This window comes from Lissotriton helveticus, chromosome 3_1 (assembly GCF_964261635.1).
Source record: "Lissotriton helveticus chromosome 3_1, aLisHel1.1, whole genome shotgun sequence".
Classification (NCBI taxonomy): Eukaryota; Metazoa; Chordata; class Amphibia; order Caudata; family Salamandridae; genus Lissotriton; species Lissotriton helveticus.
In genome coordinates, this window is record NC_136061.1 from 1,916,765,461 (window position 1) to 1,916,909,639 (window position 144,179).

Below are 144,179 nucleotides of genomic sequence, written 5' to 3' on the forward strand. Positions count from 1 at the left end.
GTAGGGACCTAAATCTGTGAGTTCAAGATAAAAAGTAAAAATTCCCTGGCTAATAGAAAAAATATATTTTATTAACTTCTCTTGCTGGGAACGTTAAAAAGGGGTTTGTGTGGTAGGGCTATTAGCTCACTGCCGACATGTTTCGTCCCTGGCGCGTGCCTAAAAAAGACGTTTGGTCAAAGTAGCCATAGTCTTGCTGTTGGTATCCCCAGGGAGGAAATAACCCCTGTGGATGTTGGAAAGGTGGTGGGCCATATTGCTGTTGAGGATACCTCATATGTGGTGGATAGTTGTTCCATCCTCTTGTGCCTCGATAGTTGGGACGTCGGTAGTTTTGTCTCGTGCCTTGATATCTAGGGCTTTTGCCCCTGCTCGAGTCCGAACTGTTGGATCCCGCATCGGATGATTCGTCATCTGTGACATTGTCGCGTGACGGTCTATAGTCGTCTTTTATGTAGGAATAAATTCTTTCCTTTGTCCACCGGCTTGTGTCTTTCTTTAGTTTTTCATATTTGCTTTGTTTAAGTGATGTCTCAAAATCATTTAGTGTTTTGTTAAGTTCCTCAAGATGTTTTTTGAGATTGGCAGGAGATTCATAGTAGATACCAACAGCAAGACTATGGCTACTTTGACCAAACGTCTTTTTTAGGCTCGCGCCAGGGACGAAACAAAGGGAGAAACAGAAGAGGAACAAATGTACATTGGAACACCGGGGAAGAAGAAACGCCGAGGGTGTCCACAAGGAGCATGACAGGGGCATCAAAAAAACAGAAATAAGCCTTGTGGTCAACCTTACAGATATCGAAATGTCTGAATCCCAGGGAAGAGTACTGGAGAAGGGCTTAGGGTACGTCCCTACTGCCAACATGGACAAGTTTAATCTCTGCAAAGAAGTGCAGGAATTCACGAGGCGCCTTAAACTCCAAGTCTTCTTTAAAGACAAAGAGGATGTAACAGAAAAAGGGGACACCGGTTTAAAACCAAAATCTAGATTCACTCCCATGGATAACACACTACCAATTGAACTTCTTACATTCGAGAAAGCTGTTATGAGAGATCTCGAAGATCTCAATCCATCAAACACACGAGTATTCCAGAATGTTTCCAATGAAGAGCGGAAAGCCTTACAAGAACTGAGCAACAACAAAGAAATAATAATAAAACCAGCAGACAAGGGAGGTGCTACGGTAATACAAAGCAAGATACAGTACCACAATGAATGCATGCGACTCTTACAAGACCAACGAAACTATGAAGTTCTCCGAGCGGACCCCACTGAGAGCATAACAATCTAAATCAATACAATGGTGGAGGAGGCATTGGCCCACAATTGGATCACTAAAAAAGAAGGAGATTTCTTATGTAAAAAAAACCTAAGACCCCGTATCTGTACACTCTACCAAAGATCCATAAGAACCTGGACAATCCCACGGGCCGTCCCATCGTCTCAGGGATTGGTTCAGTTTTAGAACCGGTCTCAAAATTTGCTGACGCTTTTCTCCGACCAATGGTCCAACGGACATCAACCTACCTCAGGGACACAAAAGATGTGCTGAACCTACTAGAGGACTTAAGGTTTGATCCCAACACCCAGCTCCTAATCAGCTGTGATGTGGAGAGCCTATACACTAGTCTGCCACACAATGAAACCCTTTCAATCATCGAAGATGTCCTTTTTGAAGACGACTGGGAATATCAAACCCCACGAAATGTGATTATGGAGTGTTGCTCTTTGGCATTAAAAGAGAATTTCTTTGAATACAATGGCACTATATACCTCCAGAAGCACAAGACCAGCATGGGGAGCACCTTTGCTCCCAGCATAGCTGGTCTCTATGTGAATCATCTGGAGGTAACAAGGATACTGAACCCCCGAAATCCGTTCAGAGACAACATCAAGACCTGGAAAAGGTACATCAATGATATCCTTATCATCTGGGATGGAGATGAAAGGACCTCCCAACAGTTTCTTACCTGGTTGAACCTCCAGGATGATTTTCTCAAATTTACTAGCACCATCTCAAACAGTAATCTTGTATTCTTAGACTTGAACATCTTCCCCAAGAATGGTAGGCTGATGACCACCACCCACTTCAAGAGTACCTCTAAGAACTGCCTGTTAATGTACCAGAGCTTCCATCCCAAACACCTACGGGACAATTTACCGCATGGTCAGTTTCTGCGTCTACGCAGAAATTGTACAGAAATTGAGAATTTCAAACTTCAGTCCAGAGACCTACAGAAAAAGTTGGAAACCCGTCAATATCCGGATAAGATCATTAACCAGGCATATAAAAGGGCAAGAAACAACTGCAGAGAGAGCCTACTTGAGGAAAAGGTACAAAAGGAAGAAGATCAAAGACCCATTTGTATAACGACGTACAACACAAGCTCGAACCAGGTGACAAGAATTGTCAACAAGAACTGGAAAATTCTCAACAGTGGAGGTTTACAGATACGAAAACCTATCTTCTCCCACAGAAAGGCACGAAGCATAAGAGACATATTGGTACACACGAGACCAAGAACAGAAAAAATCAACTCTCAAAAAAATCCCAACTTTGTACAAGGACACCATCCGTGTGGGAATTGCAAAGTTTGTTGTTTGACCAGAAAAAGCAATAAACTGATTTTCCGCAATGGGACAACCTGGGAGCAGAGATGCTTCAGCAACTGCAACAGTCTCAATGTGGTGTATCTCATCACCTGCCATGTCACCTGGAATACGTCGGAATGACGAGTAGGGCTATAAAAATCAGAATAGGGGAACATAAAAGCATGATAAAATGCAAAAAATCAAGTACCAAACTGACCAGCCATTTTTTAGAAAGAGGCCACAAACCTGAGGACATTTCATGGACAATAATCGAATTGGTTGACAATGAGGAACGCCTCCTAGAAAAGGAACATAGGTGGGTTTGACGCATTAACTCTAATAAAAATGGCCTGAACGATGAAATTCCCTGGGGCCAACTATAACACCCCTTCCACCTGTCCAATTAGCCCATGAAAAGTTCTTGTCATCTGCATGAGTATCCTACTCGTGTCTTTTTTGATTTGCACCCTCACTAGTGCAAAGTAAAACACTCAAATATGTAACCAACTTGCAACCCAGTTCTTATTTATTCACCTGCCATTAAGAGAATTTTGTGACTACCCCAAATATGCCCTTCAATCAATGCCTCAATCATTTGACCATTCACAGAGATTCAGTGACTGCCACATATCCTCACCAGAGGATAATGCCTCTCTGAGAGAACCATGTTTTAAAGAATATATTGCACAATGGGCACCTACTGATTAGACATTATTAATTTAAAATATAACTTCGTGATTTTATTGAATATATTACATAATGGGCAACCTTAGATAAGACATTTTCGATCTAGGGTCTAACTCATAAGACAACATCGAAACAGAAGAAATACTTCCAAAATCATCCTCCCTCCCAATCTCTGTTCCGCGGTTGGCGGCCATCTTGGGTCAGCACACTAGTTGTCAGCGCTACCCTCAATCGGAGATGACAACACCACTCGCATTTGGATTATAACAACGGCAGACACGGGTCGCTCCCATTCCTCGGAGCGGCACAAGGGTAGGAATGAGGCATTGCACAAAATCTGGTAACGTAAGTACCAAGACTCAGACCACGAGTCTCTAAACTCGGTCACTTACATCACCAAGGCAAAAAAACTTGTCTGGGCAATGTGTCACTGACGAAAGGGTGCTGTTTTCTTTCACAGTTTACCACGTGGAATACCCTTCGCCTGCCAGCTCATGGGGCACATAACATTTGTCAAACCAGTATGTATGCATGCCTCTTATCTGTTTTATTGACAATGATAATCAAATCCGCCTTTTTTAATAACAATACCAACGGTCCTTCAGATCGAGAAATATAGAACATGAATCCCCAAGTCCTTTATCGTAATGGTGCAACTTGAGTGTATTGAGTCGCGCGTGTGTGTGTTTCGTGAAATTGAATCTGTCCACATATTTGTGTGGCCAATGAAATTCGTCTGACTACATTTTTCTAACGGGTAAAAAAGGAGCATACAACTGTTCCCTCTCTCTACAAAAAGCGTGACCCTTACGCTCTAGACAAACGGGGTCACCCAACAGTAATGTGAACCTCAACAGAATACAGTGTTTTGAGAACAATGCGAAAACCATTTTGTCAATATGTCTTGCATTTTTTCTCTCCCTTCTTCCTTTACAGAGACCACAATAGGTCAACATTTTTCACGCTTCACTAAGGGCCAACTCATGCCCAGAAGCTCAAACAGGTGGCCAATTTTTGCTACCGGTTTGTAGGATGTTAGACATACTACTTTAGAACTGAGTACTATTTTGTAGGAACCACTAGAGGTCCTGATGAATAAGCAGTAGGGGACTGCTTATGAAACATGTCGACCAGGTAGTGAGCTAATAACCCTACCACACAAACCCCTTTTTAACGTTCCCAGCCAGAGAAGTTAATAAAATATATTTTTTCTACTAGCCAGGGAATTTTTACTTTTTATCTTGCACTCACAGATTTAGGTCCCTACACTTCACTGATAACACCCACACTGCACTAACACATAGCCTTTGTCATAACAAAATCAGTGCTCCCACGTAGTCCGTAGGTCGTAGCACGCCCCGCCCCGTAGAGGGACGGGAAGACCCCTATGATGAAGCATGACACTAAGGGATTCTTAGTGTGTGAGGGGTATTTTAAAAGCACATAGTGCCCTCGTCTTGTCACTCCAAGAGAGAGCCTAGTTCGAAATTCACACATTAGATACTCACAAAAAGTTAAAAATAAAAATAAGTCACTACTACACATTGATAGAATGAAACTTTATTACTCCTGCTAACAAAGAGATTCTAAGCTTTTCTGGGGAATCATCAACCAGTTAACAAACGGCAGAACCAGACACCACAACTCAGAAATCATGGAGAACACTTGGAGAGCATATATCAAATGTCTATACATTGAAACTCTAATTCCAGGCACCGCAAACCACGGATCTTCAATAGGACTTGACATCCCCAATTCTGAATTACCTAAATTCTCCCCTCGGATCTCACAAGAGCAAGTGATAAAATCATAAAAATGTAAGATCCGATGGTGCACCAGGGCCAAATGCCCTGTTTCTGTACAATCCTTCATTTTGGTCTGGTCTTTTCACTCCGCTCTTTTCCCATGCTATAAACTACAGCACGATCTCCGATTCCTGGTGGGGTAGTATTCTTGACCCAATTCATAAGTCAGGTGCTCGTTCTGATCGATCAAACTATAGGTTGATAGCATTAATCAACGTAAAGGCAAAAATGTACGCATCAAACTTGTTGACAGACTTAAAAAACTGGGTCAGCCAAACAAATCTCATCCCTTACACGCAAACAGGATTCCAGGCAGAGATGGGTACCCTCACAAACATCTCCGCGGTCACCCTTCTTGCCAACCAAGCCCGTGCAAAGTCAAGGCCCCTATATGCATGCTTTATCGACCTCAAAACGGCCAAGCTTTGGACAAAAATGCTAAATTGGGGGGCACCACCAAAACTCCTGGAGGCCTTAATTATGTACTTACGAACTTGGGCTCAAATCAGGAAAAGAGACGGTGTAGTATTACCAACAAGATACCAACTTTCAACGAGCTAAAACAAGGGTGTATGTTAGCCCCCTGCCTATTTAACTTCTACATCACCGGCCTCGACAAGCATCTTTGGTAAAGTCAATCAGACCCCCCAAAATTGGGCAAAATACCCACACATTGTCTCCATTATGCGGACAACATCGTCTTATTAGCTCAAACACCATTAGGCCTGCAGTGACTAATTAACAGTTTAGGAGCCTATATCGTGTCGACCTCACTAACTATCAACCATCAAAAAACCAAGGTGTTGTGTTTCTCCAAACATTCCAAAATAAAAAAAATCTGCAAATTAATTTGGAAACTGGATGAACAACTCTTGACCCGGGTGGATTCTTATAAATATCTAAGATTTCAAATAGATCGTAACCTCAATTATAAGCTACACCCGGATCAAGGCCGTACAAAAAATAAACAACTGCAGTTCGCATTTAAAATACAAAAAAATAAGCTCATAGGCTGCTCTATTGGGCACCTGTTAAAAGGCATGGCTAAACTTCTACCCTCCATATCCTTTGGCTCAGAAATCTTGAATCTCAAAGACTCTGCAGTTCTAAACACAGTACAATCCACTTTTTAGGTTTCGGCTACCGTCGCACTGCGTAAGCAGTGGGCGGAGCCGAAATCTTTTGTCTGTAGTATGGGGGCTGAACACGCCCCTCTTCTCCATTGGCTGGCCTCGTAAATCCTGGCCAGCCATTGGAGGAGAGGAGCGTCACTCAGTTCAGGGCCCGCCTTGACGCGATTCGGGGGCGTTTCCGTGTCTTTTTTTAAGTCACACCCTCTCCTCTTCCCATTGGCTGGAATTTTACCTTCCAGCCAATGGGAAGGGGAGAGCACGCAAACACGCCCCCGAATCCCAAAATGACCTTGTTTTATTGGCTACTTGGATCCCGGGCGGAATCCGACCTCCGCAGCAAACTGAAGCGTCAAGGAGCAGAACGGTAAAGTGGCTGCCGCTGTGCCCCTGTTTATGTTACACATTCTGGTACAAGTGTATGTGTCCTCAAATGCATTTTGCGATGTTGCTCGGCTTGTTTTAAGATTGTTTTGCAGTTTTATTTAGAGCGAACTGGTCCCGAAGGTATTGGAGCGTGAGCACTAGATACATTGAGCAAGGGTTTTAGGCACGGGGAGATTAAGTAGTTTGCACAGAATCACACGATGTTTAGCCGACGCAGAGACTCGAGCCGGGGATGCCACATCACGTACCCAGCCTCACTACTCCAGGTGAGCACCTCCCAGTGTTTACCGGAAAAGCTTCGCCTTCTGAAGCAGCTGAGCGGCTGCAAGAGTGTGTGGCGCACACTGGGGTCGTCTCTACGGAGCCTTTGAGCCCGAACGTTCTCCACGACTCCGTCCGCAGGTCTCTGTGATTAAAAATGAAAACATTTGGGTGTTGCATGTATGTTCGCACAAAAGGGCAGAGAGGATTACACACACGATTAAGGATGGGGCTCCTTTTCAGTATTTTTTAGGTACTGGAAGGGATGATCAGCAAGAGATACGCAAGTAAATGAACAATATGTATAATCGGGGCCAGATAAGGGTCTTAAACGTAATTCGGAAATTTAAACTACAAATCCCAGCATTCTTTCGTCACGTGATGTTGCACGTACGGTTAACTGGCCGTAATGGAGGTTTTGGCGTTTGAAGTGAATAACAGGCAAAGCGGAGCGTAGCCAGCAGTCAGCAGCGGGAACAACAAACGTTGAGAACAATCGTGTAACACTTCAAAGTAAGTGCGAAAATACACGATCTAACAAGAGACTAGGAGGCAGGAATGGTCGATAGAGAGAGTTTACAAATGTATTTTGTTTATTATTTATAGTGGCAACGTATGTGGAATCTTAGCGGTATATCGGGAACAGTTGGAGATTAAGAACACACTCTTATGTACACGGGTCCAGTACCTTGGAAGTAATTTGAGAGATAATCGTGGTTTGAAATGTTGTTACTGAATAGTTTTTCAGGTATAACAAGCGGTCTATAGTTTATTTTCGCAACGGACTACATAGAAAAGAAGTGTGGACCTTGAAGTAGTTGTACAGCCTTATGTAGTGTCACCTTTCATATACACTACGGGTGAGTGCGTAGTTCAAAACAACACATGAAGAGTAATTATATACTCCGCACTATGACTAATGGTTACTATACATCTAGTTGCAGATGTTAAAGATTTAGCGTCCCGATCATCCCGTTTGCATAGATTGTCACGAAGGTGATTCCGGTTGATTAAAGCGGCGGTGAGTTTCCTAGTATTGTAGTTGTGTAGTGGCAGAGGAAGGATGTTTTGGAGTTGATTACGAACAGCGCTGATATATTAATGGTTACATTGAATATTCACAAAATTGTGAACGTTGAGTTCAACAGGCACAGTGCACACTAGAGCAGGGCCATCCTGTTCATGGTTTGAATAAAAATGAATGGGCGCCATATATTGAATGTAACCAAAACATCAAAGGCGGGAATAAAACAGGACGCAATGCTAGCGCAAACCCTCGACCCCCGGAGAAGTAAACAGCGTGAACGTCCTTGCAGCTGGTGAACGCACGCACATAAACATATAGAAGGGCACACTGCACAGCTAAGCGATATTTAGTTTATATACTGCCGAGGCCGCTCTTGCTGAACGATGAGCGCTTTAGTTCCGGCGGTGTTTAAGAGGAGGAAAGTTCGATTTGTGTCTGTGTGGGGGGTGTTCTCAATAGGGGGCACGGGTAGCCCTAGTCCTTCTGGGTAAGAACCCCTTGCTCACAAACAAGAGTGAGACAACCCATAGTCCTAAGGGGGGCTCAGTACTCTGTGGGAAAGGGGGTGGGGGGGATGGGACACGAAATGCCACTGCCTCCTCCCCACCCCTCACACTTTGTGTCATCATCTCCCAATACTTTTCCTTTTTAACTTTAACATAATCACAGGCTCTCTGCACGAACTGTTATTGCATCATGACATTTGACAAATGGCTATAAATGTGATAAATGTCAACATTTATAGTTTCGTCTAATGTTCTTTCACCATGACTTAGTCTGCACTGCAGATGACTACACCGCTTTAGCTCTGAGATGGTAACTTTCCTTTAATTGCAATAACTCCACACGTAGAATCTAATTTGATTATCAGAGCTGGCTAACACTGTCATTAAAGTTTAATGCTTTTTGATTGATTGTGCCCATGTTAAAATCTAGAAAATATAATTGCAGTGTCAGCTTCTCCTTGTAAAGCGGATTTTCAAAGGTTCATTCAACTTTTGTTTTGTAATTAGATTTGACAAAGAATTATCATTTGCCTTCAGGAGTCAATTTTGCTTATTAATTGGTGCATTCTGTCTTTAAGAGACAAAAAGGTGCAGATATAACTCCATTATCGTATCTGCCCACATCTTAACATCATACGCGCACATACACTATGATTGGTAAGTGATGTACACTACGTCAGCGACGGTTGTATTTATAAAACTGACGTAACGTGCGCACTCCTTATAAGGAAAGGCGTCACTTGGTGTTTACTCTTTACTAACCACAGATCTGCAGATTCCACTCTGAAGCCTGCAGCCGACGGTGTCTGCCTACAGTGGATCTCTATAAATTGGTATTGACACGGAACAAGCCGTGGGTGGAAATATTTATTTAGCTCTTAAGTGGAACAATTGTCAGGCCGGCTAATCTGCAGGGATTCTCCCTGAGGCTTCGGGCCGAGACGGTCAATACGGTCTCTGGTTTCTAGATGTCTCTGCTGTTGCAGGCCCGGGACGTGGCTAGGCACGGAGAGCAGATGGGGACAAGACCCCCACCCCCATTTTAGCGGATCCCTAGCTCGACAACTCAGGGTGCATATGGTATAACGCCCTATGGGCCATTATTACAGAACAAGCATTTACAATCCAACGGTTTCGCCTTTGGAAAAGTTAGAGCTATTAGCAATGTAAATGACAATGCCATTCATTTATCTGTTTTCAAAACCAACACATAAATACAAATTTTGTCATTTACAATGCCAATAGCTCAAACTTTTCCAAAGCCGAAACCGTTGCATTGTAAATGCTTGTTTAAGAGACTGTTTTCAATCCCAAAACACATTTCACAAGCTCATATCCGATTAGAATATGGCTTAAAAAAATCAGATTCCTGTCAGACAAGATGCACTAGTGAAGTACTAATGGGGGGAGAGGGATGCTGACAATAACACTCTAGCCCATCATTGTTGGGTAGAAATTGAAAAACAAGCCAGCCTTAACAACTCAATTAATAAAGTTCTAAAGGAATCCCTCTCCGCGTTACAGCTGGAGGAAGCCTGGCTCACCCTCACAACGTACTCCACCTTCAAATCCTTAGTGAACAAAGCAATCAAACTGATTTCTTTACTAACAGATAAACCAGTCTTTTCAAAGAAACAACATGCATGGGCAGTGATTCAAGGATAACAGATGCTGAAACCTCAACCATACTTGTTGGATCACTTTTTTCTTTCCAGAAAAAGCATTACTTGACGCTGCTGTGGCTAGAGTCATTCCCAATGAAAGACCTGACTCCGAAATGGAAATATTCCTGGCAATCCAAGGAATGCCGCATGAGCAGACAAGGGTATAAGTCATTATTGCACCTAATTTGTGTCTGCCCCTTTCTATCAGAAATCCGAAAAATGGTCCTTCGGGAAGTCTTAAGGAAGGAACAAATAAGAACTTGCAGAGTCAAAGTCATTCAATGTCTTGGAGTTTCATTGATCCAACTTTCTTGTAGAGCCATACATTTCCAGAAAATTGCAGCAAAAGTACTGGACAATAAAAGTGAACTAACTTAAGTTGCCCTAGTATATACAGTCTATACATGGTCCTATTTATATTGCCTTGACAGTATACCTTAACTTTTTTAACTCAATCAGTGTCAATTGCTCGCAGAACGATCTTCTTGTCTTTTCACTTTTTAACACAAGTTTTAAAAATGTACATTTCATGTATTCTTTTATAATGGTGATTTTCTACTCTTAAGATTTTTTAGGAAATCCAATAAAAGTGTACTTGACTTGACTTTACTTGACAGCACTGGCTAGCAGTGGTAAAGTATGCAGGGTCCATAGTCAAGCAAAAATGAAATCAGCAAAAATGGAGGAGAAAGCCAAAAGGTTTGGAGGAACACCACCCTAAGGGTGACGAGTCAAAAATGTGCCCCCAGCTGAAAGTGAGGAGAACTACCCAACCTCTTTGGATTTCTCATCATTAAGATGGAAGAGCCTGGATAAACCATCACCATTAGTGTGGTCTGTCCAAGTATGGTGTTCTACCATAAAGTCCATTCCCAGTAGTGAGATAGACCTCTTAAGCAGTTTGGAAATTTCACCTCTCATTTGCATGAGCCATCTGAGTGGTCTGAGGTCTGTCTGTACCCGGAAGTGAGTCCCAATCAGGCATGGTCTCAGCTTCTTCAGTGACTAGACCATAGCAAAGGCATCCCTTTCAATCACATTCTACCTCTGTTCCCTTGGATGTAATCTCCTTCTAATAAAAGCTATGGTTAGTCTAGATCATCCACATTTAACAGTGCTAAGGCAGCCCCTATGCCATGCTCTGAAGAATCTGTCTGCATAATGAAGTCCTTCGAAACGTCAGGAGCCTTTAGTACGGGTGCTGCCCACATGGCTCCTTGAGAGTATCAAAGGCTTTCTGGTAGGCCACCTATAGATCCTGCCACGCCCTGGAAGGCTTTCATCTGAGTCTGTATTTTAGGGGGTTGCCAGGCCAGAATAGTTTCAATATTGGCCTGGAGGGGCTCCTCCTTTCCCCTGTACACCTTGTGGCCCAGATACACTATGGAACCCTGCCCTATCTGGCACTTACTAATCTTGATCATCAGGCCCACCAGCTGCAAGGTGTTAGACAACTCCTGGAGGTGGTAGAGATGTTCCCCCAAGCTGGAGCTGTAGACAGCTATTTCATCTAGGTAGGCAGCACAGCATGCCTCCTTCTCAGCAAGGACCCTGATGGCCAACCTCTAGAAGGTGAAAGGGTATTCTTTAAGCCAAAGGGCATCATCCTAATTTGGAAGTGGCCCTCTAAAGTTGAGAGGGTGGACCTCTCTGTTGCCCCCTCAGTCAGAGCGACCTGCCAGTACATTGTTGTAAGATCCAAGGTGCTCAGGAACTTAGCAGTGCCCAGCCTGTCAATGAGCTCATCAGCTCCAGGAATGGGGTGTGTGTCAGTCTGCATGATGGAATGGAGCCCCCTGCAGACCATACAGAATTGAAGTACTGTAGTGGTGCCCTCGGGGGCAGCCTTGGGCACCAGCACCAATGGGCTGGATCAGGGGCTGATGAAGGGCTCAATCACACTTAACACAAGCATCTTGGAGACCTAAGCCATGGTACTGGCCCTCACCTTTGCTTGTAATTCATATTTTTAACAGGCAGACTGTCTCCAGTGTCAATGTAATTGCAGCACAGGGGTGTGATGTCAGGGGTGAGGAAAAACAGAGAGGTGAACTGCCCTAGCAGCTGGTGACAGTTATTGTTCTATGGTCAGTGTATGGGAGAGGATGACACCCTCTACCACCCATCGTGCTCTTGGGTAGACATGAAGGAGTGGAAGAGGAGACCAAGTCTCTTCCTGACCTCATCTGTCACCAGAAGCATGCTCACTTTGGACCTCCCAATGAGTGACTTGAGGTGGTTCATGTGGAGCACCGTTAAGGGGTTTCTAGGGGTCTTGAGATGAACGAGGTAGGTGGACTCCCCCTTCCGCTCCTTCACCCCATATGGGACTGTCCGGCGATCCTGGAGAGCTCTGGGCTCCACAGGCTCCGTAACCCATAAATTCTGGCCAGGTTAAAACTCTACTATAGTGGCTCCCAGGCCATACCAGACTGGCCTCACAATTGCTTTTCTCCTTCTACCAGTAGAAGTGCAGCTGGCTGCCAGAGGCCCGAATGTAATTAACCACATCCCAAGAGCTTGGCCACTCCCCTCTATGACAATGCTAAGAGGTCCCCTAAGAGAGGATTCATAGAGGAGTTTAAAGGGGCTAAATCAAATTACCTTCTGTGGCACCTCCCTGTAAGCAAAGGTAAGGCATGGCAGGAGGATGCGCGTCTTATGCCTCATGGCTTCAAGTAGTTCTTTAGGGTCTTGTTGAATCCCTTTACACAACTGTTGGTTGTAGGCAGGCCTGGGCGTAGTTCACTGAGTTTTGCTACGAGGAACTCTGTGAAGTGATAAAAAAAACCTCTGCGGAGTTTTGCAAGTGGCAGAGTGCAGTGCGAACTGCCGTTCGTGCTGGTTTTCCTGCCATTCGGGTAGAAATTCTACCCGAGTGGCAGTTTGTGCACTTACAATTCTCGGGCACGAGCAGGGAAAGAAAACTCCGCTGTACTACATGAAGTGGAGTTTTCTGCAGTCGGCAAGCTCCGCGGATCACAGAAAACTCCGCAAACTCCCCGAACGGAGCGGAGGTCACATCCCAGGCCTAGTTTTAGGGTGTGAGGGTATGGGAAACGTATTATTTACCCCACACTCCTCCCACATGAACTTCATGTATGCTGGCATGAAGTTAGTGCCTCTGTTAGACACTACCTCTTTGAGGAACACCGCAAGGATAAAAATCCTAATCAGGGCCTGGGCCACCACAGATGCAGTCACTGACCTGAGAGGGATGGACTCTGTGTAGCAAGTGGCATGCTCCACCAATACCAGGATGAACCTGCTGCCTAAAGCTGTCATGGAGTCTAATTCTTCAACAACGTTGAGCCTACCCTCTCAAAGGGAGTGCCAACAATGGGTAATGGGGTCGGGGGTGCCTTGGAATTTTTCCTGACTTCCCCCTGGCCTGACAGGTAAGACAGGACCTACAGAAGGCATCCAAGGCTGTCTTCATCTGGGGCCATTTGAGGTGGTTAACAAGTCTGGGGAGGGGAGGGTATTGTCTTGCAGATATCCTGTCTGGGGAATGTCATGAGCCAACCCCTGGAGGAAGGCCATGTAACACTTGGGGGCCACCAGCACATCCAAAGAACCATGAACCAGATCAAGAACCTTTGGTTTGCGATATAGGAGTTAATTCTCAAAATACCTAAGGTAATTACCTGGGCTTCAGCTTGCTGCTTCAAGCCCTCTAGGGTGGCACACTCTTTCTGCACTTTGCAGTATTCTTTCCTGGTGGGCCCACCCTCCACTTGCCAACCAGAAAGTTCAGGCAGGTCACCCAAGGCGACAATGTCTTCCCTGGGCGGCTCAGCAGCATCCTCCTCAGGTGTCTCACCATCATGGGTTAGGGTAGTTTCAGGGGTTGGTTTCCCACACTCTTTCCCCTACTCATCTTGGCAGCTGCCTGAGCTATTACTCTAGGCTCCAGGCACCCTTGACGTGTATTTTTAATCAATAGGTTGATTAGTGCCCAGTGAGTAACCACTCGTTGCATATATTTGAATCCCATACTGTGCCTTCTCAACTAATGCTGATTGTACTATTTATCTAAAGCACAGGCACAGGTACCGCGGGCCTTCCTTGGGGGACTGCGGACCTTGCAGACATTGTACCGGTGTTATTTAAAAAAAAGTAATTAAAGAGTGTCAGCAAACACCGCCGCAGCAGCGCAGACTCCGAGACACTCTGCTCAATGGGGGCCGGGCGATTCACAACAAAGCCTCATAAACAAGTAAACAGTCTTTTAAAGACCTGTAAAGTACTGGGGTGCAGCTGCATGTGTATGTGTGTGTGTTTGTGTGTGTGTGCGCCAGGGAAGATGAGGTGAGGTGACAGAGGGTGACAGACGGAGGGAGACAGACAGAGGGAGGAAGTCAGAGCGAGGAAGTCAGAGGGAGGAAGACAGGGGGAGGAAGACAGAGGGAGACAGAGACAGAGATAGACAGAGACAGACCGAGAGAGAGAGAGGGAGACAGAGAGAGAAGGACAGAGAGGGAGCCAGAGGGAGGGAGTCAGACAGAGGGAGAGAGAGAGAGGAAGGGAGACGGAGGGACGGAGATAGAGGGGGACAGAGAGGGAAACAGAGGGAGACAGAGAGAGGGAGACAGACAAAGGGAGACAGATGGAGACAGACAGAGGGAGACAGGGGGAGGGAGGGAGACAGAGGGAGCGAGACAGACAGAGGGAGGAGGGCAACAGAGGGAGGAGAGCGACAGAGGTAGGAGGGAGCCAGATAGAGGGAGTCAGACGGAGAGGGAGGGAGACAGAGAGGGAAACAGAGGGAGACAGAGAGAGGGAGACAGACAAAGGGAGACAGATGGAGACAGACAGAGGGAGACAGAGGGAGGGAGACAGAGGGAGAGAGAGCAAGGGAGACAAAGAGGGAGGGAGACCGAGCAAGAGGGAGGGAGACAGAGACAGTAGAGCCAGGGACAGAGAGAGATAGATAGATGCAGAGACAGAAAGGGGGCAGACAGATAGAGGTAGAGACAAAGAGACGGAGAGGGAGACAGAGGGAGGGAGACAGGGACAGACAGACAGAGGCAGAGACAGGGACAGACAGATAGAGGCAGAGACTGAGACCGACAGAGGCAGAGAGGGAGTGGGAGACGGAGGAAGACAGAGGGAGTGGGAGGGAGGGAGACAGAGGGTGACAGAGAGAGGGAGACAGAGAGAGAGGGAGGGAGTCAGGGGGAGACAGAGGAAGGGAGACAGAGGGAGATAGTGGGAGGGAGCTAGAGGGAGACAGACAGAGGGAGAGGGAGACAGACAGAGGGAGAGAGAGAGGGAGACGGGAGGGAGGGAGAGGGTCAGAGGGAGACTGAGGGACGGAGAGGGAGGAAGACAGACAGAGGGAGACAGAGAGAGGGAGACACACAGAGGGAGACAGATAGAGGAAGACAGAGAGAGAGGGAGACCGAGAGAGAGAGTGGCAGTGAGAGGTTGAGAGTGAGAGAGTGAGAGAATGGGAGAGTGAGAGAGGAAGAGGGAGTGGGAGAGAGGGAGAGAGAGAGAGAGATACCACACTGTAAATTTGGCCCCCGAGAGAAAGTTTGTGAGTACCCATGATCTAAAGGATCAAAATGTCATCAACTAGTTCAACGGACTGGTTAGACCTGGCATTTGTTATGCAATTTTCCCTGTCTTTTTGCTTCTAACCTCCTGTTTTTGACTGTGGTCTACATTTTTGTTTTTGCTGGTTTTAGGTTTCTGGGCACTTTACCACTGCTAAACTGCTAACCAGTGCTAATGTGCAAATGCTCCCTGTGTAAATTGAATTGATCATTGGTTTATCCATGATTGGCATATTTGATTTACTAGTAATTCCCCAGTAAAGTGCACCAGGTGTGCCCAGGACTTGTAACTCAATGCTACTAGTGGGCCTGCAGAGGGCTTGCAGCACTGAATATGCCACTGATATGAGTAGCCCTGCAAACATGCCATTTCAACCTGGTATAAGTGCACCCACTTACCAGGCCCAAACCTTCCCTTTTACTACATGTAAGTCACCCCTAAGATGGGCCCAAGGCAGCCCTGGTCAGGGTGTAGTGTATTCAAAAGGTAGGAAATGTGCTGTTGTGTTTTAGATGTCCTAGTAGTGAAATAAAGCTAATTTAATTTGTTCAGTATTGCAAGGACTTTCTCTCCCAAACAGTAACATAGGGATTGCCTGAAACACCTTTGAAGTGTAATTTCCCATTAGGGGTAGATAGAGATTTGGAATCTCTGAACTCACAATTTTAAAAATACATCTTTGGTGAAGTTGGTTTTAAATTGCGTGTTTTAAAAGGCCATTTTTAGAATGTGGCCATTTTCTTGCTTAACCATTCTGTATCTCTGCCTGTCTGTAGAATCCATGTCTGGGTTAGGATGACAGTTGGGCTCTTCTGCATTCACTCTAGACTGTCACACAAAGGGAGCTGAGGTGTGCCTTGCATATCCCGGTGGGCCATCACCAGGCCGATGAGCCTTCCTGAGCTAAAGTGGAAGGTGGAAGGAGTTGTCAATGACCCCTGAATAGGGCTGTGCCTGTCCTCGCACAAAGCTGTCTCCTGTAAGGTGTCTGGAGCCAAGTCAGGGAAAGGCAGGGTCTTGTGCACTGCAAAGATTTTCCTTCAAAGTTTGCCTACTTCAAAGGAACTAAAGGGTATAAGTATTGGACTTCTGACAACCTCAAATCAGAACACTTCTGGACTAAAGGACATTTTGTCAGGGAGAAGAGCTTGATACTGTAGCAGGGACCGACACTCTGCCTGCGGGTTTGTTTTGCTTGCCTGCCACTTGCTGCTTCTGTCCTGGGAGTAAAAGAACTGGACTTTGCTTTCTGTATTCTGCTTCCAAGTTTCTCCTTGGGCTTGTGCGTGCTTGCCTCCTGTTAAGATGTCTCAGAGCCATCAAAGACTTCTTCTACCAGTGCCTGGGCTCTTCTGCTGAGATTACTTATTTGTCAAGTGTTGACAATTCCAGTTCTGGGCCCTTCATAGTGTAATCTGGTGAGAAAATCTATGCATCGACTCTCAGCACCTGTTTTCTCAATGCAGCACCGCCATGCGGCTGAAGATTCGACACATCGTCTGTTTTGCGGCAGAAAGATCACTGCATTGTGAGCCCCAAACAATGTGTCACCGACGTCTGTTGCTCCCTGCTATTACTCCAATGTAGTCCCTGTACCGCGGCTGAAAAAAATCGCCACCGCTGAAATAGAACCAGCCCATCTGTATTTTCAAAGCATCATCCCTCTACGCTGCCTCTTTTTCGACATTGCCCAGCAGAAAGGAACCAAGGCTGCATGTCCAGAGATCGACGCAACTGTTCTCCTTCCAGTAAGGAACCGACACATCACCTCCCCTGATAGTATGGGACTGAAGCCTCATTCCCAATGTGTTGCTGTAAGGAACCTATGCATCACCTCTCCTGGCAGTAAGGAACCAACACATCACCTCCCCAGGGAGGAAGGAACCAATCCATCGTTTTGCTTTTCTTGTGCCTGACCTCCCCTGCACCTATTTTTGTCTTTGATTTTGAAGCATCAAAGGTACTTTGTGCTAAAACAACCACATCATAGATTTCTTTGGACTGAATTTATTAACCTTTGAAAAGTGGTATCTTTATTTGTATATGTTGGACTTTCGTCATTTTGGTCTTTTTTTACTCAGATAAATAGTGGCTATTTTTAGGTTACGCCTGCACAACGCTTGCGCAGTGCTTGAGAAATCTATTGTTTTTCATAAAACCTAAAGGGTACTTACATCACGCCTCCTCTCTTTCCTGGCTTATCATTGGTTCCTGTGCATGCCACTTACCTTTCCTCCATTTCTATTGACTTTAGCATAATTTCCTGCATTTACCAATGCCTGTTCCATATCTGCTTCTCTTATCAGTTTCCCACCACCGAAATACTGTTAACATCCATTTTGATGGAACTATATTTTTTATAAAGCTTTGCCTGTTATTCTTCCAGCATATTAATATAACAATGTATCATCCAGAGAGAATAAGTGATTTGCATAGAATCAAAGGATGTTGCACGGTGCCACTGTGACTCGAACTGGGATCCCCAGCTCTCAAGTTAGCAGCTCTGGTCGCTGCGCCACATCCTTTCCACTACTGTGTTACCTGTCAGGGAGCCATATCCTTTTTCCAGATGATGATTGATGAAAACAGCTCTTTATTCATTACATAGGTGAAATCGATGTATTACCATTGCTTGTTCTAAACTGATGTGGACTCATTTCATAGTATTTTCACTGTGTTACTGTGTGTGTATGCATAAATGTTCTACACTTTGCCTCTGAGATAAGCCTGACTGCTCACGCCAAGCTACTAAGAGGTTGATCAGGGTGAGGTTCCGTAAAAATCGTTACGACGTTTCGGGCACCGCCGAATATGGACGAATGTGGTATCAATGAACCGTAAATGACGAGTTGTGTAAGTGTACGCGTTTTCGCCATACTACTCAGAAGAGTTCCTCACAATTACAGGTTTCTTTAAATGGACGCTCGGGTTCCATTTTAGATACGGCATCCATTTTGTTGCTTGCCCTCACGTAGTCAGCGAACAGGCAACTGTCCGCATCGTGACCCTTTTGTTCCCAAGCTTCACGGAAGAAGCATATGCCTTTTCATGCGTCTTTTATGGGTAGGGGGAGGACACTGCTAAAGCAGTTGTCTCCGCTCGGAGGTGATCCTGCCGTGCCGGTCTATTGTTTCAGCCTCGCACGTGCTGGGATCAAGTCATTTTAGGCTACGATTACGCATCCAATATTATCCTCACACTCCCTCTTCCCTGTTGTCTGACTTCCTTGCAGCTGTTCTTGTCTCTTTCTCTTGTTTATTTACAACTCAAGTGGAATGTACCTAATGGTGGGAAGATGTGCTTTTACAGTTGTAACTGGTGATGTTAATGTAATTATGTTCCGGTGCTCTGAATACATGAAAGCGATCCTTTGAATTTTACTGTGGGAAATGAGTTGTAACCGTTTGCTTACATATTGTGCAATGACAAAATCCTGTATAAAAGAGAGCGACTCACATATGCAAAGGGAGCAGACTCCCAGAACCTACACTCTGTTGTACTTCTTGTGACTTTTGCCTCCCTGCAGTAATAAACCCTGATCTTTGACGCACAAGGAAGTGTCCCGTGTCTCTGTCTTTAGTGCGCCAGAACAGGTATCTCACGAAGGTTCTAGGTGTTGTCCCCTGGCACCGCTGGGCATTAAATAGCCCAGTCCTTCAGTTGGCGCCCAACGCGGGGCGACATCGGCGGTACCGGTCCAAAGCCTGACGATTGTGAGGAACTTCGTGTGAAATCTCCGAGGAAAAGGTGCACCCCGCTTCATCGATCCTGTTGTCGAAATAAGTGGTCCAAAGATTTTTCCCGCGAAGATTCCCGCCTCCTGACGGCTGCGACGGACCGATGCCCCGACTGTCGACCTGTTTTCGACGCCTGGCGTAGACCTTTCGTACAGCGAGACGATAGACGGGCCTTCCTGGTGACGCCATTGAAGCCCTCAGTTAAGTATTTGTGGGTCGCTCCCAGTCCTTAGTTGTTGTTACAGCTTGTTGAAGCTTTGTTGTTTGCATATTTCCAGTGCATTTGTGGTTCTTAGTTGTTGGTTCTTAGTTGTTATTTGACAATTGCAATTGCCAAAAACCGAGGGTTTTGTTTTCCACGAAGAATTAGTGCTTCGGTAACCCTTGAAGTTTGATACTAGGTTAGTGTACATGATGCCTAGCCATAGTTGTTTTCTCGGTTTCTTTAAATGTTTCAACAAGGATTCCCGGTTGGAGGACTCGTGTCCGATACCTCCAGTTGGAACTCCGATATATGAGCTCTATAGTCGACATGGTGTGGGCCCTATTATATATAATAAATATTGGGTCCGTTACACGAAAAAAGATGGTGTCCTTAGTTGGCCACCGCACGGAAGTTTTGAACTTGCGATTTTAGATAATCTTGAAGCTAAATTGTTTAAAAAGAAAGCTAGGCCAGCTATGTTTGATTCCTTTCGGTTGTGGCGTAAAGAGGCCAAGCAGAAAGAAATCAAACAGTCTAAAAAGAATCGAAGAGACGGTATGGTCCCGATAATGCAAGTTGTACAACAATGTCAGCGAGATAAAGAAGAAAAAGAAATAGAAGTTTCTACTAGATTACATCATATGAGGATAGACAAATGTTATCCGGTTTTACCAACTAGTCAGGATAAGAAAGAAGAGGATCCAAAGGAGGATCCCTTGTTAGCATATTTGATGAAATCGCCGCCCCCTTATGCACAGGGTGCTACGGCCCCTGTAGTTCCTCCTGTAGTTCCGCCTGTTGTTCCTCCTGTTGTCCCTCCCGTTGTTCCGGCGGCTGCGGGTCAGCCCGTTGTTGGTCCTACGTTTGTCCCACCACCTGTCTCTATTCCTACTGCTCCTTTGCCTGTACCTTCTCAGCCTCTTGTCCCTGCCACCCCGACTATCTTGCCTGCTTCTGCTGTGTCTGCCTTCACTTCAAACGTTGTGGCTCCTGTTCTCCTTTCTCCTTCTGTTCGTAATCGTATCCCTAACACTGTTGCTACCCTTTATTCACCGCTTTCTGGTCAGTTATTTCCATCCGGTACTTCTGAAACTCCCCAAAGACGGAGTCAGATCCCTAGTGGAAGGGAGAAAGAGACGTTAGTGACAATGGCACATAGGTGGATAAGACATCCTGCCAACTACCCTCCACGCATGGTTTTCGAGACGTTTTCTCAGTTTAATGAGCCTACACAGAGATTCGTGTTAGAAGAAATGTGTAACTTTTTGAGGGAACAATGGTATAATGACAATTTAGATAACGTACCGCCCGATATGATTGAACTTCAGAGTCAGTTTTCGAACGGTATGATTGTAGGTGGCGATGTACGACGTGCCTTAGAGCGATTGTTATCCTTTAGATCCACAGTGCCTTCTCGTGTGTCATTTAATGATGACGACTTAGAAACTTGGAAAGCGGCTCCTGGTCAGTATCCTATGAGAGAAGTTCCGCCAGTATACATGCCAGGTGATCCTAATGCTAATCCTGTGGTTCCTCCATATTTCCAGAGAGTTTGGATACACCTCCCATGGAAGCGATCAGAAGTATTGCAGGTCAAACAGTCCTTGCCTGATCCACGCAAGAATCCGGCGGGTTACTATAAGGAGTTGTCTCAATTGGTAGATGCTACTATTATGAACCTTGCCGACATCGACATGCTGTTCGGTAATGTTGTACCACAGCCGGTTTGGGCGAAAATTCGTCAGGAAAATCATGCGAATGAGTTAGGCGGTGATTGGGCTGCAATAATAGCGGCTGACGGCCGACAAGTTGGTGGGGCTAAGCCTGAGCAGGTAATTTCGGATCTGCCCCAGAGAATAATTACGTTCATGAAAACGCTTATGCCGGCGATGAGGGTAAACTGGGATAAATTAGCAGCTTGTAAGCAGAAGAAGGACGAGAGTGTCTCTGATTTCTTTACTAGATTCGAAGAGGCATTTGTCGATCATAGTGGTCAGGATATGGGCACTGAGGGAGGCCAACGGTTGTTTGTTGACAAATTCGTGTTGAATTTGTTGCCTGAACTATGCAGCAAATTGAAAAATTCAGAAAGTGCATGGGCTGTTTCAACCACTGCACAGATATTAGCAACGGCTCAATATTATGAGAATAGGGAAAAAGAAGAAAGTGATCGTGTAGATAAGAAAACGAAGGAGCTCAAAATGAAGGTTTTGTTGCAGCAAGCGTATCCTCCGCGTTCAAATCACACTGATTTGCAACAGCAATATAGACCACAATCGCAATCCTCCAGAATGCAGTCACGTCCTGACTCCTCTGACTTCAGATCTATGCTTGGGTATAACCAGTGTGCATATTGTAGAAGAGAGGGACATATAAAATATGATTGTCCCGCTTTGCGTGACCGCCTTAATGGTGTGTCGGCATGAGGGGGTTGTGGTGGTCCTCAACAAGCATCTCGAGGTAGAGGTCGCGGTGCCTTTCAAAATCAGACTGAGCGCCCTAATACGTCCTCGGACGCGAATAATTGTTTTGACCAGCGAAATGTAAGGTCCGATAAATCAGCGCAGTATTACGCGGACGACTATTACGTTGAACATGAGACTGTTGTAAACGATCGTTACTAGGACAGCCACCGACAGAGAGAGGGAGTAGTATCAGTTCCGGTTGATCAGAGTGGGCCTTACGTCGCAGTTGCTACATCTGGCGTAGTTGAGCCTTTTCTGCTAGACACTGGTGCGACGAAAAGTTCCATCATGCATTCGAAACTCCCTGGCGCACCTTTGTCCGGCTTAACAAATGTTTCCGTTGGATTCTCTGGCGCCCCTGTTAGCAATCCTGTTTCTAGCCCTTTGCCCCTTGCAATTGGCCCTCGTGAGCTAGAGGCTCCATTGATTCTATCTACTGGTTGTGGTGAGAATCTTTTGGGTCTGGATTTGCTGAAACGGTTATACGCGACTTTGTATTGCTCTCCTGAAGGAGTGGAGCTTACATTAGGTCGGAGAGTAATCTCTCCTATGTACTTGTCGATCGATAAACTCCCACCGGAATTGAGCTCCCTTCCTGCGTCTCTATGGGCCACAGGTCCCAATGACGTAGGTCTCTTGGACATCCCACCTTATATGATCAAGCTGAAACCAAATGTGCGATTGCCACGTATACCACAGTATCGTATCTCCATTGAGGGAGAACGAGCGCTATTAACGATTGTACACGATCTGATCGAAAAGGATGTCGTTGTAGAAACTCGGGGAAATGTGTGTAATAGTCCTGTGTTACCCATTTTAAAACGAACTGATCCATCTAAACCTCCTGTGTACCGTTTCATAATCGATTTGAGAGAAGTAAATAAAATCGTGATTCCACAATACCCCGTGGTCCCTGATATCACGACTTTGTTAACCCTGATTCCAGTGTCTGCCTCCTGGTTCACGGTGATCGACCTAAAGAATGCTTTCTTTAGTATCCCGATTGCTGAGGAAAGCAGAGATCTATTCGGATTCTCATTAGGTGGTCGCAGTTTTAGACTGAAACGCGCACCACAGGGCTATTGTGAGAGTCCGTCGATCTACAGTCAAGCCCTTAAAAGTCAACTTGATTCATTTATATTACCGGCAGGCGCAGCCTTGATTCAGTACGTTGACGACCTGTTGGTCGCCGCTGATACCGAAGATATTTGTAGAACTGCTACAGTATCATTGTTGCGGCATTTATGTGACTTACATCACAAGGTGTCACCTTCCAAGCTGCAATATTGTTGCCAAGAAGTAACCTACGTAGGTCACTTATTGTCAAAAGAAGGAAGAAGGTTGACCCCAGAGAGAATTGCAGCGATTACCCGAATGACTGTGCCAAAAACTCAGAGAGATGTACGTGCCTTTCTAGGTATCACGTCATACTGCAGACAATGGATCCCAAATTTTTCACTATTGGCGAAACCATTGTTAGCTCTCACGTGCAAGGATGTTCCGACTCCTTTGCCATGGACTGGAGAGGTCAGAAAGGTTTTTCTGAATTACGTGGTGCGTTGTGTTCGGCTCCTGTGTTAGGTACTCCTGATTACAGTAAGCCGTTTACACTGTACGTTCACGAGAGGGATGGTTGTGCGTTGAGTGTTCTGGCGCAACAATTTGGTGACAAACAGCGCCCATGCGCATATTTTTCTTCGACCTTAGACCCAGTAGCTAGAGCTTTGCCGAGTTGTTTAAGAGCAACAGCGGCAGCTGCGGCATCCATTCGACAGTCCGCAGGTCTGGTCATGAATAATATGCTGACGGTGATGGTTCTGCATGCAGTTGACACTCTCTTGAACAGAACGAAAACTCAACATTTGACGAGTGCAAGGTTGTCTGGGTATGAGCTGACGTTACTGGCTAGTCACATACGGATAAAACGGTGTAATGTGTTGAACCCAGCAACATTATTGCCGATCCATACGGAGTTGAGTGATATAGCACCACATGACTGTTATCTGAGAACCGAAGAGGAAACGAAAGGTCGTATTGACCTAAAAGATACTCCATTGGTAGATCCCGATGGTACTTTGTATGTTGATGGTTCCTGTTTTAAGTTACCGAATGGTGATGTGACGACTGCGTATGCTGTAGTGACGTTGAGAACGGTTGTGGAATCTACGAGATTAAATCAGAACTCGGCTCAGGCAGCTGAGTTGGTCGCCTTGACGAGAGCGTGTGTGTTGTCCAGAGGAAAGCGGGTGAATGTGTTCACAGACAGCCAGTATGCTTTTGGTGTGGCACATAGTTTTGGGCGATTGTGGAAAGAAAGAGGATTCTTAACGTCGCATGGCACAAAGATTCAGCATGGACAGCTAGTGAATGACCTTTTAGATGCACTCACATTGCCTAAACAGGTGGCCATAATTAAATGTAGTGCGCATCGAAAAGTGACAGATGATGTTGGTCGTGGTAATGCGTTTGCAGATGAGACTGCTAAGGAGACAGCGAAAGATCTGACAAATCGAATGTATGTTACAAGTTCAGTGAGATGGCCTGCGGAAACTAGTATGTGTGAGGACACAGTGGAGAGTGTGAAGGAAATACAGAATGAGGCCACTGAAATGGAAAAGACTAAGTGGAAAGAAAGCACGGGAACATTAGATGAGGATGGATGTTGGGTTGATTTGTCAGAGAAACAGAGATGGATGTTACCGGATGCATATGTGCTTGCTGTTGTTACAATGGCCCATGGCACAGCACATATTAACTCGAAGGGCATATGCAAGTTGTTGTCTCCTGTATGGAAGAATGAGGGGATTACTAAATGTGCAGAAAGAGTGGTTAAGAATTGCATGATATGTTTGATGCATAATCCCGGTAAGGGCACCCACACTCCACCTGGTCATTTTGCCCCTCCTACATGTCCTTTCGAAGTTATCCAATTAGACTTCATCCACATGGAGAGATGCAATAATTTAAAGTATGTGCTGGTTGTGGTTTGTGCGTTCTCCAGATGGATTGAGGCTTACCCTCTTAAGGATAATACTGCCCTATCCACAGCTAAAATTCTGCTCAAAGAGTATTTCCCCAGGTACGGCATGCCTCGGATTGTATGGTCGGACAACGAAAGTGAGTTTGTGGGAAGCGTGATGAAGAGTGTGTGTCGTGGTTTAGGAATATCCCAGAAATTTCATAGTGCTAATCATCCTCAGTCAGCGGGTTTGGTGGAAGGATACAATGGCACCCTGAAACTAAAACTTGCTAAAATTCAGGCAACAACTGGTTTATCATGGCCTGACGCTTTGCCTCTAGCTCTCTTATGGACCAGGGCTACTGTACACTCACGAGTAGGGCTTAGCCCATATGAGATTGTGTTCGGCCGTCCTGCGAACATTTGGGGGGTTCCGAGGCCTAAAGAATTGAACAGACTTGAATATCCAATGTTAATTGATTATCTATATGATCTGACTGCTAAATTGAGTTTGATTCATCAACAGGTCTTTGAGGCTCTGCCGTCACAAACAGAGGGTCCTGGTCATCGGCTCCAACCAGGGGACTGGGTCCTCACTAGAAATTTCGGATGAAAACGCCATCTTGACGCGAGATTTGTGGGACCCTTCCAGGTGCTACTAGCAACGAGGACGGCGGTTCGACTGGAGGGACGGAAACACTGGGTGCATGCCACCCACACCAAGAAGGTTCCGCTTCCTCTGCCGGCAGACACATGGATACGTAAAGGTTTTGCCTCGTCTGAAACTGACATTCCCCAGCGCTTTGTCCCATTTAGCGAAGCTAAGACCATAGGGAACACTTCAGTTTTATCTGACACCCCTGTTGATTCCTTTCAAACAATTTCCTTTCCTTCAACATCGGGGAATACAAGTACTGAACAATTGCCTGGACAATCGAACACTCTTTCGCCATCCAATCCACTGTTTGAAGATCAGACTCGACCCGGAAGAAACCGATACTTTCTTCGTACACGCAATAAGAATGAATAAATTGTTATCATTTTGATTTCAAAATACCCCCTCACATTCTGCCTTGACCATTGTGGACATTTTATTATGTATGTATTTCTTTTCCAGAACAGCTAGGAGACATATATGAAATTGATTATTTAACTGATTAAAAACCTGCCATCTGGGTTGGCCGTAGGACCGCACGGGCACTTCCTTCTGTTTAGCAGTTATTGACATTAGGTCAATTTCTTTTGTCGATTTCCGGGAACCCCTGGGAATTGATAATCGCTACCCAGAACGAAGTGCGTCAAGAACGTTGCGGACGGTTGTTAGAGGATGGAGTTCTCCAAGCTGACGAAGATAGAGGAAAAGACGGTGCAAAGATCTAAATTGTACAGCACATTTCGAGCAAAGTGTATTTTATTACAGGTTTTCATATTGTTCCTAACTGTTTCTATGCTGCTGGTGGGTGGAGTATATTTTGGTTTTCTATCATTTCTGCCTTCTGCCTTACCCACCTCTCCTTCTCATGATCTAAATGCCGTCTCTACTGTTTCTCCACATTCTTTTCACCTACTGCCTCAACATGAACAAGTCAGACGTGCGGAATTTAGAAACAATTCCTTTGTGCAACTTTTGCATCAGCATCAGTTGGTGGTAAATACTACAAACTGTTGGGTGTGTGGGCTAATGCCACATACCATGGACAGGGGTATCCCATACTTGGTCCTTCCGTACAGCCCCCAAGGGTCAGTTCGGGCATTCCAAACCATGTTCCGTAGTGCACTAGATTCCTACCCCCATCGAGAGCCACGCTCAGCAAACTTTGGTCCTGGCCCGTATCACAAGTCTCTAATGATAGCTATTGCCGATCTAAATAGAGATATCTTCGATACGTCACTTATCCCAGAAGAGGAGGTGCAAACCTATAAGTACCTTAGTAAGGCTGAGTATAGTATATCAGTGGGTGATAGGCAGCTTAAAAGCTCATCTCCAATCTGGATTGTACCTCACCTAGGGCACTTTTGTCTGCAAGGTCGTGGCCGAAATCCAAGAGCCCAGCTTGGGAAGAGTGCTTGTGTGGATACTTACGTTCTACCGATGCTCTCTTCCCCTGTCTTTCTGACTGCCAAGGGTACCTATTTTGTATGTTATGACCGAGCATATACGTGGTTACCACATGACTTCTCAGGTACCTGCTATATTGCAAATCTCTTGCCCCCTACTTTCACTGTTGCTGCCGACTATCACAAAACCAGAGTTGTGAGAGGTGTCATTAGTAAAGAGGATACTTCCGGTCAAGAAGCAGGAGACTTCTTCAAGGGTTTTCTACCGTTTTGGGGCCTCATGGTCAATAGCAGAAATCTGAGACTGTTAACTCGTGTAGTAGAGTCAACTGCTAACATAACTGCAAGTGCCCTTGGTAACCTGACAGCAGAGCTTCAAGCGGATAGGCTTATGACGTTACAGAACCGTATGGTTCTAGACGTTGTACTAGCAGATAGAGGTGGTGTGTGTAAGGTCATCCATTCGAGCTGCTGCATTTTTATACCTGATAACGCTCCAACTGTCTATCAAGCCATCTCAAAGTTGCATAAAATCTCGGAGTCCATACACGAGGACGAGGGAGATTGGACGCTTCTAGGATGGTTTTGGGGTCTAATGTCGACTTGGGGTTGGAAGATTCTGATGATTATAGGGGTTGTCGTGACATTTCTGTTCACGTGTTGTCTTTGTGTACAGTGTGGTCCTGCCTTATGTGGCCTTTGTGCCACAACGTGTATAAGAAGGCCACCTGTTTCCAAGGAGGCATTGATGGATAGAGTTATGTTCCAACAACATCTGAATGATCTGATGAATATCGAGATCGACTCCGACTTCGACTAGTTCTTGCCTACATGAGGGCAAAAGGAGCGTCTGAGGTTCCGTAAAAATTGTTACGACGTTTTGGGCACCGCCGAATATGGACGAATGTGGTATCAATGAACCGTAAATGACGAGTTGTGTAAGTGTACGCGTTTTCGCCATACTACTCAGAAGAGTTCCTCACAATTACAGGTTTCTTTAAATGGACGCTCGGGTTCCATTTTAGATACGGCATCCATTTTGTTGCTTGCCCTGACGTAGTCAGCGAACAGGCAACTGTCCGCATCGTGACCCTTTTGTTCCCAAGCTTCATGGAAGAAGCATATGCCTTTTCATGCGTCTTTTATGGGTAGGGGGAGGACACTGCTAAAGCAGTTGTCTCCGCTCGGAGGTGATCCTGCCGTGCCGGTCTATTGTTTCAGCCTCGCACGTGCTGGGATCAAGTCCTTTTAGGCTACGATTACGCATCCAATATTATCCTCACACTCCCTCTTCCCTGTTGTCTGACTTCCTTGCAGCTGTTCTTGTCTCTTTCTCTTGTTTATTTACAACTCAAGTGGAATGTACCTAATGGTGGGAAGATGTGCTTTTACAGTTGTAACTGGTGATGTTAATGTAATTATGTTCCGGTGCTCTGAATACATGAAAGCGATCCTTTGAATTTTACTGTGGGAAATGAGTTGTAACCGTTTGCTTACATATTGTGCAATGACAAAATCCTGTATAAAAGAGAGCGACTCACATATGCAAAGGGAGCAGACTCCCAGAACCTACACTCTGTTGTACTTCTTGTGACTTTTGCCTCCCTGCAGTAATAAACCCTGATCTTTGACGCACAAGGAAGTGTCCCGTGTCTCTGTCTTTAGTGCGCCAGAACAGGTATCTCACGAAGGTTCTAGGTGTTGTCCCCTGGCACCGCTGGGCATTAAATAGCCCAGTCCTTCAAGGGGTTATCTTAGCTATGTGGTTCCCTTACTCTGCCTAGAGTGAGGGTACCAACCTGGACAGGGTGCAAACCACTGCTAATTAGAGACCCCATTTTTTTTTTTTTTTTTATACCAGGAAAAGCAAGAGTCATTTTACAAAGATAACAAAAATTAACAAAACATAAAAGAAGTTATACAGGAGGTAAAGCATACTGAGCAAATAATCAGAGAGAAAAAAAAACACATTAATTAAAACTAAATGAAATCTCAGTAGACCATTAATCACTTGAAACATGAGATAGAAGTAAAATTATAAATCATAAATCAACCAATACCACTAGGAGTGATGCCCGCTTTCCAATTTACAATTGGGGACCAAAGAGCCACCCCGCGGGCCCTAGACCTGATTCCTCTTGTTTCGAATATAGCGGATTCAAATGTATAGACCGCTAGGAAACGCGCTAACCACATCTGAAAACTAGGTGGATCTGCATCTTTCCAACTGGCGGATAGAATTAGCCTTAATACAGCTGTGCCTATAAAGATTAATCTTTCTTCAGAATTAGTTAGATTTAAAGAACAATCATGGCCGAATAGAAACAAAGTTTCTGATTCTGATATTTTATGGTTAAATATTTCTTCCCAGAAAGATACTAGCATTTTTTTGACCAAGGTCAATTCCGGGCAGCTATTAAACATGTGAATAAGGGTTGCCGGTCCTTGGGTACATCTAGGGCATAGGTCATTCTCACGTTTACCCCACATAAATAATTTAGCGGGGGTAAAATAAAGATCAAATACAGTTTGTACAATTGCGCTTTAAGATTACTAGCCATAAGTTGCTTCTGGCTCATCTCAAGCACTCTAAGGATGTCTACATTAGGGTTATTTAATTTCATAGCCCATTTCTTTTCAGTTTTGTCAAGATCATCATTTTGTTTATTCAACAAAATATTATACAAGGTTCCGATCGTGGTGTTTATTCTAGGTACTGCATCCAAAATTTCAACTTTATGAAGAGAAATTAGGGACTCTTTGGCTTTTAGTGTAGCAAATAGATGTGCAAATTTTAGAAAATCTCCATTTGGTAAATTAAATTTAGATTTCAAATCAAAAAAGGTAGTATCGAGATTGTTTACTAAAAACTCCCCGATTGTTCTGATTCCTAACTTATCCCATTTCTTTGCAATGGAAACAAAATCCTGACCTTGAGTAAGGTTTGAACACCAAAGCGGCGTATACCGATTGATCTTCCCGATATGGATATATTTAAGCACTTTATTCCATATTCTTCGTGCGCTAGCCATTACTTCACGCTTGAAGTCCTTATAATTTCTTGCCTCGGTTTTCCGTAGGAGTAAACCCTTAGCTTCCTGACCTAAGAGAAGCTCATATATTGTAGGTATTTCTTCAACGCCTGCTGGGCTCTCTAAGTTAAAGCCACTAATCATAGGAGTAAGCTGTTTTAAAAATGCTGCCCAATGATATAGAATTATATTAGGTATAGTAAGGCCGCCTCTATCAAACGGGAGTGATAAGAATGCGAGTGATCTTCGGGTCTTCCCATTTTGCCATATGAATTTCGATATAAGAGAATTAATCAACACTAACATTTCCTGCTCAATGGCTAGCGGGATCACCCGGAATAGATAGAGGCATCTGGGTAGCGTGTTCATTTTTACGTAGTTGGCTCTTCCTATGATAGAGAGCTGGAGGCTATTAACCCTTTCGAAATCACTCTTAATCTTAGCCACCAGTGGATCAAAATTAATTTTTGGCAATAGCTTAATGTTTGTACAAAGAACAACACCCAGGTACGTGGCCTTTTCAACTCTACGTTGATCCAGACAGATAGTATTGTCAGTACATAAAATAATAGTTTTTCCTTTATTGAGAGAATAGCCCGAGCAGCGTCCGAATTCAGTGGTGAGTTTCTCTATTTCACAAATAGCCTCAGTCGGGTTTGATGTAATGACTGTGATATCATCGGCATAGGCCGACACTTTGGTTTCGAACTGATGACTAATGATAGGTTTAATAATGTTGCTGTCTAATAATTTCAAAATAAGGGGGTTAATATATAGAGCGAAAAGTAGGGGTGAGCAAGGACATCCCTGCCTGGTGCCCCTGGCGATGTTAATATGTCCCGATAATGACCCAGCTGCTAAAATTTTTGCTTTGGGGCGAAGATACATTGATTTAATGGATTGGATCAATTTGGGGCCAAAATTGTTGCGTTTCATAATTTCCCAAAAAAAGTCCCATGAGACGCGGTCAAAAGCTTTCTCGGCGTCCAGCAGGATCATTGACATTTGTCCCCCCGTGGCAACTGTGGCATCAAATAAGGCGATTGCCCTACGGGTGTGGTCGGTGGTTCCTTTGCCAGGTATAAAACCATGCTGCCACGGGGAGACAAGGTGTTCAATGACCCTGCTGAGTCTAAGTGCCAGAATTTTTGCATACAATTTGGAGTCCGAATTAATCAGGGATATAGGACGGTACGAAGTTAGCTGTTCGGGGGATTTTCCCTTTTTAGGAAAAACGATTATGGTAGCCTCATCCCAAGAGGAGGGTGGGACACCATTGTATTGAATCCCAAGAAATAAGTTGTGTAAAATAGGACATAATTGGTGGCTGAGGACCTTAAACAGGTCAATCGGTAATTTGTCGGGGCCTGCTGCTTTACCTGAAGATAATAGTGACAAAGCAGCATCAACCTCTGCTAATGTAATTTCTTTTTCAAGTTCTTCCTTGGTAGGATCGTCTAATAGCTTCATAACTGCAGAATTGGTAAGAAAGCTATCCAGATAATCTGTTATATCCTTTTCGGTAGTTGGAGTTTCTACTGAATATACATTTTGATAATACCTTTGAAATTGTTGGTTAATATCTATTGGGTGGGTATAAGTCTGTCCTTTATCTACTATTGAGGGGATATTATTCCTGACATTTCTCTAGCGTGTAGAAAGAGCCAATTGTCTGCCCACTTTCTCCCCACTTTCATAAACATGTTTCCTATGTGTTTGGTATATTTGAGCGGCTTTCTGACTAAGTTTAGAGTTTAATTCAGATTTCAATACTGCTACCTGTATCATTAAATGTCTAGCCTCTTGTTTTTGTATAATCTTAGCAGTGTGATCTTCCTCGGCTTTAGTAAGAGCTGCAATTTTTAATTCATATTCTTTTTTAATGTTTTTTTGATTTTTATTTTGGAAGCTGATAGTCTCCCCTCTGAGTGCGGATTTATAGGTGTCCCATACGGTATTTCTTGATGCGCTAAAACTATTCATACTAAAAAATTCATCAGTCCAGATTTTAATGTAATTGATATATTCATTGTTAAGTAGCAATTTCCTATCGAACAACCAAGAACTCTTTTGAGGAGGATCAATATCGTAGGTGATTGCCTGTATTAAGGGATTGTGATCCGAAATTATCTTAGGTGGTTTGGTTATATGTGAGTCGGAAGCGAGATCCCTGGAAGTAAAGATATAATCTATCCGGACATGCTTTTGATGGGGGTGGGAGAAGTATATATAGCCCTGGTGATTAGGATTGTTCTGTAACCATATATCTGTTAGGCCCAAGCTAAATACCAGACTTTCGACAGCACGATATACCCTTGGTTTCCTACCCATATATTTCGGTTTTGGCATTTGATCGGAAAAAGAAGGCAGAAGTGAAATGTTAAAATCTCCACACAGAATTAGCGGGCCTTGCCACATAGCTAGTTCTATTTCCAAAGTCTGGAATATTGCCGGGTCATCATGATTTGATCCGTAGACGGAACAAATAGTAATTCCATTGGCCAGTTTCACAATTGCCCACCTTCCATGTGCGTCAGATAGATAACGTATTCCCTGGCCAAAGCTGGATTTTGCAAAAATTGCGACGCCTCTTATAGTAGAGGATTGGGACGTTGCTATCAATAGATTATAACCCTTGAGATTTAACAAAGCTCTTGTGCTCCAGGGAATGAGTGTCTCCTGAATACACAAAATGTCTACAGGATTTAACTTCATTAGTTCCCCCAATCTAAGACGCTTATCTCTAGATAAAAGTCCACCTACATTCCAGGATTGAACAGTAAGTTTACCCATTATTAATATACAAAGAGTGCCTGATGATTTTGCTCCAATAATAATCCTTTTCTTGCAGTACCTCCTTTCCCATTGTTTCAAAAATTAGACTTACTCTTGCTAGTGAACCTGGTTTATTTTCCATTTTTGCCCCCCCTTCCCCGCATTCCCCCCTTCCCATGACCCCAGAAATCCCTCCCGAGAACCCCTCCCATGACCTTCCCCCGATACCCCTCTCCCCCTTGTGTGGGCATTCAGACTCTTCCAGAGTCTGTATGATGGAGTGGCTGCACCTCTACTGAGTGGCCGCTCCCGACAGAATTAAGGTAGAGATAAAGAATAAAAGAATAAGAAGGAAAAGGAAAATTTCATAAATCGTGTCCATATCCGTTGACTGAGTGAATACTATGGAATATCAAACATCAATACAATTCTCAACCAACCAACCAATTATTCCAAAAATGTCAACATGTATGTTATATAATACAGGTCATTCCCACATACTTATTATTCTTTGTTAAGTTTATACAGAGTATCCCTGCGAGTATCTATGAAATCCCTCTATTTATCTAGGATATTTCATCAAGATAAGATTTTGCTTTAATTTCAGACTGAAAAATTTTTGTCTGACCCCCATGAACGATCTTTAGTCTGGCGGGATTGTTCAGGAATGCCAAGGCCCCCTTATCTTGAAATGATTTAATCAGTAAACGCAACCGCCACCGCCTTTCAACGGTTGCGTGGCAAAAATCAGGCCTTGAAAAAAATGAAAAATCGCTGAAAGATAATTTATGATCGGGTCTCGCTTTTTCTGCCACAGCCTGTCGTAGCAAGAAGTTTCCAAAGTATACTAGTATAGCACGGGGGTACACCCCTGGCTTAGATGGCAGATTGAACGGGACCCGATGGGCTCGCTGAATTTCCATGTCCCAGTTCCAGTTTTGAATTTCAGGCAGAGACTCACTAAGAAGTTTAACAATGAAAGCTCTAACGTTCTCCCCCTCTAATTTCTCCGGCACACCTAGGATTCGCAAATTGTTGCGCCGCTGCCTATTTTCATAGTCCTCGAGCTTCCACTTAATATCCATCAGCTCAGCCTCTTGAAGTTTGATTTTCTCAGAATTCTCGGAGGAGTCTTTTTCTGCCGACATCACTCTTGCTTCCATTTCTGTAACTCTTTCACCTATATGGTTGCAAGTCTTAGATAATTTCTTGACAACCCCTTGCATTTTGCGCAAAGCGGCCCGGGATCTTTTACTGTCTAGCGCGGTCTCTTCTCTGTGAGCTGCTATTGCTTGTAAGATAGTCTCAACCGCCGTGGAAGGTAACTCAGGAGTACTGGGGTGGGCATCATGAGAGATCTCCGAATGTCCTGGGTTGCTTTGCCTAATTCGGGACCCTGCTTTAGACTTAAGTTTAACAGTGTTGAGATTCTGTCTTCCTTCCCCATAGCTATCCTCTGAAGAGTAAAGGTGAGTTTCTGATTCCTCCTCCTCTTCCGTAGATTCATAACTCTCTGACCATTCTCCGACCTCTCCAGCCTCATCGGAGAAGGAGTAGAACTCGCTGAGATCTTTTTCAATCTCCAAGGTCTGAGCGTCTAGTGGCAGAGTTGGATTCGGCATTAACTCAGTGATATCTTCATGTTTATCTACTACAGTCTGCTCAGTGATCTTAACGGTAGTTCTTCAGTGGAGGCTGAGTGCAAAGTCGGTGTGATAGGTATAGTCTGGCTTTGAGCTAATGCTGTCTCCACAGTAAGGTTTGTCAGTTCGGTTTGTACCCCTAAGATATTACCACCTGGGCCTGTAAATGACATAGCATGTCCCTCCTCCGCTTGATGCACCTCGGTTTCTAGCCCCTCTACCAGCTCACTGTTTTGTATGGGTTCTGACCCAGAGGTCTCCCTAACAGGTAGGTTAATAGGTGTGATCTCGGTTATAGGCTTATTTATGGGCTGAAACATGGAGGGAGCATGTTGGGGGTCAGGTACCCCCTTGTTTAAACTCGAGGGGTCGATTGTCTGAGGTATAACAGAACCTACGGGGCTCTCAGCATGAGTAAGATTCTGTTCAGCATTTGAAGATATAGATGTTAATAGCTCAGTCTCAGTCTGTAAGTTAACATGAGCCGGCTGTTTCTGTAACAGTAAATCAAGTACAGATCTCCCCCCAGTAGTACTTAGCTTTCGTCTCGAAGCGAGAACGTCTTGCCTTGGGGTGTTGCTCGCGGGTAAAGTTGCTTGTTGTTTCTTCGTTTTAGGTTTCACCGCACTGGCTGACACATTGTCGGATTCTCCGTCATCCAATAAGCCCTCGCGTTGTTGCCTCTCCGCTTCTTTACGAAGGACTTTGGCCGCCTTCGCAAGCCGTGCTCTGGCTGCGGCGGCTGAGGCATTTTTCGGCGGTGGCATTGTTCTCGGCGTCCTCTTGCGTAAGCGCGGCTGCACCCGGCAGGCGAAGCCGCAGACCACAACCGCGAGTCTCTGCTGCGATTACTGTCCCGCTCGACACACCCAGCGAAGCACGGTCAGCAAGGCGGGCTGGAAACTACTGGATGCACTATGTGGGTAAGCCGTGAGTCTCCGCGTAGCCACAGAAAGGTTTGAGCGTGTATCAAGGCATCCGCTGAGTCTGTTACAATGTGATAATCCTTGGAGCATAGCGTCTCATACAAAGTGGCAAAAACAAAAGGCAGGAATGCAAACGCGGTGTAGCTTGGGGCTCAGTGAATAATTTGACTCGTATCCACTGTTTTCCTTCTCGGTAATCAATAAACTACCATCAGTCTTTTGTTAAAGTCGTCTTAAGCATCTTAAGAAAGCGGAGCTCAGCGAGGTGCTGCAAGCCGGTCTAACGTTAGACCGCCAGAGACCCCATTTCTAATGTTGGTAGTAAACAGTGAGGATAGAACTTGTGTTTGTACTTTGCATACAGTAATTGGTGTACATTACTCCATATCGCAAACTATTACAGAACCAAATACTGTTTTGGATTGATTTTTCTCTTTCTTGAGCTTGAGCCACAATCATATCTGTGTGTTAAGGAGGAGAATCTGGGCACAGTAAACCAGCTTATGAGTGTGAGTAGTTGGCCTGGCATATGCTCTCCACTATTCTAGTGGGCACCTTGCACCAGTCTAAACGACCCTTATTGATGGTAGGTTTAAAGACAACGTATATAGAAAGCTATCCTAGTGGTAGCTGTGGAGAGCAGCCTTCAGGCTAAGTCTTCAAGGAATGTAAAGCAGCTTGTTTTACCAGTCTATAATCTCATGAAACACCAAATGAAAGGAGAACGACACCAATTATATATGAAATATATGTATTTATTCTAAACACATCCCTCTAGTCTCTTTATGAGGCTAGAGGCAAAAGTACATTCAGTAAACTTATTTAACACACAGTAAATTAGCACAATATATGATTAGCCCTAGGGGTGTACCAAACCAAATACTAAGAAAGTGGTATAAGAACAACGACTGACATAGATACAAGGTCTAGAGTCTTTAGAACTGCTGGCGCCACCAGGAACCACTCAAGGTAGTGACACAGGGAACCCACAGGGGACGCGTGCAGTGTCTAAACACAGCCGCAAATCACCATTAACTTCAACGGGGAAAGTCGCGGTTGGAAAATTACAGATTAAGGACACTTAGAAGAGGACTTGGAGCAAACCCCTTTAGAACTAGGCAGTTCTAGAGTCAATACCAACAGGAGCACCAGAGTACTCGAGTTACCTCACCAAGGGAAGCCGGGTGCATAGGTGTCTTTTGGTGTCGGGTTTCGTCGTCGTTTTCAATGGCGATCTGCTGCAAAGTGCTGCTGGCGACCAAGTCGAAAGTGTCCGGGTGGATCCACAGGTAGATCAAAGATCTGAAGAACCTGAAAGCAGAGGAGACAGAGTCTGGGTCACTTGCCAGTGACCAGGAAGGCTATGAGAAGATGCCCACTGATGTTGGGTGATTTCAGGTGAAGAAGGTGAAGCTTGACTCTTCAGCCATGAGGCCCAGGAGGTGTCGATGACAACCAGGAGCTGGATTCGAGGTGTCCCATAAAGGATGTCAAGTGCTGCGGTATCAGTTTTTGGATTGAACCCAACAAGCCTTGGCAACAGCAACCCATGCAGAAAGCAAAGATTGGCTTTGGTGCAGACCAGCAAGGTCTGAGGGACTCACCCTTTGAAGGGGAGTCAGGGCACATCTGGAACAACTAGGAAAGCCCAAGGAACAGAAGAGTTACCTTCATGGGGACCCACCAGTCCACGGACCAGGAATCGCAAAGGAGCCTCAAGCTGAAATGCTAGAAGCGGGCCCACGGAACACTCGTGGAGTGTATGCCTACAATCTTCAGTGCAAATGGTGCTCGGGGCTTGGACTACAAGTAGCCCAAAGCACAACTTCCGGAAAGCTTTGGAAGTTAATGCACTTGCAAATATGTACAGTGTCCAGGAGTTCCAATCCGACGTCACTCATGAGGGCAGCAGGTCTCAGTTTTGCTGGAATCACGTGTCGGACTCTGAGAAGTCTGGAAGGCCATGTCCTGAGTCACAAATCCATCCGGATCCAGCAGGAGCCTTCAAAATTTAGACCGGCAAGATGCTTCCTTGGGTGCCGGTTTGAACAGGGGAGTCACACCTTTACCCCAGGGGCGTAGCTAGAGCTTGTGGCGCCCGGGGCTATCCTTCAGATTGCCGCCCCCTCGGTGGCGTGCTGGGGAAAAAGGACGGCGAGCACCTGAAAGAGGTATGAGGGACACATAGTATCGTCGTTAATAGTCAGACGAAGCTCACAACTTCTCCTACATAGGCAGCCCGCTGCTAAGCTGAGCTCTGGAATTGGGTGTGAAAGAACTTACTTACAATGAAACAAGCAAAAACGAATCACTTCCTCTGCTCGTCCTTGAAAAATGTACAGTAGCTTGAGGCATGTTACCTAACTATGCCTTCCAAAGCTAGAAATGGAAATATTGAAGAGCAGGCACCCTGTACCAGAGTACCTGCTTGTTTCTGAGAAGTGCCGGTACTCTGTAATTAAACGTACTACGTCACTCTTGAGAAGTGCTGGTACTTTCAAATTAAACGTATTACGTCACTCTTGAGAAGTGCATGTACTCTCCGTCTCAAAATAAAAAAGATCCAGTACTCCGTACCTGCCCATTTAAAGCACTGATGCCTTCCTAAAACACAAGTGCTAAGCAAAGTGGGTACATACGGGTCTACTTTAGTCTTCACTATCCATCGAATAGCAGCTTTGTTAGTCTGTCCTCAGTGGGGAGGAGTGGGAGACTACTTGTAAGCCTAACATGGTTTTATTCTGCTGTTTGTGGAGTAGCTGGTTGTCCCTTTTATTTTCAAGCAAGGTTTTTAAGAGTACTAAGGAGCTGAAGGTTTTGGCCTGCACTTGAGTGTTGCAATTGGGGCATGGATATTTCCATAGCTTACCCAATTATTTTTTAAAGGGGTGCTAGCGTCTGATGTGGACTTGATAGGGTGAGAGCTGAGTTAAAGTATTGGTGACCTACAGAGAAGCCTTTGAAGGATCTGAAGGGTGGATCTTCTCTTTTGTTTTGAGCTTGGTTTGATGGTAGGATCCCGAGCAAAGAGACTGGGATGGCAAAGTGGTTGATCCAGACCATGGGTAAGGGTGGTGTATATTGATTGATGGTTACATTCAGAAGACACGGTTGAGGTTGTGGCCTTTGGAGTGTGTTGGTTGTGAAAAACAGTGTACCAAGTTAAGTCTATAGATTTGGTTGAAGAGTCATTTTAAGTTTTTTCTTTGCTTATCTTGAGTTATCTGGGAGGTTGAATTCACCCAAGAGGAACGATTAAGCATGTCAGATGGAAGAGGTGGTGAGGAAATCTTAGAATCCATCAATGAAGTCCATGATCTTGCTTGTTAATCTAATGTGTCTTCAGATTAACTCTAGTTACTCTCAATCACAACAAGGCAGTAAGAGACAGAAATGTCAGCTATAGAAGTTTTTCTCAAACTGACCTTGGTTTGGTTGGGTCGAAGAATTAACAACATGATAAAACAGGTAATCTTAATTAACAGACCGTCATTGGGGTAGCAGACTCCAGGTACAAGTACAACATTGAAGCCCACAGCTGCTCAAGGGCTACATTAGTGTTAGACATGAGATACATGCATATGGAACATACAAAAGGAACAGGTTCAGTGGTGACAAATATGAGGGGTTATGTGAATAATGGGAAATACTTACAGTAGTGTGCAATTTAGTGTGCTTTAGTGGCAAGAATAGCTGGATTGTGTACAGTAGTGACAAACACAAGGAGTGGAATATTATTAGGTAGGAAACAAAGATGAATGATGAAGGCATTAGAGGATTGTGTGCATAATTGTGGATATAGTAAAAATGTGTCCAAAGCTAACAGGTCATAATGTATACACAAGTGAAACATATGAATTAAGCACATTAACAAAACTGGGGAAATTATTTAATCAACAGATCTGCACAGGTGACTTCATTTGGCACAACCCCTGCCCTGGTGGGCAATTTAACAGTAGTGCCACTGCAATTAAGCACTTCTACACTACGGCTGCACAATTTTTGGCAGGGTTAGGAACATTTGTCACATAACCCATCAGCTACTGCACAATCTGCAGGTTTCAACAACAAAAACAATTTTTCTTCTTCTAAAATGGATGAAAGGTGACTAAAAATGCAGCAATGTGTTGCTGCGCAGGGGAAAACTGCTTATTGCTGTATTTGAGTATTACGCCAGTGCTAATGGGTTGAAACCTTTGTTCACACAGTGATAACGGCTACAAGTGACAAAACAATAAAGTAATACTATCAAAAAATGTGCAATAGTATGCTGCATAATTTGACTTTCTAGCCGCATAATGTAGTCAACCCAGCGGTGTAGCTAGGGCACAGGGGAAAGACGTGTGCCCATAGAGAAAAATAACTTGGGCAAAAACATTTATGCACGCGTTCCCAGGGGATACAACATGAAGAGGGATGTGCATGCCATGTCAGGGTGATTTGCGTTATATCTGAGATCTTAATCATTTTTGTGCTGAATAGCTGCCCACTGCTTTAATAGAGATTCCGCTTCTGGCAGCTAAGAGAAACAAGGCAAGAGACTTGGCCACGATTACTCAAGTCACTGCCATAACCACCCAGTAATAACTGCCTGACAAAATCCAATTAATGGCATTCTGGGACTAGTAGTCCTGATTTAATAAGAGTGTGATCAGAGACCTAGAAAGCAAGGACGCTGAGCTCCTCTCATGGACCTGGGAACCCTGAAAGCACTGTACAAATACAGAATTAAGTAACGCGTGCCATACCTCAGGCTCGAAGTTGTCGGTTCGCTGCAATTTGCACGCCTCTTACCTGTACATTGGCAGGTCTGGTTGAAGAACTTGCCCGGCCACTCGCCCAGTGGTACACATTCCGCAGGTTGTATAGGCCGCTCGTCCACATGCACCGGCGCTCTCCTGCCCTGGCTCTGCAGAGACCCGCACACGTTGGAAGGCTCCGACCCTAGCTGCGGGCAGCACTGTCTGCATGGACCAGCGATTCCACCGTCATGCATGCCCAAGGGGACCTGGCCGTGCACGAGGACAATCCCGAAGGCTGCCTGCCAGAACAGCACCTCCCAGAGCACGGGCACCGTTCAGAAGCAATGCTGCGCCAAACAGGGCCCTTTTTAGCTTTCAAAGGCTACCTCTAGAACACATGGCAGATGACTGGCGCGAATGAGTAAATCGTGTGTCAAGGTCTCTCTGCCCGCAAGTGTAATGGGAGAGTAAAAACAAACTTCGCGCCCAGCAGCTTTTAGTTTAAATACCCCTGGTGGACATAATTTCGGTAGAGATTACTTTGCGTCTGACAAATGACAGACAGCACGGCAAGGCCCCTCGAGATGTTGAACTCAGACCCCGTTTCATGACTGTCCCGCCCGTGGTTCTGAAACAATCACAAACGCTGAGGTACGTACGTCGCGCACCGTGGTGCATGCGCAGTGTGCTGCATTTTTTGCTTTTCGTTTTTGCAAGCAGGTTCGCACTACGCAGGCAGCGCCTGCACTTCAAACGGCGGCCGCCTTTATAATTTGGGTACACTGACTGACAGTAGTGTGTGTCAGTGACTGTCCCCAAATAATTTATAAAGGCCTCCGCAATGGGCCAGTGCCGCGCGGCTGCCGCCTTCAAAAAACTGCCGCCTGGGGCGGACCGCACCCCCCTAGCTACGCGGAGATTCTTCCATCTTCTAGTCGATGTAGAATGTCGACGTTCCAGGTTATATGTTGCAGAGTTTCATCCAGGTGTAATCTGAAGTCCTAAGGACTGGGTTCCTATACTTATACTAAGATAGGGGGTTGGACTTACTCTAGGGACCCACCTATGACACCCCTTTCCCTTTGTCCAGTTTCGCGCCAGAGCAGGGGCTGAGTGCCCCTGCAACTGGTTTGAACTGGGGTACGCACAGGGACACCAAGTATGCCCCCAACACTGTCTGAAAAGCATTCTATCAATGCTCCCACCCAGCCCCAATACACTAAAGCCTGTCTGGGAGGTGGTTACACCTCCCAGTGACAGGAAACCTATTGTCCAGGCCTCCCCTGCTGGAGTTTCGTCCAGCAGCAGGAGGTCAGACCCGTGTCTGTGGCATCCATTTTGTGATGCCAGGGCTCTTTGACACTATTACCGGTTAGACCAGTGTGTACATGTCTCTCCCTCTAGAAGGGTGGAATTCTATCCCCGCTGCCTAGAACTGGCGGGGGGGGTAGGATTCCAAAGTGTTTAAAATCAAGGCACAATGTGAGAAAAACACTTGTGGCCACTCCGGCGGTCAGGCACAAATCGGATACAAAATGTCGCCCAGAATATAAAACAAGATAAGGCATTTTTCTTTTTTATACACACCGAAAAACAACAAACAACAAGAAAGGCGAGTGCATAATAAACGGAGTCAGCTCAGAAGGAGGAGGGGAAACCCTCTAATCAGGAATATGAAATCATAATCAGTAGGACAAAGCAGGGTGGGGGGGACAGCGGGGAGGACAGGCAAATCAAAGGACAGTATACGAAATTTCAGGAACGCCAGCCTAGGGAGATAAGGTAACATCGGGGGGTTCAACCAATGGAGGAGCACAAATATCTCCGCGATAGGCGTTCCACTGACTCCAGATCTTCGTCCATGCCCTAGGTCTGCCCCTGGCTGTATAGACCGTCTTTTCGCGGAACATAGACCAGTCCATGTTTTCCTCCCACACAGAGGCAGTGGGGGGCCTGTACGAGCCCCAGAGTTGTGCTATGTCCCGCTTCGCAACCATATATCCCAGGGTCGCCCATCTGGTCTGGGCCACCGAATAGTCGGTAGGTTCCCACACGTTCAACAGGCATCTCCGGGCCTCGGGCACCAGGGCAATTCCAGTCACACCAGCCATCACCGCAAGTACCTCAGTCCAGTAGGCAGCCACCCTCGGGCACTCCCAGATAATGTGAAGAAATGTAGCACTCATCCCGCATCCACGCTTGCATAAACCATCCGGGGAAAAACCCATCACAATCAAACGAGGACCAGTAACATACACCCGGTGGAGGATCTTGAGCTGAACCAGACGGAGACGGGCAGGAATGGCGACCTCCTTCGGAGAAGATAGTGCCGACTGCCAATCCTCGTCATCCAATTCCAGCCCGTCGCCGACCCAAGCCTCCCTAAGTCGGACAAGCAAGTCAGCGCGATTATGAATCAGCTTCTTGTAAATCAAGGAGATAGTGCTATCGGGGAGGTGGCCATCCAGGATACGATCTTCGAGGGGGGAGGATTCAGGGATGGCGGCACCAGAAGTCAGAACAGAAGCAAGGGCATGGCGGACCTGCAAATATCTAAAAAATTCCCTATCACTCAAGTCAAAATCATTCTGAAGGGCCTCGAAGGACTTCACCGCTCCATTCGTACATACGTCACCCACTCTACTTATTCCAATCATATCCCAGCGGTCAAAACCCTTCGTCGTCCAAAGACATCCCAGACGCTCGGATGCATAAAGCGGCGTCGCCAGTGTCATTCGATCCCCCCATCCCAGGCTTACATTCGCAGCATGCCACACACTACCGCAATCCTGGTCGGTCCCGTAAGATGGCGCCCAGCCGACCTGGAGTAAAGTACTCTATTAAAGTCCCCTCCCGGGAGTTGGAGTCTATCCATTTCAAAGGCAGGATCCCGACCCGGGGAATACATTGAGTGGTTAATGGCAGACAGTTGGGTAGCCCAATAATATCTCCTGATATCAGGGAGTGCTATGCCCCCGTCATACCAAGGGATGGTAAGCTTCGCAAGGGCGATACGTGGACGCCCGTCCCAAATCAGTTGCCTTTGTAGACTCTCGACCTCTCGAAAATAGGTAGCGGGGATGTCATCATAGGAGTTCTGGAGTGCGTAAAGGAATCGCGGCAAAGACATCATCTTGAAAAGGGCAGCTCTGCCCAGCGGAGACAGAGGTAATTTACGCCAGCGAGCCACGTCCAGCCTCAGTCTAAGGAGCGGGGGAAGGAGATTACGTGCAAACCGGAGCGACGAGTCAAGTGTAATAAAAATCCCCAGATATTTGAAGCCAGACTGGACAACCTGGATAGGAAATCTATTCGGCAACGGGGGCAGAACACCCGAGAGAACATATACACAGGACTTAGCCCAATTGATAATCAAACCAGAATTTTTACCAAACGAGGTGAGAACGTCGAATAAAACATTTAAAGATTTACGCAGGGAAGTAAGGTAAAGAAGAATGTCGTCCGCGTAAAGCGAAACGCGGTCCTCAAAATCTGGGGACCAACGTATCCCCTTGAGAGAAGGCTCCCATCGAAGCCACGCGGCCAGCGGCTCTAACGTGAGAGCAAAAAGTAGCGGAGACAAGGGGCACCCCTGTCTGGTCCCCCTACCGAGGGAAAAGGGAACAGAAACTCGACCGTTAACAACAACCTGCGCCAGGGGGGTCGGTGTATAGCAGCTTCACCCATCCAATAAACCCCGGGCCAAAACCAAACTTCTCAAGAGCTGCCCAAAGATAGGGCCACTCTATCGTATCAAAGGCCATCGAGGCGTCCAACGAAGCCAAAATGGCCGGCTCCGTCAGAAGCCCCGCCCTCGCAATGGCTCCGTGGAGGCGACGCAGATTAAGAGCTGTGTTACGGTGCGGGATAAAACCGGATTGGTCCGGATGAATCAAGTCACTAATGACCGTCAGGAGGCGAGTAGCCAAGAGCTTGGCAAGAACCTTGGGCTCAACATTTAACAGGGAGATGGGTCTATATGACGAAGAAAGATCCCGGGGCTTACCCTCTTTAGGAATTACAACGATCGTAGCCAGGCGCTGGTCATAGGGGAGAGCACCCCGTTCACGGGACTCCAAAAACATTGTACGAAGATAGGGCGCAATTTTATCAGTACGCAGTTTGTACAACTCGATTGGCAATCCGTTCGGGCCCAAAGCCTTGCCCGAACGGAGAGAGCGAATGGCAGTCGCTATTTCGTCCGTAGAGAACGGGGCCTCCATAGAGACCTGCTCCAAACCGGAGAGGCAGGGCAAAGCTATATCACGCAGCAAGAGGCGAGAGTCGTCTGCATCCCGTTCTGACACAGGGGAATAAACCGCACGAAAGTAGTCCGCAAAACATTCCACAATTTCAACTGGGTCCGTCACTCTCACACCATTCGAAGTCTGAATCACCGGCACCACTCGATTCGCCCTCTCCTTCTTATCCAACCAGGCAAGCAATTTACCCGCTTTGTCCCCAACATCATACAAACGACCCTGTTGCTCTCGAAACATCATTTTAGCCGCATCTGTGACCAGAGACTTATAGGCAAACTGCTTCAGACCCAGGGCATGGAGTTTGCCAGGAGTAACAGCCGATTCCAGGTCAGCCTCCATCTCAAGTATTTCCATCTCAAGATCCACCACCTCCCGATTCCTCGCCTTTTTGGTTTCAGCAATGAGAGACAGGGCCTGCCCACGAATCACTGTCTTAAAAGCCTCCCATAGGGACACCGCAGAGGAGACGGACCCCTCGTTGTCTAGAAAATAATTGTCCAGGGACTTAATCAATAGACCACGGGTCTCAGGGGTGGTCAGGTACCAAGGGTTGATAGGAGCCACCCGGCCCGCCGAATCCACCCCCACATCAAAGCAAAGCCAGATCAGAGAATGGTCCGAGATGCCCCGGGGAAGGTGTCTAATCTCCCGGACCGCCGATGACTGTGCAGCTGGCAGTAGGAAATAATCCAGTCTAGACAGACTCCCATGGGCCCCAGAATGGAAAGTATATTGAAGCTGAGTGGGGTGCATAAGTCTCCAACAGTCCACCAAACCAAAAGTATCCAAAAAACCACCCAGCCACTGTTGGGCCAAAGGAGTGTCCCTAGGGGGGTAACGATCACTCAGACCGGAGAACACAGAGTTAAAGTCACCAGCCATGAAAAGAGCACCATCAGGGAGGCCCAACAGCACTCGGCCCAAATCGGAGAAGGTAGAGGTCTGCAGGCCGGGGGGCACGTAGACGGCGAACAGAGAAAGGGTCCGTCCCTCATAGCGTCCCACGAGGACGGCATAACGCCCCCGATCATCAAGGATCACATCATCTATCGCAAGGGGAAGGGAGGCCCGTACAAGGATGCCCACCCCCCTAGAACCCGTAGTAAACCCTGAGTGCGCAACAAGGCGATAGCCCCACCTATTCATTGCACGACAAGTATTACCCACTAGATGGGTCTCCTGCAAAAAAACAATATCGGGAGACAAACGTCGCAGGCATCGCAACACCACCCCCCGTTTTATACGATCCCCCAGACCATTGACATTCCACGAAACAAACCTCAACCCGCTACCCCCCATCCCACAGAGTGATGCAGGAACCATCCCCCAATGAGCATGACATTGAAAATTCCATTAGCAAGATAGAGTCGCCTTGAAAAAACAGAACACGAACCTCAAACACCCCACCAACCCACCCCCCAACATCCAAGAAAACACCCCCCCCCTGCACCCCTGCAGTAAGCTAAAAAGCCACCCCAACATGCAGTGTGCCTGTCGCCCAAAAATCCCCGTTCTACAAAAAGACCCCGGAGGAGGAAAGGCCCTGTCCCACCCGCCACCCCGACAGAGCTAAAAGGAGAAGAGAACACACAGAAAATAGAGGCACTCAAGTATGGAACCCCGGAAGAAATCACATGGCACGGAAACAGGGGCATAAACAATAAGTTCAGCTCTCTACACCACCCTCGGCACCACCCGGGTGTTCGGTGGGCTCAGTCCAGTTAGGCCGGTCCGGCAGAGAGTCCAGCCAGTCATTTACCGAATCAGGCCGATCAAAGAAAAGGGTCCGTTCATTGTACTCAACTCGCAGCCTGGTAGGAAAAAGCATGGCGTATCGCAGTCCCAAGTCCTGAAGACGCTTCTTGGCTCCACGGAAGCCCATACGTTGTCTCTGCACAAGCTGTGAGAAGTCCGGGTAAAAGTTCACCATGGCATTCTCGAAGGCCACCGGGCCCTTAACTCGCGAGGCCTGCAGGATAGCGTCTCGGTCCCTATAATGAAAGAGTTTTGCAACAATGGGCCTTGGCGGGGCGCCCGGCTTGCCCTGGCCACCCGGAACACGATGGGCACGTTCCACCGCAAAGAATTTGCTCAATCCAGATGGAGAAAGGTAGTTTTGTATCAAGTCCTCAACCAGGAGATCAACAGAATGTGGGTCAGGATTTTCCGGAACGCCAACCACACGCTGTTTTCAAAATCCTCCAAGCGCCGAGTCATGAAATCATTCACCTTTCTGAGGTTGCCAATCTCCGTCTGTATTTCCGAGACGTCGGCCGTGAAGCTAGATGACTTGAGATCCAATGACTTCACCTTCTCATTGGTTTTAGATAGGTCGGCCCGAATCAAGTTCACATCGATGGCCACAGTATCTATTTTGTGGGCCAGAGCTTCGTACTGTTGGCCGATGGTTTCTCTCATGCCAGAAATGGCGCCCATGATGTCCTGCAGGGACGGCTCCGCCGAGGCCTCCAAAGGGTGCCCAACTGCACTCGGGCCAGGCAAGGCGGCTCCAGGGGACCCCTTCGATTGTGTGTACCGGTCCATGATGTTAGACTGGACCGGGCCCCCGCGCAGGGGCGTCTTGGTCTTCCGCCTCTCTTGGTCCCCTCTGCCAGACATGATGGAGACCGCGTCTCCGAGGGACCCACGCGACCTGGTGAAAATGGCCGCAGGAGGACAAGGCGCCGGAGCCAAAAATCAGCAGCGAGGGCACATCGAGGTGTGAACCGGTCTGGAAGGATGCGAAGCAGGCAAAAGGTGCAACAGCAACCTCGCGCCGACGGACCCAACAACGGCCAGACACCTCTGCCGGAAGACGTAGTCTGAGGTAAAATCGAAACCGAAAGTTAAGAGGGGGACCCACAAGTCGAATCCCCCTGCCGCTGTTGTTCAACTCAGACACGGCAACAGAGCCTCACCAAGACCCGGGCGCACCACCGGGGCGGGCCCCGAAAGTTCGAGTCGACGTATCTTCGGTGCCCCTGGTCCAATTCGAAATCCAAAAACGGCATTAAGATCAGCCCGGGTTCCTCTACAAGAGTCCTCATAATTAATCAGGATATGTTCAGGATATCATGCCGGGAGTGGCGGGGGTCCGGAGAGCGCTGTGCTCACGCGGCCATCACGGATGCCCGCCAAGCTCCTCCCCATGGTGCACATTCTTAAAATTATAGGGAAAGAATATATCAAGGTGGATGATATCCAGAGGTTTCAAGGCTATGAGGCACCTCTTCACACAAATGGGGTCCCTTAGAGAAAAGGGGGGGCGGGGGCAGTATTGTGGAATCAGTTTTTAGTGGAGGGGAGTGCACATTGTTGGCCTTAGGGAAGGGACATGAACTCATCTACATTGAAATGAAGGCCACCCTTCTCACTCGTTATGGTCTTACCCCAGATAATTACAGGGAACAGTTTAGGCAGAGCAAGAATCTTGGGCCCAATGTACAAAGTCATTTAGCATTTCATAACGGGCTGGGTGGCATTTGCATCAAGCTATTTACTGGTGGCAAAAGTGGAAAGGGGCGACCGCTCGGTCCCCCCGAACGTATGGATGGGTGCCCGAACCTCCCGGGAAACCATTTTGGGCGGGGTGGGCGTAGCCCGGCTGGTATGCCCAAAGCGGCGTAGCCGGGGCCCGCCTTCCCCCGCCCGAGAGGGGTTGTCCTAGACACCTCGATGGAAGACCACGCCCAGTAGGCGTATCGGGGACGGGTACACGCCCTCCCGCAGAAGGATAAAGGAGCGGGAATCCAGAAGATCGTCTTCTTGTTCCTCGGATCGGAAGGCTGCACCCACTCGTTGCTCGTAAGCCCTCGACGGAACAAGCAGCAATTTTGAATGTGTTAATCTTGTTTTTCTCTTTCAGTTTCGAGGGCCCACAGATTTCAGGACCTCGTGGATCGACCAAGGGCGGAAGACTCGAAACCATGCCTAGCAAGACAGCAGGAAAGGGTTCCGAGACAGAGAGGATGTTACGCCTGTTGTCGAATCGGATGGCTTGTATGGACCGAAAGCTCGGACAAGTTCAATCGCTCGGGAGAGGTCTAGCGGAGGTAAAGAAGCAATTGGCCGCATTGAACGACCCAGGTCAGCCAAAAAAGGTTATAGGCCCGGCTTTGCCGGGAGTAGTCCCCGGGGGAAGAGGGAAGCGGGTCAAGGAAAGGGCGGTTTCGGGGGGGGTCCCAGTTCCAGAGGTACCTCTCATCGCCCCCCTCGTACCGGTCGATAACCCGGTTCAGACCCCTGATGTAGGCCAGCCTATCCCGGTGGTGATCACCTCTGTCGAGGACGATGAAATACCCCCAGAATTGGCCGCACAGTTGACGGCATGGCTCAAAACAAAGGTGGGGGGCACAGCGACCCCGGGAGATCCGGCTGAAGAAGCCAGAGTGTTAATGAAGCAGTTGCGGCAATCGAGAGATGTCGCGAAGGCGAGTGTTCCTCTTGTTCCCCCACAGGTGGCGCCGGGAGTACCAGCAGCTGGTCAAGAAAAGACGGCGGCAACATCAGCCGATCCGGGTAAGCTCGCATTGCCGATGGTGGGGGAGGGCTCGATACCCTCAAGGCGGGGAAAGGTTGCACAGCACATTCCCTTGGCCACGAAAGAGTTAATATGGGGAGACAAGTATGTCAACATGTTTTCATTGTTAACGGACCATCGTGAGATGGAGTATGCTAAAACGCAGAAAGATTTGTGGCACCCTAGTGTCTGGCGCGCCAAGATGGCCGAGTTTAGGGTGGAAGAGACAGTGACGAACTGGGTTAAGGCCTTCTCTATATTTACCGCAGTTATGGGGGAACGTAAACCTGAGGTTATGACTGAGTTGGTTTGCTATCAGAATCGCATCATGGATTTTTATTCAATGTATGAGGGGGAAGGATGGAAAGGCTATGACATGAAGTTCCGTAAAGCAAAAGAATATGATGCTTCTTTGTCTTGGGATTGTTTGGACTCGGTGTCATGGCACAAGCAACTCCTGCCAGGGGCGACAGGTACGTCCTCGCCAGGCGGGAGCGGGTCCGGAGTGGTCCGCCAAAAGCCCGGGGTGCCCTTTCGAGCAGGCACAGGTGGGGGCTATCAGGCGGGAATGGCGGAAAAGGAGGGGTCTGTTGGGGCTTCAATCGAGGCAATTGTAACAGACCACAGGGGACATGCAAGTTTAAGCATGTGTGTGCCGGCTGTGGGAATTCCTCACACCCGGAAAGTGCATGTAGATCAAAAAATGGTGGGACGGGAGGAAAAGGTGGACCTAAGCAGGAGTGAGGTAGACCTTTGTAACCGATTGCCTACACCCGTTGATCTCATGGTTATGATTCCGTGGTTAAACAAATACCCTGATCATGTATCCGCTGGGGTGTTGAGGAAGGGATTCTTACATGGCTTCCACATCCCGGCGGGGGAGGTTCGGGGGAACTCCTTTTGTAGAAACCAGTTATCAGTACGGCACAACACAGGCGTGGCAGAAAAGAGAATAGCTAAAGAGGTCAGTTTAGGACGAGTGGCTGGCCCCTTTTCCTGCCCGCCGGTGGCCGAGTTCATCTGTTCCCCGTTAGGGGTTGTCCCGAAGAAAGATCCGGGGGAGTTTAGACTCATACATAACCTTTCTGCTCCTAGGGGTTCCTCAGTGAATGATGCCATTGACCCAGAAGTTTGTTCGGTACGATACGCATCGTTCGACGATGCCGTGGCCATATTGAACCACCTAGGCCCTGGGGCGCTGATGGCGAAATGTGATATCGAATCAGCATTCCGGTTGCTTCCGGTGCACCCGCAGGATCAGCGCCTGCTAGGTTTTGCATTTCAGAGAAGTTATTACATGGATAAATGTATGCCCATGGGTTGTTCCATTTCGTGTGCATATTTTGAGATGTTTAGCTGTTTTTTGGAATGGGCATTTACCGAGGCTACAGGCCATAGACATGTTATGCATTATCTGGATGACTTTCTGTTTTTGGGGACAGCCGGGGATACGAATTGCGCGCAGGCGCTGTATGATTTCTGCATCCTCATGAATGAATTTGGTGTCCCATTGGCACCAGGTAAGACGGTCGGACCATCTACTTCACTGGAGTTTCTGGGAATTGAGCTCGATTCTGTGGAGGGGTGTTTCCGACTACCAGTAGACAAAGTGATCAAGTTCCAGGCTTCCTTGAGGCAATGCCTTGGGGGGGAGAAAGTGACCCTGCACCAGTTACAACAAACAGTGGGTCAGCTTAATTTTGCCTTGAGGGTGATTCCCATGGCCCGCCCGTTTTCACGCTCTATCGCGCAAGCTATGGGTGGTCTCAAAGAGGCTCATCACCGTACGAGACTGTCTGGAGAGGTTCGCCAGGATATGCGTATTTGGTTGGCATTTCTGGCGGACTTCAACGGTCGAGTCGTCTGGAGCTCCCCGCCAAAGTCTTCGGAGGAATTAGGTCTATGGACCGACTCGGCAGGGAGCGTGGGTTTTGGCGCCATCTTAGGTGATCGATGGTCGGCACAAACATGGCCAACATGGTGGCACTCCAACGGTCTCACAGGTAACATTGGGTTCCTGGAGTTATTCCCCATCTGGGTTGCTCTGATGACATGGGCTGACGACTTCAGGGGCCGCTCAGTGGTGTTTTGGTCCGACAATATGACGGTTGTTGATTGCATTAACCAACAGGCAGCACGCTGCAAAATGATCTTGAGATTGTTGAAAGAGATTGTGCTGCTGTGCATGAGACTGAATGTACTGTTCAGGGAAAAACATGTGCCAGGTGTACTGAATCATGCGGCTGATGCACTCTCTCGTTCACATATGCAGGCATTCAGGGGTTATCTGCCCACAGCAGACCCAGAGGCAGCACCATTCCCAGAAGCAATGTGGTTAATCGGTGCCTCGGATTACAAGACCTCGTGGCAGCGAGTCTAGCCCCCAGGACAAGGAAAGCATACGAAGGAGCGTTTCGTTCCTATTGCACATATTTGGGTCCTGCAGGGAGTCGGAATTGGGGTCAGGAGGAATCCGTCCTGGGGTACCTGGTAGCACTACACAGGGAGGGCCGATCAGTGGCGACGGCCGGTAGGCATAGGGTGGCCATTTCCTTCATGGCCCAGGTACACGGCATAATGGACCCTACAGGTTCTTTTTTGGTGAAGAAAGCCCTTCGCGGCTGGCAGAGCCTTGAGGGTTGCAAGAAAGATACGAGGCACCCGATTGGCTTAGACAGACTGTCTCTGCTTTTAGCAAAGCTGGATGAGACGTGTTCCTCCCATTACGAAACAGTTCTGTTCCGGGCAGCGTTCACATTGGCATTCCATGGGGCCATGAGGGTGAGCGAGCTTGTCGCAAAGAACAAGAGAGATATGGAGGGAGGTTTCTGCAAGGATCACATCCGGATAAGGGGTGATTCGATGGTAATCATGATAGCCAGGTCCAAGACTGACCAGGGGGCTATGGGAGATAGTGTGGTCGTACAGCTCAAGCTTGGGTCCCCCGTCTGCCCGTTGAAATGTGTGGAAGACTATTTGGCGCTAAGAGCGGCCGCTTGGGGGGGGAGCTTGCTACGACACAAGGATGGCACCCCACTGACGAGATTTCAGTTTCAGAGGGTGCTGGCACTGGGAATCGCTGACGCGGACATGGACCCGTGCGATTTTGGGACCCACTCCTTTAGGATAGGGGCTGCTACTGAGGCTACAGCCAGGGGTCAGAGTGCTGAGGAAGTGAAACAATTGGGCCGTTGGTCCTCGAATTGCTTCAAGAGGTATGTGCGCTTGCACATGTTGTAAGTGATCAATTGACATGCACTCACGTTTTCTGTCTTTTGTTTACTTTGCAGTTTCGCGAGCCTGCCATGCAGGGCGGAATTGGAGGTCGACCCTGCATCAAGAGACCAGCGGTCAGAGATCACCGACTGGAGAGAGGATGGCATGGGTCGTGGGCCACTCATACGTGAGGCGCGCCGGTGACGTATTCAAGGAAGGTGACGCGATTCACGCACCTGGGGAATACGGGTTCAGAGTGGCTTTCCATGGGAAAGGTGGGCTCGTTTTTGACAAATTTGAGTCATTTTTCGAGGGACTTTTAGGGCGGCATAGGTCACCGCCATCTGTAGTCATAGTACACCTGGGAGGCAACGATTTGGTGACACTGGGTAGACGAGTGTTACTTGAACGAATCTTGTCGGCTGTTAGCTGGTTGGCTAAAAGAGTCCCGGGGTGCACGATGGCCTGGTCCCACATGATTCCTAGAAGGAGGTGGCAGGGGGGCCTTTCGGTGTCAGCTCTGAACCATTCAGTTAAACGGGTCAATAATAAAATTGGTAGATTGTTCCGTTCTGCACAGTTGCATGTCATTCCACATGGGTGTATCCGGGGTGACCATATGTATCTGAACGATGGGGTTCACCTGTCCAGGGAGGGGAATGATTTACTCATAGGAGACTTTGTTGCATGGCTAAGAGGTTTGAGGAAGCATGACCTATAGGAGGAGTTGGGGGGGACCGGATAGTCGGTCAACTATCCGGTCTGTGGCGGTAAGGTCATGATCAGTGAGCAGTAATTTAAAGGTCCCTAGAGTGGGGCGCCACCCACAATGGAAGGGAGCGCCCGGGGGAAGACGGCCATTGGCCCCTTCCATGGGGAGGCGGCACCCACTAAGGATGGGGCGACTAGGGGGAGATGGCCATGGGCCCCTCCCAGGGGGGGAGGCGGTTATATGCCCCTCCTTACTAATTTCCCGGGGGCCGGATATCCGCGACGGCGGATAGAGAGTGTGGGGTTGGGGGGGAGAGTCAACGCTGTCCTTCCTACAGAGACCTCATACGGGAACTCGGACGACCCTTTAAGATGGCGTCGAGTAGAAAGGGGGCCCCCACCACGACAAGGGAAGTTACAGTTGGCAATGAGGGTAGAGCCCTCTGCGCATGCGCCGCTCACACAGTGAGGGCGGGAGTTTGGTAGTAGGGATCTGACATCGGTTAAGACCTTGTCGTTGGCCCTTAATGCTAGGATGTACAATTTGAATTAGAGTGTATGCATTTTCAGGATGTTAGCCAAAAGTACATGACTGCATCGAAATGTAATAAATGACAAATTGTACATAATGCATAATGATGAAACTTTTATTTAATGTTTTAAATTTTGTTTCATATTTTAATAAATACGGCCGGGAGGGTGACTCCCTCCCGTCTTCCAAAAGTTCAACTATTGTCCGACTTCCCATCCTTGGGGATATGTGTTGGGAGGGGGTGGCGGGCATCCCGGTCATATGGAAAGGGGCGACCGCTCGGTCCCCCCGAACGTATGGATGGGTGCCCGAACCTCCCGGGAAACCATTTTGGGCGGGGTGGGCGTAGCCCGGCTGGTATGCCCAAAGCGGCGTAGCCGGGGCGCGCCTTCCCCCGCCCGAGAGGGGTTGTCCTAGACACCTCGATGGAAGACCACGCCCAGTAGGCGTATCGGGGACGGGTACACGCCCTCCCGCAGAAGGATAAAGGTGCGGGAATCCAGAAGATCGTCCTCTTGTTCCTCGGATCGGAAGGCTGCACCCACTCGTTGCTCGTGAGCCCTCGACGGAACAAGCATCAATTTTGACCCACCCACCAGCCCCTGATAGCAAAAGTTTGGGAGAAAATAAAGTTTTCTGAGTGGTGAAAGTATAGGCCTTTTTTCCTTGGTAGAGTGAATGAAGGAACTTGAGAATAAAGATTTGGTTTGCATTGGAGAAATTTCTTCTTGCAGGAAAGATCAGTGATAACAGTAAGATGATGTGAAATTTTTTCTTTTTAGTAGGTAAACAACTGTCGTATTTATTTGTCGGGCGGTAAGGTCATGATCGGTGAGCAGTAATTTAAAGGTCCCTAGAGTGGGGCGCCACCCACAATGGATGGGAGCGCCCGGGGGAAGACGGCCTTGGCCCCTTCCTTGGGGAGGCGGCACCCACTAAGGATGGGGCGCCTAGGGGGAGATGGCCATGGGCCCCTCCCAGGGGGGGAGGCGGTTATATGCCCCTCCTTACTAATTTCCCGGGGGCCGGATATCCGCGACGGCGGATAGAGAGTGTGGGGTTGGGGGGGAGAGTCCACGCTGTCCTTCCTACAGAGACCTCATACGGGAACTCGGACGACCCTTTAAGATGGCGTCGAGTAGAAAGGGGGCCCCCACCACGACAAGGGAAGTTACAGTTGGCAATGAGGGTAGAGCCCTCTGCGCATGCGCCGCTCACACAGTGAGGGCGGGAGTTTGGTAGTAGGGATCTGACACCGGTTAAGACCTTGCCGTTGGCCCTTAATGCTAGGATGTACAATTTGAATTAGAGTGTATGTATTTTCAGGATGTTAGCCAAAAGTACATGACGGCATCGAAATGTAATAAATGACAAATTGTACATAATGCATAATGATGAAACTTTTATTTAATGTTTTAAATTTTGTTTCATATTTTAATAAATACGGCCGGGAGGGTGACTCCCTCCCGTCTTCCAAAAGTTCAACTATTGTCCGACTTCCCATCCTTGGGGATATGTGTTGGGAGGGGGTGGCGGGCATCCCGGTCATATGCTGATTCACAGATTCGGCCTGTTTGCGACCGGTAAAAAGCCTTTTGGGATATATCAACCCTGCATTACCTATTTTGCTAATGCATTTAGGGAATCGCAATTTGCGATTCCCTAAATGGAATACAAGAAGCATTTTTGAAATTCAACTTTGCATTAAGGAATCGCAAATAATCATCAACTTCAAGTTGATGGTAATGTGCAATTCCTTAGAAAAAAGCACAAAATTGCAAAATTAGGGCATGTGTGTGCACCACATGTGCACCCATATCGTTTTTGGGGGTGTATCAGAGTGCCTTATGGCCCTCCAGCACCCGTGAGATTACATTCGCAATTTGCGATTACCTATTTGGTAATCGCAAATTGCAAATGCTTTCCCATTAGGCCTAGAGGCCATAGGAATAAATGGGAAAGCAGAAATGCAATTACCATTGACTCTAAGTCGATGGTAACCATGTGTAAATTTATAAAATGCATTTTTATTAAGGGATATGAAGCACTCATATCTCCCCAGTGCACTTGCATGTGCACTAGGAAATTCTGCGTGCCTCTAGAGGGGTCTTAAGCCCAGAGGCACCCTTGGCTATATAATAAGGAATCGCGAACTTTGTACATATCATTTTGCATTTCCTAAATAGCGATTCCTATGGAGTTGCTATTAAGGAAATGCAAAATTAGAATTTTATACATCTGGTCCTTGATTCCCACACATGACTGGAATGTTTGGATTAATTTTGCAGAAAACTGGATGACTGGGAGAATGGCAGTGAGGTAACAGATTATCAAGGGCCGTACACTTTGATTCTGTGGGAGCTCTGTCTGTTTGAGTCTGTTTTCCGGAGCTGCACCATTTGTCACCCCGAGTGGGACGGGTATGCCCAGACATAGGTCCTGTGCTCTCCATGCCATTTGGAGTCAAGCTATCCAGGCTGATGAGGGATGAAACCCCAAAACCGGTCCTAGGATGCTTGTTTCCAGGCCAGGGAGGACCTGGCCTGGCAGTTCAGGCTGGACTGTTCCCACTGGGCGCAGGGTCAAGACTGATTTACATATGCCGGGGTACAAACTGGAATGGCATGGGGAGCAACATAACTATGAGTTTAGCCCCATATCTCTGTACTGAGCTGAATGTATGACATTGTTCTGAATTCTGTCCATCAATTGTTCTTTTAGCACTTGATGGACAGCAGTCTTACGGACCCCAGAAAGCCTGCTCAGGAGGCGTACTGCTGGGTGAATTCCAGGGTTCACAAGAGGTTGCATGGGGGAGACTCCCCTGTGAAACTTGGCATCTTTTTTTGTGTTTCCTCTGTCTTTTTGCTTTTTGACCTTTGTTTTAATGGTATGCTGGACTTAGTTTTCGCTGGTTTAGTGTATCTGCACACTTTCTCACTGATGTTCAGTATTAAAGTGCAAGTGCTCCTACTGTAAATTGCGTTATGATTGGTTCTCCATGATTGGTGTATTTGATTTACTAGTAAGCCCCTAGTACAGTGCACTGGGTGTGCCAAGGTCCTTTAAATCAAATGCTACTAGTAGGCCTGCATGACTGCTTTGTGCCACCCACACAAGCAGCCTTTCAAAGGTGTCTCAGACATGCCACTGCAGGGTATGTGTGCAGTTTCTAACTGCCATGCCGCCTTGGCAAGTGCACTCACTTGCCAGGACCTAACATTTCCTTTCCTTACATGTGAGGCACCCCTCAGGTAGGCCCAAAGTACTCCATGAGCAGGTTGCTGTGTATATAAAAGGCAGGACTTGTACGGGTGTGTTTCACATGTCCTGATAGATAACTACTGTGCATTTTGTTTTTCACTATTGAAAGTCTGTCTCTCCCATAGGGTATAATGGGAGCTGCCTTGTAACCTCTTACAATTTTAACTTTCCATTGGGACAAGAGGGAGAAATGGAGTTTAGTCTTCGTGAACGCAGAATTTAAAAATACATTTTTAAGTGAAGATGATTTTTATATTGTGTGTTTGAAAATGCTACTTTTAGAAAGGGGTATTTTCTTGCTTAACCATCCTGTGTGCCTCTGTCATTTTTGTATTCACCTTCTGGGTTTGGAGTGACAGGAGCTGGGGATGTGCATTCACTCTAGACAGACCCAAGGGGTAAGTTGTGGTGTGTCCTGCCGTTCCTGGGTGAGTCGTAGCCAGGCTGAATAAACCTGGATGCATTTAGAGTAGTGGGAGGAGTTGTCCCCTGACTGTGGCAGCCTCTCACAAAGCTCTTTCCCCCTCCTGTATTGAACCTGGCCTGAGCCAGGCAGAACTGGCTTATGTATGAAGAAGAGCTGGTGAAGCTGTAAGGAGAGACTACCACTTTGCTGTGTGCTTTTTTGTGTTGGCCTGCAATGGCTGCTTCTGTCTTGGACAGTGAAAGGATTGGACACAGAGGGAAAAATCAACCGGACACCTCAACGATGCCGCTGCCGGCTCCATTACTTGAAGGTACTACAGAGGGCACCTCTGTACTTCACACCGCAGCCTCGACCATTGCTGATGGCGGCGCTCCGGAATTCAACCTCACGGAGTTCGACCTGCAACACGTGTGACTGAAAGGGCCCATTGACTCCTGCACCAACCTCTGGAACCGAAGCTTGCCGTCGCTGGCTCTTCAGAGCTCATCGCAAGACCCCTGAATTTATAAGGCTACTGTTTTGCGGGACTTCCAGGCACCGTAACTGGTCCGCGATGCTGCAGTCGGCCTGAATCAATATATTTATTTGTTCACAATGCTGTGATAGCCCCCAGCGGAGCTATCGACTTCAAGGAACTGTATTTAAAGTAGTTTTTTGCATTCTTTGTATATTGGTAACTGTATGTTTTGGTCTTGTCTTACACAGATAAATATTGGCTATTTTTCTAAAACTGGTGTGGTGTCCTTTTGTAGTGTCTTCACTGTATTACTGTGTGTTATGTACAAATCCTTTACACATAGCCTCTGAGATAAGCCTTACTGCTCGTGCCAAACTACCAATGAGGTGAGCAGGGGTTATCTTAGCTGTGTGACTCACTTAATCTGACTAGAGTGAAGGTCTTTTCTTGGACAGGGTGCAAACCACTGCCAACCTTATTTCTAACCGCACCCACTTGGATTGTATAAAAATGGGCCATGTTGTTCTTACTTGATACACACTCTTGATCACATATTGTCACATGTGTGTATCATTTGTATAAGAGCACCAGGCATGTTTCTCACCACACACCCACTACAACTTCACATTATTTATTATTTAACTAGCTTACCCGTCGCACGTTGCTGTGATCTCAGAAGAAAGGAAATTTAAGGAAACTTGTTATGATCACATTCAATTTACATTGTGTCATTTTTATTGAAACATATTCATTTTAATATGGAAAACATTTGAAAGTGTTGTTCTAATTCTGTTTTTTTATTTGAGTGCTTGTGGATACACTATATTTTTTGTTTTTCTGTCTGGTGCGTAGACGAATAAATCAGGTTTTCCGACGCATGAGCTGGCCACATACAGTTGTCCATGTGAGAAGCACGGATTCTCCAAATCTAGTCCACACACTTACACCGATTGTCCTTGTGCTTTGTTGATGGTCAGTGCAAAAGCGAGTTGCACCGGAAAGTGTAAACGTTCAGTATTGGAAAGATTATGAGGGCCCTGGGTAGCCGGGGGGCCGATATTTAACTTTTTTTTTTTTGCCAGAAACCTTAGCGGGAGTGTACTCAACAACTTCCCAAAGTTTCATGCCGATCGGATGAATGGTGTAGTAATGCATAAAGGACAAACGGACATACTTTGGTTTTTATATATATAGATATTAAATATACTGATTATTTGATGTATTTGTATATATATAATGATATCTATTTTCTTGACACCACTGTTTTATACGCATAAGCTCACACAAGGTTCCAGGAGATACTCCTGTTCTGTTGTTACGAATAACTTTCTAGAAGTGGCATTGTCAAAAATTTATTTTAAAATCCAACTGCCTCATAAATAAGGGGTTATCACTACAATTCCATTTGGAAAGTATAACTTATTAAATGTAATTAGGTAACTCCAATGTTAGTCTATGGAGAAGTAGGCCTAGCTGTAGTGAAAAACCAATGTAAGGGTTATTAACTACCAGGACATGTAAAACTTAACATTTCATGCTTCATTCCTTAAATTCACAGCACCCTGCCATCTGGCATGTCGAGGGCTTAACTTATGGGTGACTTATATGTGTTAAAAGGAAGGTTTGGGCCTGGCTAAAGGTTTATTTTGCCAGGTCGAAATGGCAATTACAACTGCACACACAGGCTGCAACTGCAGGACTGAGACATGTTTAAAGGGATACTTAAGTGGGAGGCAAATTACATGCGGCAGTCCCACTAGTAGCATTTTATTTACAGGCTTGGGCACATGTAGTGCCACTTTCCTAGGGATTTACAAGTAAATTAAATATACCAATTGGAGATAAGCCAATGTTACCATGTTTTAAGGAAAGAGCACACGCACTTTAGTACTGGTTAGCAGTGGTAAAGTGCGCAGAGTCCTAAGCCTGCGAAAAGGAGATCAGCAAAAATGGAGAAGGAAGGCAAAACAGTTTGGAGAAAGACCGCTCTAAGGCTGAAAAATCTAACAGAGCCCATGCATTGCACATGTATGAGTCCAAACCACGACCCTGTGATCAGCTTCCTGTGTGGTATTCCGTCACTACTCACTCTCCTTTCGCCCTGCAAGTGTTATGTACAGCACGCTATCACCGATAAGTCCTATACAATCTTAGCTGAGTTGTAGCTGAAACCTGGCATCCCCGACTAAACATCTGCAAGCTTCAAAGAGGATGTTTTATTTCTGCACTCCTGCACCCTCCATCACTGCTATCTCAACCAATTAATCGGCTGTACTATGATCTATTGGTGCAACTGCTTCACAGAGCACAAGCACCCAAACACTTGCACTCCAGGAGTCCTATTTAACAACAGCGGGGCTCCAAACACATCTGTTGAACAGTGTACAAATGAGTATTGCTCCCATGTCTGTACACTCTCTCGCTGGGCATTACATCACAAAGACCCCTGGCTACACTCTTGTTGCCAAAGCCTGGTCTGGACCAGCGCGGATCAGGTTTGACAAGCCCCTGTCCATCATAACAGCACTTTATGACCTAAACAGGAGTCCTTTGAACCCCAGAAGTTTATCAAAGCAGCTGTGGGCTCTCTTTTTTCGAGCAAGTTGAGAATCTGTTCCTTAAGGCCAGTTAGAGCTTTATACAAGCCATTGCTGTCAGGCCAGAAGCAGCTGTATATTGCACTCACGAATCAGTCCAACAAAACTGCATAGGGCCGGTCAATAATTCCTACTAACTCTCTTAATCCCAAAATGACAGCACTTTGTCCCCTACCCATTGACTGTAGTCCGGCAGTTGCACCTAGTTCAGATTGAGCCGGGAATAGGTGGCCCAGGTGACATTTATTACTGACCATCTGCTAAATTACAATAAAAGCCTTATTCCGTATGTATAAAAGTAATACCATTGTTTTGGCCTTGACAGTCTTTTTATTGTAAAAGATGCAGGTGTTGGCTGGACTAGATGTCCTTCCCCCACCAACATAAAAGAATAAGCCCTGACTGTAGAACTCTGCTACACCATTAAAGTCAAAGATAAACATGTTTACTCTGCACCACTCTATGCCACGGCACACTACTCTGCACCACTCTACGCCATTGCATTCTATGCCTCTGCATTCTACTCTGTGCCACTGCACTTTATGCCACTGAATTGTATCTTGACACTATTGTATTCATGCCCTCTCTGTGGAACCTTGCTATTTTGGCATCCTAAAGAATGTTTAGAGTCAAATGTACACAGTTGACTGGACAGAGCTGCCTGCTGGCTGCTTCTGGTGGGGTCTTGCTCTAATCTTCTTGTCTCTTGTACCATCTTGAAAAAATTGTAGTGCTCAAGTCCACGCAGGTAGAGGTGGTTCAGAGAGGTTTATTGAGGATAGTTCACAATATCACAAGAAGACCAGAACGAGACCCCACCAGGAGCAGCCAGCATGCTGCTCAGCCCAACCAACTGTGAGTATTTCACTCCCAATATTCCATGTTATGTCATTGCAACAAGATTCCATTGTCAGGGCTAGAATAACATCAGAGTCAAGATACATCATCTTCCTTGTTTTCTTCCTTCATTCTTGTTCTTTTTTTATGTTTTCTTTTGATTTCTTGTGTTGATTCTGAGCTTACCTCTCATTTTCGGCTATGCTTTCTTTCTCTGTGTTTTCCACATCCTATTGTCAGGAGTTTTGTTGGTTCTTTCCTCTTCTGCCTCCTTACATTCCTGTTCTGGCCAGTGGGTGTGTTTTGTGGTAGTTGTTCGTGCTTCCTCCTCTCCTCTTCTCTGTCTATGTGTTTTTTTCGTGCCTTTGCTTTTGTGTATAGAAAGGAGGATGGTTCTTATGTTCTTGTCTGCCTTTCTTCTTTGATTCTGTCATCCTTTTTGGTTGCTCTCTTCTTTCATTGGTTCATGGTTTTTATTTCCTCTCCTCCTAATCTTTCTTCTTCTCTCATAGTTGTTCTTTTGTATATTTGGGAGAAAGGGGGATATGTTATATCCTGAGTTCAATGCATTTCATGCCCTGCCTGTATAATCTTACTGTGATGACATGTTCTAGAATGTTATGAGTCAAATGTTCACAGTTGACTGGGCTGAGCAGCATGCTGGCTGCTCCTGGTGGGGTCTCTTGTACCATCTCTACAAATTTTTGGTGACGATCCTGTAGTGAACCTGCGTCTGTCACCTCTTCAAGAACCTCTAGCAACTTTAAAAATACAGAACCTACTGCAACTCAAGTTAGGTTAAGCCCACAGCAGTCTGACAGTTGTTCCTGTGCGTCTGGGGAAGTGCTACTTCAAGAGCAGCCCTTACAGTTCTGGGTGTCTTCTCCCAATCTTCTTTACATGTCTCTGCTGTGCCTTCTGTGAGGGTAAGCCTGCCATTCAACAACGTCTGTCTTCAGCGCCACACATTGTTGTCTACACTGTCTGGTGAAGAAGTGCGCTGTTTCATGTGTGTGCTAGCAAACCTTTGATGTAGACTGCCATTCCCACTTCGCATCACACGTGGCTTTAAGACAACCTATAATCGATCTACTCTTAAGCCGCTACCATCCAACAGATATTTGGAGATATCATACTAAGGCAAGCTGTATTTGATTCACGCCGAAGCCAGATGCTTTCCAACAGATATCGGGAGAGATCTGTTATCTTTATTGAAGCAGAGAATTATGGTGACTGACAGTATATGGGAGCAAGCGCAATCTACTGAGGCTGCCCGTGTACTCTAAATTGCTCTACACAAAAGGTGTCTCTCCCCCTTGCTGCCAGCACTTTGGTGATCTGTGAGTAGTGTGGTGTTTTCAAAGAGCCTCTAATAATACGGTCAGCGGCAGTGGGTTTTGAAAGTCACTGCCATCTAATTGCAGGTCTGACTTTTTTTGCCTGCTCAGGTTAAAAAAAATATGGGCCTTTTCCCAGGACCTTGGCAGTACAGTTATTGTCATTATCCCTGCAACATTTGAACACGCCACAAGGCACTTCTCACCTCGAGCCTTGGTCGCGTGGTCTCCTATCAGCTGCGTCTTCCAGTTTCCAAGGAACTTCCACTTTGACGATTCTATTACAGGACCGGAGGCTTCGGATTATGACTTTCCAATGGTATTAGTATGAGAGTTTCCCTTCGGGTGGTTGCCTCGGTAGTGGTGTGTTGGGCACCGTCATTCAATTAGTTTTTCCGGACCCTCCAGTTATTCGGGCTCTTTGTCGTACACGCCTCTGGAGGCTTACTGTTCAGCTTGCACGATATCTCGACTGGGAGTACGATCGGCGGATATGGACATATAGGTCATCTTCATAGTGGACTACTTCCATGACTCAGGCCCTTTTGCCGACGATTTCATATTTAAATTGTTGTGGTATACCTCCATAACCTACATGGCGGTAAAGGTTTGTTCCATCTGGTTCCTGATATTGCTGACGACTGGTCGCATCTTTCGTGCGGGGCGGACTCCATTTTGGAATCCCAATGCCCCTGGGTCGGCGGAGGACGGCTCGTTCTCCCGCCTCTTTCTTGCAGTTTTCTGGTATCCTCAATGCTTTCTTGGTTCTCGAACGCGTTCTTTTTCGTATTTCTGGGACCTTTCTTTCCCTGAAGACGTTTCGGTGATAGAAGGTCGCTTGTGAATATGTGCGCCGTTTTCGCGGCTTGTGAGGACTGATTTCTTCTGGTGAATTGGTTACCAAAGAATGTACGGGGACTTCAGTAACGTTCTCCTTATAACGTCCATTTGGCCGTTTTCCTGCGGCTCTTCTCGGTTCAGGGCAGGTTGCTGAACTTGCGTCGGGTTTCTTTCGATTCCCTGGGTGGCATAAGTGTCCAAACGGGACATTAAATGTTGTCAGGCTGTGTTACGAAGCATTCCACCTTCGGGGGTTCCTAGGGCGAGGCAAGCCCGCGTTTTACAGGGATAGTATGTACTATAAGAAATTGCCCTGTCGGCGAGGTCTGAACTGCGTGTGGTCAGGGCCTTGTCACACGACTTTGCACTTTATGGGTGTTTTTCACATGCCTCATGGCTTACAACGATGATTCTCGGAATTACCATCTGCTTTTTTCGGCTATATGTTCATATGATTGTTGATGATTATTATCATTTCCTATCTGAGTACGAGGCTATTACAGCCGATGGTTGTGGGCCTTTGGCCGGAATGGGTGTCAGACCCAATGATAATACGCAGTTTGCACAAGTGCATTACTTATCATTCTTGTTTGGATAATTCCCATTGTTGTGCAGGTTTTAAATTTTCTGATGGAGTTTCTCAGACTCTGTTTAAACAGTGTATTATGTACCGGTGGGAGATTTAAGACTGTAGTTGTGTTACTAAGCGTTAAACTAGCATAATCCGAAGCCTCCGGTCCTGTAATAGAATCAAAAATTAGCTAGCATTCGCGCCAAGAATTTTCAATTCTATTAAGGACACGGAGGCGAGGATTATCCCACCCGGTTTATTACAGTATTGGTAATAATTACCCACCCACATGTACTTGATGTTCTGTATCAGCAGAAGTTACGGGTGTTTCCTGTCTCATTCCTTTCAGCTTCGAGTAAAGAAGAAGGAGCAGGTGTTCTTCTGGCCTGAAAGATGGTTCGCCATGTTCAAGAATGTTTATTGAGGCTCATACATAAACAAAATAGAATCCACAGGGTGGAGGTTCAGTGGTCTCCCAGGGATGGGGAGCACACCGTGTTTTTTAAATGCCCCTCACACACCAACAGGCCCCTTGGTGTCATGCTTCATCATCGGGGCCTTCGCACCCCTCTACGGGATGCGGCGTGCTACGACAGAACGACTACGCAGGAGCACTTTGTAGTGAACTATGTGAGGGGGTGTGGTTACGTGATGTGAGTGAGGTGAAGTGAAAAAGTGATTTCTAAAAAATACCTGGCTCTAAGGAAAAACGAAATTTTATTCTATCCCTGGCTGGTATTAGTAAAAAGTGCAAGGACTGGTTGAAAAAATACGTGCTAGGGTATGTCAACCAATTACAGTGTCTGTCAACATGTTTCGGAGTACAAGACTCCTTCTTCAGGACGAGGATACGCACTAAGATCCCCACCTTACTCACATGGAATGTGAAAGTGTTCAAAAAAGAATATACAAAAATAATGTGTAATGTACCTATCAATGTTTTAAATGATGGTTTGCTCGTTGCGCCCAATTGGCGTTTAAAATATCTGAAAAGAAAAGACACAGTAAATAAACTAGTCGGATGTCCAGGAACATAATGGACTTGCTAGTCGGATGTCCAGGAAACAGGAATAAAGAAAAAAGGAAAGAGTATTCCTTTTAGTAACAAAGGTAAGTATGCAGAACTCCACTTTGGGTCTGGTACCTTGCAAGAGAAAGACATTTGAGGGGGGACATACAGTACATAACACAACCATACATACACACATATAATATCCCTGATGTACATGGGAATGAAAAAAGGATAGTATTTCTTTTTTGTACAGGCTTACTTAGGTTTCTAAATGCGGATGGCCCCATGAGCCTTTGCGTGGTATTGGGGGTATCACTCCTCATTGCATAGTCAGCAACCTATAAGATAGTAAATAGCGGTATTTAGGGAGGATGAAATCAAAGAATGAAGCCAGGTTACTAGCGAGTGAGAATACACCCTTAGTTTCACCCTGCTCCTACTCACGATGACTGCAAGAAATGGATGCCTGCCTTCCCCGCAACGCTGCTCCGCTGTAAGTGAACTCCCAAGGCGGAGATTTCCATTTTATACCCTTAGCGGTGGTAAATTAATTAGGGATGATTGAATGATTGTAAGCGGAAGGGGCCCATATATGGTTAGGGGCAGGGTCTTTTGTAAAGAAAAGATCCGGAGTTGCGCAGATTTAGCGCGCGCTGGCTCTAAGATGAACTCGAGCCCACCGCGCATGAGCAGGGAAGAGCCGGTATCCCAGTTGGTGGAGTGCTGGCTTTAAGATGAAATGAACCCCAACGCGCATGCGCCGGGTAGAGCTGGTACCGCGGTAGCGGCGTGCCGGTAGCGCATGCGCAGACCCTGTTATGGGGTCTGTAACTCCTCGCGTAGGCGTGAAACCAACAGAGGAGACAGTATGCAACAATTAATGGCAAATGTCCCACAGAGTACTTTAAATACACTAAGACCCTTGATAGTTCACCCATCGGGGGAGAGGGAGTGGCAGATCAAAAAGACTGATAGTTTTAAAAGTCAGATGTCTACAGTGGTGGGGTGTCACAAAATACGGCAAATATCAAAAAAATATCAAAAAAATGGCCCTAAACACCTGCCTCCTAGGTATGGGAGGGGTGGGGATTTTTGTATGCCTTAGGTATTCAACACATACTGTGAAGGTGAAAAAGGCAATCGTACAGGCATATCAGGTGGCATTTGAAATCTCTGTGATGATGGTTATGCATCGAGGGGTAGCAATCATATGTCACTCATCATGTTATTCATACAGTGTTGAACCTAACGTAACTGGCTCCATGGGATGGAGTCATTAAGGCCTGTGACGTCGGTGCCCAGCCGGAACACCCAGCGTTGTTCCTTTTCCAGCAGTCCAACGTCTGATGGAAGTTGCTCGATCACTGTCCAATGTACATCGTTGACACAGTGCTGATGTTCCAGAAAATGTGCTGACATCTTTGTTGTTACCTTCTTGCACCTGATGTTACTCTTATGTTCGTTTATCCTGACCTTAATTTGTCTGGTGGTCATGCCCACATACTCCTTGCCGCAGGGACAGGTGATCAGATAGACCACGTTTTTGCTGTTACAATTCGTGAACATTCGTTGCTCCCAGCTCGTCCCATTGGCGAAGGAAAGGGTCTGACTTTTCTTAGTTAGGTGACAGCAGTTGCAGTTGCCACATTGATGGTGGCCATGTATCCCTTTTAGTCTGGTTTGTTCTACCTTAGGTGATTTAGGCCTTGTATGGACTAGGATGTCCTTCAGGTTCCGGCCTCGTCTGTGGGCGAACATTGGTTTTTCTAAGGATAATGTGCCGCATGTGAGGGTACGCCAATGTCTATTCACCATCTTCGTCACTTGGTTGGTGACCGGACTGTAGGTGGTTACACAGACCGTTCTCTCCATCTGGTTGTTGGATGTAGATTTGTCTTCAAGAAGGGACTCACGATTGTTATTTCTGGCTCTTTTCATAGCCTTCTGAATAACAGTGGTTGGGTACTTCCTTTCTTTCAGTTTAGTGCAAAGGTCTTGCGCTTGATGTTTGTATTTCGCCAAGTCGCTGCAATTCCGACGTAGGCGGAGGAACTGCCCATAGGGTAGGTTCTCCCTCAGGTGACGCGGATGGAAACTGTCGAACCTGAGGAGACAGTTCCTGGCCGTCGGTTTGAAATGGGTTTCTGTCTTGAGGAAACCATCTTCATGGTAGATATTGAGGTCCAGAAAAACCATAGATCTGTTTGACATCTGGTGAGTGAACTTGAGGAAACTGTTCTGGTTATTCAACCATTGCATGAACTCTACGATTGAGTTCTCGTCCCCCTCCCAGATAACCAGGACGTCGTCTATATAGCGTCGCCACGTGTGTATCCGTGTTCTGTAGGGGTTGTTTGGATGGAGGATTCTGGAGGACTCCAAATGATGGACATAGAGTCCTGCCAGACTGGGAGCAAAAGTGCTCCCCATGCTGGTCCCATGGCTTTGCCAATATAGAGTTTCCTCGTACTCAAAAAAGTTCTTGGTCGGGGCGTGGCTTAGCGGGCGATCATGGCGGACGTGGCTTGCTAGAGCTCCCGCCGGCCCGACACTTATCCTGGCATTATCCTGGTCCCTGAACCCTACGGAGTGTGCCACGACCGAGGAGACCTGAGCGGACATCGCTGGGAGCCGTCCGGTGCCTGACACGAAGCGCGGAGTCCATCTGGCGCGAAGAGGCGAGTGGGTGAAGCGAGCGGCCTGGTGCCCGCCGGACAGGCCGGGGCCTCAATTTTGGCGTGCCCGGGCCGGACCCGGGGCGGACGGCGCTGCTTCCAGACGGCGCTCCAGGGCTACCCACTACCGGCGGCCCATTGAGGAGTGCCATATCTCCCCCCACACTGCCAGCGGTGGGGGCCCGTGCCTCTGTGGGTGCCCTGGTGGAGCTGCGGCCTTCCTGCTTCGGCGGAGCCGGGTCCTCGAGTTTGGCGACCCCCGCGCCTCGTGGACCCTTTGATCCTGGGACCCTCCGCTGTTGGCGCCTGCAGCGCCCTACATCCTTTGGCGCATTCTGCTGCCGGCGGACACGGCGCTCTTCGCGGCGGCCGACCGCGGTGCCGGGCCGTCGGTGCGCGCTGCACCCTCCGCCCTCGTGGACTGAGTCGGGCGGGGGCGGCCAGTGCCCGTGACGAGCCGGGGGTGCCGGTGAGATCGGTGTGGCCCGGGCGCCGGCCCGCTGTGGGGACTGCCGAACTGCACGGGAGCAAGTGCAGGACATTGTGCCCCAGTGGACATAGGGGCTCGCTGGTCCCACTGGCATAGATCGGAGGAGTCGGACACCTGGGGAGAGGCTTCCATGCGCTGGGATCTGGCGAGGCTGCACGACTTGAGTCCCTCCCTGTGACCGACGGCTCGGCGACGGCGAGATCCTGAGTGGACTGGTGTGCTTCGGCCGCCCCGGCTGGGGCCTGAGTGAGGGACCCTCGAGCGGTGCGACCCCCCTACAGGTGCGTGCTACTGGTGGGTCGCCTCTGCCGCCGCCGCCATGACCAGGGGCACGGCCGCCACAAAGTCTGGGCCAATCGACAAATTTACCGGCCCCGGTGGAAGTGCTGGAGCGGCTAGTGGGGGTCAGAGTACTGGACCAGACAACGCGGCACTGCTGACAGCCATCAATCAGTCCCGTGATATGTTAGATGCGAAGATTGGAGCGGTGGGAACTGATGTGATGCTTCTGCGCCAGGACCTCCGCAACGCAGTCGCTCGCATAACGGAGACGGAGACCAGGGTCACGACAGTTGAGGGGGATGTTGGCGTCCTTAAGAAGAAGATTGCCGACATGGAACAGACTCAACGAGGCCTGGCACTGCGGGTGGAAGATGCCGAGGGGCGGGCGCGACGGAACAACCTGCGCTTTGTTGGCTTTCCGGAGGACTGTGAGAAAGGGCCCATGGATGTCTTCCTGTCTCGGTGGCTGGAGAGCTGGCTGCCCCCGGACGCCCTGTCGAGCTGCTTTGTGGTGGAGCGCGCGCATCGCACCTTGACGCAGAAACCGCCAGTTGGGGAGCGACCTCGCCCGATCATTGCAAGGCTCCTTAACTTTCACGACAGGGATGTCATCCTCCGGGAAGCGCGGCTCAAGGACACGCTGCTCTATGACAACCACAAGATTATGATATTCCCTGATTACACCAAACTGGTCCACCAGCAGAGGCATTCCTTTCTGGAGGCGAAGGCCAAGTTGCGAGGTCTCAAGATCCAGTATTCGCTACTATATCCGGCTCGCCTCAGGGTGGTCTTCAACTCAAAGACTCTCTTCTTCGATACACCAGAGGCCGTCTTCACTTGGACTGATGAAACTGTCAGGATTCGCCCGCACGTCCAGCCGGGGTTGCACTCCGGGTCGCCACGTGGCTCCTCGACGGACCGGAGCGACCCGCCTGCCAAGGGGAAACGCCATCGCAAATCCCGCTCCCGACAGAGGTCCCTGTCCCGGGATCCCTTGCTGGGGGACACACAACCTGACACAGAATAGCCTGGCGAAGACTCAGGATTGTCGCAGGCCAGGGCTACCTGCTGGCGGCCTCTCGTCGATGTCTCTACCCCGTGGCTGCTGAACTCTGGCCGATGGAGCAGCCGTTGACTGGTGCAGTATTGACTCCTTTCCTGGTGGGGGTGTGGACGCTTGCGGTCCGACACCCCTTGGTTTGTGGTGCCTTACTACTGATGTTGCTGTTTCCCTGGAGTGGGTTCGGGGTGCACTTTATGGGCTGCCTCCTCCGGATGGGGTTGGGGGGTGGTTCTGGGAGTGTGCCTGGTTAGGGTTTTAAAGGGAGTCTAGTTGGGATCCATTGGTATGACTGGCTTTAGACGCTGTGTTTTGGGTCTGAAGTACCGTATACCGCGACAGATGCTTCATTGTTTATTGAGGTATTGGGGTGGGGGAGGGGGGCTCTGGGGTGTTAGGTTGTTGGGGGGTTGGGTTGGGACTAGTGGGGTAGCGGGGGTTGGGAATGTGTTCTGTGGGATGCACGTGTTTCGTATGCGGTCGGCGGCTGGTGGGCTGGGAGTTTGGGTTGGGTTGCGGGGATTGTGGACACGGACCCATTGGGACAATGGCTGACGCCCCACGACTTGTGCCATCTACTGCTCTCATGCGTGTACTGAGTTGGAATGTCCGGGGGCTCCTGGACAAGATCAAACGGGGGGCTGTGCTCCGCTGGGCAAAAAGGGACCTGGCTGACGTGCTCCTCCTCCAGGAAACGCACATGCTGGGTACGAAGGCTCTGAGCCTACAGAGGTTTGGCTTCCACCAGGTGTTTCATGCGGGGTTTGCCAGGGGCTCGAGGGGGGTAGCCATCCTGGTTCATAAACGACTAGCTTATACCCATGAGCGTCAGTGGCTTGATCCGCAGGGCCGGTTTGTGTTTGTGCAAGGGAAGATTGGTGTGGAGCCCGTAATCCTTGGTAGTGTGTATGCCCCTCCCCCGCTGCAGTGGGCCCTTGCGGAGCGACTGTTTACCCTGTGGGCCGAACTTCCCCGTTCTCTGGCGGTAATTGGTGGCGACTGGAACGACGTGTTGGATGTGGCTCTGGACAGGCAGAGGAGGCAGGGGGTCGCGGCTGCGGCCTTGCCTACGAAGCTGAGTGCAATGATTGATGGCCTTGGATGGGTGGATGTGTGGAGACACCTTCATGCAGAGAGACGAGAATACACCTATGTGTCTGCTGTGCATGGCTCCCTTTCACGCTTAGACTGTGTATTTGTACCGGGGACTTTCCTGGATAGAGTAAAGGGGGCGGCGATCCGACCTCGCGGGCTGTCCGACCACTCCCCGGTGGCGGTTCAAATTGACCTTTGCAAGGCGCGCCAACCATTCAGGTGGCGGATGTCTACATGGCACCTGCAGCAACCGGGCTACTCTCGGCACTTGCGCGGCGCGATTGCCCACTACTGGCGGGACAATCTGACGGAGGAAGTTGATGCAGTGACAGTGTGGGAAGCCATGAAACCCGCCATGAGGGCTGTCGATATTGCCTGGTGCGCATCTGCCCGCCGGACCCGACAGGAAAGTATCGCCACTGCGGCGGAGAGTGTGGAAAGGCGTGAGGCACGACACAGGGAGGCGGCCGATGATATGACGTTGCGGCTGCTGTTACAAGCACAACGGTCTTACTCCTCGGACTTGTTGGACGAGGCCCGCCAAGCGTGGCTGGCTACGCGTAGTAGGGTGTACCAGTGGGGCGACAAGTCCTGCACCATGCTCCACCGGTTGTGTCAGCAGACTTTTCAGCCGATCACTTTACCGGGGCTGGTCGACGGCGCGGGGTGGCAATAACAGACCCCTCGATCCTTGCTGCGAGCTTCGCGCGCTACTACGAGCGTCAGTATGCCCCTCGTGAGAGCCTCTCCCCCGATGGCATTGCGGCTTACCTCGCGGCGGTTCGCCCGCAGGCGGTACCTGACGAGGTCCGCGATGCCCTGGATCTCCCCCTGACAGCTGAGGAATTGGGTGACGCGCTGGGTCAACTCAATACGGGTAAAGCACCTGGGCCTAGTGGGTTCCCCAGTGAATTTTACCGGAAATTCCACCTGCAGCTTGGGCCGCATTACAGGCGGGCTCTGGAACTGGCTCGGGAGCGGGGTAGCCTTCCCCCGGACTGGCGCCACGCCGAGATTGTGGTGTTTCAAAAGCCGGGCAGACCCCCCGAGCGCCGCGAGTCCTACCGACCCATCTCCCTTATTAATTTTGAAGCCAAACTCCTGGCCAAGGCGCTTGCGAATCGCCTGCTTCCCCACATATCGGCCCTTGTCCACCCGGATCAGGCGGGATTCATGCCGCACCGGGCGACGCGACACAACATTCGGCGGGCGCAGGCGGCGATTGACGCGATTGGGACGACTGGGGACCAGGCGGCGCTGTTGTTGGCTGACATAGATAGTGCCTTTGACTCGGTCAGCTGGGCCTACCTCCTTACCCTCCTGCCACTTCTGAACCTGGGTCCGGTTTTCGTCTCCTATGTAAAGCTACTCTATACCGGTGTCACCGCTTCTGTGCGCGTCTCTGGGGCAATTTCCGCGCGATTCCCCGTGGCCAGGGGCACTCGTCAGGGGTGCCCCCTCTCCCCGTACCTTTTCGCGCTGGCCATGGAACCCATGGCCGCCCGAGTGCGCCAGGACGCGCTTTACCGGGGCTTTGTGTGGGGATCGGGCCACTCGGACCGCATTGCTCTATATGCGGACGACGTGCTCTTTTTCATGACCGATTTACACCGTACAGGACCCCGTGTTCTTGACATAATGCGGGAGTTCGGCCAGGCGTCGGGGCTCTTTCTCAACCCTCGCAAGTCTACCCTGTGGATTCTGGGGGGTGCCTCGGTGAGTTGCCAGTGGGCTGCGCCTCTTCAGGTGGCGGTCGACGGCATGAAGTACCTGGGCGTACACCTCTCGGCCTCGCCTGCTGTGGCATGGGATCGTAACATCCAGCCGGTGTGGGACAGGGTCCAGGTTGATGTTAAGACCTGGACGCGTATGCCCCTCAATATCTATGGCCGGTCGGCTATTTTCAAAATGGTGGCCCTGCCTCGGCTCCTCTACCAACTACAGAATCACCCGTATAAAATAGACCCGCAGTGGTTCCGTGGTGTCAACTCGGTGCTGGGCAGATTTCTGTGGGCCGGGGGTGCCTCTAGGGTGGCACTGCGTACCTGCTTCCTCTCTACCTACTGTGGCGGCTTGGCGTCCGCTGATCTGCTATCGTATTACCAGGCCTCCCATCTTCTAGTGCTCAACGAGTGGTGGTATGGGGATCGTAGCGATCCGGCCTATGCACTGGAGCACTCCTTGATGGGCGGTGCCACTCTCCACACTCTGCTGTACTCGGCCAGGCGGAGGAGGGCCTTGCCAAGGGTCACTCAGGTGGTCTTCGCGATCTGGCGGCAGGCTCTGCGCCGCATGGGGTGGTGGGGCAGGCTGACGGCCGAGACGCCACTGTGGCATAACGGTCTACTACCAGAGCTGGCCTCCTTGTCCGGGTTCGGCGGCTGGGACGCGATCGGGATTTCGTCCCTCGGTAATGTCCTCAACGGAACCACGCTTAAGTCCTTTCAGGACCTTAGCTCCGAGTATAATTTGTCCAGGTCCCAATTCTTTCGCTATCTTCAGTTCCGGCATGCCCTTGGCCCCAGCCTAGTGGGGTTGGAACAGCTCCCCGACTTTAGTCCCATTGAGGCTAAATTGTTTATGGGCGACCTGGGCGACAAGAAAGTCTCTCAGATATACCGATCCCTGGTCGTCAGCTGCTCCCCCTCCCTTTCGACCTTGAAGGCCTCCTGGGAGAGTGATGTTGGCCCCTTGGATGAGGACGATTGGCGGGAGGCCCTCGAATCTCCTCGGTGTGCAGCTATAGCCGTCCGTCTTCGGTTCATTCAATTTAAATACCTCCATAGGGCCTATTATACTAGGGAGCGGCTGTGGCGTGCGGGCCTCATAGCTACCCCTGAGTGTCTGAGGTGTGGTGCTGAGAGGGGGACACTTTTCCATACCGTGTGGTCCTGTGAGAGGCTGACCCGATTCTGGGCGGGTGTGTGGGACTGCCTGTCGGAAGTGCTGGGGTGGGATGTTCCCCGTACCCCTAGGCTGGGTCTCCTTCATATTCTGGAAAATGTTGGGGGTAACATTTACAAGCGCCACCTACTGCTGTTGGGGCTCGTGGTGGCTAAGCGTGACCTGGCCCAAGCATGGAAGTGCGAACGTGCCCCCCCCTGAGTGCGTGGAAGGCAGGGTTGGACTACCTGATGGGTTTAGAATTACCCGTGTTTGAGGCCAGGGGGTGCCCCCGGAAACACTATAAGATCTGGAAGCGGTGGGCGGACTACAGGGATCTGGACCTCGATCCCCCAGCTGACATTGATGATGTGCTGGCCCTTGATGCGGACCCCGGGCCCTAGGCTACTAGCCAACTCTGACATTGCTTCCGTCTCCTGTTGCTGACTAGCGATCACGTGCACTGGGTTAGGGTGGGATAAGGGGTGGGTAGTCGGAAGGGGAGTTGGGGGATGCTGTTGGGAATGGGTGGGCTGGGGGGGTTTAGGGGCGTGCCCCTTTTGTTTCCATAAAACTCTGAGTTCATTACCATGCCTTTCTCTGTCTGTGTTGTTGACAGTCTCCTCCTGACTGTGGAGGGCTGTCCTGACTCTTGATTGAACTCTTAATAAACACGGTTTTGAAAAAAAAAAAAAGTTCTTGGTCAGTGCTAAAGAGATGCATTCCATTACTACCCCTCTGGGGGTTTGGTATTGCCAAGGAGTGGAGTGGAGTACCTCCTCAATGATCAGGAGTGTCTCATCGTGTGGGAGGCTCGTGTAGAGACTCTCCACATCCAGGCTCAGTAGCATCTGTGATTCAGGGTTGAATGGGTGACACTGTAAAAGTTGAAGTATTGCCTTCGTGTCCCTCAGGTAAGTATCGGTAGCCTGCACCAGGGGTCTCAAGAAAGCATCGGCAAACTTAGATAAGGGTTCAAGAATGGATGAAATACCCGATACAATCGGGCGCCCGGGTGGATTCTCAAGGTTTTTATGTACTTTCGGGATGGTGTAGAAGTACGGTGTTCGTGGGTTTTTTTGGACTAGAAACTCTGACTCTTTTTTGGATAGCCAGTCATGCGCCAGGGCCTCCTCAATCATCCCTTGTATCCTTACTCTCAGGGACTCGGTAGGGTCTACAGCCAGGACCTGATAATTTCTGTTGTCAGCTAGGAGCCTTCTACATTCCTTGTCATAGGCAGCAGAGGTCTGTATAACCACGGCTCCCCCTTTGTCAGCTGGTTTTATAACTAAGTCTCTGTTCTGGCCGAGTTCCCTAATGGCTTCATTTTCAATTTTGCTGATGTTTTGGAATACTCTTTGTTTGGTATCCAGATTTTTTAGTTCTTGCATGATTGCTTTTTCAAATGCTAATACCTCAACCGGAAGTTGGCTGTCTAAAGGAGTGAAGTTGGATTTTGGTCTTAACCCTGTGTCTGTGGTCTCTGATGGTGCTTCCTTGTCCTTAAAGAAAGCCCTCAGTTTTATTGTTCTTATGAAATCCTGCATCTCCTTGTGTAGCAGGAAAAGGTCAGGCTTGTTTGTTGGGACGTACCCTAAACCTTTGTTCAGTACCTGCGTTTGAACCTTGGTAAGGGGCCATGGAGTTATATTGATCACTAGGTCCCCCTCTTGCTCGTGGATGCCTGGTTCGCTGTCATGCTCCTGGTTAGGACTCTGGGGTCTGTCCCGTCTCCGGGTTGCCAGTTGACGTTGTTGCCCTTCCTGTTCCTTCCTCTGTTTGATCCCTGGCCCCAGGATAAAAAAGGCTGAGCATTTTGGGCTGCATTTGGTTGTTCCGGTACCCACTGTGGATACATCTGGCCCATTGGTGGGGGAACAAATTGGTATGGTGGGAACTGAAACTGGTTCTGGTAGGGGTTGAACTGTGGTCCCTGAAAACCTCTCCACCCTCGTTGACGAGGGAATTGGGATCTCTGTTGTCGGTATCCACCCCTCTGTTTTCTTTGTTGGAAACCACTGGAGTTTGTGCTCGTAGTACTCCCATCAGAACTAGCATTGTCTGAGTCGCTCCCCTTATCTTTCATTACATAGTCTGTTTTTGTGTAAGGGTACGCCCATTCTGGGGTGAAGCGATCTTTATCTTTTTTCATTTTGTTAAACTTACTTTGCTTTAGTGTTGCCTCAAAATCCATCATTTGCTGGTTAAGTTCATCTAAACCTTTTTTCAGATCGGCTGGTGAAATGAAAGCCTTCAACTTCACCTCCAGTCTGCTGATCTCAGTTTTTAGTTCTAGAGATTTTCTGGTGGCAGTGTGCACTATTAAGACTAGCCAGTCCCTAGTGCAATGCCACGAAATAAGAGACCATGCCTGCAAGGAGAAGCAGGATTTCATAAGAACAATAAAACTGAGGGCTTTCTTTAAGGACAAGGAAGCACCATCAGAGACCACAGACACAGGGTTAAGACCAAAATCCAACTTCACTCCTTTAGACAGCCAACTTCCGGTTGAGGTATTAGCATTTGAAAAAGCAATCATGCAAGAACTAAAAAATCTGGATACCAAACAAAGAGTATTCCAAAACATCAGCAAAATTGAAAATGAAGCCATTAGGGAACTCGGCCAGAACAGAGACTTAGTTATAAAACCAGCTGACAAAGGGGGAGCCGTGGTTATACAGACCTCTGCTGCCTATGACAAGGAATGTAGAAGGCTCCTAGCTGACAACAGAAATTATCAGGTCCTGGCTGTAGACCCTACCGAGTCCCTGAGAGTAAGGATACAAGGGATGATTGAGGAGGCCCTGGCGCATGACTGGCTATCCAAAAAAGAGTCAGAGTTTCTAGTCCAAAAAAACCCACGAACACCGTACTTCTACACCATCCCGAAAGTACATAAAAACCTTGAGAATCCACCCGGGCGCCCGATTGTATCGGGTATTTCATCCATTCTTGAACCCTTATCTAAGTTTGCCGATGCTTTCTTGAGACCCCTGGTGCAGGCTACCGATACTTACCTGAGGGACACGAAGGCAATACTTCAACTTTTACAGTGTCACCCATTCAACCCTGAATCACAGATGCTACTGAGCCTGGATGTGGAGAGTCTCTACACGAGCCTCCCACACGATGAGACACTCCTGATCATTGAGGAGGTACTCCACTCCACTCCTTGGCAATACCAAACCCCCAGAGGGGTAGTAATGGAATGCATCTCTTTAGCACTGACCAAGAACTTTTTTGAGTACGAGGAAACTCTATATTGGCAAAGCCATGGGACCAGCATGGGGAGCACTTTTGCTCCCAGTCTGGCAGGACTCTATGTCCATCATTTGGAGTCCTCCAGAATCCTCCATCCAAACAACCCCTACAGAACACGGATACACACGTGGCGACGCTATATAGACGACGTCCTGGTTATCTGGGAGGGGGACGAGAACTCATCGTAGAGTTCATGCAATGGTTGAATAACCAGAACAGTTTCCTCAAGTTCACTCACCAGATGTCAAACAGATCTATGGTTTTTCTGGACCTCAATATCTACCATGAAGATGGTTTCCTCAAGACAGAAACCCATTTCAAACCGACGGCCAGGAACTGTCTCCTCAGGTTCGACAGTTTCCATCCGCGTCACCTGAGGGAGAACCTACCCTATGGGCAGTTCCTCCGCCTACGTCGGAATTGCAGCGACTTGGCGAAATACAAACATCAAGCGCAAGACCTTTGCACTAAACTGAAAGAAAGGAAGTACCCAACCACTGTTATTCAGAAGGCTATGAAAAGAGCCAGAAATAACAATCGTGAGTCCCTTCTTGAAGACAAATCTACATCCAACAACCAGATGGAGAGAACGGTCTGTGTAACCACCTACAGTCCGGTCACCAACCAAGTGACGAAGATGGTGAATAGACATTGGCGTACCCTCACATGCGGCACATTATCCTTAGAAAAACCAATGTTCGCCCACAGACGAGGCCGGAACCTGAAGGACATCCTAGTCCATACAAGGCCTAAATCACCTAAGGTAGAACAAACCAGACTAAAAGGGATACATGGCCACCATCAATGTGGCAACTGCAACTGCTGTCACCTAACTAAGAAAAGTCAGACCCTTTCCTTCGCCAATGGGACGAGCTGGGAGCAACGAATGTTCACGAATTGTAACAGCAAAAACGTGGTCTATCTGATCACCTGTCCCTGCGGCAAGGAGTATGTGGGCATGACCACCAGACAAATTAAGGTCAGGATAAACGAACATAAGAGTAACATCAGGTGCAAGAAGGTAACAACAAAGATGTCAGCACATTTTCTGGAACATCAGCACTGTGTCAACGATGTACATTGGACAGTGATCGAGCAACTTCCATCAGACGTTGGACTGCTGGAAAAGGAACAACGCTGGGTGTTCCGGCTGGGCACCGACGTCACAGGCCTTAATGACTCCATCCCATGGAGCCAGTTACGTTAGGTTCAACACTGTATGAATAACATGATGAGTGACATATGATTGCTACCCCTCGATGCATAACCATCATCACTGAGATTTCAAATGCCACCTGATATGCCTGTACGATTGCCTTTTTCACCTTCACAGTATGTGTTGAATACCTAAGGCATACAAAAATCCCCACCCCTCCCATACCTAGGAGGCAGGTGTTTAGGGCCATTTTTTTGATATTTTTTTGATATTTGCCGTATTTTGTGACACCCCACCACTGTAGACATCTGACTTTTAAAACTATCAGTCTTTTTGATCTGCCACTCCCTCTCCCCCATGGGTGAACTATCAAGGGTCTTAGTGTATTTAAAGTACTCTGTGGGACATTTGCCATTAATTGTTGCATACTGTCTCCTCTGTTGGTTTCACGCCTACGCGAGGAGTTACAGACCCCATAACAGGGTCTGCGCATGCGCTACCGGCACGCCGCTACCGCGGTACCAGCTCTACCCGGCGCATGCGCGTTGGGGTTCATTTCATCTTAAAGCCAGCACTCCACCAACTGGGATACCGGCTCTTCCCTGCTCATGCGCGGTGGGCTCGAGTTCATCTTAGAGCCAGCGCGCGCTAAATCTGCGCAACTCCGGATCTTTTCTTTACAAAAGACCCTGCCCCTAACCATATATGGGCCCCTTCCGCTTACAATCATTCAATCATCCCTAATTAATTTACCACCGCTAAGGGTATAAAATGGAAATCTCCGCCTTGGGAGTTCACTTACAGCGGAGCAGCGTTGCGGGGAAGGCAGGCATCCATTTCTTGCAGTCATCGTGAGTAGGAGCAGGGTGAAACTAAGGGTGTATTCTCACTCGCTAGTAACCTGGCTTCATTCTTTGATTTCATCCTCCCTAAATACCGCTATTTACTATCTTATAGGTTGCTGACTATGCAATGAGGAGTGATACCCCCAATACCACGCAAAGGCTCATGGGGCCATCCGCATTTAGAAACCTAAGTAAGCCTGTACAAAAAAGAAATACTATCCTTTTTTCATTCCCATGTACATCAGGGATATTATATGTGTGTATGTATGGTTGTGTTATGTACTGTATGTCCCCCCTCAAATGTCTTTCTCTTGCAAGGTACCAGACCCAAAGTGGAGTTCTGCATACTTACCTTTGTTACTAAAAGGAATACTCTTTCCTTTTTTCTTTATTCCTGTTTCCTGGACATCCGACTAGCAAGTCCATTATGTTCCTGGACATCCGACTAGTTTATTTACTGTGTCTTTTCTTTTCAGATATTTTAAACGCCAATTGGGCGCAACGAGCAAACCATCATTTAAAACATTGATAGGTACATTACACATTATTTTTGTATATTCTTTTTTGAACACTTTCACATTCCATGTGAGTAAGGTGGGGATCTTAGTGCGTATCCTCGTCCTGAAGAAGGAGTCTTGTACTCCGAAACATGTTGACAGACACTGTAATTGGTTGACATACCCTAGCACGTATTTTTTCAACCAGTCCTTGCACTTTTTACTAATACCAGCCAGGGATAGAATAAAATTTCGTTTTTCCTTAGAGCCAGGTATTTTTTAGAAATCACTTTTTCACTTCACCTCACTCACATCACGTAACCACACCCCCTCACATAGTTCACTACAAAGTGCTCCTGCGTAGTCGTTCTGTCGTAGCACGCCGCATCCCGTAGAGGGGTGCGAAGGCCCCGATGATGAAGCATGACACCAAGGGGCCTGTTGGTGTGTGAGGGGCATTTAAAAAACACGGTGTGCTCCCCATCCCTGGGAGACCACTGAACCTCCACCCTGTGGATTCTATTTTGTTTATGCATGACGCCTAGGGAGACTGAATCCACTTTTCTCTCTCTCCCCCCTCCTGGTTGTTTTTCCTATTGAGGCTCATATCCCGTGAAAAGGACTGGATTTATTGATGTTTGTTCTTCATGTTGATGGATGTTTATTGAAACTCTTATTCCGTAAAATGGACTGGATTTATTAAGGTGTGGACTGTATATGTTCGAGCAAAGAAAGAGGAGGAGACACAGGATGCAGCAGCTCTTATGGGGCTATACAGGATGTGATGTATGTACAAGCATCATGGGAAATGTAGTTTTTATTGCATACAAAACGTTTTTCATTGGCTGCTGTGAGTGGCAAATACCATTGGAAAGTCATAATCCTCGCCTCCGTGTCCTTAATAGAATTGAAAATTCTTGGCGCGAATGCTAGCTAATTTTTGATTCCTCTTTGTGTCTTTACTGCTGCTTAGCAATTTTTAAAGTACGCTGGTGCCGTAAGCCACCCAGCACGGCATGACACAGCGTGCCACCATTTTGGATTTACTACAACATCTCTGCCAACCATGTTTTGCCAACCACGTATTTTCCTGGTATGCGTCAGAAGAACGTGGTGCCTTTTTGCATTACTTTCAACAATGCTGTCGCATTTCTTCTCTGTTTTCCCATGAAGCTTGTTTAATTTGGGTATGCTGTTTCCACGCCAACGCTAATGTCATCAGAAATGGACAGAGGATGCGGCTTGGTGTACCTGCGGTGAGTGGAAGTTCTGACTAGCAAAGGGACTATTCTGGTGACTCAAAGGCTGTGTTTTGTTGCCGTTTTCCATATGGACATAAATAAAAGTAATAGGTAGATTTTTCCTTGTGGGAGTACATGTTTTGAAGCTTTTTGAACGACGGTGACATTTTAACATGAAATGTGTTTCTTCACTTTAATGATTTGCACAAGGTTACGTTGCCACCTTGTGTGCCAAGTTGGAATGTATCTTTTAATTTGGAGACGATCCAACACTGGCATTCTGCCAAAAGGATATAGTGCAGGCCTGGTAGTGGGAAGCCGCCTGTGAGACTAGCTGTAATCTTTGGGACCCCCAGACTGACTGTGAAGTGCTCGGAACATGATATGTGCAGCTGGGGGGCAGGCCTAGGATATCGGATACCTTTTGAAAGTGTGTAAAGGGAGAGGAGTGGACCGGGGGAGAGCTAAGTACCCTGACTGGCCTGTGCCACTGCAGTTAACAGGACACCAAATATATTTGCCTAGCATAATAGACATTGGGGCCTAGGATTCTGGCATGAGCGAGCTTTGGGCAGTCATGTGATATACCTGTTTGGTGGGTGTTGGCAGCGTGGTGACTGCAGACTGGGGGATAGTCCCACCAGTACGAACCACTCACGACCCGAAGCTACCATAAATCCATTTGGAGATACGACTGCAGTGATTTGTGGACAGCAGAGCATTAAGGCAGATGGGGAAGCCATCAAAGAGATGGGAATACAGCATCCTCAGCACAGAGGCCACAGGGAACTAGACAGATGAGGAGGAAGAATGTGTGGAATCGGGGAAAGAGACAGGTACTGAGACCCCAACACAAGTAGACATTATGCAGGCTATTACGGCCTCCAGATTAGCACTAGATATGAAAATTGACGCAATCGGAACAGACTTAAACCTACAAAAGAGTGATCACCGCAATCTCAGGGAGTGAGTAGCGGCCTCCGAAAAAGTTCTCACTGATCTTCCCAAAGACGTAGTGGCGCCCCAAAAATCGCTCACTACGGTTGAGGCCCATATTAAATCGCTTGAAGACAGCGAAGGGAGATTGCGAAGAAATAATATCAGGACAATAGGAATTCCGGAGAAAACGCAGGGCTCGGACAAGGTGGATTTTCTTTAAAACTGGATCCCGACCGAGGTAGCTCTTGAGGGGTCTTTCGCCCTTCTACGCGCTGGAGCGTGCCCACAGAGTTCTGGCCAAACCGCCTCGAACTGGAGCACCTCCCAGACCTATAGTGGCGAGACTTTTGCATTTTAGAGATCAGGATCACGTGTTCCATAAAGCTCGTCAAAACCAGTAACTTTAAATAGGCAACAGTAAAATTATGTTATTTCCGGACTTTACAAGAGGGGTAAAGAGACAGAGGGCCTCTTTTCTAGCTGGTAAAAAGTAATTGAGGCAACTTCAAATCCCATATGCCATGTTGTTTCCGGCCCGGATGAGAATTGCAGGCCACCCGGGAGCGCAATTCTTTCTCAAGCTGCCGGAAGCCTGGGAATGGCTGGAGACTCAGCAGAGTCAAAATGGAGGGACTGAATCACCAGTTCATCCACAACGGGGCACAGAAAAAGGTAAACCTGCGGCACGTGCCCCATCCTCCAGAGAGACCAGTTCGGAAAGGCACAAAGCACTGCAGGCGGCTATTACCAGAGGGACTCTAGCCCTGGCTTGGGAGCCACTGACCATGACAAGTCCAATATATATGTAGTTGCCAGCTCTGTCAACGAATCAGACGAGGACTTACCGAAGGTCACACCCCAAACGGCAGATGACATTGCTTGAACATGATACTCTAGTGGAGAAAGGGAGCGATTTAAGTGCTGTTGATATCTTTGGAGCTGGGTGGGAGAGGAGGGGGGAGTTGGTACCCTTACAGACCTGATCCCTAACAGTGTTATTTTGCACCCAGAGCTGACAATCTCCTAGTCATATATTTGGGGGTATGGTTTAGTGGAGTTCTGAGGCCGGCAAAATTCGCTACACAACCCCGCATCCATAGGAGGATATTGGTTTTTGGAGTATCCTCCAAGTTTGGATGGGATCATGTTGGTTTGTACCTGTCCTGGGGAGGGGGAGTTGGGGTTTTCTTATTGTTGTATCTGGGGAATTGTTTCTAGGGGCCGGGATTGTCACAGGTAAGGAGATCATTAGTGAGATGCTGCAACCGTTCCAATGGTGCCCCCATAGATCTTAAATGTATCTCTTAGAATGTACGGGGGATGCATACACCATTGTGGTGGCATAGGATACATGCTTATTTAGTCAGAAGAGGAATATGAATTGCATTCCTTCAAGAAACACATGTTCTGGCAAAAGAGGGAACTGCACTTCAGCGTAGATGGAGAGGACAGGTGTTTTACACTAACTATTCGGCCTTTGCACTGGGGGTCCTGATTTGGGTACGGGCAGGGGTGCCCTTCCAGTGTATCAACCAAATGATTGACCCAGAGGAACATTATCTAATACATTCAGGTAAGCTGGATGGTGGAGATATTACCCTGGGTAGCCATTATGGGCCTAATACAGAGCAGGTCGTGTTTCTGGCCCAGCTATCCAGAATATTGGCTCCTGTACTGACGGGCTCAAGAGTATTGGTTGGGGACTTTCATTGTGTCACTGATGTTGGGTTGGACAGATCGCACCCACCCCTCAAAAATGCTCCTACACATAAAATAGCAGAAGCCCGGCAAAACTAGCAACAGAGGTGGTGGCTAGTGGACTCTTGGAGGGCGCAACATCCTAGAGATAGGGACTATTCTTTCTTTTCCGCATTACATGAACTCCATATTAGGTTGAACTCTATATTATGCTCGCAAGACATTCATGAGAACGTACAAACTAGTGAATACCTCTATACAACAAATTCAGTTCATAACCCAATATTATTGGGAATAATTTGGTCCTGCAAAAGGCCTAGGATTCCAACTTGCCGTCTGAAGCCAGAAGCTTTAGAGGATCAGGTCTTCCGAATTACAGTGGTTACTACAATTGAGCAATATTTTGAAGAGAATGCAAATACAACGTCATCTAAATTAATAGAATGGGATGCATTCAAATCGGTCATACAGGGTAGGTGAATCTCAGAATCAGTGGGAGTACAAAGAACACTGCTGCAAGACACGAAAACAGCAGAGAAGAAACTCCGGGACCTGGAGAGGGAAAGACCAGGAAGGGCAGATAAGCAGGAAGAGCTGCTAGCAGCTCGGGAAAAGGTAGCTGAACAAGCTGAAAGACTACGCTGCTTCAACTATAAAAAAATATATCACCAGGGCCCACTCTAAAAGGGACAAATTTGGAGCTCTGCTGGCTTGGTTGGCTAATCCGGCTAGGAGGGAGTCAGTGATCCTGGAATTAAAAGTGCAAGGGGAGGAAACATTCTACCTCCAGCAGGATATTAATAATAGATTTCTTGTATTCCACACAGATCTTTATGAGAGCAAGCGGCCCCCAATTCCTGAGGACCTGGTTTTGTTAATGAATGATGTGTTTGTTAATGAATGATGTGGACCGCTGGTAAAGATGAAAGGAGTCCACACCAGACATAGTAGCTGCCCTCCCCTCAGATTACTATATCTTGAATGTTAACCGGTACCCAGGCAAGTCGGGCGGGGGCGTGGCAGCTATTATACATAAGAAACTTAATAGTACCTTAAGGTCCTCCCTGGAATTGCCCGATGTGGAGAACATGGTAGTTTCCCTAGATTCCACTGCGGGAACTATCGCACTAGTGCTGATTTACCGCCCCCCTCAGTCCATGCCATCCTTCCTGCTCTCACTCAGTAAACAAATGGCCAACCTTTTGACAAATCATTCTAGATTCTTACTCATAGGGGATTTGAATTACTGGGCTAACGACGCACATGGCGGACCACAAGCAGTAGAACTGTTTGAATTACTTTCCAACTTGAACTTAACCCAGATTGTATCTGCCCCTACTCATATTAAAGGACATACACTGGACCATATTTGGTCCCACAACTTGTCAATATCGGCACCTTTGATATCTCCTTGCATATGGTCAGACCATCACCTGATTGATTGTACGCTCAGTCTCAGCAATAGGCAGAAACAACCAAAGTTTGAGGGAGGTTTAAAAAGAAAGCGGAGAAATCTTGAAACTCAAGAGTTCATTCACACTCTTACCGGTTCTCTTCCCACCTTTAACTCAAATGTTGACTCCATGGAAACTGCCATTGCGGAATGGCTGAAATCGGCCAGTGATGAGCACGCCCCCCTGATTCCATTTTCTCTTACTAGACACCAAGACACTCACAAATGGTTCACTGCCGAACTGAAGTGACAAAAATTGTCTCTCAGACAATTAGAAAGGAAATGGAGGCACGGATATCTCACTCCAGACAGACTTAAGTTTCTGTCGGCTCGTACAGAATATAAAAAAGCAATACTGATGGCTAAAGCAACACATTTCTCAGCAAGAATACTTAATAAGGATAACAGAACCAAGGAAATATTCAAAATTGTTGGCGAGATCAGTAGTGACGAGAGAATACTTCCAAACCATGCTCCCACGCAAGAGATGTGTGATGTCTTAAACAATTTTTTTCGTGGACAAAATTGTAACTATTAGATCAAGCATCTCTCCTTTGACCAACATAGTATGCCAGAATGATGTTTCTAGGAACCCGGTTACTATGACTTCTCTCGCCGCCGTATGCCCCAAAAACCTCCCTGACTTACTTGTCCGGGTTAAGTCCGTCTCTCTGAATGACTGCTGTCCTCCAGCCATTATGAAAGATATATTTACAGCACTGCCACATAGCATTCTTCCTTTTTTGAATGCATCTCTTAATCAGGGGGTAGTACCGCCTGCTTTTAAGGCTGCTACAATAGTTCCCCTTCTAAAAAAACCCGGGTTAGATCCTCTTATTCCTGCCAACTACCGCCCCATATCGCTGTCTAAAATCCTGGAGGCACATGTGGCCAGATGTCTATCTAGCTTTGTGAACAAACGGAATATCTGGAGCCAAATCAAGCGGGCTTCCGACCAGCCCACTCAACAGAGGCGGTAGTTCTGTCCGTCCTGGACACTTTAAGAGCTAATTCGGACAGGGGAACTCCTCAGGCCTTGGTGCTTTTGGATTTGTCCGCAGCGTTCGACACAGTCGACCACAACATCTTGTTGAACCGGGTGGAACAAGCAGGCATCCAAGGTTCTGCCTACAACTGGCTTAAATCTTTCTTAACTGGCAGAACGCAAGCTGTACGACTGGGCACCCTTACTGCCCCAACAGTGACCACCGCTTGTGGGGTACCACAGGGCTCATCCCTGTCGCCATCACTGTTTAATCTCTATCTGAGGCCTCTGCTCTACTCCTCAAAGAATCGAAAGGTCACCGTTTTTAATTATGCAGATGACCTTCAGTTGATCTTCCCCCTAGACGGTCCTAACGCTGCTGTGGAATTCCAAACCACCATGCTACATATCCAACACTGGATGGACAGCAACCAATTGAAACTCAGTCTGGGTAAGACGGAATTGGTGCTGCCTGGGAGGAGTGAGGACTGTTGGGGTCCTCACTTTTGGCCTAGCGAACTTAGTCCCCCTTCTGTTCCATCCCTGTCGGTAAGAAATCTAGGGGTAACAATGAATGCAGACCTTTAGCTGAAAGGACAGCTCCTCGTCCCAGAGAGGCCAAAGAGTGAAGTCCAGCTGTTTGGCAGGGGGAATGGCGTCTCCCCGGTAAAATAAGTGGGGGGACGCCGTCCACTCGCGTGGTACCCCGACTCGAGCCCTGATATTACGTGTCACAATGCAGACCAATAGTAGCAGGAAAGCGTGACCACCACTTGAAAGTAAGAAGTAGGTGTACATTTAAACTATATTATGCACTCAGCTCATTGAAGGTAAACAAAATAATTTCGTATTCATTTTTGCACCCTAAACACAACTCATTAGTAGGTTATCCAGCCGCACTACAAACGCAGCCTTTTGAATTCAATTTTTAATTATTACAGTGTAGCTGCACATGCCAATGCTGTAGAAATCGAATGTTGGAAATTAAAAACACGTGGGGCGGATCGCAGTTAAAAGTGGTCGGTTTATCAGTGACTAGAAGTCGCAAGGATGAACCTTCTCTCGTCCTACCACTATTTCTCAAATCATCGATTACAGACCTGAATTCAAAGCGAGCTAAACCAAGACTACACATCTCCAGCCAGCTCCGGCTTCTTAACCAGAGGCCACAAATAACAGCAAACCTACATGTCTCAGAATGCATCTTCTGTTTGGTAAAAAGGCATAGCTGCAGAAGATGCGAGGCATAGGGGCGCTTGGCAACCATGACCCTACACATCACCAAAGGCTGTCTAATCTCCCCGCTACTGCCCCCTCTGGTCCCTAGCTCATCTTACACAGGCCTCAAGCGACGCTCGTCTGTGGTCTGTGTATTCACACAATTCACACTCTTTGTCATAAAAAAGTGACTCTCAAACTATTCTTGAATCCTTAAATAACCAAACTTTTATTGTCTCCTAACACGTTGGAAGCGAGACCTGTCCACACTCACCCTGTGAGGAGCAAAGAGTTCATGGCAGGGGCTCCTGGTGCAGGTGAGAACTCGTCTGACGAATACAGCTCCCAAAGAGAAATATAACAATGAGGCAGGAAAAGCTGAAAGCCTCACAAAATGGAGGCTTTATACTATGCAGCTGGTGGGATTCAACATTATGGAGAGTGTCTCCTCCACTGAGCACTGGCCAAGTAGGCAGGGCTTCCGAGGAGCCCTGCCCCCAGGTGCCAAGCACAATACACCTAATAAGCACTGACGAGTGGCAACGGCGGAAAGTAAAACTTTTTAAAAATAGTTCTCCACACAACAGTTGACACAGCAAACTGTACTTTACGAGTGCGGCTCAGCCTGAATGGAAGTGATATATCGGCAAAGCCAACTAATTAGGAGACAGCAAAGAAGGAAAGTGGGGTAAACCAATGGTAATTAGCAGGCAGAAAAAAATTGGATTATTGGGTTTATTGGATTATATACAGCAGGTCTTGCAGACAGTGCATGCGTGCTGTAGGTAGCTCAACCTAAAAAGGACCCTTAGGTTGTTGGTACTGCATTTCTCTATAAGGGGATCTCCATTGATAATCATAAGCACTGAAATAGCTCTGCCCATGTGTGGGAACCCCGGAGAAGTTCTTTCAAAATTACACTTTTTATTAGGCCTGGGTAGAGCTATGCAGAACTCACGGAGTTACCAAAACTCTCTGCGATATTCCACTGAGTTCCGCGAGCGGGAGGAGTTCCATTGGCCAGATACTGCCAATCCTCTCTTACCAACATTTTTAACCAAACCAAATAGCACGCCTATAAAATCTGTCTTGATGCTCCTCAAGTCCCAATAAAAACTGAGAAAGCACAAAAGCATAAGGTCAATGCTTGGAGAGACCTTGCACCCAGATGTGCCTGGTCTAATGGAAGCTCTATGGCTGGGTGTGCAGCCAGTATGTGGATCAGGGCTGGATGGTATGTGCGATTGAGCTGCTTGCTGTAGATGAATGTGGTTTGCTTTGTTTACCATCATGCTACCTGTGGGGTGCTTGAGCTGCTGCTACGCTCTGCCTCCCTCGAAGCGCACTGCTCAGCTCCGGCAATCTCTTTGTTATGGATGAGCCTCCTGGCCACCAGGGACAGTGCACTGGTAGCCTGTAGGAAGGAGTATGTCTCAGGAGCAGGTGGGCTGCAAACTCAGAAGGCCCTTCTCCAAGTCAGTGTTTCCTAACTTAGAGCCAACTACAGGACAGGGAAGGGAGCAACGCTGGGAAAGGGGGAGTGCAGAGACCTGGCGATGGTGTGAGTGCGCCCTCTGCACATTCCCAGGCCTCCTCTTTCTGCTGCCGTTATTGCAGGTTCTCCTTGAGCCTCCCCAGAGACAGTGACATCACTCAGCTGCAGCAGGCATAGTAGTCGCATCGGTACACCTCATCCCGCAACCCTCACCACCCAAATGAAACACAGACAAGCATGTTGGGAAGAAGAAGTTGCAGGTTTATTTGTGATACAAATAACAGAGCGGGTTAACTGACAGGTGACCCCATATGCCCCGCAACCCCCGTCAACTCACACCTTGCCCAGTCAGGCGAGGCATTATTAGCAAACCCCCGGTTGCTCAGGCTTACAACCGCCCTAAGGACTAAGGGGGTGCCGTCGGAACCAATTCCCCAAGAAGGGCCCCTTGGATTAGGTATGACTCAGCAGTGTGTGTTTCGCACTGGGGCCTCAGGTCCTGTTCCTGCGCCTGTCCTATATGGGGGTCACCTTGTACCTTTATCCACAGCCCTGGCCATGGCACCCGCTGCGCCCAGAGCCCCCACTACCTAACCCTTAGCTCTCCCCTATCTGCATCCGGCTGATTCTAGCGCCTCCCCTAGGTCTAATAGGAAAATCGCCATGCCTACTTTGGACAAGTGTATCCCGTCAGATTCCCAGCATCCAATGGATTTGGCGTGCAGCAAGCCATGCCTAATGAAACCTACCCCTCTCTGCTCGCTGAATTTGCGCATTGCTGCGTTTACGCGCCTGCGCGAGACTTCTATCGCCTCCTGCGCTATTGTCCCATGCCAAATCGGTCTAGGGGAAATTTCTGACCAATATATGTTGCACTGTCCCAATTCACTGCTTAAGATGCTCAAGTCTTTCCTCATTGCGTCTAGCAATCGCCTCTTGCCTAATGTCACCAGGTCGTTCCCCCCTAGGTGCACCACTAGGATGTTTGGCCTTTGCCTGTTTTCCTTCAGTAACCTACGCAGCGTCCCTATCAGAGCCACCCAGCGCATCCCAGGGAAACCAAACCATGATATATTGGTGTTGTTAGAACCGTGCTTCCAGGTGTTGGCGCACACCCATCTCGCCAGTCTCGTGACATACGAGTGCCCCATCACCAATACCTCTGACCCTGCAATGAAACACAGTATGTTGCACGATTATAGTTTATTGACACACTTAAAGGCACTGCAACGAAAACAACCACTGAGTGGCAACAGAAACTTGAACACACATCGTATTAATCTTGTCAAGGCTTATGAATTATTTACTTTATTTACACGTCGTCAACTGTATGTCTGCTCACAGGGTGAATTACACTCATTGGTCTCACATATCTTTTGTAGCAATTGGATTCCCATCTACCTACTTTTTTAATTGCTTTGGCTGGGAGCCCCACCCTATAAGCCGTAGTGGCCGCACCTATCCTGAAAGAGTGGGAGCTAAACTTAGCCCCTGTTGTTGTGTATCCTGCCAGGAATAAGCACCCCTGCATCACATGGTCCACCTGGTACTTTGTGACTGGGGAACCGTCGGAGTGGATAAGTAATAAACCATCATTATGCGGGCGGCAGGACAGGAAAGTGGCCATCAGTGCCACCGGGCAATAATTGTCGTTGCCCAGCCGCTGTAATGAAATGTTCCTACCCTTGCCTATCTGATCTGTCTTGGAGCATTGTAACAGGATCTCAACTGACTCCGCTGTCAAGCGAACGTCCTCCATCAAAAGGGCCCTGGAGTTGACCTCCTTTTTGGACCGAGCTACCAGTTCGCCTATCCTAAACGCTCCAAAAAATGCTAAGCTAAAAGTCCCTGAAAAGAGGGTCGCCTCGTAGGCGGAATGGGTAACCTTAGGCAGGGCGTCTAGTATGTTTTTTAAAGTCTCATAATCTATGGGGGCCTCTTGAAGTACCCACTGCAAAAAGGTGCTAAAAGCTTCGAAGAAAGCGCAGGAGATGGAGCAGCCCATGGGCATGCATCTGTCATAGTAATATTCATTGCCCAGCCTGAAACCTAGTAAGTTTTGGCTGCTAGGGTGCACGGGCAGGAGGCGAAAAGCAGATTCGATATCGGCTTTAGCCAGCCAGGCCCCTTTGCCAGCTCGTCGTACGAGGTCCATGGCCACATCAAATGAGCAATACGAGACAGAGCACACCCCTTCCTCTAAGTTGTGATTGACTGACTCTACGTCTGGGTAGGACAGGTGGTGAATCAACCTGAACGCCCCGGGCTCTTTTTTGGGTACTATCCCCAGTGGGGATACCACGAAGTTGTCTAGTGAAAATGGGCCAGCAACCCTCCCCAGCTCAAGTTCTTTACCAACTTTCGCTCTCACCACCTCAGGATTGTCCCTTGCCGATTTGAGATTGTCTGCATCTCTCGCGGCTGGCACCCCTATGTATGGTATAACAAAACCTTCAGCAAACCCCCCCAGAAGCAATCTCCCATCCAGTCTGTTGGGATATTTGTTCAGCAGTGGAACCAGTCGTTCCAGTTTTATCGGTGAGGGCCCTTACACTGCGCCTACCTCTAGTGGAATTGTCGACAATGCTTGAAACGTAGAGACAAGGGGAATCACCGGGGTGCAGTGGGGGGGGGGTGGCATGTACATGGGGGGGGGTAAGGGTGTTTGGGATGGAGACGCGTTACTTATTCTGCCAGGATCCTCCCCTCCCCCCTTGATAACTACCTTACTTTTGACCTTTGTTTGACCTACACGTTCCTGCCTGGTGCTGCCCTCCACAATTGCTGCATGTATGCGTAAATTTGCAGGATCTCCCCCAATGGCAGTGCCCTCCGTTAAATAATCTGCAAACCCCTGGGGATGACCTCCCGCCTCCCCTCTTTTGGCCCTTTCCCCATTGGCCCCCTCAAAAGGGCGGCGTCCTTTGTTCTGTCTGTGCCGTATTGCCGTTTTTATCATTAGATGCCACCTGCGTTTCTTGCGTTTTACTGTTCGCAGTTGTGCCTTGGAGCGCCCTGGACCCCATATGGTCCATCCACAGCTGTACCTCTTTGTGATCCCAGCGCATCTTGGGAGACCTTGACATTTTCTTCCTGATCTCACTATCATAATCTAGCCAACCTAGGCCTCCCCACTTTTTCGCTTCATTATGAATGAGTCTCCCGTACTGAACTAACACTGGTCCTTGATCACCAAACTTCTTCATGATAACAGAGGACAGTATAGCAAAGGCTTCCAACCATGTGTCAATGTTCTTTTCTGGCCAAGGCAGAAATCTAACCTTCTTTTCGTCTTCTTTTAGCCCTGCCTTGCGTACATCAGCACCCTGTTGTCCTAGCATGAGTAATGAAAAAATATCTATAAATTCTCTTTTCCATATTAATTCCTTAGCTGCCAGCGGGACCTCCCAGAACAAAGAGGAACGACCTGACATTAAAGGAGCGTCATGCACCACTTCTTCCTCATCGCTTGGCAGCGCTGGCAAAGGAGCTGGTAACGTGGGAGCAGGGATCGCTGTATTTGGGGGAGGCGGTGGCACAGCCGGGGGAGGGGGCTCATCGTTCGGTGGCTGCGATGGCGCAGCCGGGGGCGGGGGCACAGAGTTCGGTGGCTGCGGTGCCATGGGGGCTGGCAAAGCCGGAATAACAGGCGTCACGTGCGGTACCAGGGGAGATGCAGGTAGCGCCGGCCCAGGCCCCGGTGGTGTAAATGACATGTTGGACAGGTCGGTACCATCTGCCCCCCCGTGTTCCGGATGCGCCAGGGCTAGCAGCGCCGTTTCCCCATACATTGGACGGTGCTACCCCGCCATTGGCACCAGGCGTCACACTCTCCCTCATCTCCTTCATAAATACTTCCAATGAGGACATGATCTTACCCAGATCGCTTCTAGTAGCGTATTCCATTGTCGGTTGCCCGTTAGCAGGCAAGTTTGATGGACCAGGCAACTCCTGAACCACTTCCGGCAAATTCGAAGTGCCAGAAACGCCATGTATCACTGCGACCGTGGTTTTAACGCTGGCCTTCTTTTTGGGCGGCGGTGGGAAGTCTTTGTTCGTAGGCACCTTTGTCCTTTTGGACGCTCTAACAAGTCCTGCACTACTTGTGTCCTCATCATCCAATGCCATGATGTCATTGTTTACACAGGGGTTTGCCGGGTTGCCCTTAAGCAGATTGGTAGCCCATGCCACACAGTTCGTTTCCACTAGTTGTAGGAAAATCGCTGCATGTGCTGCTTGAGCTTCCGAAACCCCTTTTACTCCTGCGCCAGCTAGTCTTATTTCTGACATCTTGTGTGGTTTCCCTGCAAGAAAAAGTATTGTGACTACTGTGCCATTTCCCCTCCTGTTTCCTTCGCCTTACTCTTCAAATTAGCATACTTTGTTCCTTATAATACTTACTTCGAAACACGCGAACTCGCTACAAGGGGGGGGAGTTGGCCACGCGAATCCACGAATACGTTGCGGCGACGTCGGTTCTTTGCCACGATCCTGTATTGATTGATATAAAGATCATTTAGGCTTAGCCCTACCCCATGCCTTAATAAACCGAAGACCTGGGTGGACCAGACCTTAACACCATTCGCCCAGTCAAGGGCCCAACCCATCGTCCCTACCATCTCGTAGTCCCAGGGGGACCAGACCATGAACACTGGTTGCAGTACTAACCCTTTCAATGGCTAACCCACCACCTTTTAGTTCTTACCTTCCACTTGGGGGGGTGGCACCGCGCTCTCGCTGCTTATGTCCCAATCCTTATTTCCTAAAATAGAGGAACCCGCAGTAAACCTGCAGCAAGAAGACGTAACCATGAAATCATCTTATATTCCAGACATATTCCAGACCTACGTGGCCAGTGTAATTGTAATCACCAGCATTGTAATACATTTTGATACTGATCACCAACATTACAATTTGACCCTGCAGTTGACCCACATGACTTGTTCTGTAGCGTAAAATCAACCTTAATATTTCATCACTGCGGACGAGCCGGCTGCCACTGTGCCGCTCGTGACGATAAAAATTTTAAACATGTGACAATAAACATTTTCAACCTATCACATGTCGCGTAGCCTCGGGGGGGGGGGGCAAATTTGAATTTCCGATCCGACCCCATGTGTCCCCGCGACCTACTAGCGCTTGTAGAGTCAATTAGAAAGAGGACATTCTGGAGATTCCGGGCATCGATCCCGCTACCTCTCGCATGCTAAGCGAGCGCTCTACCATTTCAGCTAATTCCCTTTCTCAGTGCCCGTGATACGAAATCGCTCTGCTACCCAGAGCGTGCGCGGTGGTTGGAGGGGTGAACTGGGGTGAATATTGTGACTCCGCCCCTAGCGCGTGCAAGGTGAAGGGCTGGAGCGCGAGGGGGGGGGTATAATGGGGGAATATCAAAGTTTCCATAACGTGGAGCACAGACCCCAGCCACCGCTTAAAGCTGCGGCCTACAAGCAAATGATGCCCCTGTCGTCATAGCCCGCTAGGCCTAACCGGCCGCTACTGGTCATCCATCTAGGTTGAGGGACGTGGGGGCACCGGCACGTGGAGCACGAGACCCCAGCCACCGCCTAATGCAGCGGCCTACTAGCAAATGCTGCCCCTGCCGAAATCGCCCGTTAGGCCTAACCTACCGCCGCATCCAGTGCAAAAGACCGCTGCGGGGCATCCCTCTAACTGTAGTGAGGGGGCACTAGCACTCGAAAGAAACCCCAGCCACTGCATAAGACCGCTGCCGGTAGCCTTCCACGCACTCCTTGACTTGACCGCCACAGCCGGCACGGCCTACCTGGCTCTAGTATCCGGTGCACAGAGGTGCCTCCGGTAACCTACCAAGTTACCGTCAAAAATTATCCCTGCTAACATTGCGTTCTCCTTCCAGTATCCGGTGCCAGTTACCCTCATAAAATATCCCGGCTAACATTGTATCCGGTGCCAGTTACCGTCATTAAATATCCCGGCTAACATTGCGGGTACTTATAGCCCTCTCCTTGCTGCCGTTCGTGGAGACGGATGGAGCCCGATGCTGCTCCCCGCCACTCTTATGCTGGACCCAACCTAACTAACGGACTTCGCGGTGGTCCACCCCTCACGGACGGTGGCCCCATACGTCGGTCCCCGCCACCCGTCCACGTTACCGCTCACCGCCACATAGCCCCAATGACGCCCTGCGACCTCGTCTACACCTCCTCTCACACAACCGACCCGGGGGGAAGGCCTCTGCCCACCCACAGACCCGCGCGCCACATACCACGGCTTCATGGGCTCCCCCATGGTAGAACCACGCGGCCCTGTCGACTCGGGTGGACCGAGGACGGGGCCCGGGGGGGGAGGCCTCTGCCCACACAACAGATCCGCACGCCACACACAACGGATCTATGGGCTCCCCGTGGTAGAACCACGCAGCCCTGTCAACTCGGATAGCCCGAGGACGGGGCCGGGGGGGAGGCCTAACGATCCCTTACCTCCTAGTAGAGCGGAAAGCGCGGGCCTCGCGTCCGGCGTCGGGGGGAGTGAGGGAGGGGGGCTGAGGGACCTAATGGCCTGAGGCTGGCGAGGAGCAGCCTGGCACGACCGGCTATCGGGTGGGCAGCAGCAAAGAGGGCGCCAAAGGGGAGGGGCTCCCCTATATCAGGCCCCGGGAAAAAGGGGGGCGACCTCCCTTGTGTGACTCCGCCCCTCCCTGCCTCCCAACCCTCCCTTTCTTGGCCTCTGGTTCCCCACGCCCTACTACGGGGTTTGCCCTCCTACGGGGTCCCCTGCAGGGACCTCGGGCATCCCGCAGAGGGTCCAGGCTGCCGACAAAGCGCAGTTTCATTGGCCAATAGATAAAGCATCACCCCACGATCAGCATTCTTGCACACATGGTGCAATCACCCTCTTAAAGCCCCCTTTAATTGCACCAGAGGTGCTTTGAGTATGCAAGAGGGGTTTGTTCATCAAAAGACGTGCTCTCTAGCCTAGCTTTGCCGCTTGGCCAACAGTTGTGATCCTGTCCTGTTGTCTGCACATCACTTTCCTTCACAGCCAGAAGACAGAGTGCTTAGGCATAGGTTAGTCCATAGTAAGCACTAGAACATGTTTTACATTGTCAAACTGAACTGTCTCTTGAAACCCATAATAATCATGTTACCCAAGTGACAAGCACTCATTTTAACACCCCTTAGTACATTGTTACCTTGCCTAAGAAAATAAGGCTTGCCAGATATACAGACACACAAGTCTCCTTTGGAAAGTGAATTATGCCATTTGAGGTGAGGTCTAGTGGGGGCACAGCCATTGAGTTACATTGCGTTATGAGAAAGGGTTATTGGAGCTGCCAGAGGGCAGGCAAGAGGTGTTCAAGGCATTCCGATATCTACACAGGTATGTTTTTTTTACAATTTGGTTAATAAGGTGGCATTTGACCATGAGTGTCCAGAAGAGCTCTCTACTCCCATCTTCATTTTGATATGAAAGTATTAAAGTGCAGATGAATGGCGAAGAAGGGCTTCTGGAAAGACAATACAATACTGGTGATGTATTGCCCTTGACTATGTTCAAAGGAATAACAACTTGGGCTGTGCATTGTGAGAAATGTAATTTGAGTAGATACTTCCACAAACCTCTACCCCCCAACCATGGTTGAATGTTCTGATCTTTCAGAGGAGGTTGTACAGCTCGTGGATGAAGTTGTGAAGTAGTTGCAGTCTTAGTGAATCAGCAGAACATAAGGGTAACCACTTCTGATAAGGTTTTAGTAATAGGTGACTGCTGCAAGAGAGAGACTGGCAGTCCCTGCCCAGTGCTGAGTAATAGAAGTGAGTTGGTCCTGAGTATTAATGCTTGGATTCTGGGGCTGTGGTCTATCAGATTAGTCTAATTTGCTTGGATCACAACTCTGCTCCTTTGTACTGTTGATGGTTGGGCATAGTTGGGATCAAATCAAGAAGGCCCTCTAGGAATTCTATGATACTAATAGAGGAAGGATGAAGATCTAAGGATTCTTTTCCATAAGGTAAAATGAGCGATATAGAAGAAAAAATATTTTTCTTTTACTACTATTCATGACATCATAACAATTAAGAATTACATTTGTGGATTCGATTTTTAGGATGTTGCCTTTAAATGTATTTCTTGAAACTGCTGCATAGGTGGTGTATGTATAGTTGATGGATGGAACGAGGAGACCATTGCTTTCACTTCTAGTGAAAGGTCTTGATGCAGTCCCTTGTAGAAACAGATATTGGGTGTTCGACCTGCAAGACTGTTGCTTTTCTATAGAGTAAATTCCTCGTTCCCTGAATGAAACAGCATTTTTTTCCAGATTAATGGCAGAAGAATCAGAAGAAGAAGCAGGCAAGGATGTGGAGTGTGAGAAGTACAAAATCATTTCCACCATGGAGGATGGGATTGTGATTGAAGGGATGTGAAGAGAAGAGATGAACAAAGACCCATGCAGACTGAAGTTCATGGAACAGGTGAAAAGAGGCAGGTGTACCAGAAATGAGCAGTTGAATCCTTTTTGGTGAGTACTAGTTTGAGAGAAAAATGGGTAACCCCGAGTCACGTAGGACACTAAGGCATGGTGAAGAGGAAAGAATGGACTCAACAATACTTCTTGTGGCCTAGCATGAACATGATGGTTTTCTTGTGATTGCGTGGAGTGCTACTAAAGTGACAAGGTTTTGAAAACTTGTACTCTATTAATGCAGACCCAACAGCTGCCAACATGTTCATGGGAGGAGGTTGTTCTTGATTTGGTGGGGACACTTCAAGGTGAGTGTGTACTTCTTAACAGTTTGTATTGCTGGTCTTACTATCTGAATTGCCAGAGGTTGTGTGTGGCAGACATCAGCTACAAAAGGGTCATCAGTATACTCAAGGACATTTTCCAGAGGGATGGTGTCCCTAAGATTCTTCTTTCGTACAGCGAAATGCAATTATCTTTAAGGCAAGCTGAAGAGTTTCTATGAACATGTGGCATAGAGCACACAAAAAACAATGGGGTCATGGAATGTTTCAATGGAACGCCGAAGAAGAGTGTGTAATTGGCTAGGGCTAATGCTAAGTCACGGAAGGATGAACTGAGGAAGAGGCTGGTACCTTCAAATGTCTCCTCATTTCACTACAGGAAGGCCCACTTTTGAGTTGTTCAGGGAGAGGATGCCTGAGTCATGGCTGTCCCCTGCCTGGATGATTTAGTCAAAGGGTAGTCTACTGGAGAGAGAGAGAGAGAGAGAGAGAGAGAGCGAGAGAGAGCGAGAGAGAGAGAGAGAGAGACATTTGGAATTTCAACCATGTGTCAGTCTTCAATGGTGAAGGCAGAAGAGATACAGTTGGTATTTTGGTAGAACATTCTTCATATCATGTGGATTGCAGGAAGGACAACAGCCAGCAAGATCGGGTGATCATTTGCAGTTCAAGAGGAGTGCAAGAAAGCCTAACCTCCCTGGATATCTGAAAGATTATATGAAATAGTTTTTTCTTCATTGATATCTTGTTTGAGTGCTCTCAGGATGGTTCCCTGTACCCATACACATAGGTACGGCAATTGTTAAGTAGAAGAAATGTGATATCTTCATTGGTTGGTCAAGCTTTGTGCTTGACACTGGTAAGGAATGTTAGGTATGGAATGTTGGTTTATGTTTAAGAAAATACTGTCAGTTAGTTATTGCTGCTTCCTTGGTGTGTGGTGGCTGATGATTATCTCCTAATAAACCTACCTATTGAACCCAGGCTGCATTTGAGGTCCATTCAACAAAATCCCATTTATTGGGTTCTATATGGATTTTCATCTCAATATCCTTATATCGGACAGTGCAGATACTGTAATGCACCATGTGTAATCTGTCTTGCCCGCAGTGCATTATTTAATTACTAGTTTGTTTTTTGGTTTGGCGTTTTGTGAATGCCCTCTTGGTGTCTGCAAACACCTACTATGAGTGCCAATCACTTATACAAAATGAAGCTCTTCTTTGTGGTTTGATCTTATCGGATGATTAAACATCCTTGGTGTGAAACAAATTGAACATGTCCCTGTACAAATACAGGGGGTCTGAATTGGGAACGAGTGAGCCTTTATAATATTTATAGGAAGGTGGAATCTGACTACATGGTTGCCCCTACTTTCTTTCTGGTGTTTTGATGGTTTTCGACTTAGTTTGGCTGGGATCCTGCTATTCAAGACCCCAGCCTAGCTGCTCCTTCTCTAAATTGATTCCATGTGCTATAGGTACACTCAAGTTTGGTTACTGGGGTACCCTTATGAGTCCCTAGTATATGGTACCTTAGGTAGCTAGGGCATAGGTAGCCCAGAGGTCTACCAGGGGCTGCAGAATGTATTGGGCCACCCCTGGGAAGTCTTCCAAAATGACACGACAGGACTGCTACTGCAGCCTGGGTAAGGTGGTGCATGCACCCCTTACTTAGATATGGGTTACCCATATCTACCTTAAATCATAACACACATAAACCTTAACAATCCAGAAGGCAGGGTGCCGGGTTTTGTGTGAGAGGGCGCCCATGCATGAGCAGGGCCCCTCTGCAGCCTTCGGAACCTATTCTCTAGGGCTGTTCTGCATTGCAGCCAGACCATATACTCTTAAGTGCCTTATAACCTTGTGGTAAATGCTAACTTTGGAATGGCTGCACGGGAACATGTTGTGTTTCGTGTCGAACACTTTGGAATCCTATCCCCCCCCCTCCACCCCCCTGCCAGTTCTGGCAGCGGTGGTAGAATTCCACCCTTCTAGAGGGAGAGACATGTGCGCACTGGTATACCCGGTACCAGTTTAAAGAGCCCTGGCATCACAAGATGGATGCTGCAGCCACAGACGCGAGTCTGGCCTCCTGCTGCTGGACGAAACTCCGGCAGGGGAGGCCTGGGCAATAGGTTTCCTGTCACAGTCTTTAGTGTATTGGGGCTGGGTGGGAGCACTCTTAGAGTGCTTTGAAGTCTCCACTGGGGGCACATTTGGTGTCCCTGTGCATAGCCCAGTTTAAACCGATTGCAGGGACAAAGGAAATGGGTGTAGCCACCCCTCTTTCCAGGCCCTCCCATAGGTGGGTCCCCAGAGTATGTCCAAACCCTTCCTTGGGTATAAGAAAGGAACGCGTCATTAAAGGATTTTAGATTACACCTGGACAAAACTCTGATACAGAAATCCTGGAACTTCGATGATCTACATGACTAGATGACTGAAGAATCTCCCTTGGAGTAAAGGAGTTACTCCATTGCTTGGCAGGCACCAACAAAGCATTTGCCGGTCTACGTCTCGGAAGCTCCCGCCGGACTCCGAAGTATTTGCAGCCCAGTGTCAACTTTCACTGTCAAACTATGCCCAACGCTGCGGGAACGAAGATGATCCCAATTCTCTTCCCGTACCCCTATGAAATGCACCGAATATACACAGAGCACGGTTCACCTGGGCGCCGGGAGTGGGTGGGGTAAAAATAGGGTAAACAACACCGGACTTCACTGGTCGTTACGTCTTCTTGATAATATTCTTGGGGTTATATCATACAGCATAGTTATACCTACAGAGGGAGATAAAGAATAAATTCTTAGTTCCATACATCACCCCAGATGGTTTCTATATTTTCTATGGCTATGCACAAAGAAAACAGACACAGTCATACATCCAAAACTCCACCCTTACCAGTTTAAGGCAGGCTGCGTGACAGAACTGTGGATTTCCAAACTTCTCAGAGGCCAACCCGAGTCCCCAGCAAAGCTGAGACCCACAGCCCTCGTGAGTAACGTGTAACCAGAACTCCTGGACTCGTGCACATTTGCAAATGCATCAGCTTCTCAATGTTCCTCGAGGTTGTGCATTGGATTACTTGTAGTCCATACCCCGAGCACCTTTACCAACGAAGATTGCTGGCCTACACTTCAAGAGTGTTCCGTGAGCCGGCCCTTTGTGTTTTCGCTCGAGGTACCTTCACAATCCCTGGTCCGTTGACTGGTGGGTCCCTGAGAAGGCAACTTTAACTTTCATTGGGTTTCCCTGGTTGGTCTAAATGGGCCCTGACTCTCCACCACTTGGTGAGTCCTTCGAAGCTTGCTGGTTCGCACCACAGCATTTCTTTACTTTCTGTGTGGGTTGCTGTGGCCAAGGTTTGTTGGGTCCAATCCGGTCACCGATGCCACAGCACTTGACATCCTTCGTGAGACAGCTCATATCCAGCTCCTGGTTATCCACAACGTCTCCTGGTCCTCGTGGCTGCAGAGTCAAGCTTCACCTCTTTAACCTGAAATCACCCGACATCGGTAGGCATTTGTCTATCGTGCCCCCGGTCACTGGCTAGTGACCCAGACTCTGACCCCTCTACTTTCAGGTTCTTCTCATCTTTGATCCAGGCTTGGATCACACCGGACACTTTCCACTGCGACAGCAGCAGCACTTTGCAGCAGATCGCCATTGAAATGAACGACGATGCGCGACACCTAAAGACATCTATGCTCCGGCTTCCCTGGGTGAGGTAACTGAAGTGCTCCGGTGCTCCCGTGAGTGTTGGCCCTAGAATCCCTTAAGTCTAATGGGGTTTGCTCAAAGTCCTCTCCTAAGTGTCCTTTATCTCTAAATTTCCCACCATGACTTTCCCCATAGAAACTAACGGCGATTCCCAGCTGTGTTCTCACACTGCACGCGTGTCCGTGGGTCCCATGTGTCACTACCTTAGGTGGTTCCTTGTGATCCCAGCGATTCTACAGGCTCTAGGCCTTGTGTCTGGTCAAGTCGTGGTCCTTATACCACTTTCTTAATATATGGTTTGGTACGCCCTTAGGGCTCAGCGTATATTGTGCTAATTTACTGTGTGCTATTAAGTGTAACTTGTGTGCTTTGACCTCTAGCCTCATAAAGAGACTAGTAGGGTGTATTTAGAATAAATACATATATTTTATATGTAAACCTGGTGTGGTTCTACTTTAATTTGGTCATTCAAGAGATTATAGTCTGGTAAAACAAGCTGCTTTAAATTCCTTCAAGACTTAGCCTGAAGGCTGCTCTCCATAGCTACCACTAGGATAGCTTTCAAATAAGGTTGTCTTTAACCAATGGCCTCTAAGGGGTTGTTTGGACTGGTGCAAGGTGCCCACTATAACTAGTGGACAGCATATGCCAGGCCAACTTCTCACATTGGTGTGCAGCGGTTGGGATTCAAGCTTGCCATTGTTTTACCAGATAATCTCAAGTGAGTGACTACTTGAAAACCACTAAAGGTGCCTGATGTACATATTATACAAGCTTAAACAACAGTAAGTTCTACTGAACTTAGAGTTGTGTGTCAAGGGCTTAGCACACCCTTTCTACAACTCAAGAGAATTTAGTAGGCCACACTAGAGTAGGTAGCTGCATACACCACACCTCACTAGTGATGTCTTAAAGGCCAGGAACCATTGGGTCCCTGCCAGATGTAAGTACAGTACTGGCATCCAAGTATGACACATTCCCATACCAGTTCTTGAAAATGGCTGCTTGTTAATAAAGTGTAGAAAGTAAAGCATAATCCTCGTCTCCGGTCCTGACATAGAATCAAGGTGGTGACCAGAAGAAAGATTCTACCAAGTCCCAAGAGAAAGGTGAGGATAAATCAAAGGCAAGTTCCCTGCAGGGCCCCAAAAATCCACTTCTGGGGGTGGGCCCAAATTCCTTCCTCTCCTGAAAAGAAACCATATTGCCATGTTTTGTAAAAAGCCTGGCCACTGGAAAACTGATCCCAATTGCCCCAGGATTGGCAATAAAGAAAATGTTCCTCCAACTAACACTACCACTCCTCCTGGTACTACTAGTAGTAATCCCCCAGGCGGCAGTGTTGCACCCAAAAAGTTAGGTGCATTCTCATGGGGAACAGAGGTGGGCCCTAGTTTAGACAGCCCCCTACCCCACAAGCCTCCTTAGTCTGTGATGGTGGGTTGGGATTTGCCACTTTTACTGTGAGTCCCAATGCTTTGGGCAGGTAAAAAGAGGAGCCTATAATCAATGGTCAGAAAGCTGTGACATTCAGGGACACCGGGGCTAGTGTCACCATGGTGACAGGGAAACTATTCTCCCCTCAACAGATTTTACCTGAGTTTAAATACCAGGTGACCAACATAGATGGTGTCAGAACAGATCACCCCATGGCCATAATCAATCTCAGCTGGGGAGGGGTCACGGGCCCAAAAAGAGTGGCAGTGACCCCAAACTTGCCTGTAAATTGCCTGATGGGCACTGATCTTGAAATTCACCCTGGGCTGAAGTTGAACACCAAGCCCATCTGACAATGCTGGGCACCCCTGAGAGAGTTAGTGAGGCTATGTGGACCACAACCCAACCCCAGGGAAATTTTGGAGTGATGGAGCCTGAAAAAATGGCCCACTGTCCTCCATAAGAGAGCACAAGGGATGAAGAACAGTCTTCTTCCCTCCAGATTATAGGTAAGGGTCAGCCTCCTTAAGGAACTGATCCAACCCTTAGCGAAGGAACTGCCCCACAGGTAGTCAGGCCTATCCTGGCAACACCTCTAATGGCAGGAGACCCTTCCAAGGTGGTTCCCAGTCTGGAGCAGGTAACCTGCCCCTCTCTACCATGCCTCAGTCAGCCCAGGGCTGCAGAGGTCAGGGAGGTCAGTGGACCCCACAGGGCTCCCTGTCCAGAGGAACCCCCTCATCCGCAGATTAGGGCCGCCCAGTCTCGTAGCCCTAGCCAGGTGAAAATTCATCAACTCCCTGAGGGATCCCTTTTGACATTGAATAGGGACCACCTCCAGATGGACTCTGTTGGACAACGGCAAACCTGGGACCAAAAGGGCCCCAACCTACCATGTCCCTCCAGTGTTCTAATCAATGGGACCCAACCCCAAGCTGTAGGCAGCCAAAGTTTGACCCTTAGAGCAAAATGCAACTCAGTCATGGAAAGTAAGGCCACCATGGTGACCTGTGATCTGAGGAAGCTAAGACCAACATTATTAGGGCCTCACTTACCTACTCACGCACCTCACCAGCCTGGTACTTTACCAAAACACACCACAGGTAGTAATTCCCCATGGTGAAGACCCTCTGATACCCTTAGGGTGAGGGATTGCTTAGTGGACCATAAGACAGGGTGTAACTATGCTAGTGCATGTACTTCCTTATATGGCCACTTAGTCAATAAAGGTTCACCTGGACAAGGTCAGCCTCATCTCCTTTCGTTTTGGGGAGTTATGTAGGAAGGTGGAATCTGACTACATGGTTGTCCCCACTTTTTTCTGGTGTTTTAATGGTTTTCGACTCAGTTTGCCTGGAATCCTGCTATTCAGAACCCCAGCCTAGCTGATTCTATGTACTATAGGTGCACTCCAGTTTGAATACTGGGGTACCCTTATGAGTCCCTAGTATATGGTACCTTAGGTACCTAGGGCATAGGTACCCCAGAGGCCTATCAGGGGCTTCAGCATGTATTGTGCCACCCCTGGGAAGCCTTCCGAAATGACACCACAGGCCTGTAACTGCAGCCTGGGTAAGGTGGTGCATGCACACCTTACTTGGATATAGGTTACCTATATCTATCTTAAATCACGACAAATATAAACCTATCAGTCACCCCTATAGAGGGCCTTAATAATCCTGAAGGCAGGGTGCTGGTTTTTGTGTGAAGGGGTGCCCATGCATGAGCAGAACCATTCTGCAGCCTTTGGAACCTATTCTCTTGAGCCGTACTGTGATGCAGCCAGACTATATACCCTTAAGTGCATTATAATCTCACGGTAAATGCTAACTTTGTAATGGCTGCACGGAAACATGTTGTGTTTGGTATAAAACACTTTGGAATCCTACCCGCCCACCTACCAGTCCTGGCGGTGGGGGTAGACTTCCACCCTTCTAGAGGGAGAGACATGTACGCACCGGTATACCCGGTACCAGTTTAAAAGAGGTTAACAAACACAAAGGTGCACCACAGAGTTCTTCAAATAACAGTTCTAAAAATGAATTATGCAAAAATGATGTCTTTCTTGTATTTTCAAAATTCTTTATTTTTCAACGTTAGCACCATACAGCCGACGCGTTTCGTCCCTATGGGACTTCTTCAGGGCTTTTGAATTGAAGGTAGTACTTCCAGTTTGAGTCTTCAAGGTTGGAAATCTGTGTGGCGCCTTTCCCATTAGAATATCTTCATAAAAAATAATTGAGCAGGGCCTGTGCTGAGTCTTCTTCTTTTCTATGTTAGGAATTGGAGTCAGCCCAGGGCTGTTGGGATCTCGGATTTCGGAGAAGGCTAAAGGCGCTGTGGATGAGGACAGGTCGATTTTATTATGATCGACTTGCTGGTACTCCAGTGCCCACACATAAGTCCTAGTGATTCATCCATTGGAATCGCCGGATAATATTGATACCGACACAGATTGTTTTTCATGGATTGAAAAATCTTCTTAAACAACATGGTGGAGTTGAAAAAAGACAACATATGAAGCCCGCATCACCCACATCATCTGACTCCAAGGAAGGAAAGGCGCCACACAGATTTCCAACCTTTAAGACTCAAACTGGAAGTACTACCTTCAATTCAAAAGCCCTGAAGAAGTCCCATAGGGACGAAACGCGTCGGCTGTATGGTGCTAACGTTGAAAAATAAAGAATTTTGAAAATACAAGAAAGACATCATTTTTGCATAATTCATTAACAGAACTCTTATTTGAAGAACTCTGTGGTGCACCTTTGTGTTTGTTAACCTGAAATCAGTTCCTTAGGGAACAGGCACAGTAACTGTGGGTGCCATACAGTGTGCACACAAACCTCGACTGTAACTTGAGGGTAAAAAACATTGGATTAGGGGGGATAGGATAGCAGGTGCTGATAGTAAAAAAAGGGTCTATCGTTGTGGTCTAGTTTTCTTCACCAGTTTAAAAGAGCCCTGGCATCACAAAATGGAAGCTGCAGCCACAGACATGAGTCTGCCCTCCTGCTACTGGACGAAACTCCGGCAGGGGAGGCCTGGACAATAGGTTTCCTGTCACAGGGAGGTGTAACCACCTCCCAGACAGGTTTTAGTCTATTGGGGCTGGATGGATGCACTCTTAGAGTGCTTTGAAGTCTGCACTTGGGGCACAGTTGGTGTCCCTGTGAATAGCCCAGTTCAAACCGGCTATCAGCCCCTGCTCTGGCGCTTAACTGGACAAAGGAAATGGGTGTAGCCACCCCTCTTTCTAGACCCTCCCATAGGTGGGGCCCCAGAGTATGTCCAACCCCTTCCTTGGGTATAAGAAAGGAACCCCTGACTACAGGATTTTAGATTATACCTGGACGATACTCTGCTAAAGAAATCCTGGAACTTTGACGATCTAAACGACTAGATGACTGACGAATCTCCCTTTGAACTCCTGGACACCATGCACATTTGCAAGTACATCATCTTCTCGATATTCCTCGAGGCTGTGCATTGGATTACTTCTAGCCTATACCCCGAGCACCTTTTCCACCGAAGATTGCTGGCCTACACTCCACAAGTGTTCCGTGAGCCGGCTCTTTGTGTTTTTGCTCAGTGTACCTTCGCAATCCCTGCTTCGTTGACTGGTGGGTCCCTGAGAAGGCAATTTTAACTTTCATTGGGTTTCCCTGGTTGCTCCAGATGGGCCCTGACTCTCCACCACTTGTTGAGTCCTTCGAACCTTGCTGGTCCACACCGAAGCATTTTTTTACTTTCTGGGTGGGTTGCTGTTGCCAAGGCTTGTTGGGTCCAATCCGGTCACCAACGCCGCAGCACTCGACATCCTTTGTGAGACAGCTCATATCCAGCTCCTGGTTATCGTCGATGCCTCCTGGACCTCGTGGCTGCAGAGTCAAGCTTCACCTCTTCAATCTGAAAGCACCCGACATCGGTGGGCATTCGTCTATCGTGCCCCTGGTCACTGGCTAGTGACCCATACTCTGTCCCCTCTGCTTTTAGGTTCTTCTCATCTTTGATCCAGGCTTGGATCACACCGGACACTTTCCACTTCGACAGCAGCAGCACTTTGCAGCAGATCGCCATTGAAATCAACGACGATTCCCGACACCAAAAGACATCTATGCAGTCGGCTTCCCTGGGTGAGGTAACTCGAGTACTCCGATGCTCCCATGGGTGTTGGCCCTAAAACCCCTTAAGTCTAAAGGGGTTTGCTCAAAGTCCTCTCCTAAGTGTCCTTTATCTCTAATTTTCCCACTGCGACTTTCCCTATAGAAACTAACGGCGATTCGCTGCTGTGTTCTCACACTGCACACGACCCCCGTGGGTCCCCTGTGTCACTACCTTGGGTGGTTCCTTGTGGTCCCAGCGATTCTACAGGCCTTGTGTCTAGTCAAGTTGTGGTTCTTATACCACTTACTTAACATATGGTTTAGTATGCCCCTGGGGCTCAACGTATATTGTGCTAATTTACTGTGTGCTATTAAGTGTAACTTATGTGCTTTGACCTCTAGCCTCATAAAGAGACTAGTAGGGTGTGTTTAGAATAAATCCATATATTGTATATATATACCTTGGGAGGTTCGCCTTTCATTTGGTCAATCAAGAGATTATAGACTAGACTAGTAAAACAAGCTGCTTTACATTCCTTCAAGACTTAGCCTGAAGGCTGCTCTCCATAGCTACCACTAGGATTGCTTTCAAATAAGGTTGTCTTTACCTATCACCTCTAAGGGGTTGTTTGGACTGGTGCAAGGTGCCCACTATAACTAGTGGACAGTATATGCCAGGCCAACTTCTCACAATATTCTTCTTTGTGTTCAGCTGATTATTTCACACACTATACAGAGTGCAATAAAACCTATTTGAATGCATATTTAATTTACTGGTAAGCCCCTTGTAATTCACACTACGTGTGCCAGGGCCTGTAAGTCAAATGCCTCTAGTGGGCCTGCAGCACTGATTGTGCCACCCATATGAATAGCCCTGAAAAGGTATCTCAGGCCTACCACTGCAGTGCCTGTGCGCAGTTTGTTAACTGCCATGTCAACCTGGCACTGCACCCACTTGGCACGCCCTAACCTTCCCTTTTCCTTCATGTTAGTCTCCCCTAAGATAGGCCCAAGGTACACCTGTGGGCAGGGTGCAGTGTATGTGCAAGGTAGGGCATGCCCTAGTGTGTGGCATGTCCTGATAGTGAAATGCTGCCAATTTCGTGTTTCACTATTGCAAGGCTACCTGTTTCCATAGGATAGAATGGGGGTTTGCTTACAATATCTTATAAACATAAATAACCAATAACCCTGGGAACAAGGTAGGAAAATAAAGTTTAGTATGCCTGAACTCAGAATGTTAAAATGCATCTTTTAGTGAGGGTGATTTTCATATTCTGTATTTGAAAATACCTCTTTTAGAAAGTGGGTATTTTCATGCTTAGCCATCCAGTGTGCCTCTGCTAGGATGTGCATTGACTGCCTGGCTTTGGAGTGACAGGCGCTGGGGATGTGCAGTGGCTTCAGCGAGTCTGAATGAGTCAGGGCTGGTCTGAGTAGACCTAGGCTGCATTTAGAGTAGGGGAGAAGATTTCCTTTCACCTGAATGGCCTTGTGTGCCTTCCAGAATGCTGTCTGCACCTACTGGCAGGAAGCTGCAATAAATAGGACAGAACTGGTTTTGACAGAGCACAGGGCTTCCCTACCACAAGAGAATAAAGGATTTTGTTGTATAAATAGCAGGTCCCGGACCCCAGAACTTTAGAGCATTCCTGAAATTCAGGAGGATCCTTTGCCAAGGAGAAGAGTAACCCTGGGCGGAACTGGCGGAGCTGCACAATGCGGAGGTCCACGGCCCCCCCCTCCACCCTCCCTAGTAAGAATTAAATAAATATACATTAAATGTAAAATAATAAAATTTTTCCTTGCCTGCGGCATTCCCGGGCTGCCGTCTTCCTCTTCCTCAGCATTTCACGGTTATCTGCGCATGCGTGCGCACCCGTGCATTCCTTGAGAGAAATGAGCGTGCGCATGCGCAGTTAACCGTGAAACGCCGAGGAAGAGGAGGACGGCAGCCCGGGACGCCGCAGGCAAGGTAAGTGTTTATTATTTTACATTTAATGTATATATTTTTAATTCTTACTAGGGGGTTGGTGGTGGGGGCTGGTCAACTCCGCTCCACTCCGCCGCAGAGATTTGCCTACTCTGCATTCTCAGTAGAAAACGGAGTAGGCAAATCTCTGCATACTCTGCGGGCGGAGCGGAGTTCTCCGCCCATGGTTTGAGAGGAGCTGGAGAGACTGAGGAGAAGTACTGCCCCTGTGCTGTATGCTGTGTGGGGTTGGCCTGCAGTCATGTTTCTTCCAAGAGAAGGAGAAAGTCTTTGCTGTGTGTTGTGTCCCCTGCTTGAAGGAGATTTTTAAGGGCCTGTGTGTGCTGGCCTCTTGTTCTGAAGTCCAGTTGGAAGTAATGGTCAAGATTTAGGTAGCGATGGGGGCTTAAAAAATAATGGTACCAATGGAATGATGAAGCTTGCAGTGTGCCACTGATGTGCTCAAAGTAGACACTGCAAGAGAGATTGTAAATATATATATGTAGGTTCAGAAGCCTCTCAATGAGATGCAGTGATACCTGTGATGACTCTGATGTCGCAGAATGGAATGATGATGGTGTCACTGACCTCAGCCCACAGACACATGTTCAGTGTGCAAGGCAGCTCTAAAGAGATACGCCTTCAGCGTCATCCTTATTCCCACAATTAGATAATAGTTCAGTACAATTTCAACACAGAATTTGTAGGTGCAAGTACATTCAGCTTGCAAAACAACCAGAGATTTCCACAATTGGCAGCTAAACCAGGGTTACTACAAAAGTCTAGTCAGACACAACAGCAGTGCCTCACGATGGAGGTAGACGTATTTTTAGGCTCAGTTCTTGAGGTGGACAAGATTGGAGCATATGTGGAAGGTACAGTTAATGGTTATCCTGTGTCCTTCCTAGTTGATAATTGTTCAACCCATTTCACAGTTAGACCAGGAGAAGTTGAAAATCTAACCCTCCCAGTAAAAGCTGTTCAAGCTGCCGGTATTTAAAATAAACAAGTGGTTCATAAACTTTCAGCTTCTGTTTCAGTAGATAGGTTTGGATAGGACAAGCATGAGTTTATTAACCTACTGGTTACAGACTTAGGGCCTGATTTAGATCATGGAGGGTGGGTTACTCTGTCACAACGGTGAATATCCCAACCACTGGAATATAAATCTCGTTATATCCTATGGGATTTGCATTTTGGCAGACGGGATATCCGTCACCGTTGTGACGGAGTAACCTGTCCGCCAAGATCTAAATCAGGGTCTTAATTTGTAAATTCCATTGTGTAACTGATAGTACATAGGATTGTGTCGACATTCAGACAAATGACAAATATGTTGAGTTTAAATAGAAATCAGTAGGAAAATATAAATGTTATTCCCCTTCTCACAGAAGAGCACATACCTCGAGATTTAAGGGAAAATGTGAAAAGGAAGATTAAGGGTTTGACAGCTAAAGGCATTTGGCTTACTAAAAGTGCTAAGCCAGTGCAGGTTACATTAAAACAGGGCACAATCTATGCTTGCATACCACAATACAAACTGTCCTGTGCAGTTGAGGAAGGAATTACCTCAGTGATTGAGAAGATGGTTCAATGTGGTGTTCTAAGTGTTGGAAAGCCCATGTAACAACTCTATAATACTAATATGCGAAGCCAAAAGAAATTGGAGGATAGGCAAGGTTTAAGTGTAATTTCTCAAATAAAATACTGGTGTGTAAACGATTGTCGCAAGGGTTTACAGAATCATCATCAGTCTTTACACAGGTTCTCAAGAAAGATTTAAAGAGGCACTGAGATTACCCTGTGAGTCAGTCCTGGTCCAGCATAATGATGATATTATAATTGCTACAAAAACAAAAGAGGGTTGTAAAATGGACACAACTGTATTGCTAAATCTTTTGACTGATGATGGACTTAAGGTTTCACGGACAAAATTGCAATACTATCAGGCAGGACATATTTATTTTGGACTTCTGCCTCAGAAAGGAGTAAGGATGGTGTAAAAAATAACCCATCTCTGCAATTATGAGAATAAGTCCACTTCATACAAAAGTGTTTTGGGGAATGACGGGCTACTGTCTTGAATGGGTTCCAATTTTTCCTTAATTGCTAAGCCATTGCAGAGACTGGCCCATTGTGATATAACTGATCCATTGCCCTGGATGATATTAATGAATGCAATAAAGTATTAAAGCCTTCCTGGAGCTATGACACACATTGTATACAGCAAGCATTTTAGAAATGCTGGATTGTGAAAAATGGTTCTTTTGTATTGTCACAAAAGAGATGGATGCACTCTTTCTATTCTTACTTACCAGCATGGCACTAAAAACATGCATAAAGAAGGAAGGGTGAGAATAGAGTCAATCCCAAGCAAAAATCAAAGATCAAGCACAGAAAAGACAAGCAAAAAACAAAGTTCAAAAGCAAGCGAAGAAAACATATGCTTGAGTGGATGTACAGCTGCACAAAACCAAACTCACGACAAACAAGTTCCAACTTAAGGTGAAAGTTTTCAAAGAAGAGTTGTGCAATGGAGTTTTGCACTCGGTGGTTTAAAAATAGATGAAGAAACAAAAGGGAGTGCTACTGGTGAGCCTGATGATAGCACTGAATAATTTTTAGAGGGAGGTCCAACATGTAATATGATGAGATACAGAATGCTGTACTTGATGGACGTCCTTGGTAAGAATTTAATCAGAAGAAGACATTATCCTAAAACATATACAATGTTTGTTTGAAGCTACAAAATAACCAATGTAGAGTGAAACTTAGACTGATAAAAGCTCAGATGCTGAATACGTTTTGCTGAATAATAAGTGAAATGTTAACAGTTGAAAGATATATTGGAAGGGAAACATGTTGACAAGGAAAGCAAGGATGTCCATAGCTTCCACAGTAGTTTTAGTATTTTTTATTTCAGCTGTTGTTATTGGGCTGTTAGTGTGTGCATTTCCCCCTTTAAGGTATCTTTCAAACACAGCTAAGGATCATTCTAACAAAACATGAATTAGATGCTAGCAATAATTACAAGAATGAATAAATATTTTGGAAATACCTATATAGTGTTGTGAAAGAATTATAGAGAAATCATGAATGTTAATAATTGCTACATTTATCCACATCGCCCTACTTTAGTTTCTGAAATTGTGAATTACATACATTACCTTTGTCCTATGCTTTTTCTTGTTTAGTATATTGCTCAATAGTAATGCAGCAGAATCTTTTAGAGGAACTTAAATTAGATAATAACATTCCAATAGACGTGTTATTTGATACTACAAATCTTTTTTTGTAAGCTCCTATAAAGTTTCATAGTGCCAATATAAATGGTGCTAATGTGAAGATTTTTTCTTTCCATTGTTAGGGTGTGCACACTAACTGAAGCAGAGTTTCAGTTTATAAAAGAAAATTAATAATCATACCTGAATGTTAAACCTATAGATGATCGAGTGTTAGGATTACATTCTAGAGAGAACGCTACAAATACATCCTAGTTTTAGGATTTAGAAAGAAAAGGAGGCATAAATGTGTATGACGAGTGATGAGAAAAATGGTATAGTCATAGCAGAAAATAGTAAATGTACACATACTTATGAGATAAATAGTATTACTTTTTTGGGTGCTGGTTCTATGCGTAGAAACATTTACCATATATGTAACAAGATTGCTTACTTTACTTTTCCTATGGGCTGGTCGAGGTCTTGTCATTTACCATTTGTGTTTCCTAAAATGTGTAATGTGAATAGTTTGAAAGATGACATATAGTAGAATCAATGCATGAAAGTATAGTACAAATGTTTTGGGAGTTTTCTCTATAATGGTTCCTCCTGTAGGGATTGCTTTAAATTAATTAAAGATTAGATATCTATCTACTTTAATAGAGCATTTAGCAAATAACACAGCTGGTGCATTAACTTGTATTAATAAAGACATGCTCACAATTAGAAGTTTGTTAATTCAAAACCTATTAGGTTTTTGACATCCTTTTAGAAAAAGTAAGATAATTAAAACTAAATATTGCACATTTGTGCTAGATAGTTATTTGAAAACTAATAGCTATATTGAGACTGACTTACACCGGACAAAGAGCACACCAATTAGCAGAACCTGGAATCAGATCAAACTATGGTTTGGAGGAGGGGGTAAATGGGTATGGGAAGTAGCTGTTATATCACTTGAATTAGTATTATTAGTTGTATTAGGTATTAGGTATTTATCTAACATTTCAAATTTGTGGATTTACTTTTAGCATGTGTCTGAACATGAAGTGTCAGAGGGAAAATAAGAAGATGAGGAGAGTTACCAAAGGACAAACTGAGCTGGATAAAAAGGTGAAGAGTTTGATAGATTGAAAAGTTGATTTACAAATGAATCTAAAGGGTCAGATATGATGATAATGACATTGTAAGGTTGTGGTGATGGTGAGATCGTTTTCAATTATTGGAGGATGAATTGAGAAAGCTAATTAACAGATTTAAAACATACTTGATATCATTTTTCAGTTGCTATCTGTAGACCTTTAAAGCTTACAAGACACTTCACTGTAATAGTGAAATACCATGAATTAACTTCAAATTTCTGGTCTTGCTAATCTGTGTATCTTTTCCTTGGCAAACAAGATGTTACTGTCTAAGGCTAAATGTCTGCACCCTGTTGGCTGGAGTGAATGGTTAGATGTCTGTCATATGAAGTTTCTTTCTCCATGAATATGTGCACATAGAATTAAGTTACGATGTGCAGAGTAATGTAAAATATTAAACTCATGACCCTCACATCATAGGAGTTTTCTCCTATGGTATAAGGGTACATTTTCTATTTTTACTGGTTTTATCTGGTAGTGAAGAACTGCAAAAAAAGCCATCTGATCGCGTACCTCAGACAGCCTATATTCCGTCAGGCCATGACAAGAGTATCTTAGTGACAGAGCCAGAGTAGGCACCATTGTCAACATACTGGTGGTCCACTCAGCCCTAAATTGGGCAGGTGGAGTAAGAGTTTAGCACACAAGGTTCGGCACCATTGTGATAGAGTATCCTCCCTACCTAACTCTAAACTAGGCGCTAAATGCTTTATAAAGTCCCAAACTTGAAGGGTTCAATGATGCTGGGATCCCACAAGATGCACTAACTAGAGATCTGATTCCAAATAACCATCCAACTTTGCAATACAATTTAGGCACTGCTGAAAGGCAAATTGGTCACAAACAAATTCCAGGGACATTGTTATAACAACATAGAATTACATTGTTTATGGGGGACACCAAAAAGCTGTGACTCAAGATGGCTGTAGGTGTGTTGTGCTCCACATCAATGAGCGAAAAAACTACATAATCCTCCCCTATTGAGGCTACACAATAGGATCCAGACATGAGAAAATAAATGCACATATTGGCAGAGGAGCAGCAGCGCAGACCTATTGTGTATGAGCACTGTGCAAACGGCTGTGTATTAAGAGGAGGCGGCAGCTTTCGGGGCGAGCAGACTGGAAGAGAAATGCAGTGGGGCTCAATGAGAGAGACAACAAGTACAGTGGTCTGGGAGGAGAAATGTATTAATCAATTTCTCTGCTAACGGATACATTCTTTGCATAATCCTAGAATTAACTAAAATAACCCAGCATATGTAGACAATAGATGAAGAGCATACCAGGACTTACTTATGACAGCACTGCGGTGCACTAAGCTAGATTGCCACATTACATTAAAAAGTTGACTAAGTGGTTAGCAAAGGCCACAAAGGCTTGAAGTGACATACCTTGAAACAGATGGCAGAAATTCCTGCCCCAGGTCATTTCACACTGTGCCATTTAGGAGCAGGCTCTACGACTACATATATATCTCACAACTCTATAGATGGGTGAAAAAACTGATACATGTATGGGGTAGCAAGACAATAAGCACGCATGGTTGTTGTTCACCCAAAAAAAAGTTACCTGGACAACAAAAAGTAGCAGTACATGACCCGAACCAATAGTTGTAAAAGTGACAATGATATGAAATCCATTCTACTCTGCATGCAGCACAGTCTGAAGTCCAAAGACTCCAAGACAGTTACATTGGCATTAAGAGTGGATCAAAAAGAAGAAGAGACTGAACAAGCAAGCAAGTCAAATAGAGATAGTGGAACATGTCTCAGACAGCGAGGATCAGTTGGCCACTCACACAATGGCGATATGTGCATTTGAGAAAGATGTGACAGCTGTGCTTCCCGAGAACAAATATCTGTAGGCACGTTCGTGCAGAAATAGCACTCAAGTTGTTGGAGTTCCAGAAAGCAGGGTAGGGGGAGTGAGATGGAATTGTTTCTAGCTACACTATTGGTTACACTGTTTACCAAGGAATAATTTTCAAAAAATTCATGTTGGAGTGGGCCCCACAAGCTGTTCAGCAATGACTACCATCCTGCTACGATCCGTAGTTGCCCGGATGTTGGATTTCAGGCATAGATATATGGGGCCTCATTTATGAGGCTGTGCGTCACTTTTACGTAGCCGTTACGTTTACGTATCAAACTGAGTCAGCGAAATATCTGGGTCAATTTTTTGGACGCACCAGTGGCGTAAAAAATGCGCCTTGTTGCGCCATATTTACAAAGTGACGTATCTAGGTAGATGCGTCACTTTGTAAACCCCTGCGCCACATTATACCTGCGCCAGGTATAATGTATGCAAGGGGGGCGTATTGACGCAAGGAAGGGTCGTAGAAGTGACGCAGTGAAATCTATGAGATTTCACTGAGTCACTTTTAAGACGCCGTTGCGTCAAAATCTTGTGCCTGCCTCACAGCAGGCGTAAGACTGACGCAGGCCCTTTCACATGGGGCTTGCCCCATGTGAAAGGGCGCATTGTTGGAGTTGCGTCACTTTTGTGACACATTCCAGCAATGTGTCACTTTTGCGCTTACAGATACGTCAGAAATACTAACGTATCTGTAATTCCTTGCGACAGGATGCGTCATACATTAAATATGACGCGCAAGGAGTGCGCACTGAGAAGTGACGCATCGCTGCTTTCTCGCAGCGATGCGTCATTTCTCATAAATGAGGTCCATAGTGCTCAGAAAGGCCAGACAGAGAAAACGGAAGCTGCCTCATCAAAGTACAAATAATATAGCCTAACACCCATTCTTTACACAGACAGTCCAAGAAAACCAGATCCAATATGCCCGTCAAGAAAAAACTTCAACAACTGCAAATACAATACACTATCCTGCACGCAGCATATCCAGGAAACCACCGGCAAGAGAAACACAAATCCATGGGGGGGTAGGAAAACGTTACATGTTCTGCTTATTTTATGATCATACATTTTATTGCCACAGCACTGACAAAAATGTTCCTAGGACTGGGAATTAGCCCACAAGCAAGATGTAATTTTAGAGCGCCTTGGATAAAACGAGGATTAGTGCTGTAACCTGGAAAGATGAGACAGGTACTTGATCTGATAGATTGCCATCTAGCACATGGGACCTTAATCCAGGAAAAAACTTCACCAGACATATGGAGCGGTAGTTTGTATACAGATTGCTAGCATTTCGTTATTTTGCTTTATGCACCTCCTATACAAAACAAGACGCAATAATAATAAAAGCAGAGTACCCTTTGTACTAAATGAGGTGGTACCTGGTCAGCAAGGCCGATATTTGACTGTAGAAGGTGGGCAGCAGGGCTTCCGGCACTGGTGAATTTCAATACAGCAGAAAACTTCCGGATAAACACTGCATCATGCTCAGATGCTGGGGTAGAATGAGAAACTTTCAAAGCTTATGTAAGGGGGTCTGTATCACTAAGCAAGCCGGAATCCTACGGCCAATAAGAATGATTCTAACTAAACTTGAGACAGATCTAAAACAGAAGGCAAAATACTTGGCTAACCCAGACACATTCATACAGGTAAGTATATTAGAACTCAAACGGAAATATATAGACACAGCAGACAGTGAGTACTTAAACGAAGTGGCATTGGCCTGGTTTAATGACAGAGAATATTTAGTGCAACCTATTTCTGAGCGGGATATCAAACAGGCGATCAATCAACTACTGGGGAGTTATAAGGAATGCACAGATATCATGGCACCTCATCTTTTGTGTACATATGAGAAAGCAAGGGCAACAGGAATACTCCCACATAACATACACAATGGGGATTTGGAGGGGCAGCCGACCAGCGGGAGGCTTGCCTCCCTGGGGTTTTTGGGGTCGGTAGGAGGGGAGGGGGACACAGGACCAGGACGGACAGGAAGGTCCGTTGGGCTGTTTTTGGGCTGGGGAGGGCACTTGGGCTATTTTTGGGCTGCTTTTGGGCTGGGAGGTGGATATAGCTGTTATGTTCGTGTCACTGTCCACCATTTTGTGGACAGTGACACAGCAGCCGGCTGAAAAAACATTGGGGTCCTTGTTTTTGCCTGGGTTTTGCTTGTTGTCGGGTTTTCGGGGCCGTGGTTTGGCATTGCGGCAGGCGGCGGTAGTGTTTGGTGTGAGAGGCCGGTAGAAATGGCGGCGCTGGGTGACCCCCGGGTCCAGGAGGCGCTGAGGCTGCTAGGGGAGGCGGGCCGCATGGACCTGGTGCGGCCCGACCTCCAGGTAAGGCCGCCGCGGCGCGCTGCCAACGGCGCCGCGGCAGCGGTGATTGCCTATGGGCCTCCGCGGTCCCGACCGTGGAGTGCCCCGGGAGGTGGGAGAGGTGGGAGGGAGGCGGGCGGGGCAAGGCCGCGAGGCGCGGTAAAGCGCCGAAGAGTGCGAGGGGGCCGGAGGCCCCCGGGGACGCACTGCATTGCAGTTTGTGGGTGGGGCAGGGGGGCGGGAGGGGGCTGGGGGAGACAGCGGTGCGGTACCTGGCAAGGAGGCAGTGGACCCGGAGGTTGGTGGCGGGGAGCGCTCGGGGGGGTGGGTGCGGGCCAGGCAGCAGGAGTCGGGGATGGCCTGGGGAGGGGTGCTGGGGTGCCGCAGGAGTAGGAGGGTGGGGGAGAGGGTAGGGGGCGTGGGACAAGAGGCAGGGGGAGCAGGGTCACCTCTATTAATAGAGGAATCTGATATGGAGGAGGTGGGGGGCGGGGAGAGGAGGGGGAAGGGGAGGGGGCGGGTTGAGGGGGAGGGGGGGCCAGGAGGCGCAGAGAGTGAGCTGGACTGGGGGTCATCGTCTGGGGAGGGGGGGAGCGTGGTGGGCCCGAGCAGGTTTCCGTCGCCGGGGAGGGGGGAGGGGAGCGGGGGGGGTGCGGGCGCCGAGGGAAGGGGGGGTTCGGAGGTGGCAGGGGGTACTCGGTTGGTGGGTGGGGTCAGGGGAGGCGGTGGGGAGTGGGGGGGATGGTTTGGGGGGGTGGGACCGGGATGGGGGTTCGGGGGGTGTGGGGGTGGGGTGAGCACGCAGTGGCTGGAATGAGAGGAGGGGTAGGGTTGGGGTCAGGGGGGTGGGGTGGGAGCTGGGGTCGCCCGGCGCAGATGGGGGGACATTTTTGCGCGGTGGGGCCGAGGGGCACAGCGGGGTTGAGATGGGGGTCACGCGTGGGGGGCAGGAAGGGCCTTTTTTCCCCGGTATGCTGGACTCCACCTTTTTTCCTTGGCAGGACATGTTGGCGAGGGGCTCGGGTGAGCAGCATGCGGCTCCGTTCCACAGAGGGGATGGGTCGGCTCTGCCTTGTACGGGCGGTCACGCTCCAACGTGAGACATGGCATGGGACGGCGTTGGGCGGCGACAGGAGGAGTCACCGTCAGCCCCCCCCGAAGGGTCACATCGTCCGCCGGGGGTGGGGGGATGCATGCAGCTCCTGTTACTTTTGCTGTGGGTACGAGTGCGGTGGCGGGAGGGGGCGAGTGCGTGGATCTGGTGGATCTGATGCGGGTGTGTAGAGAGAAGGCGGGGTTGACCCGGCTGGAGTCCAGTAGGGACGGCTGTGGGCTACAGGAGGTTGGGGATGGGGAGTCTGAAGAGGACGGGGAGATCCAGGAGGGGGGGATCTAGTAATGTTGTTGGCAGTGTGTTGCAGGTCCGGCCGCAGCAGGACGCGCCCAGGGTGACGGCCCCCTCAGCTCCACTGGTTAGGCGGCGGGATCCAGATCGGACGCCGACCTTGATGCCAGGTAAGGTTGGAGACGGAGTGGGGAGTGGTGCGGGCAAGAGGCGCTGTGTGCAGGTGTTGGTGGGGATGGAGACATGGGGGGATGATGTGGGACGGCTGGTGAAAGGTCGGTATGTCAAGGACACAGGGGTGGGTACGGACGGCGGGGCACCGGCGGGCGCGGTCGGGTCGTGCGCTGGCACGGCGTCAGTGGGCGCAGTTGCGGGGGCGGCCGCGGCGGGGAGCAAGGAGAGTTGCGTGGTGCTGGTGCGGAAGCTTCCCTTCAGTTCCTTTTTGCAGTGGGCTTTTTCCAGGCGCACAGGCTCTGAGATGGTGACGCACTACCTGGATGACTTCTTCCTGGTGGGGCGACCCGGTGCGACGGACTGCCAGCCGTTGCTGGACAGTTTGGCAGGGATGATGGAGGAATTTGGGGTTCGCCTGGCGCCGGAGCAGACGCACGGTCCCAGTACGGTGTTGTCCTTTCTCGGTATAGAGCTCGACTCAGCGGCCATGGAAGCACGCCTGCCGGAGGACAAGAGGTCGGCAATGTTGGCTTTGGTGGGCGACATGCTAGGTAAACAGAAGGTGTTGGTGCGGGAGGTCCAGGTTCTTCTGGGGCATCTGAACTTTGCTTGTCGCGTGGTGCGAGCGGGTCGTACCTTCTGTCGGCGGCTAGGTCTGGTTCTGTCTGGCTTGACGCTGCGGGGTTGAAGGAGGATTTGCGGATGTGGCGGGTTTTCCTGGAACGTTTCAATGGTGTGCCGATGGCTCCGTCGGAGGATTGGGAGTGGGACGTGACGCTTTACTCCGATGCGGCAGGTGTCGGCGGGTTTGGCCTGTATTGGGACGGGAGATGGTGCGCAGAGCAATGGCCGACATATTGGCAGGCGGGGGGACGGAGCATTGCCTTCCTGAAGTTGTTTCCATTGTTGGTGGCGGTCACGGTGTGGGCGGCTGAGTTGGCACACAAGCGGGTGTTATTCCGGGTGGATAACATGTCGGTGGTGCATGTGGTGAACAGGCAGTCGGCACGGGACCCCCAGCTGTTGAAGCTCATGAGAGTTTTTGTGCTGTGCTGTTTAGAAAATGACATTATGTTTCATGCGCGCCACGTGCCAGGAGTGGACAATGACATTGCGGATGCCTTGTCTCGTTCACAGTGGCAGAGGTTCCATGGGCTAGCCACGGCCGTGGAGACGATCAAGACACCGATCCCGGGGGATCTCTGGTCTGTGGGAGACACCGGGTCATTCAGCTAGTGAGGGAATCGGTGGCGGCGTCCAGGTGGACGGCGTATGAACTGGCGTGGGAGGAGTTTCGCCTCTCTGGTGCGGTAAGGCGGGGGGATCCCTGGCAGAGGGAGGAGCAGGTGGTGCGATTCATGTTGAGCTTGATGGACAGAGGTTTGTCGCGGGTCACGATTGCGGGCAAGTTGGCGGCGGTAGCGTTCACGGGGAAGTTGTGGTGGGGGTATCCCCCGTCGGCGGGCGAGTTGGGGACTCGTTTAATGGAAGGATGGGCGAGGACGAGAGGAGCGTGTGTGGCGCAGCGTCGGACGATCACAGGGGTTTGGCTGGGGGACTTGATTGTGGCGCTGCCCTCGGTGTGTCGCGACGGGGAGGAGACGGTGTTGTTTTCCACACTCATGTCCTGGCTGTTTTTTTGAGCTTTTTGGGTGTCGGAGCTGGTGGGTGTGAAAGGGGGGCGGGGTCTCCAGTGGGAAGATGTGGAGATGCGGGCCCGGGAAGTGGCAGTGCGCTTGCGTCGCTCAAAGACGGATCAAAGGGGGGTGGGGACATGGGTGGTCTTGGGACCGGGTGGTCAGGATGGTGTGTGTCCGGCGATGTGGGGCCGCCGGCTGGCGGCGGGGCGGCGGGCATCCAAAAATGAGGTCTTTGGTCGGAAAGGAGGCGACAGGGTGACGGCGGCTCAGGCTTTGTGGGTTCTGCGGCACGCCCTGCGGACTATTGGTGTGGACCCGAAGGCGTTTGGGACGCATTCTTTTTAGAATCGGGGCGGCAACGGAGGCAGTGTGGTGTGGCTGGGTGATGGAGGAGAACAAGCGGCTGGGGCGATGGAAGTCGGACTGTTCCAAGCGATATGTCAGAATGAGGGTGGTGGGGGGGTGGTTTGAACTTTGTGTTCCGCCCTCTTACATGTGTGTCTTTTCAGGTGCTGTGGCGGGGCTTCTGAGCATATACATAGTGGGACATTCATTTGTCAAGCGGGCTGAGAGGGCTGAATGGGACAATCACCGGACGCTCAACCTGGAATTGGATGACAGATTGTTTAGATGTCATTGGCGGGGAAAGGGGGGTATGCGTTGGCATGAATTGATGCTCTTGCTGAATACTGTGGTGAGGGGGGGGGGTTGTGCCCGGATGTGGTAGTGATACATCTGGGTGAAAATGACCTTGTGCAATGTAAAGGTTTGGCACTGGTCATGCAAATGAAACAAGATTTGTTGGAGGTTAAGAGACAGTGGGCAGGTTGTCATTTGATTTGGTCGGACTTTATTCCCAGGAGGTGTTGGAGGGGAGCTGAGCGCCCGGGAGCTATCGACAGGACGAGGAGAAAGATCAACAGGGAGATGAAGGATTTCTGTGCTAGGTAGGGGATAGGCAGGATGGAGCATCCCGAGCTTAGGTACGGGCGGTGTATTTCTTTAGGGAGGATGGGGTTCATCTCTCAAGGTATGGGATGGAGCTGTACATAGTTCAGTTGAAGGAGGCACTGGATGCGGCGTTGGGAGTGAGCAGGTACCCGAGGAGGCTGGAGTCCTAGGGGGGGGTCGAAAGACGCTAATGCGGCTTTCGAGTGGCGCTTCTCCTAGTTAAAAAGGGGGTAGTGGGGGTATTGGAAGAGGCCTGGGTTGGCTTGTTGTAGGCAGTAGGGGAATGGAAGTCTTTTTGCAGTGGTAGGCAGGGGGGTAGGTTGCAGACGGGATGTTATATGATGTTATGAGTTTGCAATGTTGGGGATCCATTTAGGGGTGGTGGTGGGGTTGTTAGGCATTCACTATTTAGTGAGTCATAGTTTTGTACGGCGCAGGCCAAGGTTGGGGTTAAGGCAGGGTGCACCTGATTCCAATAAAGCGGCCTTTATCACACCATTCATGTGTCTGTGGTCAGTGCCCCCCCTCCCCTCCTACTGGTGGGCCCCAAAGCATTGTTAGTAACACACCTCGAAACCAACAGCGACCCAACACTGTGCTCCTCATACCACCCTCGCTCTTTAATTACCTAGAAAATAAAAGTGTAGCTATAATGCTGTCTAGTAGGTTGATGCATCTTATGTCACAATTCATCTTCCTTGAATAAGGTGGATTTGTTCTGGGTTACTTGAGGTCATACAACTTAAGCACGTTTGCAATATTACACCAACTTGAACCGAAGATGCATGGTGTGGCTGTATTCTTGGACTCTGCAACGCTTTTGATTCGATTGTGTGTCAATATATTTTCAAACTGTTGGGCAGGATGGAAATGGGAAGGGAATATATGTATTGTATTGCAATTGCATTTATATAGCGCTTACTTCCCCTAACGATGAGTTGAATCGCTTTTTCGGCGATTACAAAGCTATTCTGGAACCCATAAAGGATTAGAAGTGAATTAGTATAGTGAAATATGAAAGTAATTTGAGCAGTGTACATGTTAGTCTGTTATTTGGATTAAGAAGGATAGTGGAAGGATAGAAGAGGGAAAAGGTTTGCATTAATGTAGTGCTTGCTACCCCTGATGATGTGCTAAAGCGCTTTTTCAGCAAGTAGCAAGCTACTCAGGAACCCATAAAGGATTAGTGATGCATTAGTATAGTGAAATATGAAGGTAACTTGAGCGAAGTATATGTTAGCTTCTTATTTAAATTGAGAAGGATAGTGGAGGGACAGAAGAGGTAATCACTGCGGTTACTATACACGCAGCCTTTGACCAGAATGCAAATAAATGACACACTATCACATACAATAGGGCTGGGCAGTGGAACCAGGCAGGTCTGCCCACTGTTCCCACTTACATTTAAGCTTGGGATGGCATGGTGTGTAGACTGTGACAACATGAATGATGCCCAACTTAGTATGTACTTCATGTCTTGTCACCTGCTGGCATTCCTGTACACCGATGACATTTTAGTGTTTGTGAAAAACCTTATGGCTAATCTCTCACCACGGATTAGAGTTTTTCTGCAATTTGCAGGGATAGTAGGTCTCAATATCAATTTGGACAAATCAGTGACAGCGGAAATGAGCCAATGTTAACAATATTATCCAATTGTTTGGCAAACTGAGTCAGCGAAATATCTGGGTATTCAATTCCACACAGACATGGGACAGTCTTAAGAGATTACTATGGGGTAACAGAATTGACTCTCACAATTCAAATAGATCAAACTCCCTTCGATGATGATGGGAAGGATGTCACACATAACGATATTGATTTTACAGATCACACCACTTCTATGTAACATTGCAGTCCGAGTTGAGGAGATTGGTATGAGGATGTAAGCATACCTAGATAAAATGGACAATATTAATAAAACCTCATGCCAAGTGTGGGTTGGAGATCACCGATTTCCAATTATATTACTTATATGTGCAGGCACACTTTGCCCACTGTTAGTTTCATGCTACCACACTTGCACCACATATAGTGGTAGAAACAAACATTGCTACAACTCCCAATTTAAAGATAGTGCTGACCCAGCCACATGTGAGGCACAAGGGCGAAATGTACTCTGTAGATTGCACAGTAAAGACATAGGTAATATTAAGAATGTGAGCAGGACTAGACACAATGTATACCAATCAGCTGTCTCTTGCTCATAAAACAAATATCCAGCTCATAACTGAGCCTGAAGCTTCTTAGCAATTAGCTAGATTTAAAAAAATGAAAAAAGAAGATATGTTTAGGGAGGATAGATTTATTTCACTTGATGATTTGCGCCACTACAGAGCAGATCTGCTTTGGGCATGTTTTTCTATTACAAACTGTCTCATGTGTTTAGGGATCTTTATCCATTTTTCCCACTGAAATCTCTGATGCGTCCAGCACTGGAATACATATGTTCAACTGCTAATCCCTCACACTGTACAGCAAAGCCGGGGGTCTTTTGCCGGTGACTTTGGTTAGGCTTTAATTCCTACCTGCCTTGTGTCCTGGTCTAGCTGGGGGGCTCCTGCCATCAGTCTGTCCGCCCGCCGCTGCTCTGATACACCACGCGGCTGCCGAGCGGGGAGACTAAATCCCCCAGGACACCTTGCTGATCATCCCGCCCACCTCCGCCTACTTCCGCGCCTGGAGGCGCTCAAAGCAGCGGCGAAACTCCCGCATCGCGGGACGCGTGCGGGACATGCCGGGAGAAGCCCGGGGCAAGGGCGGGACCGTCTGAGGCCGTCCGAGGCAGTCCAAGGCAGGGCTGGGCCATGGCTTTTGGTTTTTTGCTATCTTATAGTAAGGATTCGGACTTGGTTATGGACATACTGAGTCTGTTTTCATTTTTTGTGAGAACATTATATATTTAATTTAGTTAGTCCCTGCAGTATTATACATTTACTCGACCTAATTTAGGATCGATTCACGGCTTTGTGACATTGTGCAGGATTTTAATACTTTAAGCAAGAAGAGGGTCTATGTAACTGTTTTTGATAAGTTGAATCTCGTGTTGGATTGTCCTAATTGTACCGTGTCTGATAATCATGACAGGTTGGAAGAGTGCTAAAAATAACGTGACAACTGGGGGGTCTACTATAGAATCGTATCTAGTAAAGGCAGTTAGTGTCATCAATGAGGAAATAGGAAGGGCGGAGAGACGAATTTCCCTGGGTACAAGTGGTTTGCCTGCAACTCCGGATAATCTGGGAACCCCAAATGAATCAGGGGATGATGCTACCTCGCCTAAAAAACATTGCCAGAAATCACTAAGGGGGCTCAAGTAATTAAGAGCCCGGAATCCAATACAGCCCAGATACAAACAACTAATATAGATTCTCCTCTACCCAGGGCAAGAAGGGAATGTAGGAAAACACAGAGTAACCAAGGGGCAATAGGAAAGTGCAGGAAAGTGAACACAATTGTACCAGTCGCAGAAACAACTCATATAGGAAACCCTAATGACTTACTTGTAACCCAGATTACTGATATAATTACAGGGAGGATAGAAGCATGCCTTAAACCCCTATATACTAAGCTAGATCTAATCAATGAGGAAATAACTAGGCTATGGGGGGGACTTGACCACCCAAAATGAGAAATTGGATAAAGCCGTAATAGCCCTAAATGGAAAATGCGCGGCTATAACGACGAACATTCTTCGAGAAGATACTACTACGGGTATTATGGGAAATGTGGCATCCCCAGTTGTATCTGGACCAGCAGGGGGAATGTAAACCCAGAGTCTGGGTAACTGCAAAAATGGCAAAGATCTATTAGAGGTTAACTCTAGAGCGGGGGAAGGGAGCTTAGAGATGGGACGGTACCGCTCAGTTAACCTGCCCCCTGACTGTGCCCCGTACGTAGTAGTTATCACTAATGTACCCCCCCTTAGTGAGCAACAAGAAGAGTCTCATGACTCACTTAAAAATAAAATTATTAGGGGCTAAGTTGTTACTGTGACTTCCCTACAACGTTTGCAGACCAGATTCTCAGTACACGGAGAGTCAAATGGATAGGCCCATCGAGAAAAACCATAAAGGGAGATTGCATAATCATTAATTTTAAGAATAGACATTATGCAAGAATATCTCTGAACAGACTAAACCTGGGACAATCATCGGGACATGGCACTTCATTATTACCCCTGGCGTTTTTCTATACACATCATAGGCAAATTCGACCAGGTGGGTTAACTCAAGAACTGGATAGAACTAAGAGCAGTACATTTTCGCAACAGGATAATAGGTTTAACTTGCCAGTCTCTAACAGGTTTCAACCGTTTACCAACTTTGATGAAAATGACTGACTGGATAAGAACTACCTGAATAATAAGAATACTGTTAGTGGGGATAGGAAGAGCTCTGGAAGTAGCCAGGAAACAGAGCCCGTAAATTTGGAACAAGCCGGCCCGATGGATAATGAATCTACATTGGAGCTATGCTTGGTAAGCACTGAACAAACACTGCATATGGATTGTTGTCCTGGTATACCTCTAGGAAACGGCGGAGTCAAACAGGAAAGAGGGGTCTCAGTAGCCTCCTGGAATATCGCTGGAATATCTAATAAGCAGGAAATGCTAGGATGGTCAGAGTTCCTTGACTCCAATAAGAATATATGTCTACAAGAGACCTGGTGTACAGGGTCAATTAATTTTGATGGTTTTATTTCTTATGAATTACTGGCATTAAGATCAGGACCGGGCAGAGCCAAGGGGGGCTCGTTATTTTAATATCAACTGGTATAGATTTAATTGTAAAGAAGCACATTAACATTGGGTGCCATTCTCAGGTTTTGTGGTTAAAACAAAAGCATGTTAGAGATGTACTTTTAATGAATTATTATGATAATGTGTTCGACAATACCCGGTTTAAGGTCGTCCTGGAATTAGAGAATGCTATCGCCAAGCTACATGAGGGAATTATGGTGGCGTTTGACATAATATGTGTGGGAGATTTTAATACCCCCACCTGGTTATTTTCCAATACCAGGGTTTGCGGTGTTAGAGATGATTTAGGAGATGATGGCATTCATTTCCCCCATAATTCCTACGGGGAAAGGCTTAACAACTATATGGCAAATTATGATTTAGTCATCCTAACGTGTGCAACAGATGAGAATGGAGAAAGGATCCCCACTTTTACCGGAAGAAATGCAAACACAATTATTGATCATGTTTTAGTATCTTGTAGTATTTCCCAAAAATGTATTACACCACGGGTAGAAGTTTTTTTGCTTAGCGATCATAATTGTATAATTACAAAGGTAGATATTTGGGACACTACTCACAAGAGTATACCGGTTATTGTTGATAATATTGCACCCATTAGGCCAAACGGGGTAAGAATGAAATGGAAAGGAGTGAACCCAGAAAAAACTATGGGAAATATAGTCAGAAATAGCTACCAAGAAATAACAGAGAACTTGGATGCTAGCAATTCACCAATGATGATTTTAACAATTTTCCGTAAAATAAATAATAGCATTAGTACTATCCTAACGATAGCATCTAAAAAACATTTTGCAGGGGGTTAGGGCTGGTTTAACCATGCCTGCACACACTCACTAACCTTGTTAAAAAAGGCCCTGGCAAGTTCACCCAGGAACCCGTTGATGGTAAAAAAAACTTAGGATTGAATATAAAGAAGTTCTTAAATCTAGGAAAAGAGAATTGCAACAGGACGCCTGGGATAAGCTCAACCAGGCTGTAGATACTTCTGACGCGCACTTGTTCTGGGCTACTGTAAACTCCCCTTTCCTAAAGAATGAATCCCTGCCCGAATTATCATCCAATGTAAACTGTGAGGCATGGGTAACTCATTTCTCAAGTATTTTTAAAACCGAGGCTGCCAATAATCTAACTGACCTAGCTAATTGCCCAATCCTACCTCTTGACATTACCCTTGATGAAGTTGCACAAGGCATCAAGAACAGCTAGGGGGAAAGGCCGCAGGCCCAGATGGAGTGCCTGTAGATGTCTATAAGTCATTGCCAGCCCTCTGGGCACTGCTTTTAAATATAGTATTTAACATAGCAGTAATGGAAAGCCCTCCGGATTCTTGGGGAGAACCAACTATAATACCGATATACAAAAAGGGGGTGAAATCGGACCCTAAAAATTATAGACCGATTTCACTGTTAGATTCTTCAATAAAAATAATGAGCATGATCTTACTAGTGAGATTGGAGGAATGGGCTGAGGACAACAGGATTTTAGCAGATCCACAATATGGTTTTAGAAAAGGCAGAGGCACCCTGGAACAATGTATCAATTTAGATTTGATCATTGGGAAATATACTTGTGCTAAGCAAGGGTCTCCTTATTTATGTTTCGCTGATCTTAGCAGCCCTTTTGATTTAGTGGACCACTCCATTTTATGGACAACTTTATTGGACCTTGGTGCCCCGGAACCTATAATCGTCTTCCTGGCAAGGCTTTATGAAAGGCTTTTTACATATGTCCGGTATGGCCAGGAAGGTGAATGTACTTCTAAGTTCAGGGTAAGATGTGGCATCCGCCAGGGTTGTGTTCTGGCCCCATTATTATTTATACTCTTTATTAATGGGGTAGACGCAACACTTAAACAGGTTTTGTCGGATGCACCCAAGACAAATGGAATAAATGTCCCTGTGCTGCTATACGCGGATGACGCGGTATTATTATCTAGAACCCCATTAGGGCCCCAGCGTCTCCTTAATTCATTTGCTGATTTTATGTCTAGGAGGAAAATGGTGATCAATAAAAGTAAAACATATGCTATGGTTTGTGGCCAAAAAAGGAATTTATGTAAACTTTTTACATAGAAGGACAGAAAATAGAAACAGTCGATAAGTTCTGTTACCTAGGGATAACTTTTACCGGGAACGGCACTTGGTCAAATAAAAAACTAAATGTACAAGCAAAAATGGTCAAAAGTTGCCATGGTATTTTTAAATTTGCAGCAAATTTGGGGGGGTCGCCGAATCAAGGACATGCTACATATATATCTTGCTAGAAGCGCATCCATCGCACTATATGGTGCGGGGGTGTGGGGTCACGGTTGCAACATGCAATTACAAATAACTGAAAATAAGTTTTAAAAAAATTTACTTAGCCTCCCTAGTTCGGCATCAACAGAGCTTATTCATAGGGAACTAGGTATCAGTTATCTGTCAGATAAACTAGCACTTAGACCCCTAATGTCCTGGAGACTAATCTGGAGTAAAGAAGAAACAGCTTTTAATAGAGTAATTATCCAAGATTGCCCCCGGTTGGACTACTGGTATAAGATCCCCTGGCTGAAATATGTTGTACAATGTTTTAATGCCTTTTTTAAAGTAAATATTAAAAATGACCCTGAGGTAACAACAGAACTGACAAAATTAGAAATTAAGAACCTGTTTTTATCTAACAGAACTATGGTGAAAAGTAGTGATAATGAACAGCTAAAAACCTGTCAATACTATTCTAGCTATTCAGACGCTGTTGGGTTCCAACCATACCTGAGTTTTGTCACCAGAGCATCTCATAGATATGTCCTAACCAGGGTGAGATTTGGGCTTGCGCACCATTTGGTCGCATTCCCTAAGATCAAAGAATATCCAACTTCCTCCTGCCCGTGTGATGGCCACACCAAACAGAGCACCTTGCACTTCTTCCTAGTTTGTGATTTGTATAAAATTTTTCGTTTAGCCTTCTTAAAACCGTTATTTTTAAAATATTGCACTTTTACCACTGATGCTGCTATGAGGTTGATTGTCTCAATGAATGAATTAGATGTGTGCTTCTTTACTGCAATGTTTTTGCTCAAATCTATTGAAGCTAGGAAGAGTATGATGTTTTAAATGTACCCCTTATTAATTAAGGATTTTCTATACCTTTTTATGACCATTTTAAAAATGAATGTAATGAGAATTGATATTGATGATGTATGTATATGCTTTTATGGTTATTTTTAATGACCCGAATAAAGCTTTCTGAATTGAATTGAATGTACACTATCATATCAAGTTATAGGAGAAATCCTGTTGGCGTCAGAGATAGCTGGGAGGCGGATCTGAACACACAGATGAGGGATAAACAATGGAGAGTTTGTTGTGAATAACCTAAGGAATTGTTTGGAAATGGAAAGCATAGAGTGATGCAATTTAAATTCTTACACATAAGTTACTGCAGCCAGATAATTGATGTAAAGAGGGCTTAGAGCAGATGCCATATGTGAACAATGTGGGTACTCAATGGCGGTCTTTGTGCATCTAGATTAGAGATGCCCGAGAGTGGAAAGATACTGAGACTGTTTACAGAGTTATCAAAGAAGGGTATGATTGCCCTAGCACCCTGGTCCCTCCCCAAATATAGCATTGTTGGGATAAACACAAGAGATTCCCACAAAGATTAGCAAATATATGCTTGCTAATGGGATTTTCGCCAGACACTGGGGAAGCATCTACTTCCAAATGGTTAAACAATAGGTAACACATTTGATATACTGCAGTGATCAAAGTGAGGTGTAAAATACATTACTTCCCAGTCAATAACTACCTAGAAATATTTGGGCGCCACTACAAACATTTCTTCTGAGCAACAATTTGCAGGAACTCCCGTAGTCTGATGTAAAAGCGATTGCTCGGTGGATAAAAGACGGTGGAAGGATGTTGATGACAAGATTATATTACGTCTTTTTGCTGTGCGTGCATAAAGGGCGAAGGTTGGGTCACGCATCTTAAAAGGAACGGTGGGGGAATACTAACACATGTGGCTAGGAAGACCTACAAGGAACTAACTCCAACATTAGAGTCCTATAACGGAGAAACATTGTGAATGTTAATGTGATATTGCACATGCTGCACTCAATTGTTTTTGGATTTTTACTATTGACTATATAGAATTACATTCTTTATATTTTGGGTGAGGTCCTGATTTCAATTGTTCATATCACCAGAACACATACCAACTGTAGGATATCTGTCTTTTCTGTGTGATCACCATATAGTTTATGCCTTTTCTATGCTCATTTTTGCTGCTTCTGGAACCCTGAACTGTACCTCTGCTAAATAGCAGTAAAGTAGCTATGATTCCCCTTTAAACATGGTTACATTGGATTATTCGTGATTGTCATTTTTAACTTGCCCATAAGTCCTTTGCATATAGTATACAAATTGCACCAGTGCCTGGAGGTTAAATGCAACTAGTGGATTCCATTACTTATTGTGCCATCCACCACAGTGGCAGCGCAAACATGGTTATAAGGCCTACCCTGTATGGCCTGACTGCTGCAGTGCAAACTCTGCAGTGCAACCTGTCAAAATAATCCCTTTTTACGGTTGGGACCTCCCTGTAAATGTAGTTAATTTAAACTGTTGTAAGCCCTTCAGTCCACAAGACAAGGGGCATAGTTTTCAAAAGTGGGACAGGTAGAACATTATTATTACCATGTCCCTCCAGTGACAAGGCTCAGAAAGTTATTTTCACTGTGCCAGGCCTAACCATCCTATGTAGAAAATAAGTGTGCAGATTAAATTACTAATACTGATAACTTGGGAAAGGGATCAGCTAGAAAAACAATTAAACCACTATTTTTAATATTTATTAAAAAATCAATTCAATGGTTAAATAGGATTTGTAATAAATCTTAGGGAAAAGTAACTTTTTTTGCCAAAATTGTTTTAATCGAAGTTTGCACGTGTTCATAAACACTTTACAATCAAAACCTTCCCCTTCAGCATTTTACAGAAATGGTAATGGATTGAACAGTGTCTCTTGGTGAAGGGATAAAAGAAACACAAAATAGATGCCAGCTGAGATGGCTATCTCGTTAATATATCTTGTGCAAAACATTTTTCCCTCCCGAGATACCCAGTTCCAAATATCTATGAAACGTTGAGACCAACAAAGAACATAAACAAAAAGAAATTCTGTACCTTTTGGTTAAAGTTTGTCTTATAAAATCGGTGGTACCAGACTGAGTCTTTAAAGAATACCTGTCTAGAGCTGAGGTATCCTGCATCAAGCCTGTTTGGTGTCACATCTGGGACCTAGAGTTGGAAAAAATGTAGTACTGTTGCAGACATTCTGCGGAGTCACAGAACTATGCTTGGGATTTTGGGGCCTTAGTAGGCAGGGACTGAGTCATCCTACCACCTGCTTACCCAAGAGCCCGATACCAACTAGCTATAGTGACTCACTGCCCTCCTACTCCTACACAGAGGAACCAATAATTAGACACCCCAGAACACAACACTTCTGACCCTCCCAGGATTCGCAGTTGTAGGACACACCCTTTCACTCACACACTCGTACTAGCCCACAATAACTTCTAAAAGAGACATGAGGCAGGCTTAGAAGGATTATTTTAACTATTGTGCTCTGGTGTGGAGTATACGAGCCACAACACGCAGGAAAATGCTTCAGACAAATACGGTTAGCATAGCAAGTATTCCGTAAATCATAAATGGAGCTGTCATAATATACAACTGCTCCCTCCCCTTCTACAGAAGCAAAAATTATTATATATCAGGAGATCTCTGGGTGTTAGCCGCAGACCCCAGAAGAAACAGAAGGAGTTAATGACCTATCTGGCCCGGTTATGACGGCAGAAAGGCAGGATAATAATTATCCGGGAGAGTATCCAAGTAAATCCTTCCAGTTTACCTCTGGGAAAAGTCAAGGAATATCTGTTGTTTCAGAAATCAAAGGCGTCTCAATCTCTTTGACAGCCTCCACTTCCTTTGCCACAACAGGCTCCCAAGCAGGATATTCATGGCGCTAAAGATGTACAGGTTGTTCAGTCTCAATCTTGTCCAGGAACCTCCTTTGCTTTTTCAAACTTTGGTGCACCCCTCACCTCCAGCATCATCATTGGAAGCGGCTGATGGAGTCACGGAGTCTGTAACCGGGACTAGTTTCCAGTGTGATATAAAAAAGCATGTTTAATCTTATTCTCTACAAGATCAGGGAAGTGAAGGCCACACAAGCAACAGAAATTGCAGCACTCAATGCACGCCTATCAAAAAAAGAGGTAGTGGGGGCTTTGCCATCCAGACTGCAGGTGGTTGAATCTAGAATCTTTCTTTTGGAGGATCAGATTACCTCAATTCAGCAGCAGGTTTTAACAAATAAAAAACAGAAGAACATTCTGGAAATCAAGCTGGAAGAATTAGAGAATCATTCTTGGCGCTCAAATCTGCGGTTGGTTGGTGTTCCAGAAGGGTGCAAATGGTCTCAACAATCACAATGGATTGAGAGTCCCAGTGCAGCCATTCCCTAATTCTAAACTGCCCAAAACTATTCTAGTAAATTTTACAGATTATCGACTGAAGGAGCAAATCCTGACTAGGGCAATACAGAAGAAGCAATTTTTGTTAAGAGAGGTTCCCAACTGTCGCATATTTTCGGATATGAGTGCAGCGGCAGCACGTCACCAGATGGAGATTAAGCTCCTCTATTTGTTTAAAGAGCAGGGAGCTCAAGGGGCCATTGCTCAACAGTCGAAACTACGAGTTTTGGTTCAAGGCAAGTTCCATATGTTTACAAGCTTAGATGAAGCTCTGGAACTTCTGCAGAAAATCCCGAAGGACAAGTAAAGGGATTGGACTGTTTGATATGAAGGACGTTGGTGCTTGTGTCTTCAGGCTTTTTTTCCTCTTGTTTTTTTTCTTTTCTATATTTCTGGGTCGGGACGGGGTGGTGTATCACACCAGGGTGCAACACCATGGCACCCAATATAGAGGGCCAACTTATTGGGCAATTACCCACCTGCCAGTAGCCGGAAGGGTCACATGGATTTGGGGATGGTTTGGGTGTGGGTTAGGGCACTGAGGGAGGGTGGCGGTGCAAGAAAAGAAAATGAGCAGAAATATTTAAAATATTATATTAGAAGAAAGGGTATGTTTACTGATGTTTGGATGTAACCAATAGTGCTAGTGATGGATTAAAATGTGCGTATTATCTCGATCAACGTTAACAGCATTTCAAATAAACAAAAGTATGGTGGATTGATAAGATGGTTGGCGGCATTTTCGCCCCAAATTTTATTTTTACAGGAAACTCACCTTAAGATTAATGATCCAAAATAGTTTATTCCTAAAGATTTTTTAAGGTCCTATTTTGCTTCATCCCAGGCAGCAATAAGGGGAGTTGCTATTTATTTTGGTCGAGGGATAAACTGGAACATTATTCAAATTCAAAGAGATCCATATGTATTGTATGTATGTATTTATTTACTTGATTAAGCGCAACTGCCACCCAGAGGGTATCCTGGCGCTGAGACTGCGTCCGTGTTTACAACCGATCTGTCCTTACATTTTCCTTGGGAACAAAAACGTTTTCAGGTCTTTTTTAAAGGAAGGGAGATCCTGTCTGCTCCTCAGTGTCAACGGGAGTGAGTTCCAAAGTGTAGCGGCCGTGAAGCCGAACGCCCGGCCGCCCATCCTCGCTCTGTTTATCCTTGGGACCGTCACTAGGAATGCAGAGGAGGATCTTAATGATCTAGTGGCACAGTACCAAGAGAAAAGTTTTTGGATCGGCATTGGCCCCTGTCCATGCAGGGCCTAAAAAACAAGACAAGCTGCCTTGAACAATATTCTCTGCTGAACAGATAGCCAGTGGAGATCGGCCAGTGCTCCGGTGGAAGAGGCCGATCGAGGACGCGCTAGGGCTAGTTTGGCCGCCATATTTTGTATCCTCTGTAGTTTTAAGATTAGGAGTTTAGGGGCCCCCAGAAGTAGTGCATTGCAGTAATCTAACCGGCTAAGGATAGAACTGCGCACTACTTCCGTTCTAGCATTTTCAGGGAGAAGAGGTAAAATCTTGCGTAAGGCCCGAAGTAGGCCCATACAAGTCGCTACGGTTCTGTTTACTGACGCATCCAGCTGCAGGTTGGGTTCAAACAGAACTCCTAGATTCCGGACCGACTCTGCTGCCTCTACCGTGCCAGGAATAGATGCAGGCCAAAAATCGACCGGGAGCGGGCGCGGTGTACGATCCAAGGAGCAGTGGACCACTTCCGTTTTTAAGCTGTTAAATTGTAGCGAGTTCGCACCCAGCCACTCGGCCGTAGCCGACATACAGCGATGAAATGTGTCCATTGATACTGCCATGGCGCCCTCGAATGAAAAAATCAACTGAGTGTCATCGGCATAGTTGATGACCGATATGCCGAATGACTTTATCAAGGCGACCAGAGGTTGGAGGTACAAGTTGAATAAAATAGGGCTGATCGCCGAGCCCTGAGGGACGCCTTGTTCCACACGATGAGTGGCAGATTGATAAGGTGGTAAAGCCACTGCCTGCTGTCTGTCACTAAGATAAGATGTGATCCAGCTCAAGGCCAGGCCAGTGACTCCTGCCATCTGTAGACGGCTCAGCAATACTGCATGGTCCACCGTGTCGAACGCGGCCGACATGTCGAGCAGCACTAAAAATGCTGATTTGCCCATGTCGACTCGTGCCCTTAGATCGTCCAACACGGCGACCAATGCAGTTTCCGTGCCGTGAGCCGGCCTAAAGCCGAACTGTGATACATCCAGGCAGGAGTTATTTTCCAGAAAACTGGATAGGGTTCTTGTGACCCATTTCTCTACAACCTTTACTATAAAAGGCAAGAGCGAGATGGGTCTATAGTTGGCCGGATTTGAGGGGTCCAGAGAGGCCTTCTTCAGCAATGGTGTAATGATTGCCATTTTCCAGCCTTCTGGGACCACTGCTGTATTTAGTGACTGACAGCAGATGGTGTGGAGCGGCGGAAACAGCTCGTTTTGGAACGCCTTCCAGATCTTATGGGGCATAGGATCAAGTGGTGATCCTGAGGACACACTGTTTGCAAGAAGGCAGAAATCTTCCAAGGAGGGGCATGGAAAACAGGACAGCTGACCCACCGTGACGGCTGGTTCTATCGGGGAGAGCAAGGGAGCTGTTAACTGAGCCGAGCTCTGAAGTCCACTCAGGATTTTCCTAATTTTTTCCTCAAATGCATCAGCCACAGAATCACACAAGTCCTGGGAGACGGGGACAGTCGAGGCAGCACAAGGCGGATGAGCTAGGTTGTTTACCAGTTTGAACAACGCCTGCACTTTATTAGCGGCCCTGGTCAAAGTGTCTGCCAAAAACTGAGCCTTGGCTTTCCTCAACTCGATCTTGTATTCCTGCAAGGTCGCTTTATATGCCACCTTGTCTACTTCCCTATATTCTCCTCTCCAGAGTCGTTCCGCCTGCTTGCAACGGAGCTTTTGCTGGCCCAGATCCTCCGTAAACCAAGCATTGGTTCTTCTAGGTCTGTCCCCTACTTTTCTTAGAGGGATCAATTTATCCAGAGATGTTCCGATCTGCTGACAAAAAGTCTGATAGCTTTTTCCCACATTATCCTCTGCCTCGAAGGGTTTGGACAGCAAGGTAGGTCTAGTTGAAGATTTCAAAAGACGAGACCACCGCCTGCCGGTCCTAGCAGCACCAGGGCCACCTATCCTCCGAGTACCAGGCAAGAGGACAGATAGCGGGACCAATGAGTGGTCGGTCCAGCATTGAGCCAATACTTCCCCCACAGAGACCAGATCGCTGTTAGCAAATACAAGGTCTAGAGTGTGTCCTCTAGTATGGGTAGGTGCCTCAACCAGCTGTGTAAGTTGTACATTGTTGCAAGCTTGGCATAGCTCTCTATACGCCATATCTTGAGGGCCAGAAGGCCAAAGGTTAAAGTCACCTAACACCAGTAATCTAGAGTGGGAGTTTGAGAGGTCGTAGATCATGTCGATCAGAGGCTGAATATCCGTGGAGGTTGGGGAGGGAGGTCTGTAACATAGAAGACCCGCCAACAAGGTACCGCCTCGGGCCATGATGGAAAAACCCATAAGCTCAAACCCTGCTACCTCCTTCACCTCCAACTGTGTGAGCGCGATGGAATCTCTGAAAATATATCCTAATCCACCACCTCTGCCAGTTGTTCTAGGTAAGTGTTTAATAAGATACCCCGACGGACAGGCCCACCCCAGCTCTACTTCACAGCTCGTATTAGTCCAGGTCTCTGTTACAAAGAGGACATCCAGATGTAAGGAGTCTATCAACAATGCAATTTCTGCATGATGTTTCACAAGCGAGCGGACATTAAGTAGTCCACAGATAAGGGGAGCGGTGGAAGGGCGAGTCAAGGAGCGGCCTCTAGCGGGGTCCCGAAGCTGTGACAGTGGATCCTGATCGCCTAATGGGTCCGTGGAGGATGCACCAGATGCGCCCGAGACGCGAACGGGCGCAAACGGGCTTACCTCTGGCGCACCTCCGGCGCGCACCCGCTGCGCGTCATCGCTGCGCTCCGACCGCCTGTCCATCTTATATAACCCTATGCGTGGGAGGAGTGTGAGGGGAGGAAACTATTCCCCACTCAGAGATGGCGCCCGTCAATCGGCTGCCCCAGATGCCCTCTCCAAGATGGCGTCCGCAAGAGTCCCCGGTAACTGTCCCTGGCTGCCCTAATTCCTGCAACTGCAGGATGAAAACACCTTTAAATGCGGGTAAGAAGCTGGCGCTATCTTAGGCACAAGGTACACGGCGCAGGGGTAGTGAGCGGCGCAATTTAAAAAACGGAATGAGAGCGAGGGAAAATTAAAATTAAGCAACAAACCAGCGCGCTACACGCAGCAATCTACCTGAGCACGGTCAGCCTGGCACTTAAATACACTTCTACACGCCCCTTCCAGGCGTGGGAGGAGTGTGAGGGGAGGAAACTATTCCCCACTCAGAGATGGCGCCCGTCAATCGGCTGCCCCAGATGCCCTCTCCAAGATGGCGTCCGCAAGAGTCCCCGGTAACTGTCCCTGGCTGCCCTAATTCCTGCAACTGCAGGGTGAAAACACCTTTAAATGCGGGTAAGAAGCTGGCGCTATCTTAGGCACAAGGTACACGGCGCAGGGGTAGTGCGGGCATATTGTAGATGGATATGGGTTGTAGCTAAGGTGAATGGTAAATTTCGTAAATTATTATGTACCAGTTGTAGATTACTTTGTAGCTCCTAAAAGCATCAATGATAAAGCTATAACTGCGGTGGGCCTTATAATTTTAGGTGGCGATTTTAATTTTATACAAGATCTGCAAATGTATACATCAAATAAAGCAAAAAAGCAGATGAAACCTGGGACCAAAAAGTTGATAGATATTATGAAACAGGATTATCAACTGGTTGATCCGTGGCGAAGGGCCCATGGTGCAGCTAAACAGTTTACTTATTATTCTCATCAATTTAAGTCTGCCTCACAGATTGATTTCTTCCTGGTATCATGCTCCCTGAGATGTTTGAATACTGAGATTTTGGCCAATTCTTTCTCAGACCATTCTCTGGTAAAAATTTAATTAATCTACAGTTAGGGACTATCAGTATGTGAGAATGGATTAGGGAGTTTTTCAAGACCAATAGGGGTACTGCAAGGCTTTTCTCAGTTTGGGGGGTCTTTAAGGCCTCAGTATGAGGACAAATGATTGTTTTTATGGCGGAACCAATCAGAGATCATAAAACTCGAATGAAAGAACTTCAGAAAGCAGTTGATGCTGCCTTGGTAAAAAAGAGAGGTTTCTCTGGGGTCGGGGGGGACATCAAGCAGGAGAAGAATTAGTCAAGGCCAAACAGGAATTGAGGGAGTTGTTTATTATGGAGGAAATAAGCAGTTCACAATCATACCAGCAGAGAGTCTACGAAGAAAATCAGATGGTAGGAAAATTGTTGGCATGGTATACCAGAGTAAAACAAGAAGCAGCTGTAATTGATGAAGTGGTAATACCTGGGACGCAGATAATAGTTTCTGAAAAAGACAAAATTTCAAAAATATTTGTAGATCACTATAAGGAACTCTACTCAACTGACTGTCAGGTTTCAAAACAAGCTGTTCAGTGCTATTTTGATGATTTAGTACACCCTCAGATTTCTAGAGGGCAGAAAGATGCATTAATGGCCGATATTTCAGCAGATGAAATCTCTAGGGCCTTGGCCTCAATGCCTGGAGGTACGGCCTGTAGAAATGACGGTCTACCAATTGAATTTTATAAGGCTTTTTCGGAAGAGCTAGTACCATTCCTGCTTGAGCTTTTTAATCATGTTAAAACGGGAGGTGACGTTCCAGCAGCCTTTAGAGAATCTTCGATAGTTAGTTTCGTTAAGAAGGCAAAAATCCTAGGGATGTTGGCTCTTATAGGCCAATTAGCCTTTTGAACGTAGACTACAAATTATTGATTAAAATTTGGGCCAATCGATTCACTTCAATGGCCCAATGTGCAATACATACAGATCAAACTAGATTTATAGGAGGCAGGTCAATGTCGTCAAATACTGGCGATTAATTCAAGCAATTGACTACTTTAACACTCACCAAATTTACGCCGTAATAATGATGGTCGATGCCGAGAAGGCATTCGACCTGGTGAATTGGGGTGCGTTATTCTATGGCCTTGAAAGGTTTAGTTTTCCGGTGCAAACTATTGCTTTGCTCCAGAATATATATCAAGGAGCTCAGGCTCAGATCAGGATAAACTCAAAATCGGCAGGCACAATAGATATTAAGCGGGGGACCCGGCAGGGATGCTCCTTGTCGCCAGTTTTTTTTACCTTTTTCATCGAACCTCTGGCTGTTAGGATTCGGGATAATATAGATATTAACACTCCAATAGAGGGGATGGTGAAATAAAAATTATTCGCAGATGATGTTATACTCTATCTTTAACCGATAAGACACAATATTGATATGACCTTAAGGGAATTCGCTGAGTTTGAGGCAATCAGCGGATACAAAATCAATCATAAAAAAACTGAAGTTTTGGCGCTAAATGTGTGTAGCATTTTTCTCCCAGTTAATTTAAAACAACAAGCTTATTCTCTTGAGCCGATTCGATATCTGGGAATTTACGTCTTAAACTAATATGCAAATGTATTTATATTAAATTATGAAGCAATGCTGAGTAAAATGAAAGATCTAGTGGGCAAGTGGACACTTCTTCCCCTTACTTTGATAGGGAGTGTTGCACTAATAAAGATGTCAGTACTTCCCTTATTAATATTTATTTTCTCAAATATTCTGATCAAAGTCAATGCAGTTTATTTTAGAGAATTGGAAAAATTATTTCGCCAGTTCATTAGGAATAAAAAAGCGTCAAGGCTAAAACTATCAATCCTTCAACTGGATACTAGCTGGAGTGGGCTGGCACTCCTCCATACTCATACTTATTATGAAGCAGCATTTATGGATATAGTTGTTCGGCTACTTGATAATAAGGGATCTCTGGATAGCTTTTTCCTGAGTAAGATGATCCATGAAGCTGGATCACAGCTTCCGGTCTTCTTAAAAACATCAAAACTTCCCAAAAAAGTAAGATACAAGACACTTCAAGCGTTTACCAGTAGACTTCAGAAATTCTATTCTCTAAAGGCCCAGTCCTCGGGATTTGAATATCTGGGCTTGACAGAGTCCAGAAGCTTGAGCCTTTATTTTCGGAATAGCCATGTTAAACTTTGGGAAATAAAAGGATTTAAGGAGCTAAGCCACTTCATAATAGGAGGTAGATGCATACACTGAGAGGAGGTTCAGGCTAGATGCGGCAATCAGAGCAGGTTACTCTTTTTTAGCTTCCTCCAGGTTAGATCACTGATGAATACATATATACTCCCAGGAATTATAGGTACCCTTCCGGTTTTAGCTGCTGTGTTTAGAACAAAATTGCGAGGTATAGGGAATTGGTATTGAGGTTTTCGAAATCATGGTGAGCCTCTATTGGTTACCAATTTTCTTGAAAAAAGAAAACAAGAATTATCTTGAAATTTTTTAATTGGAGAGTGGCAAACTATCTCTCAACACTGCAGAAAGGCATTGAGAGCCGCAAACCTTAAAACGATGTCATTTCTGTCCCAATGGATGGCTTATTACACCCCACAAGCTTTGCATAAAATGTACCCCGTGGTTGAAAATAAGTGTTTTCGGTGTCAATAGCCCAGGAGGGTGGCTGGCTGCATGTTTTCTTGTACATGCCCAAGGCTAAGCCAGTTCTGGGTGAAAATGTATGCTGAGCTTAGCCGTGCCCTCGGGAGTAGGATACAACCCGAGCCTCAGCTGGCACTGTTTGGTTTATCAAGAAAGAGGCAAATCCAGTTTTTAACTAGAGGGGGGAAATGTTTTTATCAATCTCTTTTTTGGTGGCACGTTCACTGATCCTCCAGAATTGGAAAACGACCAAAGTCCCGACCTTTCTCAAATGGTATAACAAAATGAAACAAGTAAAAACCTATGACGAAGTTTATGCGAAAAGGGTGGGAGCTACTTGAAAACTTATTTCAGTATGGGAGTATCTTGATCAAATAGAAAAGAATCTCCAAGGGGTAAATATATTTGTTGGGTTTATGGCACTTAGCACTTGCACTTTAGTATACATGAAATGTTTTTTTCTAATGTATAATACTCGTGGTGATTACGTCTTCTCTTTAGTGAAAAGGATTGTGTAGTATGAATTGTATTAGAAATGTTTACTTCTATTTTTAGTACCTTATTGTATGTATTTATTCTGCTCAATATAAAATGTATTACAAAAGTGTTAGCTGCAGACCCTGTACCTCAGTATACACAGATGAAAGTTCTACATCTGAGACCCTTGCCACAATCTTTTCCCTGGAAAGGTCCCTCTCCAAGTGTCTGTTACCTATCTATGCATACCTATATGACAAAAGTATGTGTTCCCAAACAACAGCTGCATTTGTGTGTTTTGTCTAGGCAGTAGGGCTTGACCAGAACAGAATAAGGGGCATTGTTGTTTGATCTTGTCTACATGTTCAGACAAAATCCCAGGAAAAGAACAGATTGTTAAAAAATAGCATATTTTATGTGAAAGTGCAATGTGGCATAAAACAAAATATATCTGTAAGGTAATGTGTGCAAAGCAGAGGACAGCCTGCAACATGCTCATGCTAACATAGGGAAAACAACAATAGGCCTCCTTAACTCCCAAGGACAGGGACTTAAGAAAACCACGCCCTAGGAACAAGCTAACTAACCATCCCCTGATTTCTCCTCGCTCCCCCTCATTTTTGTCCAGCCCTTACGCATTGTCCCTATGGGCTCCACCCAGTCCCCTTCTCTGTTTGCCAACACACAAGATACCCTGCTAGTCCTATTCATCATGTGCTTTTGTGCCAACCATGGGACTCGCAAAATGTCATTGGATCTCCTCTTACCCACTAGACTCCGTGGTCCCTGCTCGCATTCATTACACCCACCTAGTCCCTTATGCCTGCTGGGTTTGCATTTACGTCAAAGTTCTTACTTCCATACCCCTTATTATATTCTTTTGTTTTTCCCTTTGCATTGTCTTATCTTTGTGTCATCCATGACTTGTTCTAGTCATGCCATCTTTGCTTGCCTTCATTTAATTGTAATTGCTGCATGTCGACCTATTCTTTTCATTCTTACATCCTTTCCATGTTCTCAGAACCTATTTTAACTTGCCTTCCTTCTCTTTGTATGCCCTCACTCTACATATGCTTGGGGATCGAGTTAGTCCTTCGCCCAATATGCCCACCGGAACACACAAAATTCTCTGCTGGTCTTTTTCTTCATGGGCATACGCCAATTTGTCAATGGATCTTATTTTTTTCTATTAGATTCCATTGCTCCTGTTTCATGCCAACCAAGTCCCTTATGCTTGCTGGGGTTTTGTTTATGGTAAGGTGTCTTAATCCCATACCCCTGATTACAATGTGTTTGTTGTTATTCCTTTTGTATTGTTTTATCACTGTGTATTACTATGAGTAGTCCCAGTTATGTAATCTTTGCTTGTCTTTATTAGATCTTCATTGTGGTATATCGATCAGATTTTTCACTTTGTACCATGTGATTAGAACATATTTAAACTATTTTCTGTTGCTCTGTATGCCCTGATTTTACACACGCTTGAGTGTCGAGTTAGTCATTCGCCCAACATGGCCACCAGATCTTCCCACCTTTCGGCAGCATGGGTTGATGTTCCAGACACTCCTCGGTAGGGCGCCTCACTAGGGATGGGCCTTCAAATAGCCATTGCATATCCTGCCATCCACACGTGACTCCTTCCAAGCAGGTCATATCTGTCGACTTCTTGGACAAAATGCAGAGGATTGAGACGCTTCACTCTTAGTTGCTTACTCCGAGGTTATTTCTCTGATTCATTCCAACAGACCTATCAGACTTTCAGGCCCCTAAACGGTGCGGTAGGGGACCCGCCCCAGATCAATTCTGGAGGGCACAGTGCCTCCCTTTGACAGGTAAGGACGCCCGGGAATTACCTGCAGTTTGTTCTTTACTTTTTTTTTCAATCCTCCTCCTCGTGTTTTGCACACGTACTGTGCTTTTCTATTTGCTAGCCACAGCTATTTCTTTGTGGCTATTCATCATAGCTGTTAGGACTCTGGGGTGTTCTTTTAGCACACACTCTCATATGTTTTTATGGACTCACCATTTGTAGGGCATGCTGTGTGTCCACTGGCTAGTTCCTCCACTCAGGCACTCCACCTGGCAACGGCCCATTTGCATACATATGTTTTTGTTTTTTTGTTAGTTTTATTTATCTTTCTGGAGCCTCTCCAGTGTTATTTTTTCATTTGTTTCCCTCCTTTAAGGCCTCGCATTCTACTCCTGGACCCCACTACTCGTGTCTGCCGGGTCGCATACTCTCTGTAAGGGAGGAAGGGAGGGGTGTCTGTATTCGGGGTTCGCTTATACAATGGAGGGGCACACTACAATAATGGAGACCACACAATTGGATTACTGGAGTGGACCGGAAGCCTCGAGCAACCTCCGTCCGTTTATTTATAGCCTCCTGGCCACGCCTGGCCAGAAGATGGTACAAAGTGTGTGGGTGCTTCCGGGTCCCAGCCGAGACCCGCGAAACACTAGAACGCCACATCCCTTCCCAACTTGGTATTTTTTTTTTCTGCTTCCCTTTTGTCTCTTGGATGGTCAACATGCAAAGTCTGCCAGTCTCTGGCTCGGCCTGGGATTCGGCCGGAAATTGTGATGACTTCGTCCCCTGGCTGTTGATAACTCAGGTTCTCTTATCACCGGAGATGGCGGTGGGCTGACAGAGCTGTCATCCATATTTGGGTCACTGGCATCTTCAGACTGACCAGCAGTTTCAGTGGTTGACCCTTCGCTAACCACCGTGGTTTCGGGCACGGATGGGATGCGTTTGAACCATGATATATTTCTGGTTACCTCTTCTCCATTCTTCTGTACCGTCACGGCAGTGCTTTTCTTTGTTTTGATTGTCCATGGCTCGGCCTCATATGGGGTACGGAATTTTCCTCCAGGCCTACGTGTTCGTATCAGCACGGCATCTCCTGGGACCAGCTCCCTTTCGCGTGCCCGCCTCCTCCGGCTCGCCCGCTCATTGGTCTTCCTCCTTCTCTCTTGGGTGGCTGCCGGCACATACGGTTCGGGCGTCCAATTTTCCGCCATTGGTAACAGGTCCCGCCGTGGCCCTGCAAACATCAGTGACCACGGGGATCTTTGAGTGGTGCTGTGTGGAGTGCTCCGATACTCCCGTAGGAAGTGCTGGAGAGCTTTTTCCGGGTCTGTCCCTTCTACCATCGCTATCCTCAGTGTTTTATTGACAGTCCTCATAAACCTTTCTGCCTCACCGTTGGCCTGAGGCCATTGGGGCGTAATTCGATGGTGTTTCACCCCTAGACTTTGTAAGAATTCTTTGAATTAGCTTCCTTGAAATGGTGGCCCATTGTCTGTTTTAATCACCTGGGGAATACCAAACATTGCAAAAGTCTTGCTGAGGATCGGCTGCACATTCGCGAAGCTGATGGACGAGGCTACTTCAACTACTGGGTATTTGGTGTAACTGTCTATCAGTACCACTGTCACTCTCCCATCGGGAAAACTGCCAAAGTCCAAACTGACCAAGGTCCAGGGTGATGGAGAGGGTTCCTCTGTGATAATGGGTGCTGGGGTGTCTGGCAAACTGGTTAGCTGGCATGCTCGGCAGTTCCGTACAACATTGTCGACTTTCTCCTCCATGTTGGGAAACCACACTTTTTCCCTCATTCGGGCTTTCATCCTTCTCGTTCCCTGGTGTCCTTCATGGGCCAGCAAAGTTGCTTGATCTTGGAGAGTGACGGAAATTACTACTCGTGATCCTCGAAGTATGAGCCCATTATTCGCTCTACTGAGCTCATTGTGTACTTTCCAGAATTGTGATAGGCGCACACGGTCTGCTTCATTCCACTCACTGACATTGCGTAAAAAGTTCTCCCAGGACCCAGCTTCTATCGCTGCCTTGACTCTTGTCGCTACTGCATCCGTGGCATATTAGGCTACAATGTCATCGGCCGCTAATGCCTGGGGACACGACAGTTGGGAAACCATGTCCACGAACTCCTCTGTCCTCACTTCTTGATCTCGCACCATACTCGCTTCTGCTGGAGGATGTCGTGACAAGAAGTCCGCCGGATTCTTTGCCCCAGGTCTGTAGACTAGATCCATTTGATAGTGTTGGATCT